General features: G+C 37.8%; 8 protein-coding genes across 11 annotated transcripts; 1 reads left to right on the forward strand and 7 right to left on the reverse strand.

The window, feature by feature from the left end:
* Window positions 1-3,094: 3,094 nt before the first annotated feature.
* On the forward strand, window positions 3,095-29,693 carry LOC114522580 (paired box protein Pax-3-B-like). Of its 3 annotated transcripts, none has more exons than XM_028543311.1 (4): window positions 3,095-3,381; window positions 24,933-25,529; window positions 28,194-28,402; window positions 28,810-29,693. In XM_028543311.1, the coding sequence occupies exons 1-4, from the start codon at window positions 3,357-3,359 to the stop codon at window positions 29,038-29,040; spliced, it is 1,062 nt and encodes a 353-aa protein (XP_028399112.1). In that variant the 5' UTR covers window positions 3,095-3,356; the 3' UTR covers window positions 29,041-29,693. The 3 variants fall into 3 exon arrangements, with proteins under 3 accessions (XP_028399112.1, XP_028399111.1, XP_028399113.1); XM_028543310.1 differs by lacking the exon at window positions 3,095-3,381 and adding an exon at window positions 8,479-8,557; XM_028543312.1 differs by lacking the exon at window positions 3,095-3,381 and adding an exon at window positions 23,087-23,205.
* Window positions 29,647-33,961, reverse strand: LOC114522579 (protein ABHD8-like). Its single transcript, XM_028543309.1, has 5 exons — window positions 32,883-33,961; window positions 31,858-32,028; window positions 31,649-31,745; window positions 31,352-31,465; window positions 29,647-30,817 (listed from the first exon to the last, which is right to left on the reverse strand). Exons 1-5 carry the CDS (start codon window positions 33,365-33,367, stop codon window positions 30,578-30,580), a joined length of 1,107 nt encoding a protein of 368 aa, XP_028399110.1. The 5' UTR covers window positions 33,368-33,961; the 3' UTR covers window positions 29,647-30,577.
* Window positions 33,962-36,169: 2,208 nt separating this feature from the next.
* LOC114522582 lies at window positions 36,170-38,243 on the reverse strand. The gene is made up of 3 exons (XM_028543313.1): window positions 37,581-38,243; window positions 36,866-37,077; window positions 36,170-36,676 (listed from the first exon to the last, which is right to left on the reverse strand). The coding sequence occupies exons 1-3, from the start codon at window positions 38,112-38,114 to the stop codon at window positions 36,481-36,483; spliced, it is 942 nt and encodes a 313-aa protein (XP_028399114.1). The 5' UTR covers window positions 38,115-38,243; the 3' UTR covers window positions 36,170-36,480.
* A 1,465-nt stretch (window positions 38,244-39,708) lies between these two features.
* Window positions 39,709-42,866, reverse strand: LOC114522583. Its single transcript, XM_028543315.1, has 3 exons — window positions 42,239-42,866; window positions 41,484-41,695; window positions 39,709-40,506 (listed from the first exon to the last, which is right to left on the reverse strand). The coding sequence occupies exons 1-3, from the start codon at window positions 42,770-42,772 to the stop codon at window positions 40,323-40,325; spliced, it is 930 nt and encodes a 309-aa protein (XP_028399116.1). The 5' UTR covers window positions 42,773-42,866; the 3' UTR covers window positions 39,709-40,322.
* A 1,383-nt stretch (window positions 42,867-44,249) lies between these two features.
* On the reverse strand, window positions 44,250-65,505 carry LOC114522578 (rho guanine nucleotide exchange factor 28-like). Of its 2 annotated transcripts, none has more exons than XM_028543308.1 (32): window positions 65,237-65,505; window positions 64,364-64,407; window positions 59,833-59,977; window positions 59,060-59,350; window positions 57,759-57,948; window positions 57,089-57,248; window positions 56,646-56,703; window positions 56,482-56,568; window positions 56,112-56,194; window positions 55,738-55,831; window positions 53,268-55,660; window positions 51,786-52,691; window positions 51,396-51,437; window positions 51,136-51,253; window positions 50,545-50,594; window positions 50,409-50,459; window positions 49,466-49,534; window positions 49,297-49,378; window positions 49,039-49,124; window positions 48,857-48,905; window positions 48,564-48,651; window positions 48,391-48,440; window positions 48,169-48,243; window positions 48,011-48,084; window positions 47,748-47,780; window positions 47,588-47,628; window positions 46,565-46,824; window positions 46,412-46,458; window positions 46,173-46,220; window positions 45,867-45,901; window positions 45,400-45,681; window positions 44,250-44,988 (listed from the first exon to the last, which is right to left on the reverse strand). In XM_028543308.1, the coding sequence occupies exons 1-31, from the start codon at window positions 65,250-65,252 to the stop codon at window positions 45,414-45,416; spliced, it is 6,033 nt and encodes a 2,010-aa protein (XP_028399109.1). In that variant the 5' UTR covers window positions 65,253-65,505; the 3' UTR covers window positions 44,250-44,988; window positions 45,400-45,413. The 2 variants fall into 2 exon arrangements, with proteins under 2 accessions (XP_028399109.1, XP_028399108.1); XM_028543307.1 differs by having other exon boundaries at window positions 56,646-56,706.
* Window positions 65,506-71,261: 5,756 nt separating this feature from the next.
* LOC114522642 lies at window positions 71,262-72,404 on the reverse strand. The gene has a single exon (XM_028543372.1). The coding sequence runs from the start codon at window positions 72,367-72,369 to the stop codon at window positions 71,722-71,724; it is 648 nt and encodes a 215-aa protein (XP_028399173.1). The 5' UTR covers window positions 72,370-72,404; the 3' UTR covers window positions 71,262-71,721.
* Window positions 72,405-73,381: 977 nt separating this feature from the next.
* On the reverse strand, window positions 73,382-89,125 carry LOC114522515 (NADH-quinone oxidoreductase subunit B 2-like). Its single transcript, XM_028543219.1, has 10 exons — window positions 88,978-89,125; window positions 88,532-88,596; window positions 88,206-88,274; window positions 76,805-76,881; window positions 76,222-76,268; window positions 76,044-76,114; window positions 75,182-75,224; window positions 74,621-74,686; window positions 74,139-74,185; window positions 73,382-73,757 (listed from the first exon to the last, which is right to left on the reverse strand). Exons 2-10 carry the CDS (start codon window positions 88,585-88,587, stop codon window positions 73,571-73,573), a joined length of 663 nt encoding a protein of 220 aa, XP_028399020.1. The 5' UTR covers window positions 88,588-88,596; window positions 88,978-89,125; the 3' UTR covers window positions 73,382-73,570.
* Window positions 89,126-95,642: 6,517 nt separating this feature from the next.
* On the reverse strand, window positions 95,643-97,941 carry LOC114522552. Its single transcript, XM_028543268.1, has 2 exons — window positions 97,168-97,941; window positions 95,643-96,080 (listed from the first exon to the last, which is right to left on the reverse strand). The coding sequence occupies exons 1-2, from the start codon at window positions 97,892-97,894 to the stop codon at window positions 95,986-95,988; spliced, it is 822 nt and encodes a 273-aa protein (XP_028399069.1). The 5' UTR covers window positions 97,895-97,941; the 3' UTR covers window positions 95,643-95,985.
* Window positions 97,942-109,487: the final 11,546 nt, after the last annotated feature.

Here is a 109,487-nt window from a genome sequence, read left to right on the forward strand (position 1 = left end):
TATAAGTGAATATATATTGCTAACCGATAATTCATATCAAAACACGTCAAGAAGTATAACCAATAAACAACCATTAATATAATTTCATGGTACTGACATGCATATGGCCATTGATATGGCATAGTTAAAGCTGGATTAGTTATTTTGGACATATTGACTCGTTGTTTAAGTTAGTATGTACACAGACAGTCGAAAAGTAGAAAAATAGTCCGTTTTCTTGCATGCAAATGATGCAATACACAGAATTAGAATCTCGCTTGATAGATTTAACATTGTTGTTAACTAGATGGTGAAATATATATACCTCTCATAAATTGATTCTAAGCTTCATTAAATAGATTAAAAACTCTCACAAATAGACTTAAAACACGCAAATACAATTAATGAATGGATTTCAATTAAAGTCCCACTGCAGTAAATAAGACCTCTCTTACATAAAAAAATTATTATTGTTTTTATTTAATTCATAGAAATGCATGTGTATCTATACCTCACTTTCGTCTCGATCTCCTATGGCTTGCATAGTGATTTTAAACAAAACAACACACACTCGCTTGTCGGAAGTCATTTTGGAAAACACAGAACTGATTTTTAGCGGATTAAAAGTTGATCATATCCGATAGTGAACCATTTGGCCTTTGATAGAGCAAGATTATATAATATACAACAACTCCATTTAAAACCACAATCAAGAAATATACAGAACAGGCCGTTATTGAATAACAAGTTCGTTCTAATAATCATCTTTCCTAGCATCGTTGCATGCTCCCGTAGAAGGGAGACAGATTTAAAAGAAACCATATACTTTGACAACAAGATTTGTCATAGTGGATTATGTCAAACTGACAGTCTTCTTATATACGAGGCATGCAAGCAGTCTTCAAAAGGATCAAAAGCATAAACTGTTCGGCTAGAAATAGATAAGTTAGCCTTTCGGGTGAACGCTGTTACGAAACCTGCCCTGTTAAGGAATGGATTTTCCATGCTTGCCTTTGATCCGGATTTGAAACTCAAGGGAATCTCAGTTTGCGAATGTGTTTTATTACTGACACATATTAAACAGCAATTACATGATGCAAAAGCTCTACGCACGAATGTTCGAAACGATGGGCGAACGCGCACGTTTTGTGAAGTTCTTTACGTGAACCTGTGAAAGGTTGAGATAAAGATAAATCTTCTGTGTGGCTAATCATCTCCCTAACCGTTGAGGTGGAGGGCTGATATGCAAAATGCACTACACAACGAAAGCGAAGGCGGTATATATCACTCTCTCTCTCTCTCGACTCCCACCTGTGGCTTGGACTGTGACGGAACCCTTCGTTCTATTTGTTCAGAAGAGCGTTAGCTAAGGGTGGACAACATAGTTCGACTTTCTTCGGCCAGAGGAATCTATTAATATATATCAAAGCTTATTCCGACACGTTGCAGAAACCATTCGGACGCAAACAACTCACAACTGCGAGATTTGTCATAAAAGAAGCAAGCTCGAAAGATAAAAGAGTGAAGCAACACTGAACATCGTGTTGTGGTCACTTGTTATGTAACACACAAGCACCCTGCACAAATTTCATAATAGGACGTACAATGTCGATGACATGGCTGCTTTTAGACTGTCATGCACGACTTTTTTAGCTACATATACATAATTCTTGTCATTTTCTTGTATGTTCTAAGTATGATTGATAACAGCGAATTTTTGAAATCGCTAACTGGATTATATTGTGTTTAAATAAAGGCATTTCTATTCTAATCTATTTTGTTCAAGCAGATCAATTCGAAGCTAGTTTATCAAACATGCTTCAATCATAAAGACCCCTGAGAAATGTTTCATGGCTTTCGATGTTCGATCCTCGAAACAGTCCCCAGCTTTTGGTAATGGACGCAAAAAGACCGCGTACAAAGAACATTCCGCATTAAGATTTGCAAAAGATCAAGAGCGAAAATAATTGTATTTACCATACTTTTGAATTAGCTGAAGAAGTAGCATTTCCACAATTGAGACCAAATTGAAAATGCTCAAACATTGTACAGCTACTAAGGTTCGGGAGGTGTCAAATTTTGATGAAAAGTGCAGTGTTTGGTGTGCTCCTTTACCCGCCTAAGTCCTAACCCCTGTCAGTAACTCGTGAGCAATCGTATACATATGTTTGAATATTCTTTTTTGGGAATGGGGTCGCAAAAAGAACGATCCCAACAAGTGTAGCCGGAGGTTCCTTCATTTCTGTCCGAATTAAGACATACTCAGCCGATTCACGCCTGAACGGTATAGCTAAGATTTACCTCAAACTGGAGTGTGCGATTGCATAAAGGAATGATGGGGAAACCTAGGTTGAGGCTGGGAGAGCCACGCTTTGTGTGACAGCAGAGATTTAACCTTTCGTGCTATCAACATACAGTATTAAGATTGAGGCGATAAGAAGATAGGACACATCATTGGACGTGCGTCATGACTTTGATCTTATGACGTCAATAGATTCTTCATATTAATAGCGCGCATTAGAGGACACGAAAAAGAAAGCGCTGTTGAAAACAGCCTTTTTGTCGAACACCGACTCATGCCTCGCTCCCCGAAGTGTTCACGGCGACGCGGACATCGGATATAACGCGAAAATGCGGCCGTCTCGGCATGTGCTGCGCGAACGATATTAGCAGTAGGCGTTCCAAGAGGGTGCGTCCAGGAATGAACGCCATTTTTGGTGACGTGTTTACAAAGACCTTTTTGTGACTGCTTATCGCTAAATTAGTCGCCTCGCTATCCTGGGATATTATAGATGTCAAGATTGCCCGTCATTCTAAAAACAATAATATTTTATAACTTGGCTTCTCGCTTGTACGACTTGTACGATATACGCGGGCCGTTTCACCACAGCGGTGCGGGAAAACGTGTTTGGTGTTAGTATATGATATATTTATATATGAATATATATATAAACTAATATGTTGAATTGATATTTTCATACACTTGAGATTCCCAACGGGCGTTCTAAGTTCGATACAGCTCTTTGTTCATGCTCTTTATGGACGGAAAATACATTTGCCACGCTTTGCATATTGATAGAGCAATCAATTAGGTTCGATGGCTGCGTGGTAATTGCATGAAAATATGCATTAAAATGAACGTAGTGAGTCGCCGTTCCTCAAGTTATCCAAGGCATTTCAGCGTACGCGACGAAACGCACGGGCAGTAATCTCATTGAGCTCGCGTGAGAACACTTTGTACATTCTCACGTCACCCTAAGCTGATCACATTAACTCGTTCAATCAATGTTCTATAAAACTCCTCAAGTGCTCCCGAAATTTTAGTTAATCCCGTGAAGTTTTATCAACATCCGAAGATACAAGAGTCCGCCGAATCCATGGAGGAATTCTCAACATTAGCAGGTATACACAGCTTACGAATTTTAACGTGATAATGTATTGATTTTGAAACTGGTGTTTGTTCAGCGCTGACAAGTTTGCAGTTTGCCTCACGGAGTATTAAAAACACAACACATGATACTCCATGTGGATCATACACCACGATGAATCATCGTGTAGCTCGGGTTGTTTACTCCAAAACAATTTCAAATGTTGTCGGTTAAATTATACATAAGTGGTAACGTAGTTTAGATTGACGGCAGTTTAGCGGGTTAGACAGTGCAATGGGTAAGTTCATGCAGCGTGTTTAAGACGAAATTTGCAAGCATGAGTTCCGCTTCGATATCGACGCAAATTTGTTGATCGACTGCATTTATATCCTCGCGGCATTGAGGAGGAGAGATTCAATAAATCACGAGAGTCCGTTCTGTGAACTTTTTGTACGAATGCGCGCACGTTAAAATCAATCACATCGCCGTAAAAATTGGAAACATCGCGCGGGGTTTAATGGCCAACTATTATACAGTTGGCCAACATTCGTTGAATATTGGATCCTGAAAAATCACACTGTTAAAGTAAATATCTCGTGGGACACACATTTTGTGATTGAAGTTTACCTATATAATTTGTAATAGACATGTCAACATCAACAATTATGTTTTAATAGAATTCATAATTGATGCATCAGTCTTTGATCTCATGATGCCGATCATAGCATTATTATAAAACAATTAATGTTTATGCAATTTTCGCTTTAATATGTCATGCCATTTTTTAACTAAATTGTATTGCATTTATCGAATATGGCGAATTGATGAGGATAATATTGCTTCAATCTATGCCACACAAGATACAGAAACAATATTTTTTACTGTACATGGCATGGATGAGGTTCTAGACCTATATAGCGGTGAATTTAGTCTTTCATATGCATACCCTTGCTATTGTTGTTAACTTATTTTCATTTAAACTTAATTCTTAGCATGATAATGAAATATACGGTATAAATTTATTCGGCAAAAGCAGGATTTTAAGCTTTAAAGACAGCGAGAGATTATGGAAGGACTTGTGTCCAGTTGTGTCAGTTGTAGCGCTGTCAATTTACTTTGAGAAATTTCGCGTGTAAAATTAAACTTAGCAAGAGTTAGTGCACGCCAGCCGTGTGGTATTTTAAACATCAACTTATTTTCTGGTAATGACATAAGCGCACATATATTACGACATCGTTAGTTACATATACGTATAAAATATACATTTGCATTGTATCCATATGCATGCTTGTTAAAATGTCGCGTTACGTTCGTCGCTTTGTATATGCCACTGAATGGCACTAACATAGCTAAGAGATTCATTTAAGTGCATTTTAACGCAGAAAATGGCCCGTGAACTTTTATAATAAATGCTTTTACAATGGCTTTGCAAGCGCCGAAGAGCTTAAATTAAAGTCCAAAATTCTTAAGCGTGCGCCTGGTTTAAACCGTGCAATTCATGCATGACATATATGGTATACTCAAACTCTAAGGCTAGGATATTATGTTGAAACACATGGCAGTAACGGTAAAATAAATTTGCCAGTGTAGAAATTCGTATATCGTAAACGATATATACATATATACAAACATGTTTTTGTGAAACGCGATGTAACGGAATGATATATACGATCATCATGACTAAAGATCACAAACCATCGTTAACTAGCCTGCCTCATCACAAAAGAATATCGAAATTTATTCTCAATTTGTCATTCTTTTACGTTTTACCATATAACTGGAGGCGGTGTTCGATCTGCGTCACAACTGATAGTTACAAAGAATATGTTAAATATATTTCATATATAGCTAGCGTGCAGATATATCTAATCTCAATCGAAGACCGAATGAAAACCCCAACGAACTTATCGCTGTGAATGTTGTACTCTAACCCACATAATGTGCAGACAGATTTAGTGATTTGGTTTTACTTTGAAGATACATAATATGATTATAATGTTGATACATCCAAGATTTACCTTTTCCGAGTTTTACGCGTGCAAAGCCGTGTTGGCAACGCTTAACGCGGACTCTAGCAAGTCGATCGTTTTTCAAGAGGGTTTATATTGCTTCAATAAGCTTTAACATGCAGGGAGGGCTCTAAAATACAGGTACAATTCGCTCAATTTGCATCTAAAAGAAGCTTGTCTAACTATTCGCATGAATTTCAGTTAAACTCGGTCCTCTCATTACGAATATCTATTTTTAAATGGGGCGTTTTAGGCTGTCGCATTATAAAAGTCTTTCGATATACGACCACAGCACAAGGCATCTTTGCTTTGTCAAATCAACTATAATCACTGTCAAAAACCTACAGAGCAGAGAAAACACTCTCAAGTTGTTCCTAAAAGAAGTCAGTATAGGTAAATAGGGTCGCTAAGCCCATACGACCTAATTATTGCGAACAAATTCTCAACAGGGATTCAATATAATTTATAACTACGTGCATTCAATTTTCTCGCAAAGACGCAAGTGTAAGATTTGTTTTGTGAGGTTTTTCATATTACACGGTCCTCTATAATTTATAAAGTAATTTGCTTTAGGCTCTAAGAAATCAGCATGTACATCGATCTAGGGTTTTTAACATTAACAAGAAATTAACAAAAACGTTTCGTCGTTATCAAATCAAATGTTTTTAACAGGCGGTTAGCAGATGCATGCAGTAATTATACAATTATATTTTGATGCAGAAAGATTATTCACGGCAAAATGAAAACGCAAGTAAACATTTTAACCGGTTTTTACTCAGCTACAAAGAAATATTTCAATGAAAATAGGATGGAAAGCAAGCGTTTGGGAAATAATTTAAACTGTGTCGTATAGAAAAGGTTTTGCGTAGCATGGATGTCGCTTGTTAGTAATCTATATTATTTAATGAATGCAATCAATTAAATTATGGCATGTTTTAAATTATTTTAGCTGCCGTCCATGCATTGGGATACTTTTGCAAGACAAATATATACAAATGCATAAACAGCGTCATGCTAATAGAAAATATGTTGTAAATACGTGGTAAAATCACGTGTGGCGTCTCTTGCGTCTTGATTGGTCTATACCGAAAATGGCCTTTAACATCTCTAAACACGTTTGTTGGTGACCTTACCGAGAACCTATAACCTCATAAGTGCATGCCAACCTAAAGCCCTTAACAGGCTTATTTTACTGAAAATCTTTGGCCTTCCGGTAAATGATTTTATCAAACCAGATAAATATATACATTGTATAAAGCTGTGTATATACCAATACAGAGGGACGTGCATGCATGTAAAATTCTCATAAAGAGGTCATTTACTCGCATGAAAAGTTAACCAAAATCTCTTAATACGACAGAATGATAACACTTATATAGTGATCGTGAATATGAACTACACACGCGGCATATCAAAATAACTTTGTACTAATGATCTAATCGATCTTGCCTATATACATATGCGTCGTCTTTGATAAATATCAATTATAGTTTCAAAGCGAAACATCTTGAAGCTTTAAGCAATGTGGAGCAACAATACCGAGGAAGTTTCTTTGAAAGAATGCTATAGAAATTTTTTTATACATTGTCATGCATATGGGGCGTACCCTTTCGAAACCCGTTATCTTGATTTTCATAAACAAAACCATTCGTTACGCTGCAACGCAGCTTTTGTATCAGAACGTGTGGACAACAGTTCCGCATTTAGCTTCAATTCTCACGCGAATTTCGACAACGTGAATTTCAAAAAGCTAGTTGAACGAACTTTAGATTCACGACTACCCCCCTCCCCCCCTTCTTCCGTGGATTGGCAGAGTTACGTAGGTAAGCTAACGCGGCTTTGCTAAACGTCAATGTGCAGTCACGGTCAAGTTATGTACTATATTCTGTATCGACTCCTATCATGTAAATATTATTATACAATATAGTTTATAATACAACATTTAAGTTCGCACCTTCTTGATTGGTCAAGAAGCGTGTTTCTACAACTGTATAGAAAAACACGGGACTTTTTCCGCCGAACTTGAAAAACGAAGTATATGTCATGAGAATTTGTAATTGAATCGAATTATAATATTTGTACAAAATCTTTAATTGAGTTATATTATAAAAGAAATAGAAAACCTTTATTCCTGTGTTTCTATACAGTTATGGAAACACTTTTGGGAGTTTGGGAGAACTCGAAATTTAGTTATTTCTCGTTCTCCCAAACTCCCACGCGTGTTTCCGATAACGGTATAGAAGGACGGAAAATGTTTTCTATTTCTTAAATATTACAGCGTACGCCTTATAACGACCAAATTCAGGCACACTTTGAGCAATATATGTATGGATGCATGCACGCTCATGTATTAGCTACCAGAATAGGACTTCGGTTGCGCGATAATTGAAATGCGTGTCACAAGCTTACACTAAGGCACATAATGGGATAAAGTTATGAAGTAATTTTTCTTTGGGTGCTAACAGGTATGTGCTGAAAATTCGCAAAAAAGCGTCAATTCGCACGACGTTTGACACCGGACGGATTACCGATAAAAGAGGCTAACGAACTAAGGCGCAGTTATTATACTAATTTAATAAATTAATCCAATAATCGTATACGTGGTTATGTTTTACACTTCCAAGCACACGACGATGCACATCGTGTACAATTGTTGTGGCATTTCAGCTTGTTCACTTTGACAACAGTTTTTCCAAGGCGCATTTCTGTAGTCGAGTTATCCAGGGCTCAGCTTTATCGATCGATAAAGACGCGCGTTCCTTCGCTTCTTCGTCTTCAACGGAGATGCAAACTTCCGTGGTCAACTCGAATCCGCCTTGCTTGTAGTGCCTGCAACGGATCAATTTAGCCGATCACTGAGGCTTATCCACCATACTTGGACTGCTGCATGTCACCAAGAATTCGAAAAATGTTTGTCTTAATACCATTGCTATTTCCAGCCGCTGAATCCATATCCAGCAGCCTTGTGCAATCGTTGTGGCAAATATAAAGAAAAAATCTGAAACATTCGTTTTTCGCGTAAATATAGCGATTCCGAGAGGCCGATGATTTTGTTTTAAAAAAAAAACAGAGGTACAACCTTACCTACGCCCCTCTCCTCCAGGGAGTTTGGGCGATATATGGAATTAGATTGATGGGGTATACTTTCGAGAATGAAAATACATCAAGACCTTGCATTACAACCGAAAAGAAATACAAAAGGTGAGCAGATTTGACTTGCCATAAAGACAGGATTTCAGCATTTATGGAAAACAGCCAAAACACGTATACACAGGATTTAAGCCAAGAGTCTTTAATCAAATCTTCTGTTCCAAAGGTTTAAATATCTAAGTTTGAACCGAAACAAATCACAAATTGTGGGTTTTGGAGATTACGGTCAAGTACATTCTGTGTGGGATTATGATAGCTTGTGGAACTACCTGATTTTTATATTTTTTAAGAAGGGTTTTTACACAATTGAACTTGAAGGCATTTCCGGTGCTCTGACTAGCATAAGATTGCAAAATTTGCCTTCTGGGGTTTCTCTATATACCTCTAGCTTTCTTGCAGATCACTCGAGTCTTTCAAACCAAAAATTGCGCGGTCTATTTTTAATCTTAACATCATCACCTTATGCATGCTGAGGAGTTTGTACACAGATATTCAAGTGTTCATTCCACTTGTTTTTCCAAATATGTGTTCTTCGATTTCTTCGAATTTTCTTGAAATATTTTATTGTCAATCTTTGATAATGGTCATTTTTAACTTTTGACAATGATACATGCAGAAAAGGGAGTGTGTCGTTTGAAACACATTGTATATAGAAAGGACGGAGCCTTGTAAAAGGTAAACATCAAATATCCATGTTTATCTTTGTATTACAATCAAATGACATCAATCATTCTACTAAAGCCATACACCTTGTGTATTTCATTTTCTTTATCAAATAATCATTGACTGTGTTCTTCAGAAGTTGAAATTTGCTTGATTCTTGATCCAAAGTAAGTAGAACTTCATTTTCATAAGTAGCAATGGAATATTGTATTCACATCTACCAAGGGTGGAATCCTTGAGGGTCCTTAGTGGGAGTCACTCTATGCGATTTCCCACGCCATAAGGGACAACATATTTGAAGGATATATCTGTCCACTCAAGGTTTCAAACCGGATCAGGTAACTGCGAGAATGCTTTATTTGGTATCAAACCAATATTAATAACCTAAAAGGGATGCCTACTAGAGATATAAGCGGCGCTCACTATATACTCTTCTGACGAACGCCCTTAGGTCGAAACATCGAGAACGTTTTTTTTTCCCATTAGGACATGTGCTCAACTGCATTCGATGAAAGCTTGATAAAGATATGCTCTGCGGATTACAAATTTTAGACCTCTTATATTTTGGACGAATGATTTTTTTCATGAAACTCTCTGTATAGACAACGGATAGAAATACCTGTAGATATAGCTTATAATAGATAATACAGGCGGCAGCTTCTTTGTTAGGATTACAAGGCATAGCATGTTGTTGGGGTCTACTAAAGCTGAACAATTTGTCGACATTTTTCATTCACGAGCGTGACATATCGATAATGCGATGGCTTTACATACAAATCATTAATCGGTCATTAATCATTGTTCATATATATCATTTTTAAGGCCATTCAAAACAGTTGCATTTCGAAGGAAGCAAACATAAGTATAAATAATGAATTATATAATGAATACATAACGGAAAAACGAATTATAGCTATATACAAACCACATCTGTACTAAATATATAAAACTACCACATCTAACCAACTTGCAAGATTGTAAGAGTTTCAAGTATTTTTGTGCTATGAAAGCCTATATATATTTTGGTTGCAATTGAAGTACTATCCACAATTTTGACTACGATGTGAGAATTCGCGATATTTTTACTGTTTTACGTTGTTGACAATGACGGATTTTCCCAGTCATAAGTGCGAGACATAACACAAAGCGAATATCGCGAAATTATCATACAGCGTGACCTTGCGACTTAAAGCGCTCTGGAAAAAAAGTGTTTGGAATGGTTTGGCTGTGCCAAAATGGCTCAAGGATCAGTGTAAGAGCGTGAACATCGATGGTAATCAAATATCATTCTACTAACAGTACAAGGTCGACAACATTCAGTACAGCAAAACAACTTGAAACATATTTCATTGGTAGAGGAAAATGAATGCACATATATACGATGATCAAGTTTTTTGAAAGTAAACACTGATTTTGTATGAGATTACTAACATTTTATGACGTCATTTTCAAGAGGGGGAATTTAGAATTAAAAAAAGGGGGAGAGGAGACTATATGTTTAATTCTGAAATTAAACGTATCGGTCAGCCATGAAATGAGTCGAAGTTTGTATGTGCGTTTTTCTGTTTGTGTGTATGCAAGACGTTGAACATCGCCGTAATTTGATGTAGACATAGTGTTAAACGAAATAGATCAATTTGGATTTAGACCAATATGTTATGCAACGCATGTGGGCGTTTTGCTTCATAAATTGACTAAATTGTCATTAAGAGCACTCGCAATGGACGTCATCGCTGCATGGTATTTGTAAAGCCTTCCACAATTTTGGGTGCCAAATTTTTAAAACAGGGTTTTTTTAACGAGGGTGATATGCGTTTGTGATCTTAAAAGAGCAGTGAAGGTCCCAGGCTTTGTGGCCATGGTGAAGTAAAACACAAGTCGGACAACATCCGCGAGGCGTTATATAGCGAAGCCCATATCGACATAAAGCGTCTTTAAACACCGAGGATTATTATTTTTATCAACTTTGGAGTGTGTATATACGACTGTGTACACATTTTACCATAGGCAGATTGTTATTTAAATGCAGTCATGATCATAGTTATTCATAGTTCATCAAAAATAATTAATAGGTAGTTTGTAATTGCCGCCATCTTGGTTGATTTTTCAAAACATGTGCACAAATAATTTTTCATTGTAGCTTTTTTTTTTAATACCCGCCCAATAATACGTCAGAGATGATAAGCAGTTACAAAATAAACAAGGAAAAAATAAATCAACGCAGTTTGTTCTCTTGAAAAGCAGAAGTAAACTTTATAGAATCAAACCAAGACGGAAACAAGGTTAACATTTAATATCGGTTGCTTCCCCCTGGTTTGTGTTTACATTCTCCAACACTTAGGAAATTCACAGAGATTTTACAACTTCTGTTAAGCAGAACATTGAAAACAAGACCGCACCTAGTTAACACCTTATAATCATATTTTGTTCCGTGCAGCACGCTTAAATTACAGCTTTGTAGCTAAGATGTTATTAATGTCACTCTTAAATCCTATTTTTAATTAATGTTTCTGGCTTGATTGAAGATTATAACCGCATGCATGACAACGCAGCAGTAATTTGCAACCGCCATGCAGAAATAGTTTTACAGCTCCAATTAAACAGTTGTAGAAGAATCCGGCTTAGAATAATCCTGGCTTCCCCGACCAACGTCGCGTATATATACAACATGGCGGCCTTCCAACTTGTGGCATTATTCTTTTTTTCAATAATTTAAATGAGGAAACTCCTATACGATTCCGTTAGGCAGCTTAAAGTATAGAGCTCGCGTTAGACAAGCGGCTCAATTAGATTCAGAAATCCAAAACTATCCATAAAAGAGCATAGAACTTCAAAATCACTCCTTTATAGTTGGTTTTGACTACGGTTTGAGTTTACAATATGCAACAGGGATGCTTACCACCCAATTATGTAGTCGTATACATGTTTAGGATTTCAGAAAGTTCGTATATACTGTATCTTAGTTATTCAACTTATTTTCATTAATAACTTGTCAAAGCGTGCAGCATAATCCGTTTAAATGATTAAAAGACTGGGAGCGTGTGTTATGACTTCAGACCCGGATTTCTGGTGAGAGAAATTTCCTGACGAATTTAATTAAACACTGCAAGGATTGAATCGGTTTATCTATTTTCCCCAGAAGTAAACTGATATTTTTCCCCAGTACAAAATATGTTTATGAGTCTACACCAAATCCCATGCATGTTTGCCACGGGTATAGTAGCTACTGTGGATGGATCTACCTCAAATTAAACAGAATCGAGCAAGATGGACGACGACAGGGCAACTTTAAGTTTTTTTCCTGTTTCCATAACAAACTCTTTGAAAACTGTTCTGCATATATATCGTCCTTTATGTCGTGAAGAAGGCCATTCACGTTGAAGTAGTATACGACCTTACCAGGATCTTTATATTTGCCCCCAAAATATTGTATATATACAAGAGAGCTTTTTGCCTCATCATATAAGGAAAGAATTTCCTATAACAGATGGGTGTATTATAGTATACTTAAGACGACAGTTGAAGTTCGGTATTTATTTATATTTTTTCTTGTCCTTTTTTTTTCTAATTTCCTAACAGTAACAGTAACAGTATATGAAATTTCATATGCCCATACAATTTCATATGCATCATTGAGTTGTGTTCAACAACACAGTATATCCCGATATCAAAGGTTAAAGCTTGTTGAGCTTTGTTCCTATTATATTCGATGTGCTTTTCAGTTTAAGCTTTTAGGCTTTAGAGTTTAGGGTTTACAAAGGACAACCTTTGTTTATTGAATTAACTGCATGTATATATGCATACAAGGTTAAGAATGAGGAAAGTTATTTTTCTACATTCTAACACAGGATTAAAACAGGAATATTGTACAGGTATTTGAATAATTCGCTTATAAGCCTTAAGGAAAAATACATTCTTTGAGTTACAATGTGTTTATTCAGCGATATTGTTGAAAAGAACGAAGATAAGGAAGGACAGTTTAGTACAAAAGAGGATAGCCATATTGCTTGCCTAATCAATGTTATATTCCATCTAATGTGTTTTACATGAATATTAACCAGGGTTGTGAAAAAAGAAATGCGCATTGAACAGGGTATAATAATGGATTAAAACACATTAGATTATTGTTTAAAGAAAGAAATGCACATGCACCTCTTACAGCTTTTTCATTTTAAGGCCTGGGTTAACGGACCGAAAGCTTTGCAGTATTAAATACTTACGTGGTGTACCTACAAGCTAAATTACTTATTGATGTCATCATGCAAACATACATGAATATTTTTTCATTTTGGTTTATCATAAAAAAATGCTACAGCCATCCTAATTCGTAGATAGATGTGGATGCATGTAGCTAATATCTACATATAGGAATTAAGATAGCTGTAGGAAACGAAATAACTAAAAACTGTATATATACTTTGGCAGCCATCTTTAATGCATCCGAAATGGGAAACGGATCAAAACAGTTCAAAAGCATTCAAAAACAAAACAACTGTTAAATTATGCAAACGTGTGTCTCAATAAACGTCGAACCCAAAATCTTTATACATATTCTACATTCTTACTCAAAGTGTGAAAAATTGTTAAATCTATAGGACACAGATTTCTGAAATAGTTTTTCAGCTTCCCGGCCCCACGCACGCATATCGTGCTGTATATCATGTTTTTAAAGCCCGAAACATTTCGTGACCGAATGATTTCCGATGATAGCAACGTTTAATGTTGGTATAATTTTGCTATTAGCGTATAATTAGGGTGTACTTTGTGGGGGGATTTAATTGCAAGGGGGCGCTTGTCTTCAAGTTAAGTGAAAGGATGTGGCTGGAAAGCAATTATATCTCACAAGTAATTTGGGATGGCTCGAAGCTAAATTAAACGATTTACCATGTTTAGAAACATAAATGTGCACAAAATTGCCTATATTGGCTCCCAGTCCATACACGTTTCCGATTGCAAAAGATGATTTGCATATGGGCAGCTTTTTATAGTATCCGAGATGATAATATTATTCGAGTACTACCGAATACGATTTTTGCGTATCGCGCGAATTTGATAGGACTTTGAAAACCTAACCAGGAAATACTTGAAATTAACATGTAGTCAAATTAAAAAGGAGATTTCGATCCGTGAAAAATTACACCAGGCCTTTCACTGCCGCGAGCATGATCGTGCGTCATTTTTGAACGCTTCAAATTTCGTGACTCAACGTTGCACACGAAATAGGGCATTTAAATATTACGGGGTAATTTAGCAATTATCCACTCCATTTTAGCGAATGAGGGAGGGGGCTGCAATTGAGGTGTTTTCATCACAAGATCGTGAGGTCTTGCACGATATATCAGTGTTGATCATTAAAATAACAAATAGGAGTTATCATGAAGCACTTGAATTTATCCTAAGTACCATGTATTATCTCGATGTTTTTGTCGTTTCACAAATACTGATCGAAAACAATGAACTTGCAAACATACTGGGGTTCTGATACAGCGCGTTTACAATTTTTTAACTTCCTATACGTTCTTATGTTTGGGTTTTAAGCCCGCCACACACGAGAGCTAACGACCTCTCAAGGCAGTTAGTTCAGCCCGAAAACTATCCGCATACGAAGAGAAACTTGCTGAGCTGAACAGCATCGCGAGGTCTTTAGCTCAGCTGATAGCTCTCGTGTGCGGCGGGCTTAGCTATAGGCTAACTGTGGCGGATCAGGTCAGCATTAGTCAAAATTACTGCAACACTAAGTATCCAAATAACGATGATACTGGTTATAAATCACCGAAGAAAATTTTAGAAATGAAATCAAAATCAATGGAAATATTCTAAAGGCGTTTTAATATATCCAAACGTAATTATTTTTTGAGCTGTAAGTATAAGGATTAGTTTTGAATATTTTCAGGTTCCACGGTATTTCAAAGGCTTGTTTTGATACGGTCGGCTAGCAATCAGCGATTGATCTACACTTTACTGAATGATATTGATCCTCTATGTAAATACGCAGCACGCTTAAATAAAAATATTGTTTACTTTGGAAAAGTTATATTATGAAAGCTTATTAGTATTTATGAAAAGAAGCGCACGCAGTTTATCCCTACAGCTGGAAACGTTAGTGAATAAAATGAAATACAAAGTGCTGATTATGAAATATGAAGACAGGAATGTGTGCATTTCGACTACAAACACACAATCCATCAGGATTTCGTGACTAAACGAATTCACCATAAAAGCGACTCTTTATAATAACTATAATTATCTCTCAACAGGAATAACCTTTGACAGTGTAGATAACCACAAACGCATTAGTTCCGCTTCAAAGCGCGTTAAAGTGCTTGCTTGGAATTCGCGTTGTTGCGGTTGTAAGTGTGGAACGCGCTCCCTTGCAGTGACGGAATGGAATGTACTCTGTGCGACTGATCTCAAAAATAGGGCGCATGACTGGAACGCTGCCGGTTTCCTGAAGTCGCAGCGCGCTGAGGCAAAGAATCAGTTGACTGCATGCCAAGGAATGGCAATTGAAACATAAGTTAGGGAACTTTCTAGAATAAACATAGGCAGGAAATATTCGTCTCTTGACAGCGAAATTTCCAGTTCTATAAAAAAATAGATTCAATATCCAGGAATCTGATCCCGTTATCACTATTCAAAACTGGAACGCTTTATCTGATGCGTTCCAAATTCAGTGATTCAATGATTGAAAAACATGTGAGAACAGTAATGATACTTCATTGGTTGTAATAGTCTTACAATGCTTGCCTTCCAATATACAGGCGAGACGCAGCGGGAACGAACAATACTCCCACTGATAACTCCCTCGCATTTGTGGCCTGTTTTGGGCAAAACACTCTGAATTTTTGTGTTTCAAACAAAATTATATATTAATTTTATGCTATATTGGCCGAGGAGAAAGTCTCACTTGGCTAGCATGCTAATGCTGCAGTACAAAAACACAGTTCATCAAATGGAAGAAATGAACGTAAGTCCAAGAATAAGCACAAATTATGAACTACATTTAATAACTCGTATAATTTCCCAACTCCCAACAATAACTTTAAAAAAACAACAATGATACTTCGTTCTCTATATTGGTCTTGTGAAGATAAAATGAAATGCAGGTTTATGTGAGCTTAGCGAGAGAGGTGGAGGTATCATGTCATCACGATCGGTACAAACATCTAAAACCAGCTGAGCTAATAAACTGCATTTCAGCACAATGGCGTAGCTGAACTATACATATATAAAATAAAGAACTATTTATCTAAGCTGTGCTAAACTGCATCTCAGCACAATGGCGTAGCTGAACTATTTATTATACATATATAAAATAAAGAACTATATATCTAAGATGAGCTAAACTCCATTTCAGCACAATGGCGTATCTGAACTATTCATTATACATATATAAAATAAAGAACTATCTATCTAAGTTGAGCTAAACTGCATTTCAGCACAATGGCGTAGCTGAACTATTCCTTATACATGTATAAAATAAAGAACTATTTATCTATAAGCTGAGCTAATAAACTGCATTTCAGCACAATGGCATAGCTGAACTATTCCTTATACATATATAAAATAAAGAACTATTTATCTAAGATGAGCTAAACTGCATTTCACCACAATAACGAGTCAGCTTGCTCTTGACGGTTAAGCCTCGCGTAGGAAATAAGTATATTTACTTCATCGTCAATTGGAACATCAGCATATTAGCAAAGCTGCAGCATACATGGGCTGATTCTAAGTTTCTGTTCCAAAAGTTATATATAACAATTTTGTTTCACGATAGCTTCGAAGCAATGCATGCATTTAGGTAGAAAAACCCCGCTATACTTCTCAGCGTATTTCGAGACGCGAATGTCATACAAAAACGCGCTTTTTAATGTCCTAAAGAAGCGATATTGACAACATTGCAATGTAATAATTAAAATTACAAGCCCATAATTTTGAAAGGCCCTCTACAAGGAACATCCGTGCCAAAAGACAGGCAAACGTCGCCTCAGTGGCTCCGTTTCAAGAAAGGACAATCGCATACCAGGAACTCAACAATCTTCTAGACGCTCAAAGATTGTTTCAATTTAAAAACAAGTGCTTATAAACTGTCTACGCACTGATGAAAGTTCCTTTATTGATTTAAGAAAAACTAGGCCACCCTGCGTATGCGTACACTGTATAAAATATTGTTTCTTAGACTAGCGCAGTATAACTTCATCGATCAAAGTCTCTTTTATATAAAGAGGCGATTTTAAAGCGTTTGGTGCATATAATGGCTTGACCACAGAATAATAGAACAGGTACGACAGAATATTCATTATTAACCCAGAAAAAAAACGTACATGCAAACACGGCTTAAAACGTGATCGCGTTCCTCATTATTATATTTCCTCGGAGAAACATTAACTATATCAGCAAAATCTGATCAATACAGCGAGCATTAATACATTGAGATCAGATTTGTACATGGGAATTTATATACACACAGTTGCATGTCAACAACATTATGTAATATAAACACGCATGCGTGGTTTACGTTAGACCAAATTCCATCAAGATTGAGAAATATATTTGCCAATCTGGTAAACGTTAGCTACACCCGTTTTGCTGATAAATTTTCCTAAGAAAACAGACATCGCGGAAACAACATTCTCATTTCAGAAGCGTATAGATTGTTCTCTCAAATTCTTGGTCCATCACAAGTGCCTTGTTTTTTATCCTGCTCTCGCCAAGTTCCCAAGACTCGCCCAAAATTTTTCGACTTAAAAGAATGGCGTACGTGCTTTAGCATCTTCGGAATTTTGTAATTGTGTTTATTCAAAATGGCGCCGGTCGTGAACTAGACTTGGGTGGCTTTAGGGCTTGCCGTCGGACAGAATAAAATAGAGAGGGTTCTTGAAAAGAGTGTGGGAAAGCAACGAAGGGCTCATTAATGGAGGGACAAAACGCACATAAAATTAAATACTTTTAATTAAACGACCGCGCGGTCACCTTTATGTTTGATGTATCTGAAAGAAGGCATCACAACCACACGGCGATTTGCGACAAGCAGCTCCTTTACCTTTTTAAGGGCAATTCAAACGTCGTAGAGGGTAGCGTTGCTGTGAATGTGAATATCGTGAGAAACATTGTTTATTGATTTCATAAAGTATTTCTTTTTCAACATTGACAGTGTTTGATTGATGCGAGTTAAAAGAAAGATTCTTAAATCGGTTTTAATCGGATTTGCGATTGCGTTATAGAATTATAAAATATATTATGCCTGCATCTAAAGTTTTAACCTAACATTGTTCACGGGTATAGGTACATTATATCTTTTCAACCCGAGGATATACCATAATGAAACGCGCGCCATTATACTGAATGTAAATTAGTCCCATTATAACGCTTTAGCTTACAAAGTTTCTACGCTATTTTTTGTACATTAACATACAGTATATAGCTCATCGGTTTATTTTTGTGAACATTGGTTATTCACAGCTTTTAATTCTAACTAAAGACGACTTAGGATGGTATGTGAATTTGGGCCGAGTTTCTTCGTAGAAATGCGAGGAATGGCCATGTTTTTGATGGATTGAAATGTACGCCAAACGAACTCCATGTATAAAGGAGTAATCTCCAACCGGTGCAATAAAAATCACCACAGGAAAGGTGCTTAGAAATTTCAAGTGTCGGGGGCTTTGTGTTTACATTTGCAATGATCTTCGCTACTTAATATCCACATAACTGATACGCTTCTTTCGGTAACAGCAATTAATAAACAAAGATTCTATTGAACATGGCGCACGAAAACGAATTTTCACCCAGAGTAATTTAGCTTTAACAGAAAATTCACAAAACATTTGTTTTGACATTTGTTTTGGACGAATTTTGCGGAATTACGGATTTAGAAAAGCGGAGAATAGTGCAATTACGTCGAACGCTTAAATATCTTGCGGCTGAAAGAGTCAAGACTTCGAAAGGTTTCTTAATGAAAAATTGCATGGTATGCGAATCCTCACGAACTATCAGTTAAAAATAGTTCAGAACAAAGCCTCCTCCTGTAATTTGCATGTAAGTGCCGCGGGGCCAATTTTCGGCAGAAATTTTGAAAAAATACAAGATGGTATATTATAATTTTTATATATCATTGTTCATGTTGTGTTTCTATTCCATGTATTTACAAATGTAGTATTTCAGAAAGGTAATGATAGGATATGATAGCAGGGACTTTAAGGAATTATGGAGTGTGATGGCCTATATGTACAATAAGGGGTAGAATAAACAAAGGACTATTTGACTGGATTCCTCAAGCGCATAGAATGCACATTTCATAGCTTTTGGTTTCATCTACCCCTGGCACTGCAGAGACAAACAGAAGCACTCTAAGTTGTGTATTGAAACTTTCCGAAGCAAATTGATCAATGTTTAAATTGGTTAACTAAAGGTTTATTTCAAATTCAAGGATGTCAGCTCTAAGACGATTTAGTTTTAACATACTAAAACCGGCCAAAAGGCTACTGAGACGAACCAACTAATGTTGTATTGCTAATAATCATGTTTTTTCCAGCAGACATTCTCCTACCTTCAAACTAATGCCATTAAAAATTCCCGTGGGACGACTTAGAAATATTTTTTGATATTGCTTATTTTAAACGAAATGATACCCACAGAAATAACTGTACTATAACCATAACCTCATAAGCACGTTTTATGATATTACATTAATCACTAATGATAGTTTACTAAGTTATTTACAATACAATCTAAACTATTTGAATCTAATCAGTCTAAAATAATTGCAAAACAATTCGGCGTTTGACTGCCAAAGTTTTATTCGATATTAAATAATAGTATCTCTATACCTAGCATCTAATTTTAGCTATTTCCCTTGGCATTTAAAGCTATTTTGAAAAAACAAATTCAAAGTTGGCGTAAACATGCAGTCACTGAAAACTGGAGTTTGCCAAATTTCGTATGACATGAATATTTTAAAAAACTGCAATGGATTCGCAAGCGAATTGTTAAGCCATGCACCTAATAACGGTATGAAAAATTCACACACGATTTCCAGCGACGGCTGCCAAATGACAGCCGAAGCGAAGACGATATTAATTGACCTGAAAATTCACCGTTCTTGTTATGATAACTTTCTGTTTAGATTACCCTTTATCATAGCTTATGGTATGACATGCATATATTCATAGCGTCAGCACGGTTCTTCCTGCCCGCACATCTTGCTCTTCGCCTGCAAGCAGGCGAACCCCAGCTTGATATATTATATGAGGTGGCCATTTCGGGTGCACAAAATGCCACCCAAATATTGGTATAGGGAAAAAGATCCTCTTTCATAAACAGCCTAATGAAATCCGAAATACTCCAAAACACCCACATATTCTCCTTTAATCTCGGAATATGAAACACAAGCGCCGACAGTGTCCAAATAAAGTCAACGCTGAAATGTGCTTGAAAGCCGAGTTTACCTGTATTACCGACACTAACTTGATAACCGCGCTTTCTGTTTGCAAGACCATGCAAGGACAAGCAACCATAACGGATAAACCTGCGTGTATATGAAGGTTTTGCAAGAGTGTAACAAGGCACAGCGACCCCCTTGATCGTAAAATCATTACCTCAAAAACATTCCCCTAAACAACGAGTTGTTATTTCCGCAATGAGTCGAAGTTTTTTGAGGCGGCGCCGAAAAAGGCAAGCCTACTGTGCCCACTGAAGATGACGCTAATCGTGCGATCACAATTTCAAGAGAAGCTATGGTAACCGGCAGTAACAAGCATAGTACAAGATATATTAGTAAATGACAGATCTATTATAGAGAAAGGTTTCTGGGGCACGTCGTATGGTATTGCCTATACGCGAACGATCATCTGTTAGCTTTCAATAGTGTTTGAGCGGATATTAAACCCACATTATATTGTCCTATAACTCCTGCCTTGATAAGGAACTAAATCGTGTGTTTTGCATGAAAACTTTTCCCAAAATGAACAGTTTGCAGCTACGCCTACTTGCCCCGTACCAGCGCCGGGTAATACACATGCGAACCATTGATCCAGGTTATGCAGCATCACGGCGGAAAATTGCAATCTACGGTCAGACGGTCATATTAGTACAAGACCATCAATGCTAGCTTCTGAAGACCGCTAAAATGCTTATAAATGGTATAAAAAACTGCATATAATAATGTTCAAGCCCACACTTGATAATTTCGAAATCATAAACTTTATAGTTTTGCGTGCATGGGTTAAATTATACTAAACATATAGCTATATAAGCGATTTTTTAAAAATACAAAATAAATCCATTCAGCATCTGTCTATTTGTTATACAGCAAAGGTTTCCCAGCAGATGTTATAGGGTATAGTTATTTATAAACGTCTTTATTTCAGACTAATTTAGCACAAGGCAATGTATACACATGCAGAGAATGCATGCATGCATGAAGTCAGGCCTTGCATGAACCCCCTGTTACAAGCACACTTCTAAAAGTAAAAAACTTGCCGTCTGTCTCGATCGTCTGTCTCACTTAAACAGCTCGGGTAATGGCTGTTAGAGAGTAATCGTTTTAAAAAACACACCAAAAACTTAGCATACAGTCTAAGAATTATATTTATAAAGGCATTAAATATATTGCAATATGTTTTTGCATACTTTGCACAGGAATAGGGCTTTTGCGGCGCAAACTGTGGTGGATATGTACTTCAATTAACCTAACAGGACACTTAATGTTCTTTCAAAAGACAGGAAAACGTTACCGTTTTATGTCCGTACTATCATACCACAATTGGTTAGGATCACGACAAAAACACAAGAAAAAAGTCGCGGGGAAATTAAATGGCAACTTTGTATACAAAGAACTCTGTATAAGATCACGATTGATGATGTTTCAGTCTCATCTGAAGGGTGACTAAAAGCATGTTTAATTTGTGTCCAAACGTTCTCAACGAAAGCAGCTTCTGACAATTTTCGATCAAGTCGATTTTCTTTCTATATTTATGCAGCAATTATGGTTTAGTTTGAGAGTTATATAATCATTAAGAATCGTGTAGGTGGTATAAAATAAAGAGCATGCATATATATTAGAATATCGGGCATGTTCGTGGCAAAATATCATCGAATATATAGGCCTGCAGTTAACCAAAGTCGTAAAAATAATAATTGATTTAAATCATATCAAAGAATGTATATGATAATAGGACAATGCCCTGTATGTATTTATGCAAAAAAGTTATAATTGTACCCGTACTCAAAATTGTTCCCATATACAGTTTCCTGAAAGTCGTTCTGCATAGGATCTATAAACATTGAGTTTAGATTTTAAGAATCTGGTTCAAATATATGACCGAATTACTTTATGTAGTGGTCACATGAAAATCTAAAGCTTTGTCAATGTTAGTTGAAAAACAAAGATGGCTATACGAATCAATTATAGTATTTAAAACCTCAAAGATGCATTTTTGAACTATTGCTTTAACTTAAGAATAATACAAAATTGGTTAACCAATGATGTAATACAATTTATTCCAGTTAAATATATAGGCTATAACTCACAGCTAAACTAGAAATCCTCTTGTAATACATGGAGTTACGCTTTGAAGATAATCGACCGGACAGGCAATAGAGATATGGGTAAAAATATAACCATGTTCATTTCATAATCAAACCGAATTACAGTCGTAATCGATCTTCGATTAATCAATCGTCTATAATGAAAGTGTGTAATTCTCTTTGCATACATCCGTTTCTACGAGCCAGCCTGGTTGATGTCGTGACAAAACAAACGGTTACCACCTAGCAAATTACGTTTTAAAACACCGCCTGCATGATAGTCTTTATTTAGTTCGATAGCATTTGTTCAATATAAGCGACCTTAGCATAAACAATACGCCGCGCTGTGATTGGTCGAGCACCCACTTAGTTCCGCGATGGTATATATAACGAGGGAAGATTAACAAATGAAACAAATCGCGTTCACTCACGCACAGCAAACATCCTTCAAGTGAACTGCAAGTGTAAAAGCTAAATAAACCTGTCATAAACAATGAAACGAAAGGCGACTGGTGAGTGTTGTAATATATCGTACTATATATATATTCATGCTTTTAAAAATTAACACATATCTGCTATGACAGTAGTGTGCATACATGAATTCTAACACGTCATTGTATATATAGATGGTAAACTTTCAAAGGGAATATTGTTTTATTGTCAACTTCCGACGTGTGACAACCTTCACAGCGACCTAGTCACGATAAGTAAATTTACAAGCCGTTGTTAATAGAGCCTAATGCTGCTATAGCTAATATCATATCATGTGATACTCTACTAATGTTACAACTTAAGTGAATATTCATTCCGTGCAGTTATAACGTTTACGTATAATTACATGACATTAAAAGGGAAGTCGTAACTATTTCAAACTATTAAATGCTGCCTTTAAATTGAGCAGAAATCCTGAGCGATGCAAGCATTCTCGATAGCATGCATGTCAATTTTAAATAGCCTTATACAAGCTTTCCCGGTTCTCAAGGTTCCTATTAAAAAAGTCTTTTAGTTTAAAAAAAATTGATAAAACTTTGACACTGAGAGAGTCTCTACTTAATGTCTTCATGTCTTCATATAAAGTCATTTGCTTGTTTAAATTTAAGGCAATCTATACAACTGTAAATTTTCTGCGGTTATTTTACGTGTTCCGCATATATTTAACTACTTGCAAGTTTCATAAAAAGTGGAATAATCTATCACTTTGAATATATATTGTTCCATTTTTTGTAACTAGGAATTTGATAGTCAGGCGCTCAGATGACGTTAAACGGAAAGCCAGGAATTTTAAATTTGTATATAATAACTATTATACTATCTATCTACACAATACTATCTGTGATTTTGGCAATTTCGTTCTGGGGGCGTAGAATTATTTAATTGATTGATTGCAGAGGCATTGATACTGCTTTTATTTACATAAGAAGATATATCAGCATATACTGATAGCTACATACATATATCATATAATATAATATATCATATAACATCACAATATATATGTATACATGAAGTTTATGATGCTTTTCAGGTAAACTCTAAATCTGACTTATGTAATAATAAACAAAAGTCTTTCACGGATAGGAATTTCAAATTATCTTTCCTTCTTTCTATCGCATTAAAGCTCATAATATACCTAATCAGCAAGCTTACCAATGGTTGCATAAATACTCTTAAAGATAAATACTTGTTCAATGAATGTAGATACTGAAAGTATAAAAATACTTCCAAGAAACATATCGCGGATATCAAAATATTGTAGGGCAAATATTTGGGCACGAATGTCTTCACAAACAAGTGTTGAGGCCGATTGGGAACGCTTAGCGCGGATAGTCCTCAAAATCTAACTCATGAGCAGAATGTTTAAATCAAAGCCTTGCAGTGATAATGTGAAACGAGGCATGTGCATTTTGCGCCGGTCTTTGGAAACCTGAAATGTACCTTTGTGTTCCCTTTCAAATACTCTTAGATTAATCGATTCCCGACAAATGTCACACGAGAATATTGGGTCGAACCCGAGACCTACCGATCATGTTAACTTACACGTATCAAATCAAATTTCGGACGAAAATGCTTGTGACAAAGTGTAATACACATGATTCAGCACATCGTGTTCCTTGTAAAAGTTGCGTTCAAATTACGAAGGCAGTTCAAACTTCAAACCAGCCCTGTGAAGAGTATTATTTAAAGCTGGCCCTATGCAACAACACACAAACAACTAAAGCGTTCTTTTCCTATCGTTCAGGTCAAGGCAAAGTCAATCAACTCGGAGGAGTGTTCATCAATGGCCGCCCTTTACCCAATACAACAAGGCTGCGCATCATAGAACTAGCGCATATGGGAGTGAGACCCTGCGACATTAGTCGTCAACTTCGCGTCTCCCACGGTTGCGTGAGTAAGATCCTATCGCGTTACCAAGAAACTGGATCGATCCAACCTGGTACAAGTGGTTCGCCGAAACCCCGAATCATCACAAAAGACATCGAATTGAAAATAGACGAATATCGTAACATGTACCCGGGTATGTTCTCCTGGGAGATTCGCGAACGTCTGTTGTTGGATAAATTCTGCAGCCGAGAAACTCTGCCTTCCTTGAGCTCCATAAGCCGGATGATGAAAAGCAAGCTACGGTCCGAGAGCCTCGACAGCGGCGCGCAATCGAACAGCGAGAACGAAGAGGACGACAGGGAACACAAGGCGGCGGATAGGGAAGACGGTGTACATCATCGAAGCGAGAGGGACAGAGAGAGCGTCTCCTCGGATCACGAGCAAACCACTGTGCCCAGAATTAAACAAGAGAAGGTCGAAGATGCCGAAGAGATGGACGAGGGGAATGAATCAGGTGGGTGTTTATAAGACAATAAAGGGTTGGGGTCCCACCGGACATCAATAGGGGTGTATCATAAGACACGCACACACAACCACATGCAATAGTGATCAATGCTCATCTGTATAACCTTCTATAAATATATAACAATAGACCTTCAAAAGAGGATGATAAAGGGCGTAGCGCCACCCCTCCCTCTTCCACGCATGTTAAGCGTTCTAGCAACATCGAAAAATGTAGGCATTGTGCTAACCAGCACTCACCATCGCTATATTTCGGACAACTTCCGTGCCCTCATTGACCAGCCATCAAAATAATTTATCGTAACTAAGCTACATCTATTCAAGACTATAATCTGCTAATCTGCTCTTGGAACATTGCCTTCTTTCGTCTTCCGGCCAGGCCGTTCAATAGATTCACCTAGCTCGCATGCAGGAAACCATGAAATATCGCGTTAAAGAACGTCGCGTGACAGAAGCACTGCAATATAAAAGGGTGTAGCCACTTTCGCTCGAGGGCCCAATATCCATTTCGTCTTAAGTACTCAATAACGGTGTTTAATCAGTTGTTTTAATGTCGAACAAGGTGATCTAAAAATACAATCACTCTTTGAAAGCACGAATACGTCATTGCCATTTAAACAGGGAAGTCAGCATAGGGTATATAGAATGGTGCCAGGGAATATAAAGGTTTATCTGAAACTCGCAATTTCGGCTTCTAGTAAAACAATGCCAAGAAATCCTAGGATCAATTTAACCAGCGCCTCTTTTCCGTATCTACTGAGTAATCTTCAAAAAAGTTTGAAAATAATTTCGTGTTGACTGCGATACACTAAGCTTCTTATATACAGTTTCATCAATCCAGTATAAGACGACGATGTTGCAGGAGATCAGTTGATAACAAACAAGGCATTTGTTGACAAAGAAGGCAGTTAGTGGCCAATTTGAGGTCTGGTGTTTTGTCTGCTCATTTTCCTAAACCTATCAAGAAATTAACGTAAGGTTTCTTGTTGTTGGAAAGAGCTAATAAGGATCTTTGCTATACATTTAGAAGGAACATTCTAGAACCGTCAAAGATGCTTGAGTAAAAAAGGATCTTTTTTGAGCCATTAAAAGAACACTTTATTATCGTCAGGGCGAGCTCAAATTTGATTTAGTTGAAAGAGAAAGAGAGAGATTATTGGACAAAATGGCAAACAGTTCACTATATCATTTCTCTCAAAACATTTCACTGAAAACTATGCGTTTAATAGTATAGTTTGAGCAGGTTTTTAAGCAAGACCAATGAATATTGTATTGCAATGCGATTAAGCACGCACGCCAAACAGCAGTTAAGGGCCATTTAGACTATACACGATAAGTTGTATGCAATTATCATCCTGACGATTGCAAAGGAGGGCTTATGCCACAATCTTCATTTATATTGATCAGGGTGGAATTTAAAGTGTTCGCACGTTCACATACGCCAGGGTACGAATCGCGTATATGACAAATCGCATGGTGTACGAATGGGCCTTGAGAAGACATTAAAATTAGGCCACAGCAAGTCTTGTATGAGAAATACACTTCGCAAATTTAAGAGTTTCTTAAACGAATTCGTGGCTCACCTCATCTTTGTCTCCGCCCTCACGATTATTTCCGTTGACAATAATCAAGTGATATGCCTTATCGCGATCACAACTTAGGCGTCAGCGAGCGTAAATCCTTACAAGGAAACGTCGTAGGTCGTATTGCCATGGCAACGCCCAAATAAGAGTAACTGCGTGGTGTAACAGTACAAATTTATAACCAATGTAATTACCTTCACTTTGACCACACACAACGATAAGGGATGCCGCTCCTTGTGAAAAGGAAAGAATATAGTTTTCTTGTAATCTGCTTTTGATGTTTTACCGCCATGCTAGGCGAGTCTCTCGCTAAAAGAAGTGCTTTGAAAAGAACAGGGTGATGTACGCGAGCCCTTAATACAATGATTAATTAAGAGTTCCGTTGAAGGTCCATTACCCGATACATATATCCGACAGTTGCCGACAATGATTTAAAGGACTTCATGATCATGCAACGAATGAGTTTCCACTGATTGCTATATAACTCTATATACTGGAGAGACATGAACTCAAATTCCTCTTTTCAAAAACATCACGTGAACTCTCACACCTTGCATGGACCCGAGGCTATTTAAAGCATCGAACATAGTGTTTTTTAAACGAACACGAGATGTTTCAAGCTGTTGTCAAGCCTGAGCAAGGTCGACTTTATCATTTGGCACATGCAGGAAATCGTAAAAGCATTCCCGACATGGAATAACACAATCGTGAGACCAGTCATGTGACTTGCGCGTGCAAGCTCTTCATTCGCGCACATGTTAAAGTCATGGTCGTAAAGTAGCTCACTCAAGGGCACCTTCAATCAACTATAAGTGCCATTAGGATATATACTTCATCAAATCAACCCGAAATTTAACTGATTTGCCAGTTAAATCTTCCAGTCAAAAGGGATACAATATTCCCTGTCGATATACACTATGCCTGATGATCTCCTGAAACACTAGAGTTGTGAAGTTATTATCTTCCTTTATTTAACCAACTAACCACAGTTGCATAAAAAACCAAAAGTAGAATCTTTCATTCAAATCAAGAGTTTTAAAATTTAAACAAAACTTCGTTTTTTCTTATTCTAGACTCCAGTTACTATGGCGAGACCACCATGGGCATGCGCTTTCACGCCGAGCATCTGATACTGAAGCAAAAACAGCGACGATCACGAACCAAGTTCACGTCAAATCAGCTCGAAGAGCTTGAGAAAGCTTTCCAGAAGACACATTATCCGGACGTGTACACGAGGGAAGAACTTGCTCAAAGAATCAAGCTCTCCGAAGCAAGAATACAGGTAAGATTTTTTTCTTTTTCAGGCGCTAAAAACATCACGTGTATTTTAGGCTTGAATACTCTCATGACTACCCGCTCACTGAGTTAAAACCAAAAGCAACCACATGCCTGGTCACCACCAGTAATATATTATGTGGTACCCTTCCTATCCCTCGACCCTCATATCGTTTCGGCTGCGTGGTCATCCAAAATTTCGGGCCATTGTGTTTCGATTTGAACGATATCAACATCGGATATGAGAATTACTGGCTTGTTTTGGATCCCCACAGAATGTAACTAGAATCCGCTACACATCATTGTCAATTAATAGTGAAAACGCAAATAAATTGTGCTATGCATACTGTCCGTAATTTGTGCATTACTATACACAAAATCATGAACTAATCATTAAATTAACCTTTTTCACAGGTATGGTTTTCCAACAGACGCGCAAGATTGAGAAAACAAGAACTACCCAAAACTCAACCGATTTCCTCGCCACGAATCATGCCCCCTGCACCCATGCCGTTCCCCGCCTTCTACTACTATTCATATCCCTCCATATCACCCTACCCTATCCCATCGTATCCACGAACGACCATGTGTAGCTGTGGTTATCCATGCAGCGGGAGTTCGGGTCACGCGCAGGTCGCCAAGTAAACAAACCTTCGCGACTTGTTTTGACGCCATACGCGCAACCACGTTTATCTCGACCAGCGGTCACACCGAGAAGCGTTCAGTGGCGATTTTTCGATTGCATACCGACAACGAATCGCTAAGAAAAGCTCCAATATGAACTTACAACGGACAAAAAGGGTTGTTAAGGATATATCATAATTGTTAAATAATATTTGTAATATATAATCTTGTATATAGAATATTATACCTTGGAGCCGGCTTCATTACATCTAATGACTGTATTAGATAGGGTACATTTTTAAATTATTCTTTGTTATAATTAATTATCATAATTAATTTGAATCCTTAAATATGGCTGCCTTGCGATGACCAACATAAAAATTATGCATACACTATATTATTATTTTTGAGAAAAATATCTCCTCAAAAGATTTCCATGGACCAAAACTTGCCCAAAGTAAAATGCAAGTTGCTAAATTACCAGAAGTCCATGAGTAATGGTTAAGTATTGTTGTATGCAAAATGTACGTAGTTCAGAATTCAGCAAAGCATGTAAACAAAATTTGTATAATTTTATACTACCTATAGACACCTTCGTATGTAGAACATATCGCTTTAGTTATCGCATTTCATGTCTGCATATATTAATATTAAAAAGATTTTTATATCCATTACTTGCGTTCACAATTTTAAAATACCTTCTGTACATTTATGAAAAAGAGGAGTGTCAGGGTGTCACATGTAAATGTATGCAATTCCGAAGAAACATTTTTGAATATCCCAAGAACACACCAAAAATCCCGATGTTCCTACTTTCGTTCCCAGTCTCACCGTTGCTTGCCTGAGCTCCGGTTTACGCGAAAACCAACACGGAAATTCGTGTTCTTGCACGTAAGAGAAAGTCCCTAGCACGCAGCGTGCTCACGCACGGTAGATGGCAGGAATGGATTTCTTACGTAAAAACTGTTACAACGAGGCACCCGTGATTACGTCAAAGTCTGCACAAAAGATCAAGATTCTCCCACGAAGACTGACACCACCTCGCAAATGTCAACACGAAACACGAAAACGATAGATTTCCGTACGAAAAATTGTTCACAAAGTATTTTCGAGAAAAGGAAGCAGTGGTGGCTCATCGGATCCCAACACAGAGCCACCTGGGTAAGCGTCACCCGAATTTGCGATAGGTTTTAAATAATGTCGTAAATTTGGCACATTTATCTTTTTCTTGATCACATTGATCACATTGAACAAGACGTCATATTGAACTTTTCGAGCCACGTGTAAACAAAACTCCGACAACTTTGATGTGACTGTCGCACGAGTCGCTTTTTTATGGCAAAAAAACTCTCTCTTCCAGGTTCCATATTAAGATCGGTGCCTTCATAAAACCGTAAAAGGCGAATTTTCGTACAAACAATACGAAAGTTCAGCTCGAAACGAGTTTGTTCGGTCCTAGACTGCTGGCCAGGCGTATTTTCTGCGGTATTTTTTCCCGCGAGAGGAAAGGCCGACTAACAAGGACGAGAATACATTGCAGCTATTGCAACTGATTTCTTTAAATATCTGAAGGCGTATGTAGACTAAGTTGTGAATCGTGTATTGTACTTGCCGTATTCTTTGCCTCGGAAACTGTGGAACATCCCGGGCGACTGCCGTTGGCGAGCAAGATGTCGGATTGTGTGGAATCATCACGCCGAAGAAATTGCAGGATCAGCTCGTTCACCTTATCTGGACATTCTAACATAACCATGTGGCCAGCATTCTCAAGCACTTCCAGTGTTGACCCATAAATTGTCTAAGTTAGAATGAAATCGGAATAATGGACTTTTTGACTTAGGGCGCACATGCACACTTAGAATTTTTGCTACGATTTTCGTCTGAATACCATGCATACCTCGTGCATGTGAATACCATACCTCATGCATGTGAATATCATACAGCTGCATGTGAAGTCATTACCTCATGCATGTGTCATGCATGTGAATACAATCCCTAATGCACGTGAATACTATACTTCATGCATGTGAATATCATACAGCTGCATTTGAAGCCATACCTCATGTGAATAGCATTTCTCAATATCATACAGCTGCATGTGAATACCATTCCTCATACATGTGAATATCATACAGCTGCATGTGAAGCCATACCTCCTGCATGTGAATACCATTCCTCATGCATGTGAATATCATTTCTCATGCATGTGAATAGCATTCCTCATGCATGTGAATATCATTCAGTCTCACGCATGTGAATACCATTCCACATGCATGTGAATATCATTTCTCATGCATGTGTATACAATCCCTAATGCATGTGAATACCATACCTCGTGCATGTGAGTTTCCTCGTCCAAGGTAACAAAGTTGTCATGGTTACCATAAATCAACAATGTCGCAACCATGAGATCGGAGTGAAACTCCTCGTTTCCCTCGTTCCACGTCTGAAGAAGCAAAGCCACGATTGTAATTTAAGTTCATGAACTAATGTAGTGCCCTTAACCAAGTGATTGAAGACATTCAGTTTCAAATTTACGGAATCATGATTGGGGATTTCTTGGTTTGCAAAACCGGTACGAACTTTATTTATTGAAATGAAAGAATTCGACATAAAATATTCATCTCACCTGTCCCATCATCGTGGCCCGAAGAACGTACGATGGAACTTCGAAAGCACCCGACGATTGAATGGTATTCCGAGACGTGTGTGCGTGAAATCCCATTCTGCAAAACGTATGAACGGTTTAATATTGTTTTTTTGATATCACTAGGTCATACGGCAGGCGCAAAGAATAGATAGGGCAGTCTATTTCAAGCACGTTACTCGTGAATTTACCTGCGAAACGACCAGACCACGAAGGGTTTTAAGCAAGCGAGGATGAGGGAGGGCAGACAGAAGAGCTGGCATGGTTGCGGAATTAACGGCACAGGTCCACCACCACTGATTAAGATCATCTTGGAGACCTGACGTGGTCGTTCAGACGCAATCTTTGTGCAAAATGAACAGCTGAAAAAGTGACAAATCTTGATAGTATAGTTTATCATTGAAAATACAAAATGGGTGGTAGAACTTGGTAAATTGTAATATAGGTCAAGACTTTTCAGAGGTTCAAGGATTTTCAAGCCTCCATATAGAGATCAGTGTCCCCTTGTTTAGCCCCTGATCTCAATACATACTAGGTATGCAAGGTTGATAAAGGTGGAATGAAAGGGTTAAAATGTAGTAGATTGGAAAAAAAATTGAAGGTGAAATCATGGATTTTCAATTATTTATTAAGTTAATTATTTTTAATAAAAGGTGAATAAAAATGTGTGGGGCTGATGAGTATAAAGTTGTGGCTAGACGGGCAATTTTTGAAAGCAATTTTCTTCTCCTGGTGTATGTTATTGGTCATATATAGCAAATTAGTTTCCTTTCTTCACTAGAAAGAGAATATCACCAACAAAACTTGGTTGTGTAGCCGCGGCTTTTAAAAGCAGAAGTGAGATGGATCTCGAACCAAAAGATTATCAGTATATGCATTGTATTATATATACATTGTTCTTGGGCATGTAAAGGTCTTGGGAGGAAGGGGTGGAAGACCACTAGGTACCCTTAAAAGATCGATAAATGGGTGAAATGGTATTAGATGATAAAGCTTGACAAATCATTACAAAGTGGGAAATATGTAGGGCCACATTAACCTGGTGTGAAACTTGCAATGTAAGTACTTCTAAGATCTATTGAATGTGACATTATCTAACTGAAATAAATAGAATAAAATAGAGAGTAAAATAGATAAAGCAATAAGAAATGGAATATTGTGAAAAATCTATAAATAATCCATATAATGATACTTTGAATCTCAGGAGAGTTCTTACCCATATGAATGACCAACTAAGATATTTCTCCTGTCGCTACGATATCGATCGAACACTGCAAACATATCAAGTGCAATTTCTGAGAATGTGTAACTCGATGCATCCCTGGGTGCCGAACTACCTCCATGTCCTAGAATATCTGACGCAACAACAACATATCCCAATTTTGTGAAATGCTCAATCTGTTCATTCCAAATTTCCGAACTTCCCCCTACTCCATGGATGAAAAATATAACAATTTTGTTGGTTCTTTCACCAGGGCCATGGTTATCATTCATAATGGTGAAAGGCTGATTCTCAACACCATTTACCAACCACGAATTCACTTGGAAAACAGAAGAATGCACTGCATTTCCAGTAACATGACTTTCTCCTGGAATGCCATCTGGATTTCTATGAATAATTCGAAGCCAGCGACCTTTGCGAACTTCAACAGTGTCGTCTGCCGTTTCAACATCAATTCGGTTTGTCTCCGAACAGCACATTGATATTGCATATAAAAGTACAGCTATATTCAAATTTTGTGTACTGTATTTATATAAAAGTTGTTCATAGGAAAAATGTTTAAACTTCAGGAAAACCGATCTCTTGTTGAAATAAAACGAGGCAATAAAATTTATAAAAAGGCAGATAAAATATCAATAAAATGCAAACGAACTGTATAAAAACGTGTGAATTGAAGCGAGCGTTCTGGTATTAAAAACCACCGTTTATATTTTCATCACTGGGTTTCTTCATGTTGGAAGTACCAAAATGTAATTCAAGTTCTTTCACATTTAGCTTTTAGTCGAGATCAGCATTCGTAAAGCCTGTTCTTTAACGTTAAAGCCATGAATTCGCCCGTCAATATAATGTTTAAAACTACTCTGTAACTAAGCGACAAGCTACAAGATCACTCAAATGTTGGCTTTTTATATACTTGTGGTTCACCTGTTCGGCGGCAAATATTGCACCCTGGAATGAAAAGAAATGTTCTTTTATTGCAGGGAGATTTGCTGTTGACGGATCGTACTAGGATCATTTCTTAAAACTTCGAAAACTTTCTGTTCAAAAAACCCTCCATTTTGTAACATTTTTTATTTATTTTTTTATTTTGCTACACATTATCGCGCACCAATATCAAGTGACTGGGACCGACTGTGCTTCCACCAGGACCACCACATTTCCTACAAACCTTGGTGATTATAACAGCTGCGAATATGATGGCCTTTGATATGGCCGCAAATGCTTCTCAGTTCAATGATTATTGGGAAATAGTAGGTCCTATGGCTATGTAAAGTTGCAAGCATGTTTCGTGCTCATATACAAACATTAAACAATATAACCATGCTTTGGTTTTAATATCAAATATTTTGATATGGATAACCACGCAGGTTAAATGGTCTAATTCTCGGGTGCTATGTAAGGTTTCAAGCATGTTTGGTGCTCATATGCAAACATCTATATAAAGTTGCAACTTGCAAGCATCAAATATGGCCGGAAAACGGTAAACTCGAACATGGTCAAATATGGCCGGAAAACGGCGTATGTAAACTTCACATAGGACCAGAATTAGTCTATTAGACCATTTAACCAGCGTGGTTATCAATGTCAAAATATTTGACATCATAACCAAAGCATAGTTATATTGTTTAATGTTTGTATATGAGCACCAAACATGCTGTAAACTTCACATAGGACCAGAATTAGTCTATTAGACCATTTAACCAGCGTGGTTATCCATGTCAAAATATTTGACATCATAACCAAAGCATAGTTATATTGTTTAATGTTTGTATATGAGCACCAAACATGCTGTAAACTTCACATAGGACCAGAATTAGTCTATTATACCATTTAACCAGCGTGGTTATCCATGTCAAAATATTTGACATTATAACCAAAGCATAGTTATATTGTCAATGTTTGTATATGAGCACCAAACATGCTGTAAACTTCACATAGGACCAGAATTAGTCTATTAGACCATTTAACCAGCGTGGTTGTACATGTAATTAGTGGAGGTCAAATATACCGGAAATTGTAAACTCGAACATGGTCTAATATGACTGGAAAACGGTAAACTCGACCATTGACCATGGTCGAATACGGCCGGAAAACGGTAAACTCGACCATGGTCGAATATGGCCGGAAAACGGCAAACTCGATCATGGTCGAATATGGCCGGAAAACGGTAAACTCGACCATGGTCGAATATGGCCGGAAAACGGTAAACTCGACCATGATCGAATAAGACCGAAAAACGGCTGAAACTCGACCATGGTCGAATATGGCCGAAAAACGGCAAACTCGACCATGGTCGAATATGGCCGGAAAACGGTAAACTCGACCATGGTCGAATATGGCCGGAAAACGGTAAACTCGACCATGGTCGAATATGGCCGAAAAACGGCAAACTCGACCATGGTCGAATATGGCCGGAAAACGGTAAACTCGACCATGGTCGAATATGGCCGGAAAACGGTAAACTCGACCATGATCGAATATGGCCGGAAAACGGCAAACTCGACCATGGTCGAATATGGCCGAAAAACGGAACATTCGACCATGATCGAATATACAGAAAAACGGAACATTCGACCATGGTCGAATAAAGATTAGAATACTCATTTTTTTTGAATGGATTAGTTTTTTTGAAGAGGTAAAAGTGACGATAGTATTCAAGATAAGATACGCTGCATATACTTGCAAGCAAAAAATACAAATTGCTAAAAATATTGCTTGTAAATTTGAGCGAACTAAAAAATATTCGAAAGTAAAGACTAATTACGCAAAAATTATTGGTGAGGCTAAAGCCCAGCGAGCCACCCTGTTCCGCAGCCATGTTTTGCTTTGGGCATGTATCATTTTCCACGTCAGGATATTCTTTACAAACTCACAGTTGCATTCTCGTACTGAGTGCAGTTGAATATATTGTCGAGGTTTATCATTCCTGTCCCGTTGCACTTGTCGCTGGCTGTCATACACCGTCTGTGCACTTTGCCCGTATCCAAATACACGTAGCTTAGATTGGTTTCACAAACGTAGATGATTTTTGAATCACCATTTGCTTTTCATTTGCTTTTATGCATTCATCGCTTCCACCGAAAGCGCAAAGATATTTCGTAGATGAATTCAAAACTTTCTTTATGTTTTCGCTGTTAAACCCACGGAAAGTCTCGACTAATATTGGGGACTGTGATCAACCGGACAGACATCGTTGATGCATGGGTTTGAAATGCAAGATATTTTCGGCAACCTTTGCGTAACAAACCCGTAGCCATGAAAACCACCTTCGACCTGTGTAGACATGGTCCCATCAATCAATGATGCCATTTATTTTAAAAATCAATTGCAAGATCGTTTAGAAGATGAATGATAAATACCACCTCCCCCTAATTATCGTGCTTTCTATTCTTTCTAGATTATTCCTAGATTATTCCTAGATTATTCCTAGATTATTCCTAGATTATTCCTAGATTATTCCTAGTTCATTCCTAGATTATTCTTAGATTATTCCTAGTTCATTCCTAGATTATTCTTAGATTATTCCTATAGTTTATTCTAGATTATTCCTAGTTTAATCCTAGTTCAGTTTCCCTATATCTTGTATATCAGCTTAGAAGAAACGTTGAGCGATGAAGGTAGCAAGGAATAAAATGGCGGTGAACGGAAAATCGATGCTTGTTGCTTTGTTGTTGCCTTTGGTGTAGACATTGTCAAGGGAATATGTCTTTGCCTTCGTGCCGTCTGGAAGTCCAGAGCACATTTCCTGGGCTTTCTTTATCAAGTTGGCATCGTTGGTTTTGTTTACGCTGTAAAAAATGTTGACAACAAATCCTTTCAACTATGCATGATATTTATCATTTATAAACCTGGAGTTAGGGGATATGGCGAAATATTTCCCGAATTGATGGTATTTCCGGAGGGCTTTGTCCTTGATGATTAATATTAATCGCCCTTGATTGATACAAACTTCTGGCTATGAAGATATTTTCGCTTACCATCCTACATTCTTGTAGCATTCTTGTTTGCTGAGAAAAGCTATAAATTTCGTACGGTCGTGAGAGCAAGCGACCAATGCAGATTTACACACGGCGTCGGCAACTTTATTTTCACACTCAGGATCAGAAAGATCGGCGTTCTTCACAATCTTGTGTTGAGCCACGATCGTGTCTGCTGCCATTTGCACAGATGTTGCATTTAAGGCAAACACCTACAAATGAAGAATGATTTATTATACAATATGCCATAAAAACATTCTCTCCATTCCGACATTGTAATGTGAAACAGGGCCTCTTTATGATATTTGTATATTATTATCATTGTCTCTAGCCCAAATATCTTTATTATAATACGTATATTCATATCAATAATTGTTATGTGCATGGGAAAAACCAATAAAAAATAAATTATCTTGGGTCGATAGACACGAGGTCATAATTTATCGTGGTTGGTCGTGGCGATCTTTTTGCCACGTGACATCCGCCTACGTCACTGGTGCATCATGGGGTGGGTATATAGCGACTAAAAAATGCGTGTCTAAAATGTATAAAAATATGTCGATTGTCAAAGTGAATATTGCCACTTAGGCCTGGCTACGTTTCATGATCACTAATTCTATAATTAATCACGATTTTCCGCAGTTACAATTGCAATGCCCGGCTTTTAGACTTGGTTTTTATTATACTTAAACGAAACAGCCCTTTGATCACCCACCTTATAGTTTCCCTCACAAGAGTAGGGATCATTTTTCAGTTCGGGAAATGGAACGCACGTTGCCTTACGAGGAAATCGTTGCTTTAAGGCCGGATTATCGGTGACATCAGAGCAGTTACTATGCAAGCTAGCAGGGCATTCCTTTCCGGCTGCTTTACAAGTAGTTGTGAGTTCGTCAACGTTGGCTCCGATAGAATCCTCGTCGCAATGGAAGGGATAGCCCAGTTGGCAAAAATACTTCTTGTAGGCGTCCCTGCACGTTGCATTAGCGCCCACCATGGCTAAAGTCTTGTTTATGATTGGAATAAGGCCGCGGATAAACGATAGATCGGGTGCGTTCGGAAACCCGCTGAAATCTGGCATCTGGTAGGTTACAATTCCAGCGCACGTATCGTTGCTGGGAATAATCTTCGAGGCATCTTTACAAGGAGGAATCGTTTCAGTGATATCAGCAACAACATAGCCATTCTCTGCCGCTAGTGTTGCTTTAAAGCCGATGGAGATAAAAATAAATGTGGATACAATCGAAAACATTGCTGCGTTTAGTGTGAACCTCGCTCCTTTGGGATTATACTACAAGAATAAATGTTTGTCTTCGTGAAGCTCGGTATGACTAAATGATTTTCATCCTGTGACGCCCTTTGATTTGCATTTTACATCAAAGTAAAAATGTGCGGCATCAGACTTCCATATCAATAGCAATATCAATGCCGGCCAAAAAAGCTCTAACGATTATTTTATCCGTTCTAAAAATGCCAGGAAAGCAATAAGTATGTGCACACGGTGACGGACTTTTCGAGTGTTTTTGGTTACAAACATAATTTAACATATTATTATTGAGCATATTTCCTCTTGGATCGTGTGGACAGGATGTGAAAACGATAAACTACAGCGTGTATAACAGAAAAAGGAAACCTTTCGATATTGAAATGACGTTTACACAAGATTGTCCGCTCCTGGGAATTTGAAAATAACTTTCAATATAGGATAAGAAAAAATGACTAAGCACAAATGACTAAGCACAAAAAGGACCTTTAGAAATCACCGGACAATTGATGTAATACTTTGAATTCTGGAGCACTTTGCTAAGCCCATAATTGCGTAACATGTGATATACGTACAGTATGCATGCGTGGATGTTCTAAAGGTCTGTTCACACGATGCAATTTTGTTGGATCCAATTCACTTTTGACGTATGAAATATAGTCGGTTATTGATAAAGCAGTACTGCATTGGCTTCAGTGGAATTGCTGCTTATATACATAACAAGACAACAGACTATAAAGCATCCATCAGAAGTCAATTGGATCCAAAAAATTGGATCGTGTGAACAGACCTTAAAAGGTTCAAAACATGAACAAATATTTGTTCATTAAAAGTTAATTATTAACGCAGCGTGCGAGTGATTAGGGGCTGTTTATATAAGTGAAGATGGACTTTGAATCCAGACTGGCTTTTGTTTAAGTTACGGCTCGTTGCTTCATTCAAATATTTTCCCACGTTTTTCGAAATTGTACTTTTTACTGCTGGATTCCGATCACGAAAGCGTTCTCGAAAAACGTTTTGCACCGCAGTTATACTGTGAGTCTGGATATAAGTTTCTAAGACTACAAAAGCTCTTTGCTTCGAAGTCAGTTGAACCATTTTTGTACTGACAGTATGCTTAGTCATTGAAATATTTTTGGGTCGTTATTTTTCCTTATGCTATTAAAAGTTATTCTCAAATTCCGAGGACTCAGGAAATCTTGTGTATAAACGTCATTTCAATTTCTAAAGGTAAAGGTCTCCTTTTTCTAATGTTTGCCGGCACGCTTTTTCTAATATGTGCAATTGAAAAGGCATTCAAATTTTAACAATAGCTTGATTTCTAAACGAGGGCAATGCTGCCATGTCCCAAATCGCAGACTTTGTGTCGTTGGTTGATTATCTGACTATGAAAAATTCACTTATCACTGTCGAAAAAACTTATTTTTTTTACCCACCAGTGGAAGTGTTTTCAAAATCAATTATTCCATTTATTTTTACCCCCTCCCCCCAATTATCGTGCGTTCTACGCCACAGTTTCTTTGATAGATGTAATTATTCTTTCATGGAATTTATTAACACCCTCAGATTGAATTGCAACACACACCCAATTTTGTTAGTGTTCAGGCTACCAATAAAAAGTCGAGCAGCCGAGCACGGAAGAAATTGGTACGCGGGTACACATTTTAGCCGTGCTGTGCCGAGAAATTGAGCGTAGCGTAAACAGGGGGCATAAGTTGCAGGGTGGGTAGATTAGTGAGAAAAAAAGCTACTGAAACATTGTTGTGGTCGGCCCTTTTATTTCTTTGTTTAAAACGAGGAAAACAACGATTATGATAATAATATTTGGCTAATAAAAGTAATCTGGCAACCCTGATTGTTGTTAGTTGTTACTCTTTACGAAGAACGTCAATTTATTCCTAGATTATTCCTAGATTACTCCTAGAATACTCCTAGATTATTCCTAGTTTATTCCTAGTTTATTTCCAGTTTATTCCTAGATTATTTCTAGTTTATACTTAATGTATACATATATTCAGTATTGCTAGTTTTTTCCTAGTTTATTCTTAGTTTATTCCTAGTTTATTCCTAGTTTATTCCCAGTTTATTCCTAGATTATTCCTGTTTTATTCCTAGTTTATTCCTAGATTATTTCTAGTTTATTCCTAGACTATTCATAGTTTATTCCTAGTTTACATATTTTTCTTGTATATTAGCTTAGAAGAAACGTTGAACGATGAAGGTAGCAAGGAATAGAATGGCGGTGAACGGAAAGTCGAGGCTTGTTGCTTTGTTGTAGACATTATCAAGGGAATATGTCTTTGCCTTCGTGCCGTCTGGAAATCCAGAACACATGTCCTGGGCTTTCTGTATTAAGTTGGCATCGTTGGTTTTGTTTACGCTGTAAAAAAGCAGACATTCAACAAATTCTTACAACTATGCATGATATTTATCATTTATAAACTTGGAGTGAGGGGATTCGGCGAAATATTTCCCGTGGTGATGATATTTCCCGAGGGCTTCGTCCTTTATGATTGATTGATCACCCTTGATTGATACAAAGTTCTGGCTATATTATCAAACAATTATACCTCATATTCGTTTTTCATTACCAGAAATCTTGGTCGCATATAGACGCATAATATGATAATTACACACAGCTGATTAATGTTGTCCTTATAAAACCTTAAAGCTGATGTCCAGTCGTAATATTAACAAACTCTTTGTCTACAAACCTTTAACATTAAGCAGCTATATTTTTTGAAATACGAAAAACTATCTATCTCGCAAATAATTGCGTTTCTAAGGGTTTAAATGAATACGAGTTACAATCAGTGTCCGGAAAAATCCGAAAAATTCTAAGCATGATCTGCATTTTAATGAGCAGAACTGACAGGCAAATGCGACTGGTATGAACTACAGGCACGTAAAGAATAATAGCTTATGCCTATTTTTGCTGAATAAGGCCTTAATTTTCTGGAAAAAGTATGTTTTTTCGTGAAAATCTTCTATATTACTCCAAGAATTATTGCTAAGTTCCCAACATGGGTCTATTTAAACATGGGTCTACATAAGAAATAACCCAAAATCAACGTTTCGAGAGGGCAACCCTGATATCGAATTACCTGAATAATTATGGGAAATATGATACGTTCTTTGTTTCGGAAAGCTCGGCAAAACAAAATTCATGTGGTGTTTCCACAAACAAACGTCCAAAAGAAAAATATGATGTTACTCATCAGTCGCGCCATCGTGTCTGGGAATTTGTTGGTTTATAAATTACTGATGAATACGTATTTGTTCACAGGATCGAATTTTAAACATTGCAAAATTATACAAATCCAAGTGTTAACAACATATGAAGATATTTTCGCTTACCATCCTACATTCTTGTAGCATTCTTGTTTGCTGAGAAAACTTATAATTTTCGTACGGTCGTGAGAGCAAGCGAGCAATGCAGATTTACACATGGCGTCGGCAACTTTTGTCTCACACTCAGCATCAGAAAGATTGGCGTTCTTCACAATCTTGTGTTGAGTCACGATCATGTCTGCTGCCATTTGCACAGATGTTCCATTTAAGGCAAACACCTACAAATGAAGAAGATTTATTTAATTTAGTAAAATATGCAGTAAAAACAAGGTTTTTTTAAACGTTTGGCCAATGGCCATTCTCTCCATTCCGACATTTTGAAATTGTAATGTGAAACAGGGCCTCTATGATATTTGTATCTTCTTATTATTGTCTCTGGCACAAATATCTTTATTATAATACGTATTCATATTAATAATTATGTACATGGAAAAACTAATAAAAAGAAAATTTATCTCGGCTCGACAGAGACGTGGTCATAATTTGTCGTGGCAAGTGGTCGTGGCGATCTTTTTGTCACGTGACATCCGCTTACGTCACTGGTGCATCATGGGGTGGGTATATAGCGACAAAAAAATGTGCCTAAGACTAAGAGTTTCTAAAAATATGTCGATTGTCGAAGTGAATATTGCCACTTGGCGACCGTTTCACAAACACTAAACGATTTTCCGCACTGACAATTGCAATGCCCGCCTTTTTAGATGGTATTATATAATAATAGTTAAACTGTGGTTAAACGAAACAGCTCTTTGATCACTTACCTTATAGTTTCCCTCGCAAGAGTAGGGATCATTTTTCAGTTCGGGAAATGGGACGCATGTTGCCTTGCGAGGAAATCGTTGCTTTAAGTCCGGATTATCAGTGATAATAGAGCAGTTTGTATTCAAGCTAGCAGGGCATTCCTTTCCGGCTGCTTTACAAGTAGCTGTGAGTTCGTCAACGTTGGCTCCGATAGAATCCTCGTCGCAATGGAAAGGATAGCCCAGTTGGCAAAAATACTTCTTGTAGACGTCCCTGCACTTTGCATTAGCGCCCACTTTCTTTAAACTCTCGTCTATGGTTGGAATAAGGTTGCGGATAGACGATAGATCGGGTTTATACTGAAACTTGCTGAAATCTGGCATCTGGTAGGTTACAATTCCAGCGCACGTATCGCTGCTGGGAATAATCTTCGAGGCATCTTTACAAGGTGGAGTTGTTTCAGTGATATCACTTAAAACATAGCCATTCTCTGCCGCTAGTGTTGCTTTAAAGCCGATGGAGATGAAAATGAATGTGGATATGATCGAAAACATCGTTACGTTGTGAATGAACCTCGCTCCTTTGGGATTACACTGCAAGAATAAATGTTTGTCTTCGTGAAGCTCGGTAGGACTAAATGATTTTCATACTGTGACGCCCATTAGCTTTAATTTGCATGCCGGTAATTACATCAAAGACAAAGTGAAAATATGCGGCATCAGATTTCCATATCAATAAAGATAGCAATGCCGGCCAAAAAAGCTCTAACAATTTATTTTAACCGTTCTAAAAATGCTAGGAAAGTAATAAGTATGTGCACACGGTAACGTTTTCGAGCGTTCTCGGTTACAAACACCGTCAATTTACAAAATGATAATTTAACATATTATTATTGAGCATATTGGATTGAGTGGACAGGATGTGAAAACGATAAACTGACTATAAATAAAAACGATTTGAAAACGCTCAAATTATACGACATCCGTGTGCACAGAGCCTAAAACTTCATCTTTGTCTTTAAAGTTATTATAGCTTAGTCTTTTTACGGCAAGAAATTTATTACATTGATCATATTGACAGGCAACAAAACAATCATAAAATAACTAATTCTTACAGGTAATTATATATTAAGCATAGCAGTTAAAAACAAAACTATCCTTTATCGCAAATTTCACTCGATTTTGTCGTATTTCGTTTACTTCATTTGATGGGATAAAGCAAGTTTTCTGGGTAACCTTACGAGTAGAAGTTTTAGGAAAATAGACAAATCCTTTCGACGCTTCGTCCCTCATATGTTGTAATGTCAATATTGCTGCATATTTTATAGCCTGGTTCACATATGCCTGGGGTAAGCCTGTGACGCACCGCAGGAAAATTGTGCATCCATAAAGTATTTTTAAACTTCGGCTTTAGAGCTGCTTCTGGTTGGCTGTGCACAGCCTGTATTACGCTCAGGCTACTTTCCACCCACTTTTGCATTTTTCATACGCATGTAAATTTGTTTAAAACTACTCTGTAACTAAGCGACAAGCTACAAGATCACTCAAATGTTGGCTTTTTATATACTTGTGGTTCACCTGTTCGGCGGCAAATATTGCACCCTGAAATGAAAAGAAATGTTCTTTTATTGCAGGGAGATTTGCTGTTGTTGGGATCGTACTAGGATCATTTCTTAAAACTTCGAAAACTTTCTGTTCAAAAAACCCTCCATTTTGTAACATTTTTTATTTATTTTTTTATTTTGCTAAACATTATCGCGCACGAATATCAGGTGACTGGGACCGACTGTGCTTCCACCAGGACCACCACATTTCCTACCCATGGAGATTATAAAGGATTAATTTTAAAAAGTAGAATTTTCTATGTTGCTTAACTAAAATATAAGCATGAGAAGTGATAATTTTTTAAAGCATTTCATCACGCGATAAAACAACTTCTATTCAACGCATTTTTAACTTTTTGTTCAAAAAAACGTGACTTGAAACTTTCAAACTACAATACACTAAGATTAGAACTAATCATTGGAAATGGTTGAAAAGAAAACAAATATCTACAGCTGTGCTTAGAATTCTCTTTACAAAATCGTCGATTGCTTTACATTAACCTAATAGTAGAAGATAATTGGTTATACGACTGCATTCACAGTCAGAGCAATGCCACAAGGTTGCCTAAATGTACAATGTGTTCTTTTATCGACTAAAAACGATTGACAAATTAATATAACTTTATAAATGCATGGGATCTTTGAAATTCTGATTAGGCAAATTTAGTCTACTTTTCCTCGTCTCTGCTAACCACTTCACAACTTTGGACATAGCAGTTTGATGGAATCTTTGAAAAAGTTGGCATATGTGAACAGCATTTAAGATTAATCTAACAGATAGAAATCTAGTAGTTAACTCTTCATGAATCTGCACGGAAACCAAAGCAAAGCCCTGAGCAAACCAGGTATCGTTTTAATTTTTTGTCCGAACTCACCAGAAACAATAAAACATGCTCAAGTTGTTATATGCAATAATTCTTCTGTCCTATTTTGTTGTGAATTGGCTCGCAGCAGGAAGTAGGTACATCAAGAACTGGACTATGCCCTGTATTATGAATAAGTATGTTTGGCAATTTAAAATACTTCTATAATAGCTAAATTTCTTTAATGAAAATAACGATTTATTAAATTTGTTCCATAGGAGTCTTAATTTCACTCTGATATGTACATTGACTGCCTTTGGGCGAAGACTGCTATACTATGCATTGTGTAGAATACTTGAGGGACCTGTGGGTATAAAACAAAGAGTTATGAGTGGCAAGTACAGCTTTAAAAGAACATCCCAAATACATAGTAAACTCTCCAAGTATGCGAATTTTGTATACTTGAAAATGCAATAGGCCTTTGGTTTGAACGAACTGCTTCTTTTTGACTATTTTAGCTAGCGAATTAATAATTATTAACTTTCAGTCTTAGATTTTAACTTTCGTAGTCGTAGCAAGATGTCTAAAATATATATATATATATATATATATATATATATATATATATATATATATATATATATATATATATTATTTCTAAAAAGTTAAAAAATATATAGCTTAATTTTGTAAAGTTACACGTCTGGTGCAAGTATTTTTATAATGACTTAATAATAATAATAATCATAATAATAACAATGAGAGATTTGCACACCTTAAGTCTTGAGATCAATTCATTACTTTCCCGTAAGAGCTTCGTAATTCCGAGAAATCTTTGAATAACTTGGCGTGTTGCTCTTGCTGCGAAACCAACTCCTGTTTCAGGCTTGAAATCTGAGTATTGAAAGTTCTTTCTAATTCGCTGTAGGCTTTTTTCTGCCGAGTCAACTCTGCTTGGTGCTCTTCTTTCATCTGGAGGTGTTTCTTGTCGTTTTGAAGTTTCTGCGAGCGAAGTTTCTTGATGTCTTCCGTCGTTGATTGCTGGCTCAGTCGTAACCTTTGGTTTGGTAAAATCAAAAAAATATAAATCTAAACCAACGCCAGTGAACATAATACATTAAACAGCAAACACACTAGCCCTGGGCCGTCGATAGACGCATAATTAATGAGGATATGCGTTATGGACACTCGTATTTTAGGCGTGAATCAGATGCAATGATAGACATTAATAGTTTTACTTACATCTCCAACTTGGTTTCCTGATTCGAAAATTCCACCTAAAGCGACGAAAGATTGGCGTAGAGCTTTTAGTAAAATATTTATAATCAACAAATGTTAAGTGTTGCCCGCAATGGTCAACATTCTCCCACCTGCGCAGGCTCATATTGTCAGCGGGTATCTTACGTAAAAATAAAACTAGTGGCTAGTGGCGAAGCTTCAGGTTCTACGTCTGAGCCGATGAAAAATTGAGCCCGCTGTACTGGGAGAAAACTAAGGAAAATGGTAGTAAATGTGCAATAAATAAATTTTAAAAGGTACATCGCTTACCAGAACCCATTGCAGAGCTTCTAACACTTCAAATGAAGAATTGCTTCCCTGTTGAAATAGAGGATAGATTTTGGTATGTTATAACGACACGAAGATTTTCTACAGGGAGCGAGGGTGTGCAAAATCCCTATTTCCAATGGCATAAAAATATTTTGTACATTATGGCGGAATGGAATGGTACCCCCCTAGAGAAATCGTCAACTCCCAATTTTCATAATACAGTATTTATTCCTACTTACCATTTCTTGCCCTTGACTTAACTCATTTCCAGACCCCACGGACTCGCCTGAACATAAAAATAAAAATGCACATTTATTTTTGTGGCTTGAGAAATACTTTTCACGTTAAATAGCAACGAAGAGCAATCGAACGAGAATAAGAACCATTCTTACTTGCTAAACTCAGACCGCTGTCTCTTCTTTGTGCGCTGCTTTCCTCGAGTTTTCCCTCGGGAATCGTCGTCGTGGCTCGTCGTGTCGTCTTTTGACTCGGTCGTCGATCGAAGCCACCGAAGGTCTCCCAACGTTTCGGCGAGCTCGGCTTCTTGTCCTGGGTTGCCGCCGCGAGCTCGGAGTCCGAGTGCGATTCGTGTATAAGTACGGTGTCAGCCGTAAGCTGTGTCGTGCGGCTGATAGCAGTGAGTAGGATGGTTCTGTTGGACAAAATTAAAACAAGTAATGTAATGCCGGTGAACTGGACACTTAATGAAGTAAATGAACTCAATGAACTCAAGAGCAATGAACTCAATACACAATGGAGGGAGAAATTGCTCATTCAACACACGTTAGATAAAATTGACACGCTTGTCTCAACAGCTCAAAGCTGATTTCGGCGGGAAACGTGAGGCGAATTACATCAACAAATATTTAACACTTATTTACTGCGAACGAAGGAAACGTTATGTTTTGTGGACCCGAGACCTGTCGATATTTCACGAGGCGAAGCCAAGCGAAATATTGATGGTCGAGGGTCCACAAAACATAATGTTTTCTGAGTTTTCGGTAAATAAGTTTTTTATTATATCCCACCTGTCAAAGAAAAACCAAACTACTAAGGTAAACAACGAAATATCTATTCATAAAAGACATAATTTCAAATGGATAAAAGTTGTTATTTCCCATGAGACAACACATCTTACTCTGCTCTGTGTTATCTCACTCCGCAGGGGGTCGCGCTGGCGACATCAAAATTTCGTCACTCTCGCGTGATTCGCTCTCGACCAATGAAACGCTACGAAAACCAAACTTTGACAAGTGGTATATAATAATACATATTAAGACTACAAACGACACATTACACATACTTAGGAGATTATTTACAAGAACATTTCAATAAATCTCACGCCATATTCCATAAAAATTCCGGTTGTTTAGGTAACCTAACTGTACCCTCAAACCTACAAATGACATTCTCACCTAGCTCTTTCGTTCGACGTAATTTTCTGATCATCTTTTGTCTAAAAGATTGATACCACATACAGTAACAGAACACTACAAATTTTCTTCAAAATATATTGAAATATCAAGAAAGGCTGGATATTCTTTAACAATTATAATCATTATAATATATACCCACCTTCCCATTTCCTTCGTTGAGCTGATATAGCTCCTGGAAAATCATGAACAAAATAGAATTACTAAGATAGAAGTATTGTAGATAATCGAATATTCCTAGTGCATATTCAACAGTCATTTTACAAGCGGGAAAGGAATCATTGAAACACAAAACTAAAAACGTTTTGCTAAATTTGTGTCGAACAACAGACATACACAAGAGAAAATGTTATTTCTATGAACAAACTACAGAAACATCGAAAAAAACACACCGCCATTTTTTACCTTCATTTCAGAAACCAGTTTATTTTTCTCTTCGACTACAACAGACAGTTCTTTGTCTTTCCCTTTCATGGTTTCTGAAACAGAATGATAAAGGAAGATTTAAATATGGCTCTAAATGGTCGATTTATCGTTGCATAAAAAAATTGCCATCGTCTCACCTAAAATTTCGTTTATTCGTTTCAAACGTTCTTCAGCTAATTTCTTCTCTTCTTCAGGAGAGTGGAATAGTTCGCCTGAAATTTTAAAAGCAATGCTTAAGTAATTTCCTAGATCTTTTTTTACGTTAAAGGTCAAGTATTTCCGCTAAAATCCTAGAGAATTATCATTCCAGTTGCATATTAGAGATCATAATAGTCTGCTTGAAGAACGTATTCTCGTACCAGTGTCTTCAGGAGCCTTGGCAATGGCATCCGTGATTGTTGAATACCACCTTAAACAAGAAAAACGAAAATTTCAAAATGGTTTCAAAATGGCTAATCCATAGATTATGTTTTGTGTTCTATTCTTCGAAAATGTCAGCTGGATTTGGTATTTTTTTCACAATATTGCTTACTGCTTCTTGTCCTTTTGGCTGCTGCAAACGAACTCGTACATATCTGGACTTTTCTTGCTTGTACTCACGAAATATATCGCACATTTGTCTACACAATAACAACAGAGGGAATTTTTGTTACAGAGGGCCAGCGCTAGAAGACTACGAGATTCGTCATTCTCGCGCGTTGTTTGCTTACGCCATCAGCCAAAACCCGTACTCGCCGAGTTTCTTGATAAATTTCGTATTCAAAAGTTATGCACGGCGCATTTAGAATATACGGGGATAAGTCAAAATAATCAATAAAAACATACCCGTCGCCACCTCTCGGACCATCAAGGTGTTCAAAGCAATGCAAGGTGACTAAAAACACAGAAAATAGACAATAAATCGTTAGAATTAACTCCAAAAATAACACCAATCCTCGTAACTACACGGATTCGCCTCGTTCACTTCTTAGTTACCAACCCCACCCCCTGTTATGATTTATGCTCACCTTTCCATCAATAGACAACAGACTGAATTTCTTGTCATTTTCCTGCAAGAACGCCACCATGCTCTCCAAAAGAACAACATGCGTTTCTAAATGGAATGGAATATATTTCTATTGGTACGTTCCTACTGCAAGGCTACAACATCATTCAGGCTCTTCTGTTGCAAGCAGCACTTCAATTAACCTCCCCCCCTCACTGCCTCCCTCCCCCGTCAGCCCCCCCCCTCACTCCCTCAAGCCAGACCTGCTTAGTACCCTCACCCGTAAGCTTTCCTCTGGCGTTCTTCCACTGCAGGATACCATCATTAACCATCTTGCTTTGATATTCAACAAAACGGCTGTTCTAAATGATGAAAGAAAAAGAACGAATGAGCGAGTTTGCAAGTTTTTAAACTCAAATACCATCTTTTTTTACGCAAACTGCAGCTACCTTGATCTTCTGCCCATTCTTTAACACGACGCTTCCCTTGTCCATTCTCATTTTGATGTCTTTCAGTCGCTGAAATGAGATCAAATATTAGAGACCTTAAAGTTGATATTAATGGCTGGCTGGCCGCATTTCATGTGAAAGTGAATGTCCTTGTTACTTTCAAGAGACCGGTTAAATTACCTACTTAAGTTGTGGTTGTAAAAAACCCCGCAAAATCGTGTACTTTCAAATTAAATTTAAAAATTTATAGACAGTTCTAGATTAACGTTCGCGGCAGTCATATTGCCAAACGTGTTACCGGTAGTTGTTCTTTTTAAAAAAACCAGTGTACCGTTTGCTAACAAGCCAGAAAAGTGTCACAAACAAGGTTTGGATATTCAATTTGCACCTAGGACAGTTCATTGTATTGATACAACGCTGAGGTGAATAAGCTATTGAAGATGCACTTTCGGTGTGAAACACAATATGAAACAATGAATAGAAACCGGTTAAGGCCCTGTTACACAGTGCAATTTTTTTGCAACTTGCAATGCAATTCTATCTTGGACAGTATTTAGGCGAAACATTTTGCAACTTGCAATGCAATTCTGTCTTGGACAGTATTTATGCGAAAAAAAATTGTTTACTCTGTCATTTACCCTGACGATGGACGCGATGTCCGAAAGCTTGGAAGTTAAAATTATTTAACTTATTGTCATTTGCCGGTGTCTCGCATAGAGTTTCAACACAAAATGCAATTCTACTTTCGGGATATGTAAATAAGTATTCAAAATTTATTCAAAATGTAAAGAGTATTCAAAATGTAAGTGTAAGAAACGTCCATGGCGAGTAAAGTTCAGTAGTTGTCAAATTCACATCTCTCAAAAGAAGAATTGCATTGCAAGTTGCAAGAAAAATTGCACCGTCTAACAGGCCCTTTAATAAGAAATGCAAAAGTTCTAACCTTTTGTTTTTGGTAATCTATGATTGCTGCATCCACTGTCTTCGTAGCATCCTATAAAAAAGCACGGGAATGGTAACTAATGACCATGAATGTGTAAAAGAAAACTCGATAAATTGTGAGCATAAGCGTTTCATACCTTAACCATTACTTGACCTGTTCGTAATCCAGCGTAGTCCGGGTGTGAAGCTAAAATTATAGTTAATTTGACACGATTCAAAACACACTATACGATTTCCTTCATATGTATCGCAATTTCCAAGCGTTAGTTGTTCGACGAGGATTTAATTTGTCCTAATACTGGTTATCACAGGACACGAGCAGATTGCAAAATATTAATTACAGCGAACAACTTTAACACGCCCCAGGCCCCTACCACACTGGCCTATCTCAAATGTGTTTACATTCTATATTTTATGCATGGTTCCATTCAGGAGCGTAGCCAGCCTGTCGATTTGTCCTGCAATGCTAATAATTTAGTTTTCACTGACTGTGAAAACAATAGATTTCTAAAGATATGAATAATTATAATAACTCGAAATTTACATAGCGGGACAAAATCGTCAGGCTGGCTACGCCACTGATTCCATTTCGTCGCAAGTGTCAAGGTGATGGATGGAAATGAGTGTTGACGTATCTCTTCATATGATTTGCAAACAGCAATCGCGCACACAGAAAAGTTTATTCAACTAAATTCTGGTGAATTTCATGCTCGGGATAACATGCTTACATTTTGTAACTTTGAGAATCGCTTCAATCAGGAGAGGATATTTCGTCATTCTCTGCGTTACCAGGGTGAAGCACTCGGGGACTGACAATCGACGGACGATTCGATGCCCTGTGCATTTCTAAAACAGCATAACAAAACTTCGAGATGGAATTCAATTTTATCATTCACAAAACAGATGCAATATTTCATGAACTATATTCCCAACCCTTCCTAAAAAACCTTTGCCCAATCCCTGCTAAAATAACACCATCTCCACTGACCTTGATGAAATTTGAAAACTTCTTGTCCGTCTTGAAAAAATGCTGTCAAAAAAAGATTTCCAAACAGTTTAGACTTAATAGACCAACACAGTCAGTTAAGATCCCCCGGAGGTATACTTATGACAATCGCTGAATGCCAAAGGTTGACGCGATAGAGCTACCTGGGTGAAACCGTAATTAAAACTGTGGGTAAACCACCTATTTGCACCGGCATCGCAAAAGCGTAGGTTCGATTTCTGCCGGAGGACCTATAGTTGACTCATTTTCCCATCAACTGTTCCAGGCTTGAATTTGAAGGGTGTATAATTCCACTCGAAATCAAGACCCTTTAAAAACCTCTAGAATTCACCTATTTTACCCATTAACCCCGGTAGCATACCTCTACCTTACCTTATACAATGCCACAGCTTCAGGATGTTTGCTGACGAACTCTCCGTACGCATCTTTCACGAGTTCCCCATTATCACCACCGAAATGTTTCATGATGACATCACCAATCTTCAGAATCGCGGCGTTCTCATCTTGACGACACCTTAAATTCCGGTAAAATCTCGCGCTTATCTCGACTAAATCATTAATTCTTGGAAAGAGTTCGTCTAGGCGATCCGTCTGAAAGCCCGCAAACTTGTTTAGACCACGGTAGAACACCTGTTGCATGATTTTCAAGGTCCTCAGATGATGTCCCTCGGTCTGGATCAGCTCCAGTATGACATCCTGTCGTTTGATATCGTTCTTGCTCATTTTCTTCAGTATTTTCTTCTCGACAGTCACGCTCCACGCCTCCGGTTCCTCGTCGAAATTCTCGAGATCCGAGTCAACGTCGAGGTCCATATCCTCGTTCGGGATTTCGACTTCATCGGGCGACTCCGCTTTCTGTTCGTCGAGATCGGCCGAGCCGACCGTCGGAGATTTCCGTAGAGGACCCGGTGAGTCTTTCGTGTACGACCGTGGTCTGCCAGGCGCGACTTGCAAGTTTGGCGCGGTTTGAGAGTGTTTTGCAAATGCTGCCGAATGTTGGCCAGTCACGAGCGTCTCAATTGTCGTCTTTCCGGCGCTTTTCGAGCCTTTACCGAGGCTTGTCATGGAAGACCGAAGTCCCTCTCTCTTGAAAGTCGGAGTACGGCCGGGCTTTTTCGGCTGTTTTGGGTTTTTCGGGTAAAAGAAGTTGCTCCATCGTCGGTTTCCCTGTTTTTCTTCTTCACGGTCAGTGATTACCTGCGAGATGGAGATCTGCTCGAGTTGTTCGTTACTGGCGTATTTCGATGCCTGCTCGAATTTTTTTACGCGACTTAGAACCTAAACGCAATTATGTAATGATTTTAGTAAGCATTAAGAGGCAAACTAAACTAATCGAACAAAGTCAAAGCCATTGAACTATAAATAAACTGGACACCTAACTAATCAAGATTTTTGCCGCCAAGATGGAGAACTATATACGTCATATTGCGTAAGCATAATTGTTCAAATCACCCGTTCAAAAATGTAGTTTAATTTTCGTTGGAAAAACGTTTTCTGGTTATAATATTTGTTTTATTCACAAGCTGTCGACTTTCCGAATCTGGCCCAAAGCTTTCACACTTTAACTCGTTTTGAAATGCACTGTCAGTGAATATAACTTACTGAAACAAGGGAAGGAATTTCGTTTTGAACTTATCGGCCAACTTGTTTACATTTTTCAGGCTTAGCTAATCGGAATGTCTAAGTTTTTAATACTTCATGTAGAATCCTAAATAGCGTATCCTTTTAACAGAAGTAAAAACTTATACATCCAATTTGGGTGGTTGAAAATGTAAACAAACTTGCTCATTGGTCAACAATTCCTCTTCTTTTTTAAAGGTTTTTTGGAAATAAAAATGTTAATTGATTCCATACCGTGTGGTCTTCACGAATTCGCCTCCGTTCCTCCTCCGAATCGTTGCCATCGTCTTTGGCTATTTCTGGCTCGACTTCCTTGAATGTTCTCAGGTCACCGAAGGATTTCGCTTTCCGCGAACTGTTCAACGGGCTCATGTCGTTCTCTCGCTTGCTCGCGTTCATGTCAAGTTCGACATCCTGCAATGACGTCACAGATATGTCACTTCCGGTCCGCTTCACCGGAGCCTTGACTGACAAGAGCACAGCCGATCTCTGTCGAAACTCTTCGTTGGAAAAAGAATTCCTAGGCGATCGTTCTTCCACCATAGGACTGATGGACTGGGGTTTCTCATCAAATTGGATGTGCTTCCCTGGGTCCGAGTCCTCGCCCGATTCCACGTCATCCGTTGCCTGGACACGGAAGAGTTCTTTGTTGCGCTCGGTATTCTGACCAGGTAAACAGAAATCTTTTACTTCGCATTCGATATCATTTAGATCTTTGAATTGGATTTTTGGATCTTCGCAGTCCTCCGCAGCAGTCTCGGTGAAATTCGTCTGGTCGTCGGTTTCTCCCGGGTAATCTTCGCACCGCTCCGAGTCTCCAAAACGGCCTTCTGGCGGGGTTTCAGATTTCGTCGCAACACAATCATCGGACTCAGCCAAAGGTAATGATTCTTCTTGAAGATCTTGAAGATGGTCTTCTTTTGGTGAATTTTCGACTATTTCTGGTGAATCGGAAGTTTCTTCGTTCGAAACTGTTTCTTCGTTCGAAAGTGTTTCTTTATCAAGTAAATCTGGAGTAGAATTCTCCGATGCAATATTTTCGTCAGGAAATCGATGTCCTACAATACCCTCCTGCTCGGCAAAGGCTGGAGCGACGCTTTGATCGGCAAGGTCATTTTGAAAGCCATCATCCATATTTGATTTGACGTCATGTTCTTCATTCAGTTCGTTTGGTGTCGACACCAGGTCCTTGCTAGATTCATCTTCTTGACTCGCTTCATCAGCTACACCTTCTTCAATGTTATTACGAACGTCGTCATTTTCTGCATTTGGATCAATAACATTCTCCTTGGACTTCATTTCGACATCTTGCTGGTCATCAATATCTTGCTGATCATCAATATCTTGCTGGTCATCACAAGAACGCGGATGACCCTCCTTATTATCACTAGTTGACTGATTGTTTATGTCTCCAGATTCGTTTCCGATTTCTTCACATTCGGGCTCCACGTCTCCACATTCGCACTCAGATAACGTGTCGTTGCCCTTACATTCCTGTTCGTGATCAAAATTTTTATGTTCGTGCTCTGTATCGTTTTCCTCCACATAACCCAAATCGCTATTTTCAATATTACTGCCCGCAGTAATTGCTACATCCTCACTACCATTCTGGCCTACATCTTCTTTCATTTTGATCTCCTCATATTCATTAATGTCCCTACTATCGACTACTTTTTCCCCCTCGTCTACACCGTGTTTTTCGGCTTCGTTATTTTCCGAGGTTTCTAGCTGAGCCTCGATATCATCTAAGTCTTCGATGCCGTCATCTCCCGAGATGCCAACATCATTCGTTATTTCGTGTTCTTCGATATCCTTGGCACTTTCACTTATTTCACCCTCATTACCCTCTGAAGCTGCTGCACCCTCATTGCTCTCTGAAGCTGCTGCACCCTCATTACCCTCTGAATCTGCTGCACGTTCTGACCCCGGGATCTCTTCACAGCCATTGATATCCTTGTCTTTCTCATCTTTCTCATCATCAACACCTTCATTATCCCCATGTGTACACTCGTGTCCACAATCGTCCCCATGTTCAGATTCCACATCACTCCCGACACTTTCCTTGTCGACGCTGCCATCGCTTATGGACGAAACAAAACTCTCTGTGCGACTCTCTTTCTCAGTGAGAGATGCCATCGTCTGTAGGAGACCTTCCCTAGAGTTTGCGGCAGACGTTGCTGACGCTAGCGATTCGTCATCGCTGACGTCAGCAAGCGCCTTCGCGAAATCTTCCAGGCTGTTACTCCGTTTGAACAGGGTATCATTCTCCGCTGAGGCAACATCCGCTGCTCCGCCGTACCACGTCCGCGGGCGATCCTTCCGCCCAGTGTTTGGTCTTTTCGCGACTTCGGAGTATTTCAAGGAAATTGGAGCGGGGGATACGGGCTGGTGGTTACACGAAGGGGTACTGCTCGCAGGGGTCATGAACGGTTCCATGGGGAAGGTATCTTCGCTGGATGGAGAGGTGACGGTGGGCGAGGCGAGGTCGATGAGGTTACCGACCGGGGGTGAATCCGGTGGCGTGAAGAACACGGGTTCTAAAGCGGTGGGGTCTGTAGGTTCAACTGGGTTTGTGGGCGTACGTTCTGATGTATTCGACTCCGGGCGAGATTTTAGAGTAAGAAGATCTGTATCAAAACATTGAATATCAGGTTAAACTGCTTAGAGCTGTTTCGCTTCTACGTGTTCAGGCAATTGTACTGACCTTTAGCGCCTCGTTTTCGTCGCTCAACTGACGCAGGACACGACAATCTTCGCGAATGAGCAGGGCGCCGATTCCGTTCAGCAATCATCGTAATCTTTAAAATAAAATGCAAAGACACATCATTACACGAATGGTTTGGGCGACAGAGTTTGGTTCACGCGAAATCAGGAGCAGTGAACAAGAAAGCAACTTGAACGGTAATTCAAAGAGAAATCGAGGGCGAATGCCTTTTAGTTTTTCTGACTTGAGAAGAAATACCAAACGCTAAACGCTGCGATGCATGTTTATCACGAGTGTTAACGTTCCAGTTGTATTAGAGTTCATCGTGCTGGCCAGGATTAACTATAAAAACTATGGCAAAATATACCACTCACTTCTTTCAAGGCTTCCTCGGCTTTCTGCGAACGTAGGTTACAGACCCCTTCTGTAATCTCTCTTAAGCGAATCAGATTTTCATCTAAGACAAAATGATGTGATTTAGCGCGTCGCTTTGAAACCTTGAACTGCTAGAGTTAAACCGATTGTAACTAGACTCAGGAGGGGCCAAGGCCGCAGGATAAGGATTTTTTCAACCTTTGCAACCTTGGTCTTATTCTTGTTTTCCAAAGCAATATCATTCTGTAAATGAAACTGCACTGAATTGACCCGTCTATAAACTGAACAGGTATTGGACTATGCTGAACTGTGGTGCTGCGTTCGTGATGAACTGAACTGCATAGAAATTGACTGAAAGACAAAACAAACCTAGGAATGGCCGTTTCTTGCTATTTTGTTCATCATTTTCACGCGTTTTGCTCAGTTCCATTTCCAAATCGTCAATGTAGTTTTCGTCTATAAGAGAATGAGAAAATATGTAAAATGTTGCAAGCTGAATTAAAGCCAAATATTAAACCGTAAAAACACTTTACCTGGATGAAACGATTGTATTTCCACTGGCCACGAATGTCTGTTTACCGGCGTGTTCGACTGCTGCAAAAAGATAAGGGTGTTAGAGTTATCGCATATTCTAAATAAGGTCGAACATAACATGAAATAGAGTTTTCAAAAAAAACATTTTAAATATGGTACGTCAGACGACATGTTATTAAGGAGCTTTAGCAGTGACTACGAGTTCGGGAACGAAATTCGTTATTTTCGCACCAAAACTCGATGGTTTTTTGCTGACGCCATGATGACGTTTCAAAACGCCCTCTGACGTCTGATGACGTAAGCAAACAACGCCGAATTTTGCGCCAAATAGCGGATTTCACACTTGCAGTCACTGCTGGAGATAATTTTCACAGGCAGATCTAAAATCCTGAGGCAAGAGCGTTTCAAAAGTCATTTGGCGTTTTATCACGTGTGCACCTACCTTGGATTTGAGTTTGTTTAGTTCTCTTAGGAATTGAATATCATCTTGAATGCTGTGATTTTTGAGATTAGTGATTGTCGTCATTCCATTATCGTTATTTCTTTTCACTTTACGCTTGCAATTATCTTTGAAAGTTCCGCTCTTCCGCTGTTCCGCATTTCTAAATGATTCAAAAACCGGGGGTGGATTAAATAGAGGTGTAGACCAGCACGAAGAGCACCCCCCATCCGCTGCATCTCACAGGCGATGCAGGAAGGGTTCTAAGAGTTTTATATCAAATCCAAGTGATGAATTTGATATGACAATGGTAAAATGCTTCAAATTAGGAATATTTTTAAAAAATTAAAATTAATAAAAAATTTGTTATTGCGGAAAATGCAGTCTCGCGATTTTTGAAAATTTCCTCCATTTTTATATTGCGTGCTGAAACTGTTGTTACTCTCAATCTAAAATCGCAAGAGTTTCCGGGCGAAGTAAAAAGCGAAAAAAATTCCCAGGCCAAAAATTGCAATTTTGATAATGCTTTTCCGGGAGTAAAATTTGTTTTGCCAAGATATATAATTTGTCGATGATACAAATTACTAGCTTTGACCAAACATAAACAGTATTTTGGGCAAGTGATTTTTATTATAGTTAGAGAATGGTTTCTCTGGAACCTATCCATTGTTACCTCTCAGTGTCCAAAAGCTCCACTATGTCCAGTCTCCCGCTCTCTCGCGCGACGTCCCGCGGTAGCAGACCAGACTTGTTCCAAGTCGACAAAGCTTGTTTAGCTCCGGGCAGGTTGAGAAAGACATTCATGAGTTCCTTAAGGCCGTGGTGGGCGGCGAAATGAAGTAGGGTTTCTTGACATTCGTTTTCTAGTTAAAGCGAAAATATATATTTTGTATCATATAATATGCAGTTTTTATTGGCAAATCCGCCAGATTGTTAGAAAAGCGATACTAACACATGTGCGATTATTCATGATAATATAACACATGCGATTATCGTGTTTGATCCAACAATCAGGAATCAGGTATACGTGCCCTGGGGGATAAAAAAACTTTAAAAAAAAAACAGTTTAAAAAATTAAACTATCTTATTTCTCGTGTTGAGAATAGTATCTCACTCGTTCGCAGCGCTATATAATTCAATTCTCAAATGTAATCCGGACGTTTGGCTGAAAACAATTTGTGGCAAATCGTTATATTCGATATTGATGACGTAGCAACGTGGAACTTAGATTGAGCAAATCTGAAAAATCTAAATGGGAAATGTAGTAAAACGTGGAAAGCTAAGCCTAACAAATGCTTGTATATATTTGCCGTTGGTCTTACAACACACTGGATGTAGCTACTATACTTATCAAAACTGTAATGTAAAGGCTGTTTTCCACTTACGCGTTTTTCATACGCACGTACACGCACGTAAAAATCTAAATCCTTATACATGTTACCTTTGAAAAATCTAAGTGAATAAATCGAAGGAACTTAGTTTCCTGCTTATTTTAGTGTACATTAGTTGACCTAGATGTTAAATAATAAATGGTTAAAAGCATTTTAAATTTTCCGTACGTGTACGTGCGTATAAAAAACAGCCTTTAATAGGATTTCCGGCGGAGACCATATTGAAACCTTTTTAAGTAACAAAGTGCTAGGGTTCGACATTTCATGATGCATTTTTGTGTAAAGATCCACTCAAGGCCGTAACTACAAGCTCAATTAGGGTAGGGCGGGGGAGTTTGCATATTCATACATTCATGTTTACAAAGCGTAGGAACAATTACTTTCAATAAAAATGAGTCTGGAAAAGAACGAAAAACTGAATATCCCACCACCCCAATTAAACTTCGGCCCTGGATATCGCTCTCGGTCTAAGATGTCGAATTTAGCTCTTCTCACTTGGGTCAAAATATTTCTATAGCATAGGAATCATCCTTTAGGTCAATCAAAAGGCTAACTGATACGATACGACACAAAATCGACGCACCTTTTTGCAATATATCGCCAACGAGCGTCCATTCGATGGGTAATTCCAGTTGTGCAAAAGCCTGAGCTAGCCTCTTATCCCAGAGTTCCAAGTGATCTTTGCCCGAGCACACGGACCACACCGCGTCGAGCTTCTCCGCGACCTCGCAATCCGTGACACTTAGGGCTAGAAATCTGGCGATGGCATGCTCCATTTGCGTGATGTAGGTGAACTTGAGATGGGTCAAAATGTTCACGTTGTTATCTTCGCACATAAATACCTTTACCGCCACATCCTCGGCAGTATCGTGTTCTAAAATTAATGTAAATTATATTATAACGTGAAACTATTACGGGATAGAATAGGGGGAAAGGACTGTTCGACTCAGAGCGACTTTTGCGAGTCGGTTCTGCTTATAACAAATGAGGACTGGATGATTTGAAAATTAACCTTAATTCTTAAATTTAATCGCTTTTATGGGCTTCATTTCTTATTCATTTATAGAAAGTTTTCGCGAACGAAAATGTGCAGTCACTACGGGTATACGACTACGAGTACAAGATTTGTCATTCTCCCGTGTTTCTTGCTTACGCCATCAGCAAAAAACTCGTAATCGTCGCCCTTTCGAGTGCGAGTTTGTTGATTAATCATATCTCGTAGTCAAAACTTAAAGACTACGAGTTTCGTCAGATGGCGTAGGCAAACAACTTCGAGTTTGGCGCGAAAATGATGAATTTCGCGCTCGCAATCACAGCTAAAATCTAAAGCTCTCTTCAAGATGTTATAAGACGAACCTGGTATGACAACGTGAAGCGTGTATGGATTTACAACGTCTGCAATGGCGACATGATACTTTTTAGTTCCCTCAAACACCACGACATAATCGATATTTGACACCTGTAGCTCTTTAGGACTTGCAATCAACATCCCCTGATTGCCCTGGAGAGGAGGTGAAAATAGCACGCACGTTTGAAAGCTATCAAAATTACACGGGGGTTGGGCAGGAGCAGGGGAGGGTATAGTATACGATATTCCTGATAACCTTGCCTTTCAGGTTTTCTGAATTTTTAGCTGAACGTATAAAAGCAAAAGCTATTAAAAACTCCATTTAGTATAGAAATTCTAAGACTTATCCTATAAGACAGCTCAAGAGAGAATGTTTAAAAGACTGGCTAAAATTTACTGGGTTTTAGCCCGAAGATCGGTTGCATTTCGACATTGCCTTCAGTTTGATCACGATTAATAGAATATACATGGTTTGGAGACCACATACAACTACAATACAACTCATTTACTATGTTGAGGTAGATTTATGATTGAGGTAGAAAGGTCTCATCACATGTCTATTGTATTTTGCACAGATAAACCAATAGCAATATTATATTTAACATATTTTTCAAGTCAAGGTTGAGGAGCTTAGCAAGACGAATGCCATTGGTAAATTTGGCTAAAATACAATACACGTGACGAAAAAGGAGCCATTTTTTGCATAAACCTGGAAAATAACATAGTTAATAAGTTGTATTGTACTTTTATTTAGTCCCCAAACCATGTATATTCTATTAACTGCGGTTTGATGTACTGTATGACTTTCGTGGTTGGGTATTCAGCCCGGAACTAGGAAATGAAACTGGCTTGGAAAACTGCCAGGGAAAATATGGAGGTGTTTAACTGTTTATCACCAATTATCGTTCCAGTTGTATTAGATAGAGTTCACTGGCAACAACTTTGAAATATGACTGAAGTGATTAACTATGTAACAAAGACGTAACAATGGTTTCAGCAAGAGTCGAAGCGGCATAAAAGAAATAGATATCGTTCCCATATTATCAGCTCAATTCTATTTACAATAGTTATACGAGTTCAAATTTACCCACACATAATTTGTAAATAACGCATCTTCCTAACAATACGACCTGCATGAGATCAATTAAAATGTCCATATATAAATTTGAAAAGGGAAAAGGGAAAAGCTTGTTTTGGTTATGAAATCGCAATTATAATTAATCCATCAGCTTAACTTGTCACAAAGCTAGTTTCGACTACGTTTAGAAAGGGAAACCAGCTCGTAGCCGCTGCTGTTTGAAATATTTTGTTTAATAGCTTGAAAGGTTTCACGAAATGCAACCGTTTACATAATTTTTCAACTACATTTTTCCATAAGTTCTGTAGTGAAGTTAAATTCACATTTCGACTTCCTTTGCATATTTTTTACGAGGCGTGACGCCTAGTAATGATAAGTGACATACAGCAGTGTAATTAAAATCAATTATGCTTTAGAATTTAGAATCACGAGTAAAGTTGAAGTCTTCCTGTTTTTCAGGCTGTCGTGTATGCATGGAAGTCGTTTGGACACCAACGGTAGTCAAGTATTCCTGTCACACACATAAAAAAAGCTTAGATAAGCGAGAGCTATAAATAAGTTAATCCCTTTCATTGATTTATCGAGCAATTTGACGCATCACTGACCGGCTATTACAGCCTCTGGGTTAATTTATAAACCGTTTGTTTAGTTAGAATTTCCTGGACTTGCTGTCGCCATATTTAATAATAATAAAATTCGATGCAAATGACTTCGAGAAGAAATCACGCTATGCTTTGCATTGCAGACGCTTCAATATCCATACGATTTTAGGAAAAATCATTACTCGAAAATAGGCTACATATGCATATAGTATTTTATACTTTCAGCCTTAAATATTGCTAAAATATATTGGCATTAGGCTTGAGATACATAATTTAGCTTAGTTTCCGCAGTTTGGTTTAAAAAATTAAATCCTCGGTTCGTTATAAAAAATAACACATTAGGTGTCCACTAGATTTATTATTTTCATCGAAATATCATGAATTCCACAACCTAAAACGCATGCTTTAAAAATTTTCAAACACCGTAAAAACGAATTCCACCAAAGGCAAAGTTACTCTGCAACTGTACTGTACTCTGTAAAGACTCTATGTTTAAATGTCAACGTTTTAAATACACCACAAGGCATAAAAACAATCAATTCATGTAATTGGAAACCAGGAATTAAAAAAAAACAAGCACATTTTTATATACTGTTCAATATTTTAGGAAGTTTTCCTCAGTCTCAGAGAATACATTCTATTCTTCTTCAAGAGTACTTAACCTTTCATTGTAATCGGCATTGCTGTCCACGCTGACATTGCCAACAGTTCAATATCCGAATGATTTTTAATGCATTGCCATTGTGGATGTTTCGCAGACGTTAAATGGATTGCTTATTATTGGAATGACAAGCGTTGAAACCTTTGGGCCTATCAAGTAGCTTTAGAACGGCCTTTTGAATGCGGCCTGCAGAGAGAATGTGACTTGCAAATTAAGTAAACAAACACGCAGATGGTATAGTCTAGGTGTAATATCGCTATCCAAAACAAAGATAAATTTAGACTGACATTCGAAATATTTTGGCTATACTTTTGTATATATTGCCTTGTGAGAGATGGATATTAAAAACAGCCATGATTCAGCCAAATGTTTTTAAAATATGGGAAGATGCATTGGAAAAAACTTGAAGTTCTGTGCACTGAACAACACTCCAAACATTATATACTTCAAACTGCCCATGTTTGCTGAGAATTTGAGAATGAATTTCATCCTACATAGCAGATGTGTTTCTTGTTTCATTAAAGCATGCATATATTTTTTTCTTCCCATATCTTTTACATCCATAACAAGCACAAATTGTTACAACAGATTTGAACCAACAGATCTGAACAATCCAACCTGAATTAAGCTGTCTGAATCCCGTTGTGAACTACAATCTTCCTGAATTAACAAATAAACCCAACTCTCACAAAACTAAACATTTTGCCATTGCACGAATGAATTCAAGTTAGTACCTATATACCATTATTTGCACTGCACCAAAAAACCCACTGTACACTGTAACTAATTAGTTTGTATAGGTTTTTATATAACCAAGTATTGACCAAGCTTAACTTGACGATTTAGATGTTGTATTTAACCAATGTTATTGAGCAGTATGTACCAAAATAGAGCAAAGTGTAAACAGAGATTTACGCAATAAATACTAGGATTGAATATTGAAATGAGACTAAGAGCAATCTAGAACATTTGTCAAATACCTCATTAGCACTGGCAATTATACCATTTAAAAATCATAAAAAAAATTGTTTGTGCTCATGCCAAGTACACTTAGTGGTGCAAAGCTTTTGGTCAGTTAGTTAACCCAAACTGTCATCTGTGTGACACCTTGTGAGTTGTACTGATAAAGATTCTGGCAAACAGAAGAAAATCTTGGCAATAATCAATGTGTTCACAAACAAATATTTATATTGCTTTTAATATCATCATGTGAAACTACAAAAACTGATAGCCACATAATTATCAGCTCTCTATTCAATGCCTACCAGATTAGCTACGACCACCATTAGGTATTTTAAAACAAGTATGTGTCACATGCTACACCACTTGACCCCAAATTGATGTTGTACCTGTCGAGGTGGGCTGTTGACAGTTTGGTACAAGCAAATACTTTGTATTAGAGTTTGTTGTGTATGATGAGTTTAATCTAGAGCCCACATTGTGCATGATCAGCTGTACTCAGACTGCCCTAGTACTAAATGCATGCAATTTGGGTCTTATTTACATGCCAATCCACCTCTTTTAAACATGGTGAATCTAGCAAAGCAAAAATAATAAACAAATCAAGCAGAAAATTGTGTCTAACTTCCTCAAATAATGTTGCATCAAAGCTATCAGATTTATCTGTAAATGTTAAATTACTGCCTAGCATTGCAATGCAAAATTTTACATTGCGAAACCTTGAAGTATATACCAATATCATCATGGGAGAAAATTATATTCCCAGCACTTAAAAATAAAGTGATTTATTTCACACAATATATTTTGTATGTACAGGGAATGGTTAGCATAACCAATATCACTTTCAAATAAATTAAAAGTGCATAGCTAAAAATGTCAAAGGCAGTTGAGCTGTCCTTGAAATTCCATCCCACATGTAATTTTGCAAAGTGCAAATTACAGAGAGATTACTTCCTTTTTTATCACAAAACACTACAAGTCTAACTACTAATACCCTTATCACATGTATTTTTAACCCCCATGCCATATGCTCTAAATATAAGTGACATCTCCAGGCGCATTGGTTAAATAACTTTATAAAAAGACGAGGCGTTTTCAGGAATTCTGTAAAAGGTGATCTTATCGACATTACACAGACACCTATTAAATTATCGATAAATTCTGTGATCATTTATTCAGTACAGAGGTGGCTTTTCCTACATACATAGGTACCGTAATTTTTAAACCGCAAAACTCACATAGGTCGGTGCTTTCTGCGGTGTAAGAGCTGATTTCCACGAGACTAAAATAGACAAAAATGTTTGTTATTCAAAACATATTTCGATCGCTGCACGTACACTTTATGTAAATAATTGTAAACCATCGCGGTGGCGAACAAGCCATCGGTAACAGACAAAACATAATTATTGCAGTACGAGTGTTTGGCGTGAGGAAGGTCGATTTTTAATAGATCTTTAGATGCCAGGACAAAGAATAAATTCTCGTAAATTAACTGCCTCGCAGGGGTGAAATAGAGCTGTCGCTAGCGGTGCTAAAACGAAACAAAAAAACCTCCTCCTACACCGGGGCCCTTGTATTTTAAACAACATTTCACAAACATACTGCACTTGCCGAAAAGCATGCTCGAACTAGGCTTTATTTCGGACCGTTTATTGATTGAATTATCTAGAAATTTGTTAAGATATCGTAATAGAGAAAGAATCGCCATCCTCTCACAGACAATTCGAGAGTTCAAGCGATAATACTCTAGTTACACAAGTCATCTTTGCGAGCAAAATTCCAAAAAAATTCACATATTTTACAGGTATATATTACCCCATGATTTCCCTACAATAAATAACATTGTGTCTTCCAAGGCAATTATAATATCGATTAACTGTCAATTCGTGAAATATCACCGAGAACTTTGGACATTTAAATTGGAATTTACACAAGGATCGACGAGCCGTCTCCCTCGTCGTTACAAAACGGTGTTTCATTTCCTGACCGCTTGCGATCTTCTCGATTCGCTATTCAGCGAGTTCAAATCCGATCACAAACGGTCTGGTTTCTCGTCAAATCCGTTTCTTAAGATAGACAAAGGAAAGTATAAAGGGAGAAATTCCTGTTACCTTGCGATTTGGCCATATTTTATTTGTCAGATCGAATGTTTATGGTTGATAAATTGATGTAACAATACGACGATTTTGCCACAAAATTCGAAGAAAATGTAAAGCTAGCTCTTCCAAATCATCCATAAACGCGTTCCGTTATCGATTCATTCGAGAGCCGTTTAAAATATCCTTTTTAAAGCCATTTTCGAATGAATTTTTCCAATTTATATACATCATCAAATATCTCTTCGGTTGCCCTTTACCACCGGCATTGCTTCGGCTAGAGTCGTGTTATCGTCGTCCAATGTCGTGAAACGACGTCGAATCCCACGTGACTACGAGTAGGCGCAATTTACGCCAAATAGACGCGCTGACGCGCGCTGAACCTGTTCGCGTCACGTCACGTAAAAACACAAGCCACGCAAAGGTGAACAGCTGTTAAGTATGTAGTGTTGTCATTTTGCCAAGTATCATTGCATGGAGGTTTAGCTTTTGCAAAAATTGGGAAAGCCAAAACTTTCGCATTATTTTGAATGCCTAATTGCCCGTGTAATACTAAATGATCCCTCCTTTTACAAGTTTACGCACCTATGGGTTTAGTGTGGCAAAAAATTCAAATTTAAACAGAATCTTCAAATTCAGGCCTTTAGATATTAGGTTAATGTGGGCTGATGTTGAAATGCAATGTCTTAGCAGTATGGAACCGAATTCTATGCGTGGAAGGTTAGCGCCAGTAAAGTGGATTATACGCAGATTAACCTAACTATGGCGCAACGTTGAGCCAATGAAAATTACATGCATGTGATTCCATTGTGCTTACGCGTCCGTATTATAAGACGTCACACATTCAAATTATTGCGAATGGTTAATAATAGCATAATTTCTAATGCCCGGTTTCCATTTAGTCAAAGTTGTCGTGAACACGTCAAGTGACTGATGTAAAAGAATATTTCTACCCGTATGCGCTAAATTCATAAACAATGAATGATTTAAAAATAAAGACAAATGTACATCCGGACTATCTTTCATCGGTGAAAATGACATGTTCATAAAAATTACGACAAAAATGGAAACCAGGCTTCACGATCTCATAGGTATAACCTTGGAATAATGGGATATACAACGCTTGATACAGCCTGTACACGAAGCATAATTTCATAAACCAATTTCATTTCGTTTCCGCAACTAAAGTATTTTTTTTTCATTATCCATTTTTTTTTCCTCAAGTGCGGTTGAGGTACGGTCTCGTCGTCTTCCTCTCAAATATCGCAATGATAGACGATGGCTATTGTTGGTAACTGACGAATGAAGTGCTTAGTGTAATATTTTGAATACATTTTTTTCGCGCATGGAGAAACGTCGCGAAAAACGTCGCAACTATTGACAGCTAACTGGACAGCCAGCTGTAATCTAAATTTGCATATAATGTAGTCTGATAGCCGTGAAACTGCATATTTTGGTTATTAAATGTGGTGAAATATCGAAAATCTGCCCAGCAAAATTCGGTTTATAGTACGTGAGTAACAATAACATTTGAATTGTACATCCTGAACCAAAAAATGGTTCAATTTCTCCCGCGCGTAATTTCAAATAAATACAAAATTACGCCGGGCCGCGGGAGTCGGGACTTGACGGGGCTATAGTTTTCACCCTTTTCAACATTTTGCAACCAAACTTTGCAGTTTTACCAATTCAAAGATGCTCTTTCCAGAGTCGGTGTTAGGTTTTGTTTGTACTTGTTGGGTCACACGTCAGACTTCATCTAGAACCATCTATTGTTCAAGATTTCTTCCACGTATGACACATGTCGCTATAGTTACTATTGTTGAAGGATAGCCGAGTGTCGTATTACCCAGGCAGATTATTGTTAACCAATCGTGCGAATCGCCCAAAATTATATCGTATAGCCAAGCTGCAGCACCAAATTTGTGGGGAAAGAACTTTCTAGTTCAGTGTCATGGTAACATTAAAAAGGATGTATATTTAAAACTCGAGTGAATAATATACCGTATTACCGTATATAGTTTCAAATTCAACACTGTTTATAATCATAGACATACAAATATAGGAAATATATTTAGTAATACCGTAAATATTAACAATTAACAAGTAAAAATCGACAATGAATCGATAAAAACAAAAGTTACTTACGCGTTTATTACAAAATGTATTCGGCGAGTTCTTCTGCTCTTCCAAGAGGTTCAGTATGTAGACACGTACTGGTTGAGAGTTCGAATTTTCAGGAAGTGATAATCCTTTGAATGGCGGTAATTATCGTGACAATTCAGTGTTATCAAGTCCTTTTTGAAACAAAACGTTTTCCTGTCGGTGAAATTCCTTTTACACCCACGGTAAAATTTACCAAACCGGAATATCTAACTCGATAAAAGACTTTGAATCATTATTTTGAAACTTAGTAACCTATCTCTCGGGCATTTAATACATTGAGAATCACCGATGCATCTTACTGTAATCGCTGGAACGGAAGTAGCGCTGGCAGTTATCTCTTTGTATGAACCTTGAACGGCTGACTATTTTTCAACATCCGAAAAGCGTAAAAAATGCAACAAAAATGTCGACCTTAAACAGTTGAACTTAGCTCAGTGAGAAGACATTATTTGTTTTGCACTCTGCAAAGAATCGTCTAGATGTTTGAACGGACTCTGATGACTGACGTTGAGGAATGCGCGTAGGTAATCACGTATATAATAAACGCCTAGTGTTATTTCTTGTAGCTATTCCTAGTAACGTTTTTTCCAGAAATCAAAGAATTAAATCGGGTGTAGATAAAAGGCGGATGCGGACCGGCGGACTCGGACGTGCGGACGCGGACTGAAAACTATTTATTATCTAGGTTTACATAATTTTGGAAAGGCATAAAAACCTTTTACAAACGCTAGTATACACGCGCCGACGCACATGTAATAAGCCACACAGAAAACAGAACGATAATTACTTCACGTTTGTTTACCGTTTTCCAATCGGCCCTGTGATATCCATCCTCGCTATCTGAGCCTGAAACAACTTCAGAACACAAACGTTTCGCCATTTAAAGATTTTATCAAAGTTATGAAACTAATTCTCGACAAGACGTTAGGAATTATTAATAACACAATAATTAATAATATGATAATATAACCGTTTTCGGTCCGCCAGTCCGCGTCCACCGGCCCGCCTTTTATCTACACCCTAAATTTTGAGTGGTGCCACTCTAAAATCTCGTCTCAAGAAAAACAGGAAACTGTACGATTTAAATCTGCCTAGTGGAACTTCAGCCATTATACAGATCAGACCTCTTATGTCCATGGTCTTGAGTTGAGTATACTCTCACTGCACCGGATTCGTCTGTCACGATATTATGTTGTGAAGTTTGAGAATTGGTGTCCTAAATTTTTAAAATTACGCTGAATAGTGTAAAAGAATAAAGCAAGAACACGCATGAAGGACGGTGAAATTCAGTCTAGACAAACATCAGTCCCGAATGACAACACCAAGGGGCTGCATGATTACATGGAGTGTTTTCAGCCCGGGCTGAGTTTCACGCGATTACATGACAAGAATTTCAGTTCGGTTTGAGTTACCCGGGCTGAAACTTCAGCTTTGTGAATGAAATTGAAATTGAAAAATTCGCCTTGGCCTTGACAATGCTTTTTCGTTTGTTCATTTCATTTTTAAGCCCAGTTTCCACTCAAGAAAATTCTCCTTTGCATCGGACAGAACAGGAAAGTTTCCTTTGTATAAACGCCGCCAGAGAACAGTCACCGACAAAGGAAATTTCCTGTCCGTTCCGATCCAAAGGAGATTTTTCCTGAATGAAAACTAGCCTTTACTGCAGTCATAGTCCCTTAAAGGTCAAGTTTTTGTCATTCGGGATTTTAAAGCGCTCGAAGAATCGAAATAGGTCTACTACGAGCCTTTACAAACTCAGCCGGGCTATAAAATAATTCTTACGTGTCATAACACAGTCCGGGCTCCACGGCCCACGCTGGGGATAATGAAAATTAGGTGTGAACAGTGAACTCTATACAACTGGAACGATAACTCAAAGTCCTCTCACGCCTCGTTGGATCTCGGGTAACCGGGCTCGTGTAAACAGCCGCTAAAGCAATATTACACGAAACATGGAACTTTCAACATCAACTCGCAATGAAAACGGCAACTTGAAACACAAACGGCATGAGTGACGACAAAAGACTGGGTCAAGGATTGTGATTGATGAAAAACAAGAACTTTATTTCCGGTCAAAAAAGTTGTTGTCAAAAACGTCACTTGCTTAAGCTCACTAATGCCAGTAGTTTGTGCATGACCAACCTCTCACCAGCGTACCCGAGTCTTGTTCAGTGATCGCGGAGTCAGTTTAAAAGTAAGGGGGAGAGGACAGAACCAGACCCCAATGCCGATTTCACAGTTCAAACCCGCACAGATAATTTCATCTGGTAATTTTTTGTCAGAGGGAAAAGTGACAAAGGAATACCCCCCTACTCCATTCATGTCCGTCACTATTTCAGTGTCCTAGAAATTTAGCATTTTTTAAACGTAGAACTGAACCCGTTGGCTATTAGCAATCTTGTATCTAATTAGTATCACAAGACGACAGCGTTATGAAATCTCAGTCAGAATTTCCGAATGTCCTTATTGTCTACAAGTTTAAACCGCTGACAAGCGAACCCGATCCGATGAAACGGTATCAGACGTATGGGACACGAAAACGCTCTTTGGTTCCTTTTAAACCTAAGAATATGCCACATTCAAACTACAGTATTTGTGGATATAAAGGATTTATTATATTTCCAAACTGAATGAATTCCCTCTACTATTACACATAAAAAGGTTGTCAGCAAGATCATTAGCAATCTGCTGTCTTCCGGATTCGCCTTAACACAATAGATAACTTGTCTAGGATAACTAGTACGGCGATCTATTGTTTCAGCTAAAACGGTAACTGATTGGGGAAGAGTTAAAGCAACGCACGCTGTGTGGTCTGTGTCCTATTTACGGGCGAATGGTAGTTATTATAGCGCTGTTTTTGTTTTTTAAGAATGTCTATACCTTTATTTTTTTATAAATTTCCGAATTTTCGATCTTTTATCGTACAGAAAGACGTTTTGGGTTTTGGGTCATGTTTTTTCATCTAAAATTACTAAAAATAGTGTTTTAATTAACTTTATACAAGTATTAACTGATTATTGACTGCATGAGCGTGATGTCTGTACTGTGAAATTTGTTCGAGGTTTTTTGCATGCCAGGTACTCGCTCCTTCGTCATACAAAAAAACCCTCAGTCTGATATTTCACAGAACAGCCCGAACAAGCGAGGTCAATAATCGGTTTATTATATGGCTAGACATCCGCGGGATACTGGTCCATGCAGATGCATAATATAGCCTACGGACCACGGTCCGGATATAGGTTTTACGGACCACTCGTCAGCCAATTAGAATAGAGGATTTTGGAAAGCCATATAACAAGAGGCCTGTTCTGGCGTTAACTCCGGCGCACGTGCCAGTCTTCAATATAAAACTTTTGAACATAAACAATACAGTTCATATTCATTTAGATGCCTTGCGAACCTAAATCGATCACGAAATTCAGAAGCACATCGTACTTTAAAAAGTATAGAAGTTCATTTGTTCAAAAATGTAAATAAACCGCATGATACATTCGTTTTGTCGCACACTTTGCCTTTGGAATTCGCGCTTATATAGCTATATTAAATCTTCAATCCTGTGCAAACTACAACGTGTCAACGCGCCCATACACGACCACATGGCAAAATAGCAACAATATTATTAAAATAGGACCAGAATCTACATGTATTTAATATATTCTTACCCCAATTCAATCTAAACTTAATCGAACAGCATGAAAAGAACGTTCCTCTAGGAGGAATTGCCGTATCATGCGAGGGAAATCGAATCGCGCATTGGAAAATTAGCCAAAGCTGTGCGCCACAACAAAAAAAAACAAAAAACTCTCAGAAAATAAACAAAAACAAAAATAAAACAAAACCGAGGCCAATTTTCAACTCCGTCGCTGACGCCGGAGTAATAAATAAATAGGTTTATCACTAGTTATTTCTTGTCGAGACGTAGTCGTAATTGTTAAATTATAGATATTTAGATATTGAGCTAATGGATCAGTGATGTATGCGATGCTGCGAAAATCACGAATGAGTTTCATCATTAATCTGTATTTACACGAATCTAAATATTACGTTTACGAGTTCAGCAGCTAATGTTTTTCGAGAATTTTCACACGGTCAATTCTTTGTAACAATATTGTCTTCAGGGGCGCACAGTAGTAGGGTGCGTGTGGGCGGGAACGAAAAGTTGGTCAGGCTAAAATACATTATTGGTAATATGGACTATACGTTTGGACAATATACATACATGATTGTGCATTTGCGCAGGCATTTAGATTGTATATATAGACAATTGTGCAAGCATTGTACTTTAAACTACAGATAAGCAGTTTTTTACAGGCACCTAAGTAGCGTTTGTAACCTTAATACAGTGAATCAAAGTCGAAATCCTTGAGTAATTCTTTAACTTCAAAATTTCTTTGTCTGACCCAACAAGGACCAGCGGTCTTCCAATACTCCACAATCTTTCTGACGCAATGCTCTGATAATTCGTGCATCCTTCTACGATGATCATGATAGGCACTGCCAGATGGATTGTTGAAGACGCTTGAATACATTTTAAAGTCTCCATTTTGCATTGCAAATCCTTCGCCAACGACTTCCGCGTCATTTACAGATTCACCGAAGGCATTTCTATAAACAGCTCCGTGAACAACACCAGGCTCATTCTCCCATTTTCTAACGTCTTCTTTATCTGTGGCTTGAATGACGATATAGCCAGACTTGCAGTGAGTGTTGTTGGCGGTTCTCCATTCTGACTTGCCGTCGTATTGATAAACAATGACTCCGCCATAGTTGTGGCTTGGATTATACATGTCGGATTTACAAGAGATGTGCATTGTTGTGACAGAAACTCTTTTCTTATCGTAGGACTCAGGAGTTATTACGATTTTGTCTTTCTCTGATGGTGCGATGAAGGAGCCACCAAAAAACCGTGGCTGGGCGAAAGAAATAACGCTTGTGTTATCCTCCTTTATATTAGGCTTTTTAACGAAAAGCTTTCCTGTCATTGGGTCGAATACCAAACGACTAAGATCATGTTTCTGCATCATATCCCGTGTTTGCTTCTCTGATTAAATTAAATTTCGCTTTACAGTGATAGCGAATGACATTAAAATGGCTTGGGAAGGAAAAAAACGGATGAATACGTCAGCAAATATTTGTGCTGTGACGTAAAACGTTGTCGTTGCCAACGAGCATATAACAGACTCTTCCGGTAATTTCGTAACAGCTTCATGGCTTTCCACCTTAGAAGCCTGTTACAGACGAGCAAGTTTTCCAAGTTTTAATTGTTCGTCTGTACGCCAAACTTTGACAATTTTTTCTATGACAACTGACAAGTATACTTGATTTTGAACAAGTGTACTTGTCATAAAAAAATGTCAAAGTACAAATTTCCCTCGTGTGTATGAGTCAACCAATAAAATTTGTCAAAGTAATGTGAGCACTGGTATGAGTTTGACCAGCGGACTATTGTATTTTGTAGTGGCAGCTAGCATTAGCGCTGTACCCTTGACTGATTTAGCGATAAAAAAACTACTCAGGTCAAGTTTAGAGGGAGTAAATTAAACTTTGATGTTACTGTGATAGCGAATGACATTGAAATGGGACTCGGGAAGAAAAAACCGGATTTAAAAATTAGCACGTTTTCGTGTTGTGACCTGTCACTGTCACTCACGTGACAAAAACCTCGCTAACATTTCTGGTAATTACGTCACAACTTTATCGTGTCCAAAGATGCAAACCATCTTACTTCAACAAATGCATGAAAAATATTTCTGCTTAAAAAATAAGTCGAATCTTGGCTAATTTCCATATTAACTGGTCAAAATGAAAAATCTGTAACGGGTTGCACTTTAAGCCAGGGTCAGAAAGACACACGTGGTGTTCCTACATATTGTTTATTAAGATAGCATATATTTAAACATCCCAAATAAACAATTTACTTTAATACCGTCACTCTGGTATACTAGAGGTCTAACACCTTGGGTAAAAATTAGCATCGAAACTAAAGAAGCATATCAATTTAAACTTTATTATACTTTCCTTTCACAAATACATTGCAGGATATTAAACAAAATCAGGAACACCAGGCCGTTCAGTAGAGAAGATAGGCAACTTCGGTATACGGGATTTTTTATAGTGAACCTAACAGTCACACGATAAAATATGTTTTTTCAAAAATATGTCCACAGTTTAGCAAATGGCGTCTTATTTTCTGTACCACATAGCGATAGGTCTTTGCCGTCTAACTTTTTTCTGTAGTTGCAGAATACCATAGAGCAATGCCTCGGCACTGGGCGGACACCCGGGGACGTAAATATCGACCGGAACAATACGATCACAACCTCGAACTACTGCATACGAGTAATGATAGTAACCGCCACCATTCGCACAGCTGGAGAAAGCAAGTTTGATGTTTTGAATGCAGCCAAGTTCATAACGATAAAAACTTAGAGGATAACTAAAACTTTTCTCTAATGTTATGTATGCCCTTCCCCCTCCCCTGGTGGGATACGCCCCTCTCTCTCTCTCTCTCTCTAATATGACACATATTAATGCTGAGAACAAGCAATGCAAGGGAAATCTTGAAAAGCGTAGCAAGAAACGTGGAACAGGTTGACAAGAACGCCCCAAGCACCCCCCCCCCGCTCTTGCTGTTTAGCTGACCTCTACATAATAACTGAATGCAACTTCTTTTTTCTAATAAAGCGCCTGAGTACGATGCTACTTTTCTACAGATATTTGTGTACTTCTTAAGTATTTTAACAGACTGTACCTTCCCATCGATAAAACCCATCGTGGTTCCGGCATTTGATCATACACCTAGACAAAGCAAAGAAAGATGAGAGTGTGATTACATATGTGAGATTACATAGAGTGTGATTACATATGAGATGAAAGTATGATTACATGTGTGAGATTACATAGAGTGATTACATGTAAGATTGGAGTGTGATTACATGTGAGATTACATAGAGTGTGATTACATGTGAGATTAGACAGTAATATAAGATTCTTAATGTGTATATTCCAGACAGTCAAAACATCCCGATGGGAGGAAACCGGAATGTCTGAAGAAAACACGCGACTTTGGGTACAAGGAAGACTTGTCTATTATTTTTCCCATGGGGGCGATACCCAACCTCTATACCTGAAGAATAATATAATTACCTCTAGATCCGTAAAATTAGAGTGCTTGTTTGCATTGACAAGTTTAACGATGTTCAACTTTGACAAGTTTAACGATGTTCAACTTACCTTTCTAAGCGCGGGCGCCATCTTGTTTGTCAGTGTCCCAGCAACGATCATTACATCAGCCTGGCGCTAAAATAATTTCGTCAGACAAGATTAATTTGGGGACATTGTCTTTTTACTCCAGGCAGTGTCAGTCTAGAAAAGCTACAACCTAATGTATTGCGTAGGCTGATATTGTTGAGGATGTACTAATGGGTAACGTTTTACTATTTACATCACGGGATAAATGAATTAACTGGAAATCCACTGGTCTCAATATACACTGGAGATAGCAAATATACCCATCAAAAAACGAATGCAGAATTAATGAACTTCCAGAAACACAGAGCGGTCAAAACTACTACTCCTTATATAAGGCGGCTTTATCAACGCACGACTTTGGTATTGACTTAAAACCTGATGTAAACGGAAGCTTTAATCATTCCTCAAAAACGTTTCTTCCTGTGGTTTGCGTGATATTTTTATTCCTTTTTTGGTTCTACGGAAGTCCGTTAATTCCGGCTCTATTTTTGATTAGCATAGCCAGTCCTATATCACGTGTTATCATCAGATCAGGGTACTTACCGGGCTGGCTCTAAAAACGACCCCAAAGCGATCCATATCGTACCTGCATAAATAAATTTATGAGTAAAGTGTTCAAGCATTCCTCCTGTGAAATGCATGCGATGATCGCTGGGAGAAAATCAGCCCAAAACAGCCGGAATTCTAGCGATAAGTACTACCAAGTAAATAACAATGCTCGCGGAAAAACCCGCGCAAACGGACACTCAAGAACTAAGTCTTGCACGCTTTCTTCAACAATTCAGTATTTTTTTCCGTTTTTCCAAGTACGATTAGCCAGTAGGTTTCCGATCAATGATAAATGAACAATTAGATCAATGGAAATAAGAAATAGAAAGATTTTGTAGAAAACTGAGATAATAAAAAAACCGTTCCGCCCAAGAAAAATTGGGAGGCACATTATAGCGCGTTCTTAACTCAACCGTTTTAAAAAGCATCGCTTCTACACGAGCCTAGTTTATTAACTATGATTGGTAATGCATGCACCAAATATAGATGATGACACATCTTTGGCCAAAATAAGTATTGCACCACGTGTTTGAGAACTGTAACCAGACGATATAAAGAATACTGGGGCCGGTTGTTCAAAGCTAGGTTAGCGCTAACCCTGGGTTAAATTTTACGCCGCTGCACCGCTGTTTGTTACAAAATAAGACTTTTATTGATCCACAAAATATTTATTCAAAAACAAGTTCAACTTTATAAACGAGCGAGCGATTAAAAAAATTGATGTAAAAATTTGAGTTAACTCAGGGTTAAGCTAACCGGCTTTTGAACAGCCGGCCTCTGAATATTACTCCCGATATTACATAATTTCATCAACAGGAGTTAAAATTCTATGTCTCGTTGTATTAAAAATATGTACCGTGGTCCTGCAAAATGCATCATTTCAACTGCACAACACGCAAGACCAAATGTCATCGGCCACATTGAACTCTATTTATAACAAATGAAACTGGGTATCAAAGATCGTCAATTTATACAATGTCTAAATAAAAAAAACTATAATATACAGCTCAAAAGAAAACGTCCACTCTACTAACCCGCCTTCCCCAGTTGACCAGGTCATCGATCTTTGCTACTACAAAATCTGCGAATGCACATTTAGAGAAAATTTTAGAGAATTTTACTCAAATTCACCAATTCGAAAATTACAACGTAAAGGCTTATGTTCAGAATAGTTTTAATCCAGACATCCTAATTTACAAGTATATAAGAACAATAACAAAAAATAACAATATAGTAAAAATAAAATATTATATTTAAGGTTGAAAGTATTTGCCACATAAACAGGCAAGTTTAGCTATAATGCCTTTTATATAACTGATATGAATAAAACAACTCACACATTTAATAACTAAGCATGTGGAACACATTAAGTAGGAATTTATAAACTTAATAAAGACACGACCCAAACCCCTAATTTTTTAACCTGATTTACTGACTCCTATCTTTGGCAATCGAAGATGAATATTAATAACAATGCAATAGACCTTTCTCATAATGACGTCAAACGCGGAAAGTCTTCCTGAGCAAAGCTAACGAGCCAATCAAACTTCGTGTTACATCAGGCCTTCCGAGTTTGATGTCATTATAAGAAAGGTCTATTCAATTGACACCACCTACCAGCAGCATTGTTTAGCCTTCCTTGTTTCTTTGCTGGGATCGTCACGGCGTTCCTTCTCGCTTCATACGGTATGAGGCTGTAGAATGAATAACATCATCACGATTTTTTTACTCTTTATCTTAACTACCAGTGTTTCCAAACTTTAATATACGAGGATGAGTGGAAACTTTTACATATTTAGACACACTTTACGCTAGCAAATATTTAAATAAGTTTAAAATATGCACACACGTTAGCAGTGGGCCATTGACCATTTTTATTAATAACAGATAATGTAACAACTAATTGTTCAAGGTGTCCAAGCAACCAAGATTAGGTTTGCCATGCACTAAATATTCCAGTTCAACAGAAACTATATATAAATTACATTAGATCCACGAAATGTAAACAAGAATGCAAATTGTTTAACCCACCAACAAGCTACAGATTAAAACTCGGTTTAAGGAATATAGCCAGTAAATGGGAAAAAGGCAACTAAAGTGTATCTTTAATTTTTCGAAAATTGAATTTAGCAATTGTTATTTGAAAACCACATCGTAAGGCACGAATATTTAGAGTAAACTAATTGTAAGAACTGCGCCATAGTAATATAATACGCATATATGCTAGTAGTTACATTCCAGTGTATCCAAGTAGAAGGGCGGCAGTGTCTTCCAAAAACTTCGCATCAAATGTGGTATAAACATAGGCAAAAACACTTCTCAACGTTTCGACTAAGGGCTAAGGGTTACTCCACATTTATTGAAAATGTGCTATTGGGTACTAACTAAGGTTACACAGTGAATCAAAGTCGAAATCCTCAAGAAGTTGTTTTACTTCAATCTTGACTGGGAAGAGAAAAACCAAGAATATGTGGAGTCCATATACAAAGGGAAAGGAACAATATCGCCCATCCCTCTATCTTATAGCCTTATAGATGAAGCGGAAAGGTGCCTTATATACACATATACATAATAATAATATATACACATATACATAATAATAATATATACACATATACATAAAAATATATACATAACAGAAATGATGCATATGTTAAAACTCACAGCAAGTGTAATAAAGTTTGGGGGAATAATCAACGATTAAAAAAACAAATTCAGTTTTCAAGTGTTACACGGACTGAAGGCAACGAATGCGCAGTGAAGATGTCTGAACGGTATCGAGAGCGCAAAGAGATGGAAAATGGTCCTCAAAACATCGAATACAATAAGGTGAAGAAATACTTGGAAATGTATGTTGTTGGAATGGAGGAAATTAGGAAATAGAATCATTTAAAGTTTTGCACGCATGGCAAACAATGCGGGGAACTGGCGTGGGCATTCGAGAGAAACGCTGGCATAGAAAAAGAGTCTATTAGAAGCACTCGGACATTGAATGAACGCATTCAGGAGGGAGGCGAGGCACTAGTGGCAAATTTGGACTGGAACACAACGAGGCTAAGCGATAGCAACAATTAGTTAGCGATAGCAAATTTATTTATTTAAAAATATTTTGAAACGGTAACCCTTAAGGGTACGTAGACACCTGCTTATCAAGGAGCCGTTTTTCTAATTCATGCAAAGTTAAAAATACACAATCATATTTACATTACAATATCTACAGATTTCCGTGTTTACATTTACAGATTTACATGTTTTTGGCAAAAACATGTCATAACTCGTATATTGCATTGTTTAATTGAAAAAGGTAATTCAGAACTGATTAACTAACATGCAGTCTTTTCATAAAATTCGTTTTAGGTTTTGGAAGTGCGTAATTTGTACTGTTACTTCGCAATTCGTACCTATGGCTATTTGCAAATTTAAACATTTCCATTAGAGACGTTGGCAAAGTATTGTTTTTTACCCAACGCAAAAACCGCAAAATGGCTGGTACCTGACTTTCTCGAAAGACCGCTTTGGGGATGTGGTTCGATATTGTGATATCATATTTAAAAGTAAAGAAGAAAAAGGATGATGAACTAAAAGAATGTTTTGGACCTCAATCTATTTTTCTTATTACTATTGACGAGTAGAATTATTAATCACTTACCGCAAAACTCCCGCTGTTATGCATATGTATATAGAAGGAAATTCATCATGCGAATGTGTCGAGGAATATTTTGTCATTTTTACCTCACATGCTTTTTTCAACTACTTTGCATGTTCAACTTCATCTTGTGAAATATAGCAAGCTTTTACCAATGTAAGGTCATATACAGGGTGAGTAAAAAAACCCTGACACCTTTGAAATTCAAATTAGCTGCAATGTGTCTGTAATCGGCTGTAATGTGACAGAAGTTGCCTAAAATATCTCATGGGTATACGAAGCATATCAAATAAGTGAACCCATTAATTAACCTTGAACATAAAGTTTGTTCCCTTAGGGTGTTAAAATGCATTCTAAGCACTGCAATAAAAAAGAACGTTGAATTAGTTCAATTGGTTTAAACACTTTCGCATTAATTAAGCACGTCTTGTTGATTGTACACAATGGGAATTGTCAAATTCCAGCCATAAGTTCGCAGGTAATTTGAATTTCAAAGTTGTCAGTTTTTTTTTGACCCACCCTGTAGATAGAAATTTAAAATATTTATTTTAATAAATAAAGTGATTTATACGAAGCCTGAAAATTCGTAAAAATAAAAGCATGCAACTTATGTTATAACAAGACGCCTGCTCTCGCTCTCGTTTTCAATATATAGCTCCTGAACATAAACACTACAGTTCATATTCATTGCGAACCTAAATGTTGTTCGACATTCAGACAGCACATCGCACTTGATAAACTTATAGCTCATAATATGAACTTAGCTATAGCTTATAAGAGCGTGTAATATGCATGTGTGATGTATCGACAAATGTGAATGGTTTTTGCTATGTAAGCGGTAATCATAATTAAGCGAATAAGTATAATGAATAGATTGTAATGTTTCTCTTAAATATTGTTCAAAAACAATGTGTGCACGGGAGTACCATTACCAGTCTTAGGACAGCGACATGATTCTTTGCAAAATCTCAATTTTGAGATTGTAAAATTGTAAGTCAAGAAATTGCTAGGGTCTATGGCTTTACTATATAGTGAACTGAAATCTCATTTAAATGCGTATAGGTTCATTTATAAGTAAAACGAGTGGTATCTATGGCGTTTTATTTAAGCGAATCAAAGTCAAAATCCTCGAGCAGTTCTTTTAAAAAAATTCTTATTTTATACACATATGCATTTAAAGTAACTAGTTGAATATGTATCCGAAAACACTTTTTTAGACTTTTTTCTTAATATCTCCTCCTTAATATAGAGGAAATTAATTTCCTCTATGAATAAGGTAAATTAAAAGAGGTTAGAATAAAACCTGAAGTTTTTTCGCTAAATGTATCTCGTGTCACCTGCAGAATGCAAATATATTATACGCAGATTATTCATTCCCTATCGCATAGATTGAATGTTTTTATTCGTGCATGTAAAGAATACTTTAGATATATATGACCTGTTATAATTACAAACCGCAATAATCATGAGCTACTAAATCGTAAATAATACAAACAATTGGAATGAAAACTTTATATTAAAGGGTGCGATTGCAAAGTCACATGTTAAAAACTGATTGGTGTCTATGGCATTTTGTATCCGAATGAACTAAAGTCAAAATCATCAAGCAAATGTTCTACAGCAAAATTTCTTCCTTCCTCAACCAGCCGAGGACCAGAATTCACCCATATCTCCACAATATTTATGACGCAATGCCTAGACAACTCATGCATTCTTCTACGACGATCATGAAATGGACTGTCCTTTGGATTGTTGAAAACGCCCGAATTCATTTCAAATCTTTCATTTCGTATTGCAAATCCTTCGCCAACGACTTCCGCGTCATTTACAGATTCACCGAAGGCATTTCTATAAACAGCTCCGTGAACAACACCAGGCTCTTTTCCAATCCATTTTTTAACGTCTTCTTCATCAGTATCCTGAATGGCGATATAACCAGACTTACAGCGAGTGTTGTTGGCGGTTCTCCATTCTGACTTGCCGTTGTATTGATAAATGATGACTCCGCCATAGTTGTGACCAAGCTTGAAAGTGTGGGATTTACAAGAGATATGCATGGTTGTGACAGAAACTTCATTCTTATCAGAAGACCGAGGAGTTATCACCATCCTGTCTTTCTCTGCGACCAACGTAGCACCAAAAAACCCTGCAGCAGCCATTCGAGTAACTCCGAACATTAGCTTTCCTGTTTTGTGATCAATTACACAACTCGGCGAATGTTTCGAACCTTTACGTACTATTCTCAGCTTTCCTGTATTTGGATCGTGTTGTAATTCCTCATTTGGGTCTTGGCCACGAGCTACTTGACTCAAATGCCCCTCTCTGTCATTCCAGTCTTCCATTCTATGTTTACCGAATATTTCTTGTAGGAGTTATATACTGTTGCCAAGCGAAAGGCTCTCTCGAATGAACGAAAAGGTTTCTTGTTTTATTTTAATTGTGATATGGTCACGTGGGTTCTAGAACGATGCCTTATTGGTCAATGAGTAACTAATACGTCATGCGAAGTAATGCTATTAGAAATACGTAAAATGGATAAGTGTAATTCTTCTATAATTCATTGCATAGGTTGGCGTAACCTAAATCATGTACTCTGCATTTTCCTACTTCGTCAGTAAACATTGATAAACATAGATAGCTATTAGATAAACAGATTACGCTATTATTTTTTTACAAATCAGCAGCGGGCGGAATCCTAGCCTTTCCTGCGATCTGATTGGCTGTAGCAGTGGGCGGGATTTTACGATATCTGACTACGGTCCGGAATCCTATATTTTACAACACTGTGAACTCCATATAGAATTGGAGCGAGAACCTTCATTATAAAAGTTCAGTTCTGTGAACTCTATAATGCATATATCTGAAGTAAGAACGTACTATTATAAAAGTTCAGTACTGTGAATTCTAAATAGTCTATAAATATATCTGGAGTGCGAAGATCTCAGTATAAATGCTCAGCACTGTGAACGCCATATATCTGGAGTATAAGAATGTCTCAGTATAAATCCTCAGCACTTTGACCTCCATATATATCTGGAGTAAGAGATCTTATTGGTCAGTCTTGCATTCTATGTTTACCGAAAATTTATTGTAATATATAGTGTTACCGAGCGAAAGATTTTCTCGAATGATCGAAAAGGTTTGTGATAAGAAATGCTATTAAATATTTAACAATTATACCACGAGCTCGAGTCGTAGGAGCTAATCTAACGGTCCGAAATAATATTTTACGCTTTTCTGCAATCTGATTGCCTACGAGAGTAGTCCGTATGAGGTCGTACGGACCGCGGGAAATTTAAATCCCCAGCGATGACAATGAATCGGACTGACGTTTTCCAGCGTTATAACAATAAACTATTTTATATATTTTAAAAACGAATTAGTTTTCGTGATGCTTTGCCTGTATGTTCGTTTTATTCGCGTTTGAAATGAACATGTCATAATCAATCTTACTTATTTGGCGCCATTTTTTTTTCAATTTTTAACACCTTTACGGGTGCGCTCTGTACAAACACCACAGAGAAACACACATGCAGAGAAGCTAATTATTATTTACAATATAATCAAGCAAAATTACTTTGAGTACCTCCGAGCGAATTGCAAATACGGTCACATTCTTCAGCTATTCTGATGAGTTGAATCAATGATCGTGCACTGAGAATTAGTCTTTCTCACGATGACGTTTTTGGGGTACTTTCAATTTTCTCAAATGGGTTTAAAAATTTATAAAAAGATGAAAAGCATTATTTTTAAAATCAATAGACCATTTGAAGGATAAATTCAGCCTAAATTTAAAGATAGTCGCCGTTACGAGGTCTTACGCTCACGGTTTTGAAAAAAAGTACCCCAAAAATGGCGGCATATTCGTCATCGTGAGAAAGGCTAATTCGACTGTATCTTGCATTCAAAGATAGAGTGCCAAGCCATATTTTCCGTATATATTTCCGACATAAATAATAACATACCGTAAACGTTCTCGATCTGCATAAAAACAGGCGACACATTGACAAGTTTATTGCAAAAATGCAGCTCCCCGTTGGGTTTGCAAAACAGATAAATTGTTCGAAGATTGTGGTTATGATCACATGCATATTTTACAGTATCTGGTAGACTATTAAGCCTAAAAAGAACCTTTCGTCGGTAGAAAACGACGACATAATAAATTTCATTCAATTATATATTGCTAGATCATTGTTGATCAATACGTGAATTTTTTTCAAATGCACTTTCTCGACAGGGGATCAAACGCACGAGTGATATAGCATGCAGTTATTCTTCACCTAACCTATGGTGCAAGTATACATCACATGAGAATAAAAAGCCTTGTGAATGTATCTGAAATGCTCCACTTGTTACAGCTAATGCATTTGACTAGAGATATGAGCTTTACATAAAGTGATACCAGTGTTTTGCTTTTTCAACATCAGGATTTAAGAAAATGTTATAAAGAAGCAGAAAACATTACTGTATTGTTCGAAAACAATGCATCACGCAAGTGACGATACTAACAGTCTTTGAACAGCGACATGTTTCTTTGTAAAATCTCAATTTTGAGATTGTAAAATTGTATGTAAAGGCTCGTTTACGCTTGCGATTCTTGCTGCAGTTTTTTGTGCGATTTTCGTCTTTTGATAGATGTGAACGAGTGATTTAGTTACTGTAGTTGTTCAAATAAGAGCTCTTATACATCAGAGTATTCGTAACTAATCACTCGTTCACATCTAGCAAAGGAGGAAAATCTCAACAAAAATTTTGAGAATCGTGTAAACGCCCCTTAAGCTAGTGAAGAAATTGGTAGAGTCTGTGGCTTCACTATAGTGAATTGAAGACTCATCTCAGACTTATATACGTATTCGTTAATTTTACTGCAAATTAAATAAAACGAGTGGTGGTATCTAATGGCGTTTTATTCAAGTGAATCAAAGTCAAAATCCTCGAGTATTTCTTGCAAAAATATTCCTGTTTTTATACACACATTTAAAGTAACTAGTTGAATATGTATCTCAAAACACCTTTTAGAATTTTTTGTTAATATATATCCTGCTTAATATAGAGGAATAATTTCCTCTATGAACAAGGTAAATTGACTGCCTCTGTGTTTTTTCGCTAAATGTATATCATGCCACATGCAGAATGCAAATATATTATACGCATGCAGATTATTCATTCCTTATTGCATAGATTGAATGTTTTTATTCATGCATGTAAAAAATACTTTAAACCAAAGATATATGACCTGTTAAAATTACTGAATCGTAAATAATACAATTGCAATGAAAACTTTATATTAAAGGTGCGATTGCAAATTCACATGTTACAAATTGATTACAATAAAAGAGTTAACGTTAATGTGACGTCACGGTGGTGTCTATGGCATTTTGTATCCGAATGAACGAAAGTCAAAATTATTGAGCATATATTCTACTCCAAAATTTCTTCCTTTCTCAAGCCAGGCAGAACCAGCATTCGTCCATGACTCCACAATTTCTGTGACGCAATACGCAGACAACTCATGCATTCTTCTACGACGATCATGAAATGGACTGTCCTTTGGATTGTTGAAAACACCCGAATTCATTTCAAATGTTTCATTTCGTATTGCAAACCCTTCGCCAACGACTTCTGCGTCATTTACAGATTCACCGAAGGCATTTCTGTAGACAGCTCCATGAACTTGACCAGGCTCTTTACCGAACCATTTCTTAACGTCTTCTCTATCAGCATCTTGAATGACGATATAGCCAGACTTACAGTGAGTGTTGTTGGCGGTTCTCCATTCTGACTTGCCGTCGTATTGATAAATAATGACTCCGCCATAGTTGTGACCACGATTATACACGTCGGATTTGCAAGACAGGTGCATGGTTGTGACAGAAACTTCATTCTTATCAGAAGACCGAGGAGTTATCACCATCCTGTCTTTCCCTGCGACAAACTGACCACCAAAAAACCCTGCAGCAGGTATTCGCATACCTTCCAGTCTCATTAGCTTTCCTGTAGTGCGATGAATCTCTACTCTGAAATAAACCGGCTGATATTTCGAATCATTACATTTTGAAGTCGATACCCTCCTCAGCTGTCCTGTAATTGGGTCGAATTCTAGTGCGTCGGTTGGCTTCAGGGCACGAGCATTTTGCGGCAAATATTTCGAATCACTACATTTTGAAGTCGATACCCTCAGCTTTCCTGTATTTGGGTCGAATTCTAGTGCTTCGGTTGGTTCCTGGCCACGATCTACTTGACTCAAATGCCATGCGATGTCATTCGAGTCTTCCATTCTATGTTTACCGAATATTCCTTGCAGTAGCTATATACTGTTGTCAAGCGAAAGGCTCTCTCGAATGCACGAAAAGGTTTATTGATTTATTATAATTGTGATATGGTCACGTGAATTCTACAACGATGCCTTATTGGTCAATCAGTAACGAATACGTCATGCCAGGTAATGCTGTAGAAATAGGTAAAATAGATAAGTGTATCTATGTCTTCTTCTATAATTCATTGCATAGGTTGGCGTAACCTAAATAATGTACTCTGCATTTTCCTACTTCGTCAGTAAACATTGATATACATAGATAGCTATCTATGTTTGTCTGAATTTAGCACGCGTCCGTTTCGTTAGGGAACCTTTTTCCCTTTTCTGATTTGAAAAGATGAATTGAGTTTCTGCTTTTGACTTGTTTTCATTTGACTTGCATTCATAAATTGAGTATATTACGCTATTTATTTTTTTACAAATGCGCAGCGGTCACATGTCCTAATCATTCTTCCTTATTTGGCGCCACATTTTTCCATTTTTAACACCTTTACATGCAGGGCGCGCTTTGTACAAACACAACAGAGAAACACACGTGCAGAGAAACGAATTATTATTTACAATACCATCAAGCAAAAATTTGAGTACCTCCGGGCTAATTTGCATGAGTTGAATCAATGATCGTGCACTGACAATTGGACTGTATCTTGATCTAAGATAGAGTGCCGAGCCATATTTTCCGAATTTAAAGTCTGGCAAAATACATAGTATATATACCGTGGACGTTCTCGATCTGCATAAAAACAGGCGACACATTGACACAAATGTATTGCAAAAATGCAGCTCCCCGTGGGGTTTGCAAAACAGATAAATTGTTCGAAGATTGTGATTATGATCACATGCATATTTTACAGTATCTGGTAGACTATTAAGCCTAAAAAGAACCTTTCGTCGGTAGAAAACGACGACATAATAAATTTCATGCAATTATATATTGCTAGATCATTGTTGATTGCTATGCGAATTTTTTTCAAATGCACTTTCTCGACAGGGGATCAAACGCATGAGTGATACTGCATGCAGTTATCTTTGACTTAAACTATGGTGCAAGCATACATCACATGAGAATAAAAAGCCTGAATGTATCTGAAATCCTCCACTTGTTACAGTAAATACATTTGACCATAGGACATAGGCTCTACATAAGGTGACAACGGGTTTTTTTTGCTCTTTCAGCATCAGGATTTGAGAAAATGTCATAAAGAAGCAATAAGTATTATGCGAATAAGTAATGAGTAAATTGCTATCTTTTTTTTATCAATATTGTTCGAAAATAATGCATGCGCCCAAGGGGCAATAGCAACAGTCTTTGAACAGCGACATTTTTCTTTGTAAAATCTCAATTTTAAGATTGTAAAATTGTAGCTATGTATAGAAATTGGTAGTGTCTTTGGCTTTACTATAGTGAAATGAAGACTCATCTGACACTTCTATACGTAGCTATACGTTAATCTTATTGCAAATTAAATAAAACGAGTGGTATCAATGGCGTTTTATTGAAGTAAATTGAAGGCAAAATCCTCGAGCATTTCTTTCACTTCAAAATTTCTTTGTAGGACCCAGAAAGGCCCAGCTATCTTCCAATACTCCACAATCTTTCTGACGCAATGTTCTGACAACTCGTGCATCGTTCTACGATGATCGTGATATGCGCTGCCAGATGGATTGTTGAAAACGCCTGAAGACATTTCAAATTTTCCATCCCTTCGAATCGCAAAACCTTCGGCAACGACTTCGACCGTGTTTCGCACGGACTCACCGAAGGCATTTCTATACACAGCTCCGTGAACTTGGCCAGGCTCTATTCCCATCCATTTCTTAACGTCTTCTCCATCAGTATCTTGAATGACGATATAACCAGACCGACAGAGAGTGTTGTTGGCGGTTCTCCATATTGCCTTGCCGTCGTATTGATAAACAATGACTCCGCCATAGTTGTGACCAAGATTATACACGTCGGATTTGCAAGAGATGTGCATGGTTGAGACAGAAACCTTTTCCTTTCCAAGCGAATCGGGGGTTATTACGATTTTGTCTTTCTCTACGTCGAATCTACCACCGAAGAACCCGTAAGGCGCCATGGAAACACAGACTATATTGTCAAAAGGCGAGTCTTGCATTCTAAGTTCGCTGAATATTCTTTGTAATATAAATATAGTGTTACCGAACGATGATTAAATCGCGAATGATCAAAAAGGTTTATGATTTATTAAAATTGTCATACAATCACGTGGAATTGTAAAACGATACTTTATTGGTCAATTTAGGACTATACGTCATGCGAAGAAAAACGTAAAATATTTAACAATTATACCACGAGTTCCAGTCGAACATGTGATGATATGCGAGAGCGAATGGTCTAACTGTTTCATAATAAAGCTAAAATTTTATCATAATAAAATGTGCAAAGTTTATTAAACCACAAGTTTTACTGGCTGCTCACACTACTCTTGTAAAGGAGGCACTGAAATATGCTGACATACATACTGTAAGTAGCTCAGCTAATCATACATATGTTTTAAACTCCTAGAGGCATAGCTTTGTTCAGTTTTAAACTACTGTAAAAAAGAACAACCTGACTGTGAATATAATTTTTAGCAAATACATAATTCAGGTTTTATTGGGACACCTGTATATTTATCTAGAATAATAATTCTTAGTATCAATGTTCAGCTCTGTGAACTCCATAGCTATATATATCTGGAGTAAGATTTTCTAACCAACCAGTAAAAAATTGATTAGTAGTTTACATGCATATTAGAACTCCGTTAACTGTGACCCTCACAAAAAATATCTTAATATCATCTACTGTATCTCACTTTATAGTAGCGTAGCCAGCCTGAGGATTTAATTCTACAATGCTAATAATTTGATGTCCATTGACTGTCAAAACATTGAATCTCTCAAGACATGAATAATTACCATAACCTGAAATTTGCAGACTAAATTGTCAGACTGCCTACGCTACTGTCACTTACTTACCTTACTCCTGAAAGATCCTGGAGACATGTTTTACTAATAGGCTAAATTTACCAACACAGATTACATGTACTTACCTACTGTCACCATCACTTGACTGAACCCTTTTGAAGTGAATGTGACGACAACACAGGATTGGTAAAAGCCTACAAAATCACATATGAGGTGATATTCTTTTTAAAGAAATTGTTGTTTTGCAGGTTATCAGAATGTAATTTAGACTTATTGAATGTGTGGTTAGGGTTAATTCATACAACATGAATTCATAATTATCAGTCAAAACACAATACAATGTGTGAACGAGAAGACATGTGCGAACAAGGTTTTAAGATTTTGTTTTGATTAAAACAGTATATTTACCAAAATATCACAAGTGAGTGGTCAATTTACTTCCTAATATTACCTTTGTGAAACCACCCCTGCATAGCATTTTGAAGATGATAAGCTTGCTAAAAGCATAATTCCAGCCTAAAAGTAGTTTTAAAACAGAAACTAATGAGACATGGCTGCTTTATAGGATTTCTCATTTGTTCTGTAAACTTAACCACACTGACTTTAGGCTTTCATCTTTGTAATAAAAGATTCTTCAGTACTTTCTGCAGCAACAAGCCTGGGATTGGGTGCTTTAAACAGACACTACAAATGTTATGTCTCAAAACATAGCCTTCGCAGACATAGCGAACTACAGAGTTTTTGAGGATGAAAATGACCTCACTCTAACCAAAGTAAAATAACAGAAGTTTTCATATTTCACCTCTAACTGTGATCAGTCGATGATTACAAATCGGTGTTGCCTATATTTATAAAGACTGCGATTTAATAAGAATCATGATTATTTTGTAACTTTACCTCTCGGCAATGCCTCCTCCAAGTTTGAAGAAAAAATCCAAAAAAGTAAACAAATAAACTCCGGCGAACTACGACATAAACTTTTATTTTTATTGATTTTATTCTGCAAAATTTGAGATCTTTTCACGCGATGGAGACCTGGAAACGAGTAAACTGTTGCTCGAGCCCAGTCTTCCGAAATTGTTCGCTCGTTCATGGCTCGTTCGTATCTCAAATTTCACTTTTTTCCAAGAAAATGCTACATTTTTGCGTCTTTGCCTTTCAATTTTGTTACTATTGTAGTCCAACGTGGTTTGTTCGCAGTAACATTTATGAAAAAAAAGAAGCGCAAGGGAAATTGTAACATATGAACCGTGCTGGTAGGTTGCACAATAACATTGCCTAGTCGCACTTTTCCAGAATGAAAAATTGAGCGGTTTTCAGTCATGAGAAGGATAGTTGAAGTTCAACGTTTGTGTTCACCTTAGTCGTTGCAAAAGCGCGTAGGAAGGCGTAAAGATGCGCTTTGTGTTTAGTTTATTTTAGGTGTTGTTCACGTATGATTATTGATTTAAATTTAAATCAATTTGGCAGTGGTAAACGTTATCATTATAATGGTTTTGGTAAAGGGATTTGGGAGCTTTTAGTTGTTTATAACAGTGGATATCGAATGTATGATTCTGAAATTTCAAGCGCTGCGCCGTTCAATCTACCTTTCATCATGGATAGTTAAAATGATTTTATTATCCATGCTTTCATCTACTGACTGAGTATTTGATCAGTTGCTTTAACCGAACCGGAATAGAATCGGGTAGACTTGTTTTGAAAAAGCTGTTGATTAGATTGGAATATGTCAGTCATTGGTCTTGCTTTAACTAAGACAGGTATCGAATTGATAATTTTCGTAAGCCTTCTGTAGCTGTGGAATCTCTGTATGATAACACGTTTTTGAAAGGTGTCTATCGTACGAAACTGGCAAAAATGCTGCATTTGGGGAAAGTGGGTGAGAACCAACAGGACATGGGGTAAATGTTTCGCAGCCGAGGGCATGGGCAGCCAGCTCGTTATCTTTGGTTTAATAGTCCAGTGATCCAGCTATGCGGTCAGAGCGAACACGTCACTACGTCAGCTCGGATGATTTCAAACGTTTGCGCCATTGTGCAATGAACGAGCCCACGAGGGCCACTCAAACGAAGCACTCTAATGACAAGTACTTTCCACCTTTATCAGAATGGAATTTTTGTTCAAAGCTCTACCATATTCCCACCTAACCAGGCTAACCTGGAGTTGTAAGCGACTGATTGGTTCTTTCAAATCCGATCAGAAAAAACAGACTATAACTATCAACTTCGGACCAGTGCTGTAAACCTGCAGACTTTTTCTTAAATTTAAAGAAGATTACCACATCTTTCGCGCCAATGGTATTTTGACACATGGAATGGTTTAATCTACATAGTGGTGTTTTGTTATCAATTATTTTCAAATCATTGGCACTGACGATATATAATAGCACACAAACAAAACTAGTGTTTTCTCTGCATGTATCATAATTACATTAGTTTCACGAAATGTGAACAAGAATGCAAATTGTTTACCCGACCAACAACCAAAATATTAAAACACGGTTTAAGGAATATAGGCAATGAATGGGAAAAAGGCAATCGAAGTATAAAAATTACAAAAATTGTCTGAATTTCACAATTGTGATTTGAAAATCGTAACGCAAGACACGAATATAGAGCGAAATAATTGTAAGAACATAATACGCATACGCTAGTAGTTACATTCCAGTATAACTAGGTAGAAGCGTGGCAGCGTCTTCTACAAACTTCACATGAAATGTGGTATAACGACTGCCTAAAATAGACAAAACACATCTCCTCATTTCGACCTAATCGCTGATCTGACGAACACCTCTGACAAAGGCCCTCAGGTCAAAACAACGAGAATTATTATAGTATATTTTAAACAGTTGTTACACCACATTTAATGCAAATGCAATGCTAGTGGGTATTAACTATAAAGGTTTCCACAATACATCGAATCAAGGAAAGTCAAAATCCTCAAGTAAATGTTTTACTTCAAAATTTCTTTGTCTGACCCAACAAGGACCAGCGATCTTCCAATACTCCACAATCTTTCTGACGCAATGCTCTGATAATTCATGCATCCTTCTACGATCATCATGATATTCACTGCCAATTGGATTGTTGAACACGCTTGAACACATTTCAAACGTCCCATCCCGTCGAACTGCAAAACCTTCGCCAACGACTTCGATCGTGTTTCGCACGGACTCACCGAAGGCATTTCTATAAACAGCTCCATGAACTACACCTGGCTCTTTGCCCTTCCATTTCCAAACGTCTTCTCTGTCAGTATCTTGAATGACGATATAACCAGACTTACAATGAGTGTTGTTGGCGGTTCTCCATTCTGACTTGCCGTCGTATTGATAAATAATGACTCCGCCATAGTTGTGACCAAGATTATACATGTCGGATTGACAGGAGATGTGCATGGTTGAGACAGAAACTTCTTCCTTGTCATGAGACCGAGGAGTTATTTCGATTTTGTCTTTCTGAGGCGGTGTGGCGAAACTACCGCCAAAAAACCCTTCTGGCGCCATTCTGATTTCCATCACTGTATTTTTATCATTTGCACTTGAATCTTCTACCCGAAGCTTTCCTGTTTGTTTGTCAAATACTAGTCGTCCTACATCATGTTTGTCAAAAGCCGAGGCTTGCTGAATATCTTGCGAGTCTTGCATTCTAAGTTCACTGAATATTCTTTGTATTATAGTGTTACAGAACGATGATTAAATCGCGAATGATCAAAAAAGTTTATGATGTGTTAAAATTGTCATATGATCACGTAAATTCTAGAACGATACCTTAATCAATAACACAGCTCCGGAGCGAGAAAGTGACGGCAGAATTTGACTGCGTTTATACTTTATACCGGTCCGTTTGAATTCCGATACTATCTTAGCGTTTTTGAAACATTGCTTGACGTTTATATCTGTAGTCGTGGGTCGCAAAAACAATGAAAATAATACCGCCGATAGCGAGAAAGGTGCTTGCTGATAAATTGTACGCTATATTGAATTACGGCGACAACGCGCCACGCATTGTGGGGGAGTGGTATCTAAAGTGCAGCGAAATATTACATAACGAGGTAGTGTTTACAGTCATGAGAAGAATAGTTGAAGTTCAACGTTTGTGTTCACGTTGCAAAAGCGCGTAGGAAGGCATAAAGATGCGCTTCGTTTTGTGTTCAGTTTATTTTTGGGTGTTGTTCACGTATGATTATCGATTTAAATTTAAATCAATTTGGCAGTGGTAAACGTTATCATTATAATGGTTTTAGTAAAGGGATTTGGGAGCTTTTAGTTGTTTATAACAGTGGAAATCGACTGTATTATTTCAAGCGCTGCGCGGTTCAATGATATAAACTACCTTTCATCTACTGAAGTATTTGATCAGTTGCTTTAACCGAACCGGAATAGAATTGGGTAGGCTTGTTTTGAAAAAGCTGTTGATTAGATTGGAATATGTCAGGCATTGGTCTTGCTATAGCCAAGACAGGTATCGAATTGATAATCAGTTTTGTAAGGCTTCTGCAGCTGTGGAATAGCTACAGGGTGAGTAAAAAAAAACGGACACCTTTGAAATTCAAATTAGCTGCGAACTTATGGCTGGAATATGACAATTCCCATGTACAATCAACAAAAACGATTTGATAATACTGTTCTTTTGTATTTACAGAGCTTAGAATGCATTTTAACTTCCAACGGGAACAAACTTTATGTCTTAGGTTAATTAATATGATATGCTTCGTATACCTATGAAATATTTTAAGCAACTTCTGTCACATTACAGCCGCTATGCGACTAATTTGAATTTCAAAGGTGTCCGTTTTTTTTTACTCACCCTGTATATGATAACACGTTTTTGAAAGGTGTCTATTGTACGAAACTGGCGCAAAATGCTGCAGTTGGGGAAAGTGGATGAGAACCAACAGGACATGGGGAAAATGCCCGCTGCCGAGGGCACCCAGCTTGTTATCCTTGGTTTGCTTATCTAGTGTTCCAGCTATGCGGCCGATGAGCCGATCAGAGCGAACACGTCACTACATCAGCTCGGATGATTTCAAACGTTTGCGCCATTGCGCAATGAACGAGAACCACTCAAACGAAGCACTCTAATGACAAGTACTTGCCACCTTTATCAGAATGGAATTTTTGTTCAAAGCTCTACCATATTCCCACCTAACCAGGCTAACCTGGAGTTGTAGGCGACTGATTGGTTATTTCAAATCCGACAAGAAAAAACAGACTGCAACTATCAACTTCGGACCAGTGCTGTAAACCTGCAGACTCTTTCTTAAATTTAAAGAAGATTACCAGATCTTTCGCCAATTGAAATTTGACACATAGAATGGTTAAATCGACATAGTGGCGTTTTGTTATCAATTATTTTCAAATCATTGGCACTGACGATATATAATAGCACACAAACAAAACTAGTGTTTTCTCTGCATGTATCATAATTACATTAGTTTCACGAAATGTAAACAAGAATGCAAATTGTTTACCCGACCAACAACCAAAATATTAAAACACGGTTTAAGGAATATAGGCAATGAATGGAAAAAAGGCAATCAAAGTATAAAAATTACAAAAATTGTCTGAATCTCACAATTGTGATTTGAAAATCGTATCGCAAGGCACGAATATAGAGCGAAATAATTGTAAGAACTTAATACGCATACGCTAGTAGTTACATTCCAGTATATCCACGTAGAAGCGTAGCAGCGTCTTCTACAAACTTCACATCAAATGTGGAATAACGACTGCATAAAATAGACAAAACACATCTCCTCATTTCGACCTAATCGCTGATCTGACGAACACCTCTGACAAAGGCCCTCAGGTCAAAACAACGAGAATTATTAGTATTTTAAGCAGTTGTTACACCACATTTAATGCAAATGCAATGCTAGTGGGTATTAACTATAAAGGCTTCCACAATACATCGAATCAAGGAAAGTCAAAATCCTCAAGTAAATGTTTTACTTCAAAATTTCTTTGTCTGACCCAACAAGGACCAGCGATCTTCCAATACTCCACAACTTTTCTGACGCAATGCTCTGATAATTCATGCATCCTTCTACGATCATCATGATATTCACTGCCAATTGGATTGTTGAACACGCTTGAACACATTTCAAACGTCCCATCCCGTCGAACTGCAAAACCTTCGCCAACGACTTCGATCGTGTTTCGCACCGACTCACCGAAGGCATTTCTATAAACAGCTCCATGAACTACACCTGGCTCTTTGCCCTTCCATTTCCAAACGTCTTCTCTGTCAGTATCTTGAATGACGATATAACCAGACTTACAGTGAGTGTTGTTGGCGGTTCTCCATTCTGACTTGCCGTCGTATTGATAAATAATGACTCCGCCATAGTTGTGACCAGGCTTGTACGTATCGGATTGACAGGAGATGTGCATGGTTGAGACAGAAACTTCCTCCTTGTCATGAGACCGAGGAGTTATTTCGATTTTGTCTTTCTGAAGCGGTGTGGTGAAACTACCGCCAAAAAACCCTTCTGGCGCCATTCTGATTGCCACCACTGTATTTTTATCATCTGCACTTGAATCTTCTACCCGAAGCTTTCCTGTTAGTGGGTCAAATACTAGTCGTCCTACATCATGTTTGTCAAAAGCCGAGGCTTGCTGAATATCTTGCGAGTCTTGCATTCTAAGTTCACTGAATATTCTTTGTATTATAGTGTTACAGAACGATGATTAAATCGCGAATGATCAAAAAGGTTTATGATGTGTTAAAATTGTCATATGATCACGTAAATTCTAGAACGATACCTTAATCAATAACACAGCTCCGGAGCGAGAAAGTGACGGCAGAATTTGACTGCGTTTATACTTTATACCGGTCCGTTTGAATTCTGATACTGTCTCGTTAGCGTTTTTGAAACATTGCTTGACGTTTATATCTGTAGTCGTGGGTCGCAAAAACAATGAAAATAATACCGCCGATAGCGAGAAAGTTGCTTGTTGATAAATTGTTCGCTATATTGAATTACGGCGACAACGCGCCACGCATTGTGGCGGAGTGGTATCTAAAGTGTAGCGAAATATTACATAACGAGGTAGTGTTTACAGTCATGAGAAGAATAGTTGAAGTTCAACGTTTGTGTTCACCTTAGTCGTTGCAAAAGCGCGTAGGAAGGCATAAAGATGCGCTTCGTTTTGTGTTCAGTTTATTTTTGGGTGTTGTTCACGTATGATTATCGATTTAAATTTAAATCAATTTGCCAGTGGTAAACGTTATCATTATAATGGTTTTAGTAAAGGGATTTGGGAGCTTTTAGTTGTTTATAACAGTGGAAATCGACTGTATTATTTGAAGCGCTGCGCGGTTCAATGATATAAACTACCTTTCATCTACTGAAGTATTTGATCAGTTGCTTTAACCGAACCGGAATAGAATTGGGTAGACTTGTTTTGAAAAAGCTGTTGATTAGATTGGAATATGTCAGGCATTGGTCTTGCTATAGCCAAGACAGGTATCGAATTGATAATCAGTTTTGTAAGGCTTCTGTAGCTGTGGAATATCTACAGGGTGAGTAAAAAAAAACGGACACCTTTGAAATTCAAATTAGTCGCATAGTGGCTTATGGCTGGAATATGACAATTCCCATGTACAATCAACAAAAAAACCTGACACCGATCAGAGCGAACACGTCACTACATCAGCTCGGATGATTTCAAACGTTTGCGCCATGGCGCAATGAACGAGAACCACTCAAACGAAGCACTCTAATAACAAGTACTTGCCACCTTTATCAGAATGGAATTTTTGTTCAAAGCTTTACCATATTCCCACCTAACCAGGCTAACCTGGAGTTGTAGGCGACTGATTGGTTCTTTCAAATCCGACCAGAAAAAACAGACTATAACTATCAACTTCGGACCAGTGCTGTAAACCTGCCGACTCTTTCTTAATGACCAGCCTTGACCAGGGTCTTTGCCCCGAAAAAATTAACTCTGGCGACACGCTTATCCGTGCGGCGACTTTTATGTGATTTGAATTGAGCTGTAAATAAATAAAAACATGTCTACGCGGTCATATTAGTCATAAAGAGAACTGCTTCAGTTTTTGATAGCCGATAGGATCATGGGTTTGCAACAAAAGTTCTGCATGGCTAAAGGTATTCGCCAAGACAAAGAGTATATCAAACTAGTGCAATCCAGATTACAAGCTTATTAACTGTTTCATGAAGTTGCATTATGCAGTATAATATACTATTTGCAGTAAATATTTAGACAGCATTTATCAGGCTTAAAATTTATCAAAATATACGCAACTGTGGTATGTATACAGTACTATATTAAAGAATACGAGGTGAAAATATAAAATTCTCTTGCTTGCTTATCTCGTAAGTAAACGTCGGGCCTCCATTCTGATTGTGTTCACATCACCAACAGCAGAGACTGCATTAATTAATGTGTGAACAACATATGCAAATGCCGACCAATGTCGCAAAATAACCTACAGTTCATGGTCGTCGGTCCCAAGCTAATTCACGTTGAATATGTACGAAATTCATATATATCAATTATCAAAATACGCGAAAAAACATATACGAGTGTAAGGAAAAGAAATATTGTATAGTGGAAGCAGTACAAGGAGTTTACCCGCAACTTCCGCTCTAAACGGCGATTTCTGTCCAATTTGATCGTCGCATGTAACACGATATAGACTATTTGTATAGCGAGAGTTTGATATGTTAACTAATAGTCTTTTCATAAAATTCGTTAGAATAATACGTTAGAATAAAATCTGCCTTTGTGTTTTTTCGCTAAATATATCTTGTGCCACATGCAGAATGCAAATATATTATACGCAGATTATTTATTCCTTATCGCATAGATTGAATGTTATTTGTGCATGAAAGGAATACTTTAGATATATATGACCCATTATAATTACAAACAATCATTAGCTATTAAATCGTAAATGATACAAACAATTGCAATGAAAACTTTATATTAAAGGATGCGATTGCAAAGTCACATGTTACGAACTGATTATAATAAAGGACTTAACGTTAATGTGCATGACGGTGGTTTCTATGGCATTTTGTATCCGAATGAACTGAAGTCAAAATCCATGAGCATACCTTCTACTGCAAAATTTCTTCCTTTCTCAAGCCAGCCAGGACCAGCATTCGCCCATGACTCCACAATTTTTCTGACGCAATACTCAGACAACTCATGCATTCTTCTACGACGATCATGAAATGGACTGTCCTTTGGATTGTTGAAAACGCCCGAATTCATTTCAAATGTTTCATTTCGTATTGCAAACCCTTCGCCAACGACTTCCGCGTCATTTACAGATTCACCGAAGGCATTTCTATAAACAGCTCCATGAACTTGACCAGGCTCATTCTTCCATTTCTTAACGTCTTCTCTGTCGGTATCCTGAATGACGATATAACCAGACTTACAGTGAGTGTTGTTGGCGGTTCTCCATTCTGACTTGCCGTTGTATTGATAAACAATGACTCCGCCATAGTTGTGACCATCATTATACGTGTCGCATTTGCAAGAGATATGCATGGTTGTGACAGAAACTTCATTCTTATCAGAAGACCGAGGAGTTATCACCATCCTGTCTGTCCCTGCGACAAACTCACCACCAAAAAACCCTTTAGCAGCCATTTGAAGTCCTCTTACTAGCTTTCCTGATGGTAACATACAAATCGGTAAATCTTTCGAATCTCTGCATTTTGAAGTCGATACGCCCAGCTTTCCTGTATTTGGGTTGAATTCTAGTCTCACGGTTGGCTCCCAGCAACGAGCATTTTGACTCAAATGCCCCTGTATGTCATTCGAGTCTTCCATTCTATATTTACCGAATATTCCTTGCAGTAGTTATATACTGTTGCCAAGCGAAAGGCTTTCTCAATCTCGAATGAACAAAAAGGTTTATTGATTTATAATTGTGATATGGTCACGTGAATTCTACAACGATGCCCTATTGGTCAATCAGTAACTATACGTCATGCAAAGTAATGCTATTAGAAATTACGTAAGATAGATAAGCGTACTTCTTTATAATTCATTGCATAGGTTGGCGTAACCTAAAGAATATATTCCGCATTTTTTTTGCGTCGTCAGCTATAGCAGACATAGATGTGGATAAACAGATAACGCTATATATTTTTTTAAGAATCCGCAGCGGGCAGAATCTTAGCTTTTCTTGTAATCTGATTGGCCGTAGCAGCGGGCGAAATTTTACAACGCCTGACCACGGTCCGGAATCCTATATCTTACAACACGGTGAACTCCATATAAAATTGTGGAGTGAGAGCCTCCATTATAAAAGTTCAGTTCTGTGAAATCTATTCTATATGCATATATCTGAAGTAAGAACGTCCAATTATAAAAGTTCAGTACTGTGAACTCTAAATAGTCTATAAATATAACTGGAGTAAGAATATCTCAGGTAAATGCTCAGCACTGTGAACGCCATATATCTGGAGTAAGAATAATGTTTCAGTATAAATCCTCAGCACTTTGACCTCCATATATATCTGGAGTAACAGATCTTATTGATCTGTCTTCCATTCTATGTTTACTGAATATTTCTTGTAAGGTATAATATGTAGTGCTACCGAGCGAAAGATTTTCTCGAATGATTTATGATTTATTATAATTATGACATGGCCACGTGGATTCTAGAAAAACAACTTTAACACCTTTAACACCTTTACACGGCGCACTCTATACAAACACCACAGAGAAACACACATCAAGCAAAAATTGAAGTACCTCCGGGCGAATTTGCAAATACGGTCACATTCTTCATCTATTCTGATGAGTTGAATCGATAATCGTGCACTGACAGTTGGACAGTATCTTGCATTCAAAGATAGAGCGCCGAGCCATATTTTTTTCGAATTTAAAGTCCGACAAAAATACATAGCATAGTACGTAGACGTTCTCGATCTGCATAAAAACAGGCGACACATTGACACAAATGTATTGGAAAAATGCAGCTTCCCGTTGGGTTTGCAAAATTTATTTTGGGTGTTGTTCACGTATGATTATTGATTTAAATTTGAATCAATTTGGCAGTGGTAAACGTTATCATTATAATGGTTTTGGTAAAGGGATTTGAGAGCTTTTAGTTGTTTATAACAGTGGATATCGAATGTATAATTCTGAAATTTCAAGCGCTGCGCCGTTCAATCTACCTTTCATCATGGATAGTTAAAATGATTTTATTATCCATGCTTTCATCTACTGACTGAGTATTTGATCAGTTGCTTTAACCGAACCGGAATAGAATCGGGTAGACTTGTTTTGAAAAAGCTGTTGATTAGATTGGAATATGTCAGGCATTAGTCTTGCTTTAACTAAGACAGGTATCGAATTGATAATTTTCGTAAGCCTTCTGTAGCTGTGGAATCTCTATATGATAACACGTTTTTGAAGGGTGTCTATCGTACGAAACTGGCAAAAATGCTGCATTTGGGGAAAGTGGGTGAGAACCAACAGGACATGGGGAAAATGTTTCGCAGCCGAGGGCATGGGCATCGAACTCGTTATCTTTGATTTGCTAGTCCAGTGATCCAGCTATGCGGTCACAGCGAACACGTCACTACGTCAGCTCGGATGATTTCAAACGTTTGCGCCATTGCGCAATGAACGAGCTCACCAGGGCCACTCAAACGAAGCACTCTAATGACAAGTACTTTCCACCTTTATCAGAATGGAATTTTTGGTCAAAGCTCTACCATATTCCCACCTAACCAGGCTAACCTGGAGTTGTAAGCGACTGATTGGTTCTTTCAAATCCGACCAGAAAAAACAGACTATAACTATCAACTTCGGACCAGTGCTGTAAACCTGCCGACTTTTTCTTAAATTTAAAGAAGATTACCAAGTCTTTCGCCAATTGGTATTTTGACACATGGAATGGTTTAATCGACATAGAGGCGTTTTGTTATCAATCATTTTCAAATCATTGGCACTGACGATATATAATATTATCACCCAAACAAAACTAGTGTTTTCTCTGCATTTTTCACCAGCTGCTGTCACTAACTGTAGTGCTGTCACTAACTGTAGTGCTGTCACTAACTGTAGTGTTGTCACTAACTGTAGTGCTGTCACTAACTGTAGTGCTGTCACTAACCGTAGTGCTGTCATTAACTGTAGTGCTGTCACTAACTGTAGTGCTGTCACTAACTGTAGTGCTGTCACTAAATTGCTGATAAATTTGTATTAATTTTAATACATTTGTGTTGTACAAATTTCAATATTTCGCGCAAAAACGTTACCTCTTCTTGAAATGTCAGTTTACTAAATTTGGGGGTAAATCTAGCTTTACTGACGAATTTTCTAGTTTTCTAGTTTTTTTCTCTAGTTGAAAGCTAGAAGAAGGGTCAGTCAATTGATGACCAAAGTTGCAAAAAGTGTTCAACCTTCCTCCGGTAGGATTTCAAGTTTTGAAAACCTTCCTCAAAATAAGTCAAATGGCAACAAGCATAAAGAAATATTTGGTCGGGGTCACGGTTGGTGTACGCATTATAGACAGCAGCGATGCGGTCAATTTATGTAAGTTGAGATAGTTGAGATTCTTTTGTGTGCTTCGGGGGTTTCCCCTGAGTACTTCGATATATTTTTTCTGTAATCACTAACCCTTTTGTGAGAAGAGAAGATATGGCCACGGTGGATAGGCCAATGTTTCCCCGCTCAGGCATGTCTCGGAAACAACCATGATAAATGAATACAAAAAACACAAAATAAAGCAATAAGCTTTTTTAAGTAAAGAAATGCTGATGGAGGAAATATTTCTTCATATTGCACGTAGGAAAAGGCACGTACGTGAACATAGAGCACGTATTGTCACTTATGAGTCGGAGCATTTTTATCACGGAGTAGTTCCTCGGGAAACGTAGGAAGTGCGTGGTCTTGAGACTGCCTCGTCCTTAGCCGTATTCATTTATTCAAATGAAAAAGGCAAATAATGAAACTGACATAAAATCTGGCAAGATGAAAGTCGGGGACAAGCTGATTTGCGCTGCTGAACAGCTGTACGTTGTTTGACTATGGGAGAGAGGGGTGGTACGACTCGTGGGGGTGATTCTTGCTGGAGGATTGGAAGCCGTATTTTCGTAGTATCTTCTCTTACTACTCAGGTCTTATAATTGTATATGAACGGTTGGTACTATACCTACAAACGTTCGTCCTCAGAACCAAGATAACAACCACGTCAATTTATCACTGCATAACATCCTGGATTATAATTGCTGTTTCCCGTTGGCAACATTGGTGTATGAAATGTCAACAATGAAATTCCCTGAAAGAAATCGACATCAATAAGATTGGATAATTCTTGATCATTTGGCTAGCATCTCTGTCACGTGATCATCCCGTGTGATGACGTCATTAACTGATAAACCATACTAAAAATCCTGCGTAGCGTCCCAGCTCCTCGAAAGAAAGATTTTCATTGGCTGAACTTTGCAACACATTTCTGTTTCAACCAATAGCATAGCTTCGTTCTTTAGAATATATAGAAAAGCATTATCCAATTGGACGAAAGCTTTCGAGCACTGCGACATGTCCCAAAATCCTAATATACTCTGCTGCGTCAGCGGAACTCTTTACTTCTTCCGAAACTCAGACTTAAGAAAAAGGTCGCAAAATGCGCGTCTATCAAACTATAATTTTCATTCTTTTTATTCAAATCATCGCTCTGAATGAGCTATCCGACGGCTGGAGACGACGGCGCCGACGTCGTAGAGTATGTTACCGTCAAAATTGCGTCGTGTCTTCGTGGAGCAGCTGGTCACGATGTTCAGCAACTTGCGGTAGCTCTGGTAGGAAGACCAGAACTCGTCGCATATTAACCTACGCGTCCTGCGGTGGCACTTGTTACTACAGCACTTCGCAATCGATATCTTGCCCCGGGAATTGCTGTCCGATCTCTTGTTGGTATTCATGGGGATCTTGGAGTTCATGCTCGGCCACCTGTCAGTACGGGACGCGAAAACGCAGTCCAAGAATTTGGAGAAATCCAAGCTGTGGAGGAACGTCGTGTCCCTCAGCGCAAACTCAGCGCTGTGGAAATGGAAGGTATTGAGCTAAACAGATCTAATGTAAGACAACTCTAGCGCTTGTCCACTAAATCTAAGCTATTTTCCTTGTGACGATCAATATTCGTCCTAGTTTGTCATTTTCTCTATCAATAACCTCGAATGCTGCTGAATTTAATCGGTGTTCTACTTCAGAATTTTGCAATTTTCTGGTTATATGTACGCGGCACTTTTCATAATCTAAAATGTCCATCTCAACTTCTCTCGTTTTCCTTCAAAAACTCTTCTGGGACCGTATATAAACAGCTCGTTTTCTACGCTGCAGTCTATGTTTTGAAGCTATATCACCATTCTCTTTATTGCTTAGTTCTTTGTTGAAATGGAGGTTAATAAAGGTGGTTATACAACCAATAAAATGTCTACCTGCTATTGCACCACTAAAAAACACATTTTGGAATTTATACTGCGACGCAGTTTCAATGCGTTTGCTCTAAGTAATGACCTAGTATGCCTGTCTCGTGATGCAACGCGCATTATACCTTCAAATGCCGCATTGCCCACAGACTTGTCTTGGGTACCAACGCGTTCTGTGCATATGTATGTTAACTATTTAACATGCATGATATTTCATATACACCACGTACTGACATTTTACAATTAGAATTTGATGTATAATACGATTGATAAATACTCGCGGATGAGTTTTTTCCGCAAGCGATTAAAGGACAAGTTAGAGCACGTATTTTCTCCCAACGACTTTGTTTTTTAGAGACAGGGTCACAAAAATTCCTGTCAGATGTTGGCATAAAAGTTATGTTTACAGTCAAGCAAAAATAAAGCATGCAATAAGCTCTATAAAATAGGAAGTGCTACATGGTGGAAATATATGTTTTTATATACGGCACGTATGCACGAAGGCATGCACATATCGAGGCCTATATGCCAATTTCCTTGTGCCAATCATATTTAGTTGGACCATTTTTACTAATATTTACTCACCCTCTTAAAAAGAATTAAGAACTTAGCAACTAATATAAATTAACTTTTATAAACACAAAATATTCCCTTTCCTTAAGTTCCAAGGTAAAATTCCTCTGTATTCGTATATTATACTTTAAGATAATCGATATAAAAAATAGCCTTATCACGATTAATTGTATCAATTATACATGAATCATGCAGTGTATATTCCATTCATAAAAAATATTCCTTGTTTCATATTGTCTGCAAAACGTTTTCACCCGGCGTTAAAAGAAGCTTTTTGAGTGAACATTCAGCAAATACATTTGCCCGTAATCAACCGACATATGGCTAGCTTTGACCCTCTTAAATAAAAAATAGAGGTAAGTTGTCCTGAGACTACCCGTTCTTAGTCGTATTAGCTCGTTCTTCTTCAAAATCAGCGATAATGAATGGCTTTTTACCGCCGGGGGTTTGGGAGTAATGAATGCTCGATCCAAGCGCAGCTGAGCTGCATGAAATATAATATTTCAGCTCAATAATAAATAACAGAGGAGATAGGGAATGGATAAAAGCCGGCGACAAAAGCAGCGATGCTGAATGGCTCTAGGGCTATAAGGAGGGTGGGGAGTAATTAATGCTTGGTTCAAGCGCAGCTGAGCTGCATGGAATATAATATTTTAGCTCAATAATAAATAACAGAAGAGGCACTTACGGACGGTCAATCATCGCAACACGCTTATATAATGGAGAAATATTTTTCAGTGCATGTATTCATTCGCTGAATACAGTTTACTTCTCTTGTGTTAGAGAATTATGCTCCTCTTAGATAGGCCAGTACGGATAAAATGGGACTGCTTCTACCGTCAATTCTTTTTGCGTCCGAATCGGAATTCGTCACTGAGATTGGACACCTGTTTGAAACCCGGAAATATCGACTCCTAATCACCGCCTGTTGTTCATATTTATCTCGACTGGCAATCTCCTTGTAATGCTAATAAAACAGGCAATAAATTATTTATATGATTTATGAGAGAGCTTTAGGCACATCAACGGAAAGTGAAATACTATGTTTCTATAACATATACTAAAAGTATAATTTTTTGAACCGCGGGCATGCCTGTACATGTTTCTGATACATCTCAATGTGAGTAGGGGTGATTTTCGCCAGAAGGCTCGAGCCCTCGCAAATTTCTCTTTCTCAGGTCAGATAAAAGTATAAACGGTAATCATTAAACTTCTTCTCAGAAGAAAGATTGCTTCAGTAGACAGTAACGTATGCATGGTAAAACCCAGAAATATCTACTTCGGACTGCGTCGATAATTTCTCATTGCAAGACTTCTACGAGTGTTTCCCGCTGACTACCGGGATATAAGTGCCAACAGTGGAATATGCCACGGTAACTTTTCTTCTAAGTGTCCTTGAAGAAAATCGACATGTGCTGATGCTTATATGACCCGATCAGTCTTGAATTGTGGTGATTTGGATGGACCCCCTGGCGCTTGAACACGTAGTGTGATGACGTCATAAATTGAAATACCATCCTCCAGAACCTATTATACTCTGCATACATCAGCCGCAGTCCTACGCTCTCCCGAGAGAGAAAATTCGCGTCTACCAAACTATAATCTTCATCGTTCTTATCCAACTTATTGCTCTAAATGAACTATGCGACGGCTGGCGGAGACGGCGCCGACGTCGTAGAAGATGTTACCCTCGAAACTGCGTGATGTCTTCATGGGGCGGCTGGTCTTCGTGTTCAAAAACTTGCGGTAGTTCTGGCACCAAGACTAGATATCGTAGCATACTAAGCTACGCGTACTGCGGTGGTAGTTGTTACAGCACTTCGCAATCGACGTCTTGCCCCGGGACTTGCTGTCCGATCTCTTGTTCGTATTCATGGGGATCTTGGAGTTCGTGCTCGGCCACCTGTCAGTACGGAACGCGAAAACGCAGCCCAAGAATTTCGGGGAATCCAAGCTGCGGAGGAACGTCGTGTCCCTCAACGCAAACTCAACGATGTGGAAATGGAAGGTATTGTGCTAAACAGAATGTAAAACTACCAAGCTCTTTGGGTGCTAAGTTCATATTTCTCTGATGGCGATCACCGCGGGTGCTCTCCCTATAGTCTGTCATTTGGCCTATCAGTAACCTTTTGAATTTCATCTGTGTTCGACATTAGCGTTATACAATTGGCTGGTGATCTGTACAGCATCTTCATACGAGGCCCTTGGGGTTTAAGCTCTCTCAATTCTCTTTCGCCGGTTCAATTGGCCCGGCCGCTCTTGCAGTTCCCCTCTTATCACCATTTTCTTTCCTATTGGTTGGCTGTACCCCAGAGATTGCAACACTTCTCCAAATGCCACGGTATCCATATATATAATGCTAGTAAAACCTTCAATAGATTGTCTCATGCAGGGGAGCAGTTTGGAATATATATTATTAAGTAGTTTCACAGTTTATGAAGTTCTTATTGCCTACACGGCCAAATATTGATCAGATTGTCGCATCAGTGGTGAACAATGCTGTGCTGCACCTGGGAACAGTATTGTTAGCAATGTTGTTGAAGCTTGTTGAATCATCAATGTTGATGCAATCATGATGCAATGTTCTTGCAACAAGTTGCATCAACATTGATGCCATTCAACAAGCTTCAACAACATTGTTAATAACAATACTGTTCACAGGGTGCAGCACAACATTATTCACTCCTGTTTTTAACATTAACGATTATTTTTACGCGTGTATATCTGTGCCCATAAAGCAAACTATGCAATTGCCTCCGAGATACTGTTCTGCATTGACGGATTCTTGCTGCTCGGGTACGCTAAGCGTTCTGTATATATACTAAATCAGTCTAAATGCATGCTTTAACGTATATGCATTGTTTCATGGTCAATGGATCTTTGATATGTTCATAGTATTTCATATACAATTTCATATTTAAACTTTGTTGTGTAATAGGGATAATAAACACTTGTAAATTACTAGTTTCCAAGGGATTAACAGGACAAGCTAGAGCATGTATTTTCTCGCAAATGACTTGGTTTAGTTTGTTTGGCCACTGTAGCCTGGCATACTGTAAACTCAGGGTCATAATAATCCATCCTAGATGCATGCCCGCATGCAAGTTATACTTACAGTCAAGCAATATTATCTGGAAACCTTGGTTCCAAAAGGGCATAGGTCATTCTGCTTCGAAGTAACCTTGAATTTATCATACAAATCACAATATTTCGCAGTACAAATCCTGTTTATACAGTCATGAATTTCCGTATGATTTAATCTTTATCATCGTAGCTATATTACAAAATCTACTGTGTCCAAAGCTAAACTATATATACAGATTTCGATCATATTACTCAGTCATACGTCTTGAAAGGCCGGCAGAATGATTTTGAAGCAATTTTATTAAAAGCAAACAGTTTCACCTTGGACCAAGAGCAACCGGATGTGATTGTATTTGCCATTCACAACAAATACGCGTCTAAGATGATGGATGGTTTTATTTGTGACAAACTAAACACAGTTTTAAACCGTTCATATAGTTTTGGTATGATATAGTTCTTAATTGTCACGAAAGCTTGATAAATCGACCAGTACGAATAGCATTTTTCGCCTTAGCTCGGCATGTGTGGCATTTATGCGATATGCCATTCCCCGTGATCAGTCAAAAAGATTTATTCAATACGAAGTTTTTTATGCACCTTGTTTTAACGCGAAAATCAGGCCAATTAAGGCTTCACTCCAGATATTGGGATGTTGGCTAGAGCAAAAATTGGCGCCTTTTTTTCACCGTCAAGTTCTATATAACAATGATACGAAATATAATATCTGCGTGATTCATGTGCTGTTGACATACAATTGGCTCAATTTAGACATACGCTGGTTTAATAACCGCTGAAACAGCATGGTAATGCCATGGTGCAATAAAAACTCTATTCACATACTCCTGTTCTACATAAGTTGATGATGTTAACCCGACACTGATATCTTTCGAAATTTTAAAATCACCGCCAGGCACATAATTGCCAAGTGAAATTCATAACTTGGCACTTCCATGCAACAACACTACAGCGTGACTAAGGATTTGTTCCTATTTGAAAACATTCATATTGCTGATTAGGGGTATTCCATATATTAAAACGAGAATATCTTCTATATTGTTTTGGGAACATTGAGAAACTACAGCAGAAAGTGCTTTGAAATAGAATTGCCAACTGATCAATGGCATTTCGTTACTCTGGAACGTGACCAGGCATGTTCTGTTCGCAAGCTCGATTGTAGTTCAATCAAGGACCCTGATTACGTCAGCCATCGCATCGACGATTTCGAAACACGCTAGAAAGGAAATACCAAACTAAACAGCGGTATTCGATAAAAATTTGAGCAAAGAAGTTTATCTAAATCATACCAGATATGGACCGTCTGAGTGTGTTGTCTGTGCTGTACAGATATCCTTTTTCGAGAGGAGATCTTATTAGAGAAGTGTCCGCATTTGAGAGATGTACCATTATAGAGGAGTTTATATTGGAGAGATGTCTGTTTTCCAGGCAAGATGCCTGTGTTAGCGAGAAGTCCGTATTAAAGAGATGTCGAAGTTAGAGAGAAGTTCATATTAGAGAGGTCTTTATTCCAATAAAGATGTCCGTATTAGAGAAGAGTTCGTATTGGAGAGATGTCGCCATTAGAGCAGTGTTCCTTTTAGAGGGATATTCGCATTAGAGAAAGGCTCCTTTCGAAGATCACGCCCGTATTCCGGGGACGATGTCCGTACATTGGATGTTCTTCCAACTACCTACGTTCTTTAACCTCATTTAGCACTGCTTCATTCACCTGATCTAATACTACGCTGAATGAGGGAGTATTTCATATTTCTCGATTAGGTATGACATCATTTTACAAGAAATAGATGACATCATTTTGCAAAAGCTATTTGTGACATCATTACGATAGAACATAGAATAACAAACATGAAATTCTCATAAAAAGTACAATAGAACTCAAGATCTTTCAGTCTCAGTTCAATATATTTGGAAGAGGCTTAGGCGTGTTGATTTTGTTTCACAAACAAACTTTCATAAAATAGATAATGCGTTAATCCTTAATCCATGTATTTAATCCATATTGAATCTGTCAATTTAGTTTTCCCTAGTTGAATGTCTTTGATCTAAATATTGGTTTTGAATGCGTTGTCGAAGTTTGTTTGAATAATGTACGCGCTGCATGACAGCGTCACTAGTTTAGACCGAAGTTAATCCGAAGTTAATCGCGAGTTTTGATTTAGTAAACAATCCTCGTCAGTGAACTGGATGTGGACGGTGTGTTAATTTCAGGCGAAGAGAATTGCAGGCGAACTTAATTAAATAGCTGTCGGTTGAAAATTTTACAAAAAACACGAATCAACGGCAACATTTTATACCAAAACAGACAAAAAATTTATTAATAATAAAAATGACCAATGTGTACTTTCAACACTCTCTAAGGCCGGTTTCAACCGTCGAACTTTTCATGTGCCGAACCTTATATTAATATGTTAAGGCCTTTGTTTAATTTTACTTGAATTCGATTCGGCACACTTAAACGCGCCTAAAAGTCCCAAACTTTAATGTCAATTTAGAATGGTTACATTAACCATCACCATAGAAACGGCGGGTGACGAGTGCCAATATAGGAAGCCGAGACAAAAATCACCAATACGACTTCGTATTTCGCTTTTTGCTTGTAAAAAACGCCGGCTTGGCTTCCAATTAACATTTGCTCGCATTGAACATGCCCTAGACCACGGATTAACGAGTTGCTGTAAGTTATTAAATCCTAAACGCGATGTTGACATTGCCAATAAGATGCAAGATTTAATAGTTTTCAAGCGCCATTATTTTGAAATATGAGCAGAGGCTTGTCAAGTCGGCGCGATTAACCAATCAATACCTTTGGAATTTGTGGCCTGATTTGTTTAGAAATTCATATATACTTTGTGTGTGGCGGTATGCTGACATTGATAGTTTAACTGCGGAGCTAAGCAAACCCTGAAGTACTTTTCAGTCGAATTGCGCATTTGCGCGCTTTTGAACGATTTTTAAACGACCTGTCCCAGGTTAAATAAAATGACGGAATAAAGCGACTGGTTGTGCTGATTGACCGAAGACAGAACATTGGAAATTTTGTATACCAGCACTTAAAATTGAATTACTTCTGTAAATCAGATTTTACAGATTGCGGAATTGGATTATCGAAGAATCTTCCAAGGCACTCGCAAATCTCGCTTGATTGAAAGTACCCCAAATCACGCAAACTCGCTCGTTCGCCTTGTACGTTGGACGTATTGGAACAGCTCTGTCGACTGTACAAAGATCTGAAGGAATATCGTGAATTTAACGCTCCGTAAATAAAGAGAGACACTACAGCAGTTGGTATTGAGCAACCG

Source organism: Dendronephthya gigantea, unplaced genomic scaffold, assembly GCF_004324835.1.
Source record: "Dendronephthya gigantea isolate DGI-Jeju-01 unplaced genomic scaffold, DenGig_1.0 000023F, whole genome shotgun sequence".
Classification (NCBI taxonomy): Eukaryota; Metazoa; Cnidaria; class Anthozoa; order Malacalcyonacea; family Nephtheidae; genus Dendronephthya; species Dendronephthya gigantea.

Bases quoted from the DNA above. Each gene is read 5' to 3' on its own strand.
- LOC114522580 (XM_028543310.1), top strand. From the start codon at position 8,509: ATGAAAATACATCAAGACCTTGCATTACAACCGAAAAGAAATACAAAA. The intron at 8,558-24,932 runs GTGAGCAGATTT...CCTATCGTTCAG, and splicing joins ACCGAAAAGAAATACAAAAG to GTCAAGGCAAAGTCAATCAA. The intron at 28,403-28,809 runs GTAAGATTTTTT...CCTTTTTCACAG, and splicing joins TCTCCGAAGCAAGAATACAG to GTATGGTTTTCCAACAGACG.
- LOC114522579 (XM_028543309.1), bottom strand. From the start codon at position 33,367: ATGTGCTGTTCGGAGACAAACCGAATTGATGTTGAAACGGCAGACGAC. The intron at 31,746-31,857 runs GTAAATTCACGA...TACGTTTTGCAG, and splicing joins GTGGTCTGGTCGTTTCGCAG to AATGGGATTTCACGCACACA. The intron at 31,466-31,648 runs GTGAGATGAATA...TTGCTTCTTCAG, and splicing joins GGGCCACGATGATGGGACAG to ACGTGGAACGAGGGAAACGA.
- LOC114522582 (XM_028543313.1), bottom strand. From the start codon at position 38,114: ATGTTTTCGATTGTATCCACATTTATTTTTATCTCCATCGGCTTTAAA. The intron at 37,078-37,580 runs GTGGGTGATCAA...CTTCATTTGTAG, and splicing joins CTTGTGAGGGAAACTATAAG to GTGTTTGCCTTAAATGCAAC. The intron at 36,677-36,865 runs GTAAGCGAAAAT...CATTTTTTACAG, and splicing joins TGCTACAAGAATGTAGGATG to CGTAAACAAAACCAACGATG.
- LOC114522583 (XM_028543315.1), bottom strand. From the start codon at position 42,772: ATGTTTTCGATCATATCCACATTCATTTTCATCTCCATCGGCTTTAAA. The intron at 41,696-42,238 runs GTAAGTGATCAA...CTTCATTTGTAG, and splicing joins CTTGCGAGGGAAACTATAAG to GTGTTTGCCTTAAATGGAAC. The intron at 40,507-41,483 runs GTAAGCGAAAAT...GCTTTTTTACAG, and splicing joins TGCTACAAGAATGTAGGATG to CGTAAACAAAACCAACGATG.
- LOC114522578 (XM_028543307.1), bottom strand. The intron at 50,460-50,544 runs GTATGAAACGCT...GCTTTTTTATAG, and splicing joins CAGGTCAAGTAATGGTTAAG to GATGCTACGAAGACAGTGGA. The intron at 46,459-46,564 runs GTAAGAATGGTT...TTTTATGTTCAG, and splicing joins CAGCGGTCTGAGTTTAGCAA to GCGAGTCCGTGGGGTCTGGA.
- LOC114522642 (XM_028543372.1), bottom strand. From the start codon at position 72,369: ATGACAGGAAAGCTTTTCGTTAAAAAGCCTAATATAAAGGAGGATAAC.
- LOC114522515 (XM_028543219.1), bottom strand. From the start codon at position 88,587: ATGCTTTTAGCAAGCTTATCATCTTCAAAATGCTATGCAGGGGTGGTT. The intron at 76,115-76,221 runs GTTAGTAGAGTG...TGTTATAAATAG, and splicing joins TGGTCAACTGGGGAAGGCGG to AGTTCAATGTGGCCGATGAC. The intron at 74,687-75,181 runs GTAAGTACCCTG...AAATTATTTTAG, and splicing joins TCGTTTTTAGAGCCAGCCCG to CGCCAGGCTGATGTAATGAT.
- LOC114522552 (XM_028543268.1), bottom strand. From the start codon at position 97,894: ATGGAAGACTCGAATGACATACAGGGGCATTTGAGTCAAAATGCTCGT. The intron at 96,081-97,167 runs GTATGCTCATGG...ATTTATTTACAG, and splicing joins AAGAAATTTTGCAGTAGAAG to CTCAATTCAAATCACATAAA.